The sequence below is a fragment of the Schistocerca piceifrons genome, unplaced genomic scaffold (genome assembly GCF_021461385.2).
Source record: "Schistocerca piceifrons isolate TAMUIC-IGC-003096 unplaced genomic scaffold, iqSchPice1.1 HiC_scaffold_2281, whole genome shotgun sequence".
In the NCBI taxonomy this organism is placed as follows: Eukaryota; Metazoa; Arthropoda; class Insecta; order Orthoptera; family Acrididae; genus Schistocerca; species Schistocerca piceifrons.
The window spans coordinates 50,103-171,998 of NW_025728208.1; the positions used below are offsets into that span (position 1 = coordinate 50,103).

General features: G+C 41.4%; 1 pseudogene; it reads right to left on the reverse strand.

The window, feature by feature from the left end:
* Positions 1-59,922: 59,922 nt before the first annotated feature.
* LOC124742268 lies at positions 59,923-121,450 on the reverse strand (annotated as a pseudogene).
* Positions 121,451-121,896: the final 446 nt, after the last annotated feature.

Here is a 121,896-nt window from a genome sequence, read left to right on the forward strand (position 1 = left end):
CTGGGAGACCAGTATTAGATTACGATGCACCAGTGCAGGTTTACTGTATCCCTTGGACCTTCAAATTGACCATGAAGCACAGAGATTGCATCGGGATTGAATACAAATGGGACAATGCCTACTTAAGAACAAGAAGAATGAATTTTCTAAGAGTTTGAGCTTTGAGCGGCTTCTCGGAGGCCTGTATTACATTGCGATGCACCAGTGCAGGTTTTCTGTATCCCTTGGACGTTCACATTAACCATGAAACACAGAATTTATATCGGGATTGAATACAAAATGCACAATGCCGACATAAGTACAAGAAGAGTGAATCTTCTAAGAGTTTTTGCCTTCAGCGGCTCCTGCGAGACCAGTATTAGGTTCCGATGCACCAGTGCGGGATTGCTGTATCCCTTGGACCTTCACATTGAGCACGCATCACAGAAATTGCATCGGGATTGAATACAAAAGGCACAACTCCGTCTTAAGTACAAGAAAAGAGAATCTTCTAAGAGTTTGTTGATTTGAGCGGCTCCAGGGTGACCAGAATTAGATTCCGATGCACCAGTGCAGGTTTACTGTATCCCTTGGACCTTCACATTGACCATGATACACAGAAATTGCATGCCGATTGAATACTAAAGGCACAATGCCAACTTAAGTACAAGAAGAGTGAATCTTCGAAGGTTTTGTGCTTTGAGCGGCTCCTGGGAGACCAGTTTTAGATTCCGATGCACCAGTTCACGTTTACTGAAACCCTTGGACATTCACATTGACCATGAAACACAAAAATTGCTTTGGGATTGAATACATTAGGGACAATGCTGACATAAGTGCAAGACGTGTGAATTTTCTAAGGGTTTGTGGTTTGAGCGGCTCCTGGCAGACCAGTATTAGATTACGGTGCACCTGTGCAGGTTTACTGTATCGCTTGGACCTTCACATTGACCATGAAACACAGAAATTGCATGGGGATTGAATACTAAAGATACAATGCCAACTTAAGTACAAGAAGAGTGAATCTTCGAAGATTTTGTGCTTTCAGCGGCTCCTGGGAGACCAGTATTAGATTCCGATGCACCAGTTCACGTTTACTGTATCCCTTGGACCTTCTCATTGACCATGAAACAAAAAAGTTGCTTTGGGATTGAATACAAAAGGGACAATGCCGACATAAGTGCAAAAAGAGTGACTTTTCTAAGGGTTTGTGGTTTGAGCGGCTCCTGGCAGACCAGTATTAGATTTCGATGCACCAGTGCAGGTTTACTGTATCCGTTGGACTTTCCCATTGACCATGAAACACAGAAATTGCATCGGGATTGAATACAAAAGGGACAATGCCGACTTAAGTACAAGAAGGGTGAATCTTCCAAGAGTTTGTTGTTTGAGCGGCTCCTGGGAGACCAGTATTAGATTCCGATGCACCAGTGCTGATTAACTGTATCCCTTGGACCTTCACATGACCATGAAACACAGAAATTACATTGGGATTGAATACAAAAGAGACAATGCCGACTTCAGTACAAGAAGAGTGAATCTTCTCAGAGTATGTGCATTGAGCGGCTCCTGGGAGACCAGTATTAGATTCCGATGCACCTGTGCTGGTTTAGTGTATCCCTTGGACCTTCACATGAACCTCCAAACACAGACGTTGCATCCGGCTTGAGTACAAAAGGCACAATGCCGACTTAAGTACAAGAAGAGTGAATTTTCTAAGAGTTTGCCGTTTGAGCGGCTCCTGGGAGACCAGTATTAGATTCCGATGCACCAGTGCAGGTTTACTGTATCCCTTGGACCTTCACATTGACCATGAAGCACAGAGATTGCATCGGGATTGAATACAAATGGGACAATGCCTAATTAAGAACAAGAAGAATGAATTTTCTAAGAGTTTGAGCTTTGAGCGGCTTCTCGGAGGCCTGTATTACATTGCGATGCACCAGTGCAGGTTTTCTGTATCCCTTGGACGTTCACATTGACCATGAAACACAGAATTTATATCGGGATTGAATACAAAATGAACAATGCCGACATAAGTACAAGAAGAGTGAATCTTCTAAGAGTTTTTGCCTTCAGCGGCTCCTGCGAGACCAGTACTAGATTCCGATGCACCAGTGCGGGATTGCTGTATCCCTTGGACCTTCACATTGAGCACGCATCACAGAAATTGCATCGGCATTGAATACAAAAGGCACAACTCCGACTTAAGTACAAGAAAAGTGAATCTTCTAAGTGTTTGTTGATTTGAGCGGCTCCAGGGTGACCAGAATTAGATTCCGATGCACCAGTGCAGGTTTACTGTATCCCTTGGACCTTCACATTGACCATGAAACACAGTAATTGCTTCGGAATCGAATACAAAAGGGACAACGCCGACTTAAGAACAAGAAGAGTGAATCTTGCAAGAGTTCGTGCTTTGAGCGGCTCCTGCGAGACCAGTATTAGATTACGATGCACCAGTGCAGGTTAACTGTATCACTTGGACCTTCACATTGACCATGATACACAGAAATTGCATGGCGATTGAATACTAAAGGCACAATGTTAACTTAAGTACAAGAAGAGTGAATCTTCGAAGGTTTTGTGCTTTGAGCGGCTCCTGGGAGACCAGTTTTAGATTCCGATGCACCAGTTCACGTTTACTGTAACCCTTCGACATTCACATTGACCATGAAACACAAAAATTGCTTTGGGATTGAATACAATAGGGACAATGCTGACATAAGTGCAAGAAGAGTGAATTTTCTAAGAGTTTGTGGTTCGAGCGGCTCCTGGCAGACCAGTATTAGATTTCGATGCAACAGAGCTGGTTTACTGTATCCCTTGGACTTTCACATTGAGTATGAAACACAGAAAGTGCATCGGGATTGAATACAAACGGGACTATGCCGACTTAAGTACAAGAAGAGTGAATAATCTAAGAGTTGGTGGTTTGAGCTGATCCTGGGAGACCAGTATTAGATTCCGATGCACCGGTGCGGGTTCACTGTATCCCTTGGACTTTCACATTGACCCAGAATCACAGAAATTGCATCGCTATTGAATACAAAAGAGACAATGCCGACGTAAGTACAAGAAGAGTGAATTTTCTAAGAATTTGTGGTATGAGCGACTCCTGGGAGAAAAGTGTTAGATTCCGATGCACCAGTGCAAGTTTACTGTATCCCTTCGACCTTCACATTGGCCATGAAACACAGAGATTGCATTGGGATTGAATACAAAAGGGACAATGCCGACTTAAGTACAAGAAGGGTGAATCTTATAAGATTTTGTGTTTTGAGCGGCTCCTGGGCGACCAGTATTAGATTCCGATGCACCAGTGCAGGTTTACTGTATCCCTTGGTCCTTCACATTGACCATGAAACACAGATATTGCACCGGGATTGAATACAAAAGGGAATTTGCCGACTTAAGTACAAGAGGAATGAATCTCTTCAGCGTTTGTGCTTTATGCGGCTCCTGGGATACCAGTTTTAGATTCCGATGCACCAGTGCTGGTTTAGTGTATCCCTTGGACCTTCACATGAACCTCCAAACACAGACGTTGCATCGGGAGGGAGTACAAAAGGCACAATGCCGACTTAAGTACAAGAAGAGTGAATTATCTAAGAGTTTGTCGTTTGAGCGGCTCCTGGGAGACCAGTATTAGATTACGATGCACCAGTTCACGTTTACTGTATCCCTTGGACATTCACATTGACCATGAAACACAAAAATTGCTTTGGGATTTAATACAATAGGGACAATGCTAACATAAGTGCAAGAAGAGTGAATCTTCTAAGAGTTTGTGCTTTGAGCGGCTCCTGGGAGACCAGTATTAGATTCCGATGCACCGGTGCAGGATTGCTGTATCCCTTGGACCTTCACATTGACCGTGAAACGCAGAAATTGCATCGGGATTGAATACAAATGGGACAATGCCTAATTAAGAACAAGAAGAATGAATTTTCTAAGAGTTTGAGCTTTGAGCGGCTTCTCGGAGGCCTGTATTACATTGCGATGCACCAGTGCAGGTTTACTGTATGCCTTGGACTTTCACATTGAGCATGAAACACAGAAAGTGCATCGGGATTGAATACAAAAGGGACTATGCCGACTTAAGTACAAGAAGAGTGAATAATCTAAGAGTTGGTGATTTGAGCTGATCCTGGGAGACCAGTATTAGATTCCGATGCACCGGTGCAGGATTGCTGTATCCCTTGGACCTTCACATTGACCGTGAAACGCAGAAATTGAATCGGGATTGAATATAAATGGGGCAATGCCGACTTAAGTACAAGAAGAGTGAATCTTCTAAGAGTTTGTGCTTTGAGCGGCTCCTGGGAGACCAGTATAGGATTTCGATGCACCAGTGCTGGTTAACGGAATCCCATGGACCTTCACATTGACCAAGAAAAACAGAATATGCATCGGGATTGAATACAAAAGAGACAATGCTACCTTAACTACAAGAAGACTGAATCTTCTAAGAGTTTGTGCTTTGAGCGGCTCCTGGGAGACCAGTATTAGATTCCGATGCACCAGTGCAGGTTTACTGCATCCCTTGGTCCTTCACATTGAGCATGAAACACAGATATTGCATCGGGATTGAATACAATAGGGACAATGCCGACTTAAGTACAAGAAGAGTAAATCTCTTCAGAGTCTGTGATTTGAGCGGCTCCTGGGATACCAGTATTAGATTCTGATGCACCAGTGCAGGTTTACTGTATCTCTTCGACCTTCACATTGACCATGAAACACAGAAATTCCACCGCGATTGAATTCAAAAGGCACAAAGCCGAATTATGTACAAGAAGAGTGAATCTTCTAAGAGTTTTTGCTTTCATCGTCTCCTGGGAGACCAGTATTAGATTCCGATGCACCAGTGCAGGTTTACTGTATCCCTTGCACCTTCACATTGACCATGAAACACAGAAAATGCAACGGGATTAAATACAAATCGGACATTGCCTACTTAAGTACAAGAAGAGTGAATTTTCTCAGAGTATGTGCTTTGAACGGCACCTGGGATACCAGTATTAGATTCCGATGCACCTGTGCATGTTTAGTGTATCCCTTGGACCTTCACATGGACCATCAAACACAGAGATTGCATTGGGATTGACTACAAAAGGCACAATGCCGACTTAAGTACAAGAAGAGTGAATCTTCTAAGAGTTTGTGCTTTGAGCGGCTCTTGGGAGACCAGTATTAGATTCCGCTGCACCAGTGCAGGTTAACTGCATCTCTTTGACCTTCACACTGACCATGAAACGCAGAAATTGCATCGGGATTGATTACAAACGAGACAATGGCGACTTAAGTACAGGAAGACTGAATCTTCTAAGAGTTTGTGCTTTGAGCGGCTACTGGGAGACCAGTGTTAGATTCCAATGCACCAGTGCAAGTTTACTGTATCCCTTGGACCTTCACATTGATCCTGAAACGCAGAAATTGCATCGGGATTGAATATAAATGGGGCAATTCCGACTTAAGTACAAGAAGAATGAATCTTCTAAGAGTTTGTGCTTTGAGCGGCTCCTGGCTGACCAGTATTACATTCCGATGCACCAGTGCAGTTTTACTGTATCCCTTGGACTTTCACATTGACCATGAAACACAGAAATTGCATCGGGATTGAAGACAAAAGGGACAATGCCGACATAACTACAGAAGGGTGAATCTTCTAAGAGTTTGTGCTTTTGAGCGGCTCCTGGGAGACCAGTATTAGATTCCGATGCACCAATGCGGGATTGCTGTATCCCTTGGACCTTCACATTGACCATGAATCAGAGCAATTGCTTCGGAACTGAATACAAAAGGGACAATGCCGACTTAAGAACAAGAAGAGTGAATCTTGCAAGAGTTTGTGTTTTGAGCGGCTCCTGGGAGACCAGTATTACATTACGATGCACCTGTGCAGGTTTACTGTATCGCTTGGACCTTCACATTGACCATGAAACACAGAAATTGCATGGGGATTGAATACTAAAGATACAATGCCAACTTATGTACAAGAAGGGTGAATCTTCGAAGATTTTGTGCTTTCAGCGGCTCCTGGGAGACCAGTATTTGATTCCGATGCACCAGTTCACGCTTGCTGTATCCCTTGGACCTTCTCATTGACCATGAAACACAAAAGTTGCTTTGGGATTGAATACAAAAGGGACAATGCCGACATAAGTGCAAGAAGAGTGACTTTTCTAAGGGTTTGTGGTTTGAGCGGCTCCTGGCAGACCAGTATTAGATTTCGATGCACCAGTGCAGGTTTACTGTATCCCTTGGACCTTCACATTGACCATGAAACAAAAAAATTGCGTCGGGATTGAATACAAAAGGGACTGCCGACTTAAGTACAATAAGAGTTAATCATCTAAGGGTTTGTGCTTTGAGCGGCTCTTGGGAGACCAGTATTACATTCCGATGCACCAGTGCAGGTTTACTGTATCCCTTGGGCATTCACATTGCCCAAGAAACGCAGAAATTGCTTTGGGATTGAATTCAAAATGCACAATGTCGACTTAAGTACAAGAAGTGTGAATCATCTAAGAGTTTGTGCTTTCAGCGGCTCCTGGGATACCAGTATTAGATTCCGATACACCAGTGCAGGTTTACTGTATCCCTTGGACCTTCACATTGACCATGAAACACAGAAATTGCAACAGGATTGAATACAAAAGGGACTGCCGACGTAAGTACAATAAGAGTTAATGATCTAAGAGTTTGTGCTTTGAGAGCCTCTTGGGAGACCAGTATTAGAATCCGATGCACCAGTGAATGTTTACCGTATCCCTTGAACCTTCACATTGCCCATGAAACGCAGAAATTGCATCGGGATTGAATACAAAATGCACAATGCCGACATAAGTACAGGAAGAGTGAATCTTCTAAGAGATTGTGCTTTGTGCGGCTCCTGGGAGACCAGTATTAGATTCCATTGCACCAGTGCAGGTTTAATGTATCCCTTTGACCTCAACATTGACCAAGAAACACAGAAATCGCATCGGGATTGAATATAAAAGGGACAATGGCGACTTAAGTACAAGAAGACTGAATCTTCTAAGAGTTTGTGCTTTGAGCGGCTCTTGGGAGACCAGTATTAGATTCCGATGCACCAGCGCAGGTTTACTGTATCCCTTGGTCCTTCACATTGACCATGAAACACAGATATTGCATCGGGATTGAATACAAAAGGGAATACGCCGACTTAAGTACAAGAAGAATGAATCTCTTCAGAGTTTGTGCTTTATGCAGCTCCTGGGATACCAGTTTTAGATTCCGATGCACCAGTGCTGGTTTACTGTATCCCTTGGAGCTTCACATTGATCATGAAACACAGAAATTGCATCGGTATTGAATACAAAAGGGACTGCCAACTTCAGTACAAGAAGAGTTAATGATCGAAGAGTTTGTGCTTGGAGCAGCTCTTGTGAGACCAGTATTAGATTCCGATGCACCAGTGCAGGTTTACTGTATCCCTTGGACTTTCATATTGACCATGAAACACAGAAATTGCATCGGGATTGAATACAAAAGGGACAATGCCGACTTAAGTACAAGAAGGGTGAATCTTCCAAGAGTTTGTTGTTTGAGCGGCTCCTGGGAGACCAGTATTAGATTCCGATGCACCAGTGCTGATTAACTGTATCCCTTGGACCTTCACATGACCATGAAACACAGAAATTACATCGCGATTGAATACAAATGGGACAATGCCTACTTAAGAACAAGAATAATGAATCTTCTAAGAGTTTGTGCTTTGAGCGGCTTCTCGGAGGCCAGTATTAGATTGCGATGCACCAGTGCAGGTTTTCTGTATCCCTTGGACGTTCACATTGACCATGAAACACAGAATTTATATCGGGACTGATTACAAAACGCACAATGCCGACTTATGTACAAGAAGAGTGAATCTTCTCAGAGTATGTGCATTGAGCGGCTCCTGGGAGACCAGTATTAGATTCCGATGCACCTGTGCTGGTTTAGTGTATCCCTTGGACCTTCACATGAACCTCCAAACACAGACGTTGCATCGGGAGTGAGTACAAAAGGCACAATGCCGACTTAAGTACAAGAAGAGTGAATTTTCTAAAAGTTTGTCGTTTGAGCGGCTCCTGGGAGACCAGTATTAGATTCCGACTCACCAGTGCAGGTTTACTGTATCCCTTGGACCTACACATTGACCATGAAACACAGAGATTGCATCGGGATTGAATACAAATGGGACAATGCCTACTTAAGGACAAGAAGAATGAATCTTCTAAGAGTTTGTGCTTTGAGCGGCTTCTCGGAGGCCAGTATTAGATTGCGATGCACCAGTGCAGGTTTTCTGTATCCCTTGGACGTTCACATTGACCATGAAACATAGAATTTATATCGGGATTGAATACAAAATGCACAATGCCGACTTAAGTACAAGAAGAGTGAATCTTCTAAGAGTTTTTGCCTTCAGCGGCTCCTGCGAGACCAGAATTAGATTCCGATGCACCAGTGCGGGATTGCTGTATCCCTTGGACCTTCACATTGAGCATGCAACACAGAAATTGCATCGGGATTGAATACGAAAGGCACAACTCCGACTTAAGTACAAGAAAAGTGAATCTTCTAAGTGTTTGTGGTTTGAGCGGCTCCAGGGTGACCAGAATTAGATTCCGATGCACCAGTGCAGGTTTACTGTATCCCTTGGACCTTCACATTGACCATGAAACACAGTAATTGTTCGGAATTGAATACAAAAGGGACAACGCCGACTTAAGAACAAGAAGAGTGAATCTTGCAAGAGTCCGTGCTTTGAGCGGCACCTGGGAGACCAGTATTAGATTACGATGCACCAGTGCAGGTGTACTGTATCGCTTGGACCTTCACATTGACCATGAAACACAGAAATTGCATGGCGATTGAATACTAAAGGCACAATGCCAACTTAAGTACAAGAAGAGTGAATCTTCGAAGGTTTTGTGCTTTGAGCGGCTCCTGGGAGACCAGTATTAGTTCCGATGCACCAGTTTACGTTTACTGTATCCCTTGGACATTCACATTGACCATGAAACACAAAAATTGCTTTGGGATTGAATACAATAGGGACAATGCTGACATAAGTGCAAGAAGAGTGAATTTTCTAAGAGTTTGTGGTTCGAGCGGCTCCTGGCAGACCAGTATTAGATTTCGATGCAACAGAGCTGGTTTACTGTATCCCTTGCTCCTTCACATTGAGCATGAAACACAGATAATGCATCGGGATTGAATACCATAGGGACAATGCCGACTTAAGTAAAAGAAGAGTGAATCTCTTCAGAGTCTGTGATTTGAGCAGCTCCTGGGATACCAGTATTAGATTCTGATGCACCAGTGCACGTTTACTGTATCCCTTCGACATTCACATTGACCACCAAACACAGAAATTCCATTGCGATAGAATTCAAAAGGCACAATGCCGTCTTAAGTGCAAGAAGAGTGAATCTTCTAAGAGTTTATGCTTTGAGCGTCTCCTGGGAGACCAGTATTAGATTCCGATGCACCAGTTCACGTTTACTGTATCCCTTGGACCTTCTCATTGACCATGAAACACAAAAGTTGCTTTGGGATTGAATACAAAAGGGACAATGCCGACATAAGTGCAAGAAGAGTGACTTTTCTAAGGGTTTGTGGTTTGAGCGGCTCCTGGCAGACCAGTATTAGATTTCGATGCACCAGTGCAGGTTTACTGTATCCGTTGGACTTTCCCATTGACCATGAAACACAGAGATTGCATCGGGATTGAATACAAATGGGACAATGCCTACTTAAGAACAAGAAGAATGAATTTTCTAAGAGTTTGAGTTTTGAGCGGCTTCTCGGAGGCCTGTATTACATTGCGATGCACCAGTGCAGGTTTTCTGTATCCCTTGGACGTTCACATTGACCATGAAACACAGAATTTATATCGGGATTGAATACAAAATGCACAATGCCGACATAAGTACAAGAAGAGTGAATCTTCTAAGAGTTTTTGCCTTCAGCGGCTCCTGCGAGACCAGTATTATATTCCGATGCACCAGTGCGGGATTGCTGTATCCCTTGGACCTTCACATTGAGCACGCATCACAGAAATTGCATCGGGATTGAATACAAAAGGCACAACTCCGACTTAAGTACAAGAAAAGTGAATCTTCTAAGAGTTTGTTGATTTGAGCGGCTCCAGGGTGACCACAATTAGATTCCGATGCACCAGTGTAGGTTTACTGTATCCCTTGGACCTTCACATTGACCATGAAACACAGTAATTGCTTCAGAATCGAATACAAAAGGGACAACGCCGACTTAAGAACAAGAAGAGTGAATCTTGCAAGAGTTCGTGCTTTGAGCGGCTCCTGCGAGACCAGTATTAGATTACGATGCATCAGTGCAGGTTAACTGTATCACTTGGACTTTCACATTGACCATGATACACAGAAATTGCATGGCGATTGAATACTAAAGGCACAATGCCAACTTAAGTACAGGAAGAGTGAATCTTCGAAGGTTTTGTGCATTGAGCGGCTCCTGCGAGACCAGTTTTCGATTCCGATCCACCAGTTCACGTTTACTGTAACCCTTGGACATTCACATTGACCATGAAACACAAAAATTGCTTTGGGATTGAATACAATAGGGACAATGCTGACATAAGTGCAAGAAGAGTGAATTTTCTAAGAGTTTGTGGTTCGAGCGGCTCCTGGCAGACCAGTATTAGATTTCGATGCACCAGTGCTGGTTTACTGTATCCCTTGGACTTTCACATTGAGCATGAAACAGAGAAAGTGCATCGGGATTGAATACAAAAGGGACTATGCCGACTTAAGCACAAGAAGGGTGAATCTTCTAAGAGTTTGTTGATTTGAGCGGCTCCTGGGAGACCAGTATTAGATTCCGATGCACCAGTGCAGGTTTACTGTATCCTTTGGTCCTTCACATTGACCATGAAACACAGATATTGCACCGGGATTGAATACAAAAGGGAATATGCCGACTTAAGTACAAGAGGAATGAATCTCTTCAGCGTTTGTGCTTTATGCGGCTCCTGGGATACCAGTTTTAGATTCCGATGCACCAGTGCTGGTTTAGTGTATCCCTTGGACCTTCACATGAACCTCCAAACACAGACGTTGCATCGGGAGGGAGTACAAAAGGCACAATGCCGACTTAAGTACAAGAAGAGTGAATTATCTAAGAGTTTGTCGTTTGAGCGGCTCCTGGGAGACCAGTATTAGATTACGATGCACCAGTTCACGTTTACTGTAACCCTTGGACATTCACATTGACCATGAAACACAAAAATTGCTTTGGGATTGAATACAATAGGGACAATGCTGACATAAGTGCAAGAAGAGTGAATAATCTAAGAGTTGGTGGTTTGAGCTGATCCTGGGAGACCAGTATTAGATTCCGATGCACCGGTGCAGGATTGCTGTATCCCTTGGACCTTCACATTGACCGTGAAACGCAGAAATTGAATCGGGATTGAATATAAATGGGGCAATGCCAACTTAAGTACAAGAAGAGTGAATCTTCTAAGAGTTTGTGCTTTGAGCGGCTCCTGGGAGACCAGTATAGGATTTCGATGCACCAGTGCTGGTTAACGGAATCCCATGGACCTTCACATTGACCAAGAAAAACAGAATATGCATCGGGATTGAATACAAAAGAGACAATGCTACCTTAAGTACAAGAAGACTGAATCTTCTAAGAGTTTGTGCTTTGAGCGGCTCCTGGGAGACCAGTATTAGATTCCGATGCACCAGTGCAGGTTTCCTGTATCCCTTGGTCCTTCACATTGAGCATGAAACACAGATATTGAATCGGGATTGAATACAATAGGGACAATGCCGACTTAAGTACAAGAAGAGTGAATCTCTTCAGAGTCTGTGATTTGAGCGGCTCCTGGGATACCAGTATTAGATTCTGATGCACCAGTGCAGGTTTACTGTATCCCTTCGACCTTCACATTGACCATGAAACACAGAAATTCCATCGCGATTGAATTCAAAAGGCACAATGCCGAATTATGTACAAGAAGAGTGAATCTTCTAAGAGTTTTTGCTTTCATCGTCTCCTGGGAGACCAGTATTAGATTCCGATGCACCAGTGCAGGTTTACTGTATCCCTTGCACCTTCACATTGACCATGAAACACAGAAAATGCAACGGGATTAAATACAAATCGGACATTGCCGACTTAAGTACAAGAAGAGTGAATTTTCTCAGAGTATGTGCTTTGAACGGCACCTGGGATACCAGTATTAGATTCCGATGCACCTGTGCATGTTTAGTGTATCCCTTGGACCTTCACATGGACCATCAAACACAGAGATTGCATTGGGATTGACTACAAAAGGCACAATGCCGACTTAAGTACAAGAAGAGTGAATCTTCTAAGAGTTTGTGCTTTGAGCGGCTCTTGGGAGACCCGTATTAGATTCCGCTGCACCAGTGCAGGTTAACTGCATCTCTTTGACCTTCACACTGACCATGAAACGCAGAAATTGCATCGGGATTGATTACAAACGCGACAATGGCGACTTAAGTACAGGAAGACTGAATCTTCTAAGAGTTTGTGCTTTGAGCGGCTACTGGGAGACCAGTGTTAGATTCCAATGCACCAGTGCAAGTTTACTGTATCCCTTGGACCTTCACATTGATCATGAAACACAGAAATTGGATCGGGATTGAATACAAAGTGGACTGCCGATTTAAGTACAAGAAGAGTTAGTCATCGCAGAGTTTGTGCTTGGAGCGGCTCTTGGGAGACCAGTATTAGATTCCGATGCACCAGTGCAGGTTTACTGTATCCCTTGGACCTTCACATTGACCATGAAACAGAGTAATTGCTTCGGAACTGAATACAAAAGGGACAATGCCGACTTAAGAACAAGAAGAGTGAATCTAGCAAGAGTTTGTGCTTTGAGCGGCTCCTGGGAGACCAGTATTAGATTACGATGCACCTGTGCAGGGTTACTGTATCGCTTGGACCTTCACATTGACCATGAAACACAGAAATTGCATGGGGATTGAATACTAAAGATACAATGCAACTTAAGTACAAGAAGGGTGAATCTTCGAAGATTTTGTGCTTTCAGCGGCTCCTGGGAGACCAGTATTTGATTCCGATGCACCAGTTCACGTTTACTGTATCCCTTGGACCTTCTCATTGACCATGAAACACAAAAGTTGCTTTGGGATTGAATACAAAAGGGACAATGCCGACATAAGTGCAAGAAGACTGACTTTTCTAAGGGTTTGTGGTTTGAGCGGCTCCTGGCAGACCAGTATTAGATTTCGATGCATCAGTGCAGGTTTACAGTATCCCTTGGACCTTCACATTGACCATGAAACAGAGTAATTGCTTCGGAACTGAATACAAAAGGGACAATGCCGACTTAAGAACAAGAAGAGTGAATCTAGCAAGAGTTTGTGTTTTGAGCGGCTCCTGGGAGACCAGTATTAGATTACGATGCACCTGTGCAGGTTTACTGTATCCCTTGAACCTTCACATTGCCCATGAAACGCAGAAATTGCATCGGGATTGAAAACAATATGCACAATGCCGACATAAGTACAGGAAGAGTGAATCTTCTAAGAGATTGTGCTTTGTGCGGCTCCTGGGAGACCAGTATTAGATTCCGATGCACCAGCGCAGGTTTACTGTATCCCTTGGTCCTTCACATTGACCATGAAACACAGATATTGCATCGGGATTGAATACAAAAGGGAATACGCCGACTTAAGTACAAGAAGAATGAATCACTTCAGAGTTTGTGCTTTATGCAGCTCCTGGGATACCAGTTTTAGATTCCGATGCACCAGTGCTGGTTTACTGTATCCCTTGGAGCTTCACATTGATCATGAAACACAGAAATTGCATCGGTATTGAATACAAAAGGGACTGCCGACTTCAGTACAAGAAGAGTTAAAGATCGAAGAGTTTGTGCTTGGAGCGGCTCTTGGGAGACCAGTATTAGATTCCGATGCACCAGTGCAGGTTTACTGTATCCATTGGACTTTCACATTGAGCATGAAACAGAGAAAGTGCATCGGGATTGAATAGAAAAGGGACTATGCCGACTTAAGCACAAGAAGGGTGAATCTTCTAAGAGTTTGTTGATTTCAGCGGCTCCTGGGAGACCAGTATTTGATTCCGATGCACCAGTGCAGGTTTACTGTATCCTTTTGTCCTTCACATTGACCATGAAACACAGATATTGCACCGGGATTGAATACAAAAGGGAATATGCCGACTTAAGTACAAGAGGAATGAATCTCTTCAGCGTTTGTGCTTTATGCGGCTCCTGGGATACCAGTTTTAGATTCCGATGCACCAGTGCTGGTTTAGTGTATCCCTTGGACCTTCACATGAACCTCCAAACACAGACGTTGCATCGGGAGGGAGTACAAAAGGCACAATGCCGACTTAAGTACAAGAAGAGTGAATTATCTAAGAGTTTGTCGTTTGAGCGGCTCCTGGGAGACCAGTATTAGATTACGATGCACCAGTTCACGTTTACTGTATCCCTTGGACATTCACATTGACCATGAAACACAAAAATTGCTTTGGGATTTAATACAATAGGGACAATGCTGACATAAGTGCAAGAAGAGTGAATTTTCTAAGAGATTGTGGTTCGAGCGGCTCCTGGCAGACCAGTATTAGATTCCGATGCACCAGTGCAGGTTTACTGTATCCCTTGGACTTTCACATTGAGCATGAAACACAGAAAGTGCATCGGGATTGAAAACAAAAGGGACTATGCCGACTTAAGTACAAGAAGAGTGAATAATCTAAGAGTTGGTGGTTTGAGCTGATCCTGGGAGACCAGTATTAGATTCCGATGCACCGGTGCAGGATTGCTGTATCCCTTGGACCTTCACATTGACCGTGAAACGCAGAAATTGAATCGGGATTGAATATAAATGGGGCAATGCCAACTTAAGTACAAGAAGAGTGAATCTTCTAAGAGTTTGTGCTTTGAGCGGCTCCTGGGAGACCAGTATAGGATTTCGATGCACCAGTGCTGGTTAACGGAATCCCATGGACCTTCACATTGACCAAGAAAAACAGAATATGCATCGGGATTGAATACAAAAGAGACAATGCTACCTTAAGTACAAGAAGACTGAATCTTCTAAGAGTTTGTGCTTTGAGCGGCTCCTGGGAGACCAGTATTAGATTCCGAAGCACCAGTGCAGGTTTCCTGTATCCCTTGGTCCTTCACATTGAGCATGAAACACAGATATTGAATCGGGATTGAATACAATAGGGACAATGCCGACTTAAGTACAAGAAGAGTGAATCTCTTCAGAGTCTGTGATTTGAGCGGCTCCTGGGATACAAGTATTAGATTCTGATGCACCAGTGCAGGTTTACTGTATCCCTTCGACCTTCACATTGACCATGAAACACAGAAATTCCATCGCGATTGAATTCAAAAGGCACAATGCCGAATTATGTACAAGAAGAGTGAATCTTCTAAGAGTTTTTGCTTTCATCGTCTCCTGGGAGACCAGTATTAGATTCCGATGCACCAGTGCAGGTTTACTGTATCCCTTGCACCTTCACATTGACCATGAAACACAGAAAATGCAACGGGATTAAATACAAATCGGACATTGCCGACTTAAGTACAAGAAGAGTGAATTTTCTCAGAGTATGTGCTTTGAACGGCACCTGGGATACCAGTATTAGATTCCGATGCACCTGTGCATGTTTAGTGTATCCCTTGGACCTTCACATGGACCATCAAACACAGAGATTGCATTGGGATTGACTACAAAAGGCACAATGCCGACTTAAGTACAAGAAGAGTGAATCTTCTAAGAGTTTGTGATTTGAGCGGCTCTTGGGAGACCCGTATTAGATTCCGCTGCACCAGTGCAGGTTAACTGCATCTCTTTGACCTTCCACTGACCATGAAACGCAGAAATTGCATCGGGATTGATTACAAACGCGACAATGGCGACTTAAGTACAGGAAGACTGAATCTTCTAAGAGTTTGTGCTTTGAGCGGCTACTGGGAGACCAGTGTTAGATTCCAATGCACCAGTGCAAGTTTACTGTATCCCTTGGACCTTCACATTGATCATGAAACACAGAAATTGGATCGGGATTGAATACAAAATGGACTGCCGATTTAAGTACAAGAAGAGTTAGTCATCGCAGAGTTTGTGCTTGGAGCGGCTCTTGGGAGACCAGTATTAGATTCCGATGCACCAGTGCAGGTTTACTGTATCCCTTGGACCTTCACATTGACCATGAAACAGAGTAATTGCTTCGGAACTGAATACAAAAGGGACAATGCCGACTTAAGAACAAGAAGAGTGAATCTAGCAAGAGTTTGTGCTTTGAGCGGCTCCTGGGAGACCAGTATTAGATTACGATGCACCTGTGCAGGTTTACTGTATCGCTTGGACCTTCACATTGACCATGAAACACAGAAATTGCATGGGGATTGAATACTAAAGATACAATGCAACTTAAGTACAAGAAGGGTGAATCTTCGAAGATTTTGTGCTTTCAGCGGCTCCTGGGAAACCAGTATTTGATTCCGATGCACCAGTTCACGTTTACTGTATCCCTTGGACCTTCTCATTGACCATGAAACACAAAAGTTGCTTTGGGATTGAATACAAAAGGGACAATGCCGACATAAGTGCAAGAAGACTGACTTTTCTAAGGGTTTGTGGTTTGAGGGGCTCCTGGCAGACCAGTATTAGATTTCGATGCATCAGTGCAGGTTTACAGTATCCCTTGGACCTTCACATTGACCATGAAACAGAGTAATTGCTTCAGAACTGAATACAAAAGGGACAATGCCGACTTAAGAACAAGAAGAGTGAATCTAGCAAGAGTTTGTGTTTTGAGCGGCTCCTGGGAGACCAGTATTAGATTACGATGCACCTGTGCAGGTTTACTGTATCCCTTGAACCTTCACATTGCCCATGAAACGCAGAAATTGCATCGGGATTGAAAACAATATGCACAATGCCGACATAAGTACAGGAAGAGTGAATCTTCTAAGAGATTGTGCTTTGTGCGGCTCCTGGGAGACCAGTATTAGATTCCGATGCACCAGCGCAGGTTTACTGTATCCCTTGGTCCTTCACATTGACCATGAAACACAGATATTGCATCGGGATTGAATACAAAAGGGAATACGCCGACTTAAGTACAAGAAGAATGAATCTCTTCAGAGTTTGTGCTTTATGCAGCTCCTGGGATACCAGTTTTAGATTCCGATGCACCAGTGCTGGTTTACTGTATCCCTTGGAGCTTCACATTGATCATGAAACACAGAAATTGCATCGGTATTGAATACAAAAGGGACTGCCGACTTCAGTACAAGAAGAGTTAATGATCGAAGAGGTTGTGCTTGGAGCGGCTCTTGGGAGACCAGTATTAGATTCCGATGCACCAGTGCAGGTTTACTGTATCCCTTGGACTTTCATATTGACCATGAAACACAGAAATTGCACCGGGATTGAATACAAAAGGGACAATGCCAGTTTAAGTACAAGAAGGGTGAATCTTCTAAGAGTTTGTTGTTTGAGCGGCTCCTGCGAGACCAGTATTAGATTCCGATGCACCAGTGCTGATTAACTGTATCCCTTGGACCTTCACATAACCATGAAACACAGAAATTACCTCGGGATTGAATACAAATGGGACAATGCCTACTTAAGAACACGAAGAATGAATCTTCTAAGAGTTTGTGCTTTGAGCGGCTTCTCGGAGGCCAGTATTAGATTGCGATGCACCAGTGCAGGTTTTCTGTATCCCTTGGACGTTCACATTGACCATGAAACACAGAATTTATATCGGGACTGATTACAAAACGCACAATGCCGACTTATGTACAAGAAGAGTGAATCTACACAGAGTATGTGCATTGAGCGGCTCCTGGGAGACCAGTATTAGATTCCGATGCACCTGTGCTGGTTTAGTGTTTCCCTTGGACGTTCACATGAACCTCCAAACACAGACGTTGCATCGGGAGTGAGTACAAAAGGCACAATGCCGACTTAAGTACAAGAAGAGTGAATTTTATAAAAGTTTGTCGTTTGAGCGGCTCCTGGGAGACCAGTATTAGATTACGATGCACCAGTGCAGGTGTACTGTATCGCTTGGACCTTCACATTGACCATGAAACACAGAAATTGCATGGCGATTGAATACTAAAGGCACAATGCCAACTTAAGTACAAGAAGAGTGAATCTGCGAAGGTTTTGTGCTTTGAGCGGCTCCTGGGAGACCAGTATTAGTTCCGATGCACCAGTTTACGTTTACTGTATCCCTTGGACATTCACATTGACCATGATACACAAAAATTGCTTTGCATGTGAATACAATAGGGACAATGCTGACATAAGTGCAAGAAGAGTGAATTTTCTAAGAGTTTGTGGTTCGAGCGGCTCCTGGCAGAACAGTATTAGATTCCGATGCACCAGTGCAGGTTTACTGTATCCCTTGCTCCTTCACATTGAGCATGAAACACAGATAATGCATCGGGATTGAATACCATAGGGACAATGCCAACTTAAGTAAAAGAAGAGTGAATCTCTTCAGAGTCTGTGATTTGAGCAGCTCCTGGGATACCAGTATTAGATTCTGATGCACCAGTGCACGTTTACTGTATCCCTTCGACATTCACATTGACCACGAAACACAGAAATTCCATTGCGATAGAATTCAAAAGGCACAATGCCGCCTTAAGTGCAAGAAGAGTGAATCTTCTAAGAGTTTGTGCTTTGAGCGTCTCCTGGGAGACCAGTATTAGATTCCGATGCACCAGTGCACGTTTACTGTATCCCTTGGACCTTCACATTGCCCATGAAACACAGAAATCGCATCGGGATTGAATACAAATAGAACAATGCCGAATTATGTACAAGAAGAGTGAATCATCTAAGAGTTTGTGCTTTCATCGTCTCCTGGGAGACCAGTATTAGATTCCGATGCACCAGTGCTGGTTTACTCTATCCCTTGCACCTTCACATTGACCATGAAACACAGAAATTGCATCGGGATTGAATACAAATCGGACAATGCCGACTTAAGTACAAGAAGAGCGAATCTTCTCAGAGTATGTGCTTTGAACGGCTCCTGGGATACCAGTAATAGATTCCGATGCACCTGTGCTTGTTTAGTGTATCCCTTGGACCTTCACATGGAATACCAAACACAGAGATTGCATTGGGATTGAATACAAAAGGCACAATGCCGACTTAAGTACAAGAAGAGTGAATCTTCTAAGAGTTTGTACTTTGAGCGGCTCTTGGGAGACCAGTATTAGATTCCGATGCACCAGTGCAGGTTTACTGTATCCCTTGGACCATCACATTGACCATGAAACACAGAAATTTCATCGGGATTGAATACAAAAGGCACAATGCCGACTTAAGTACAAGATGAGTGAATCCTCTAAGAGTTTCTGCTCTGAGCGGCTCCTGGGAGACCAGTATTAGATTCCGTTGCACCAGTGCAGGTTTTGCTGTGTCCCTTGGTCCTTCACATTGACCATGTAACACAGATATTGCATTGGGATTGAATACAAAAGGGAATATGCCGACTTAGGTACAAGACGAATGAATCTCTTCAGAGTTTGTGTTTTAAGCGGCTCCTGGGATACCAGTATTAGATTCCGATGCACCAGTGCAGGTTTACTGTATCCCTTGGACCTTCACATTGACCATGAAACGCAGAAATTGCATCGGGATTGAATATAAATGGGGCAATGCCGACTTAAGTACAAGAAGTGTGAATCTTCTAAGAGTTTGTGCTTTGAGCGGCTCCTGGCAGACCAGTATTAGATTCCGATGCACCAGTGCAGTTTTACTGTATCCCTTGGACTTTCACATTGACCATGCAACACAGAAATTGCATCGGGACTGAATGCGAGAGGCACAACTCCGACTTAAGTACAAGAAAAGTGAATCTTCTAAGAATTTGTGGTTTGAGCGGCTCCAGGGTGACCAGAGTTAGATTCCGATGCACATGTGGAGGTTTAGTGTATCCCTTGGACCTTTACATTGACCATGAAACACAGTAATTGCTTCGGAACTGAATACAAAAGGGACAATGTCGACTTAAGAACAAGAAGAGTGAATCTTGCAAGAGTGTGTGCTTTGAGCGGCTCCTGGGAGACCAGTATTAGATTACGATGCACCAGTGCAGGTTTACTGTATCCCTTGCTCCTTCACATTGAGCATGAAACACAGATAATGCATCGGGATTGAATACAGTAGGGACAATGCCGACTTAAGTAAAAGAAGAGTGAATCTCTTCAGAGTCTGTGATTTGAGCGGCTCCTGGGATACCAGTATTAGATTCTGATGCACCAGTGCAGGTTTAATGTATCCCTTGGACCTTCACATTGACCATGAAACAGAGTAATTGCTTCGGAACTGAATACAAAAGGGACAACGCCGACTTAAGAACAAGAAGAGTGAATCTAGCAAGAGTTTGTGTTTTGAGCGGCTCCTGGGAGACCAGTATTAGATTACGATGCACCTGTGCAGGTTTACTGTATCGCTTGGACCTTCACATTGACCATGAAACACAGAAATTGCATGGGGATTGAATACTAAAGATACAATGCCAACTTAAGTACAAGAAGGGTGAATCTTCGAAGATTTTGTGCTTTCAGCGGCTCCTGGGAGACCAGTATTTGATTCCGATGCACCAGTTCACATTTACTGTATCCCTTGGACCTTCACATTGACCATGAAACACAAAAATTGCTTCGGGATTGAATACAAAAGGGACAATGCCGACATATGTGCAAGATGAGTGAATTTTTTGAGAGTTTGTGGTTTGAGCGGCTCCTGGCAGATCAGTATTAGATTCCGATGCACCAGTGCAGGTTTACTGTATCGCTTGGACCTTCACATTGACCATGAAACACAGAAATTGCATGGGGATTGAATACTAAAGATACAATGCCAACTTAAGTACAAGAAGGGTGAATCTTCGAAGATTTTGTGCTTTCAGCGGCTCCTGGGAGACCAGTATTTGATTCCGATGCACCAGTTCACGTTTACTGTATCCCTTGGACCTTCTCATTGACCATGAAACACAAAAGTTGCTTTGGGATTGAATACAAAAGCGACAATGCCGACATAAGTGCAAGAAGAGTGACTTTTCTAAGGGTTTGTGGTTTGAGCGGCTCCTGGCAGACCAGTATTAGATTTCGATGCATCAGTGCAGGTTTTCTGTATCCCTTGGACCTTCACATTGACCATGAAACAAAAAAATTGCATCGGGATTGAATACAAAAGGGACTGCCGACTTAAGTACAATAAGAGTTAATCATCTAAGGGTTTGTGCTTTGAGCGGCTCTTGGGAGACCAGTATTAGATTCCGATGCACCAGTGCAGGTTTACTGTATCCCTTGGGCATTCACATTGCCCAAGAAACGCAGAAATTGCATCGGGATTGAATTCAAAATGCACAATGTCGACTTAAGTACAAGAAGTGTGAATCTTCTAAGAGTTTGTGCTTTGGGCGGCTCCTGCGAGACCAGTATTAGATTCCGTTTCACCAGTACAGGTTCACTGTATCCCTTGGACCTTCACATTGACCATGAAACACAGAAATTGCATCAGGATTGAATACAAAAGGGACAATGCTGACTTAATTCCAAGAAGAGTGAGTCTCTTCAGAGTTTGTGCTTTCAGCGGCTCCTGGGATACCAGTATTAGATTCCGATGCATTAGTGCAGGTTTACTGTATCCCTTGGACCTTCACATTGACCATGAAACACAGAAATTGCATCAGGATTGAAAACAAAAGGGACTGCCGACGTAAGTACAATAAGACTTAACGATCTAAGAGTTTGTGCTTTGAGAGGCTCTTGGGAGACCAGTATTAGAATGCGATGCACCAGTGAAGGTTTACTGTATCCCTTGAACCTTCACATTGCCCATGAAACGCAGAAATTGCATCGGGATTGAATACAAAATGCACAATGCCGACATAAGTACAGGAAGAGTGAATCTTCTAAGAGATTGTGCTTTGTGCGGCTCCTGGGAGACCAGTATTAGATTCCATTGCACCAGTGCAGGTTTAATGTATCCCTTTGACCTCAACATTGACCAAGAAACACAGAAATCGCATCGGGATTGAATATAAAAGGGACAATGGCGACTTAAGTACAAGAAGACTGAATCTTCTAAGAGTTTGTGCTTTGAGCGGCTCTTGGGAGACCAGTATTAGATTCCGATGCACCAGCGCAGGTTTACTGTATCCCTTGGTCCTTCACATTGACCATGAAACACAGATATTGCATCGGGATTGAATACAAAAGGGAATACGCCGACTTAAGTACAAGAAGAATGAATCTCTTCAGAGTTTGTGCTTTATGCTGCTCCTGGGATACCAGTTTTAGATTCCGATGCACCAGTGCTGGTTTACTGTATCCCTTGGAGCTTCACATTGATCATGAAACACAGAAATTGCATCGGTATTGAATACAAAAGGGACTGCCGACTTCAGTACAAGAAGAGTTAATGATCGAAGAGTTTGTGCTTGGAGCGGCTCTTGGGAGACCAGAATTAGATTCCGATGCACCAGTGCAGGTTTACTGTATCCCTTGGACTTTCATTTTGACCATGAAACACAGAAATTGCACCGGGATTGAATACAAAAGGGACAATGCCGGTTTAAGTACAAGAAGGGTGAATCTTCTAAGAGTTTGTTGTTTGAGCGGCTCCTGGGAGACCAGTATTAGATTCCGATGCACCAGTGCTGATTAACTGTATCCCTTGGACCTTCACATAACCATGAAACACAGAAATTACCTCAGGATTAAATACAAATGGGACAATGCCTACTTAAGAACACGAAGAATGAATCTTCTAAGAGTTTGTGCTTTGAGCGGCTTCTCGGAGGCCAGTATTAGATTGCGATGCACCAGTGCAGGTTTTCTGTATCCCTTGGACGTTCACATTGACCATGAAACACAGAATTTATATCGGGACTGATTACAAAACGCACAATGCCGACTTATGTACAAGAAGAGTGAATCTTCACAGAGTATGTGCATTGAGCGGCTCCTGGGAAACCAGTATTAGATTCCGATGCACCTGTGCTGGTTTAGTGTTTCCCTTGGACGTTCACATGAACCTCCAAACACAGACGTTGCATCGGGAGTGAGTACAAAAGGCACAATGCCGACTTAAGTACAAGAAGAGTGAATTTTATAAAAGTTTTTCGTTTGAGCGGCTCCTGGGAGACCAGTATTAGATTACGATGCACCAGTGCAGGTGTACTGTATCGCTTGGACCTTCACATTGACCATGAAACACAAAAATTGCTTTGCATTTGAGTACAATAGGGACAATGCTGACATAAGTGCAAGAAGAGTGAATTTTCTAAGAGTTTGTGGTTCGAGCGGCTCCTGGCAGAACAGTATTAGATTCCGATGCACCAGTGCAGGTTTACTGTATCCCTTGCTCCTTCACATTGAGCATGAAACACAGATAATGCATCGGGATTGAATACCATAGGGACAATGCCGACTTAAGTAAAAGAAGAGTGAATCTCTTCAGAGTCTGTGATTTGAGCAGCTCCTGGGATACTAGTATTAGATTCTGATGCACCAGTGCACGTTTACTGTATCCCTTCGACATTCACATTGACCACGAAACACAGAAATTCCATTGTGATAGAATTCAAAAGGCACAATGCCGTCTTAAGTGCAAGAAGAGTGAATCTTCTAAGAGTTTGTGCTTTGAGCGTCTCCTGGGAGACCAGTATTAGATTCCGATGCACCAGTGCACGTTTACTGTATCCCTTGGACCTTCACATTGACCATGAAACACAGAAATCGCATCGGGATTGAATACAAATAGAACAATGCCGAATTATGTACAAGAAGAGTGAATCATCTAAGAGTCTGTGCTTTCATCGTCTCCTGGGAGACCAGTATTAGATTCCGATGCACCAGTGCTGGTTTACTCTATCCCTTGCACCTTCACATTGACCATGAAACACAGAAATTGCATCGGGATTGAATACAAATCGGACAATGCCGACTTAAGTTCAAGAAGAGCGAATCTTCTCAGAGTATGTGCTTTGAACGGCTCCTGGGATACCAGTAATAGATTCCGATGCACCTGTGCTTGTTTAGTGTATCCCTTGGACCTTCACATGGAATATCAAACACAGAGATTGCATTGGGATTGAATACAAAAGGCACAATGCCGACTTAAGTACAAGAAGAGTGAATCTTCTAAGAGTTTGTATTTTGAGCGGCTCTTGGGAGACCAGTATTAGATTCCGATGCACCAGTGCAGGTTTACTGTATCCCTTGGACCATCACATTGACCATGAAACACAGAAATTTCATCGGGATTGAATACAAAAGGCACAATGCCGACTTAAGTACATGATGAGTGAATCCTCTAAGAGTTTCTGCTCTGAGCGGCTCCTGGGAGACCAGTATTAGATTCCGTTGCACCAGTGCAGGTTTTGCTGTGTCCCTTGGTCCTTCACATTGACCATGTAACACAGATATTGCATTGGGATTGAATACAAAAGGGAATATGCCGACTTAGGTACAAGACGAATGAATCTCTTCAGAGTTTGTGTTTTAAGCGGCTCCTGGCAGACCAGTATTAGATTCCGATGCACCAGTGCAGTTTTACTGTATCCCTTGGACTTTCACATTGACCATGCAACACAGAAATTGCATCGGGACTGAATACGAAAGGCACAACTCCGATTTAAGTACAAGAAAAGTGAATCTTCTAAGAATTTGTGGTTTGAGCGGCTCCAGGGTGACCAGAGTTAGATTCCGATGCACCAGTGGAGGTTTAGTGTATCCCTTGGACCTTTACATTGACCATGAAACACAGTAATTGCTTCGGAACTGAATACAAAAGGGACAATGTCGACTTAAGAACAAGAAGAGTGATTCTTGCAAGAGTGTGTGCTTTGAGCGGCTCCTGGGAGACCAGTATTGATTTACGATGCACCAGTGCAGGTTTACTGTATGTCTTGCTCCTTCACATTGAGCATGAAACACAGATAAAGCATCGGGATTGAATACAGTAGGGACAATGCCGACTTAAGTAAAAGAAGAGTGAATCTCTTCAGAGTCTGTGATTTGAGCGGCTCCTGGGATACCAGTATTAGATTCTGATGCACCAGTGCACGTTTACTGTATCCCTTCGACCTTCACATTGACCATGAAACACAGAAATTCCATCGCGATTGAATTCAAAAGGCACAATGCCGTCTTAACTGCAAGAAGAGTGAATCTTCTAAGAGTTTGTGCTTTGAGCGTCTCCTGGGAGACCAGTATTAAATTCCGATGCACCAGTGCACGTTTACTGTATCCCTTGGACCTTCACATTGACCATGAAACACAGAAATTGCATCGGGATTGAATACAAATAGAACAATGCCGAATTATGTACAAGAAGAGTGAATCATCTAAGAGTTTGTGCTTTCATCGTCTCCTGGGAGACCAGTATTAGATTCCGATGCACCAGTGCTGGTTTACTGTATCCCTTGCACCTTCACTTTGACCATGAAACACAGAAATTGCGTCGGGATTGAATACAAATCGTACATTGCCGACTTAAGTACAAGAAGAGTGTATCTTCTCAGAGTATGTGCTTTGAACGGCTCCTGGGATACCAGTATTAGATTCCGATGCACCTGTGCTTTTTTAGTGTATCCCTTGGACCATCACATTGACCATGAAACACAGAAATTGCATCGGGATTGAATACAAAAGGCACAATGCCGACTTAAGTACGAGATGAGTGAATCCTCTAAGTGTTTCTGCTCTGAGCGGCTCCTGGGAGACCAGTATTAGATTCCGTTGCACCAGTGCAGGTTAACTGCATCCCTTTGACCTTCACATTGAACAAGAAACGCAGAAATTGCATCGGGATTGATTACAAACGAGACAATGGCGACTTAAGTACAGGAAGACTGAATCTTCTAAGAGTTTGTGCTTTGAGCGGCTACTGGGAGACCAGTATTAGGTTCCGACGCACCAGTGCAGGTTATGCTGTATCCCTTGGTCCTTCACATTGACCATGTAACACAGATATTGCATCGGGATTGAATACAAAAGGGAATATGCCGACTTAAGTACAAGACGAATGAATCTCTTCAGAGTTTGTGTTTTAAGCGGCTCCTGGGATACCAGTATTAGATTCCGATGCACCAGTGCAAGTTTACTGTATCCCTTGGACGTTGACATTGATCATGAAACACAGAAATTGGATCGGGATTGAATACAAAATGGACTGCCGATTTAAGTACAAGAAGAGTTAATCATCGCAGAGTTTGTGCTTGGAGCGGCTCTTGGGAGACCAGTATTAGATTCCGATGCACCAGTGCAGGTTTACTGTATCCCTTGGACCTTCACATTGACCATGAAACGCAGAAATTGCATCGGGATTGAATATAAATGGGGCAATGCCGACTTAAGTACAAGAAGTGTGAATCTTCTAAGAGTTTGTGCCTTCAGCGGCTCCTGCGAGACCAGTATTAGATTCCGATGCACCAGTGCAGTATTGCTGTATCCCTTGGACCTTCACATTGACCATGCAACACAGAAATTGCATCGGGACTGAATACGAAAGGCACAACTCCGACTTAAGTACAAGAAAAGTGAATCTTCTAAGAATTTGTGGTTTGAGTGGCTCCAGGGTGACCAGAGTTAGATTCCAATGCACCAGTGGAGGTTTAGTGTATCCCTTGGACCTTGACATTGACCATGAAACACAGTAAATGCTTCGGAACTGAATACAAAAGGGACAATGTCGACTTAAGAACAAGAAGAGTGAATCTTGCAAGAGTTTGTGCTTTGAGCGGCTCCTGGGAGACCAGTATTAGATTACGATGCACCTGTGCAGGTTTACTGTATCGCTTGGACCTTCACATTGACCATGAAACACAGAAATTGCATGGGGATTGAATACTAAAGATACAATGCCAACTTAAGTACAAGAAGAGTGAATCTTCGAAGATTTAGTGCTTTCAGCGGCTCCTGGGAGACCAGTATTAGATTCCGATGCACCAGTTCACGTTTACTGTATCCATTGGACCTTCTCATTGACCATGAAACACAAAAGTTGCTTTGGGATTGAATACAAAAGGGACAATGCCGACATAAGTGCAAGAAGAGTGACTTTTCTAAGGGTTTGTGGTTTGAGCGGCTCCTGGCAGACCAGTATTAGATTTCGATGCACCAGTGCAGGTTTACTGTATCCCTTGGACCTTCACATTGACCATGAAACAAAGAAATTGCATCGGGAGTGAATACAAAAGGGACTGCCGACTTAAGTACAATAAGAGTTAATCATCTAAGAGTTTGTGTTTTGAGCGGCTCTTGGGCGACCAGTATTACATTCCGATGCACCAGTGCAGGTTTACTGTATCCCTTGGGCATTCACATTGCCCAAGTAACGCAGAAATTGCATCGGGATTAAATTCAAAATGCACAATGCCGACTTAGGTACAAGAAGTGTGAATCTTCTAAGAGTTTGTGCTTTGGGCGGCTCCTGCGAGACCAGTATTAGATTCCGTTTCACCAGTGCAGGTTCACTGTATCCCTTGGACCTTCACATTGACCATGAAACACAGAAATTGCATCGTGATTGAATACAAGTGGGACAATGCCACCTTTAGTACAAGAAGAGTGAATTTTCTAAGAGTTTGTGGTTTGAGCGGCTCCTGGGAGAAAAGTGTTAAATTCCGATGCACCAGTGCAAGTTTACTGTATCTCTTGGCCCTTCACATTGACCATGAAACACAGAAATTGCATCGGGATTGAATACATAGGGCACAATGCCGACTCAAGTACATGAAGAGGGAATCTTCCGAAAGTTTGTGCTTTGAGCGGCTCTTGGGCGACCACTATTAGATTCCAGTGAACCAGTGCAGATTTACTGTATCCATTGGACCTTCACATTGACCATAAAATACAGAAATTGCATCGGGATTGAATACAAAATGCACAATGCCGACTTAAGTACAAGAAGGGTGAGTCTTATAAGATTTTGTGCTTTGAGCGGCTCCTGGGAGCCCAGTATTAGAATCTGATGCACCAGTGCTGGTTAACGGTATCCCTTGAACTTTCACATTGACCATGAAACACAGAATATGCATGGGGATTGAATACAAAAGAGACAATGCCGACTTATGTACAAGAAGGCTGAATCTTCTAAGAGTATGTGCTTTGAGCGGCTCCCGGGAGACCAGTATTAGGATCCGACGCACCAGTGCAGGTTTACTGTACCCCTTCGTCCTTCCCATTGATCATGAAACACAGAAATTGCATCGGGATTGAATACAAAAGGGACAATGCCGACTTAAGTACAAGAAGAGTAAATCTCTTCAGAGTTTGTGCTCTGGGCGGCTCCTGGGATACCAGTATTAGATTCCGATGCACCAGTGCAGGTTTACTGTATCCCTTGGTCCTTCACATTGACCATGAATCACAGATATTGCATCGGGATTGAATACAATAGGGACAATGCCGAATTAAGTACAAGAAGAGTGAATCTCTTCGGAGTTTGTGCTTTGAGTGGCTTCTGGGATACCACTATTAGATTCCGATGCACCAGTGCAGGTTTACTGTATCCCTTGGTCCTTCACATTGAGCATGAATCACTGATATTGCATCGGGATTGAATACAATAGGGACAATGCCAAATTAAGTACAAGAAGAATGAATCTCTTCGGAGTTTGTGCTTTGAGCGGTTTCTGGGATACCAGTATTAGATTCCGATGCACCAGTGCAGGTTTACTGTATCCCTTCGACCTTCACATTGACCATAAACCACAGAAATTCCGTCGCGTTTGAATTCAAAAGGCACAATGCCGTCTTAAGTACAAGAAGAGTGAATCTTCTAAGAGTTTGTCCTTTGAGCGTCTCCTGGGAGACCAGTATTAGATTCCGATGCACCAGTGCACGTTTACTGTATCCCTTGGACCTTCACATTGACCATGAAACACAGAAATTGCATCGGGATTGAATACAAAAGGCACAATGCCGACTTAAGTATAAGATGAGTGAATCCTCTAAGAGCTTCTGCTCTGAGCGGCTCCTGGGAGACCAGTATTAGATTCCGTTGCACCAGTGCAGGTTAACTAATCCCTTTGACCTTCTCATTGACCATGAAACGCAGAAATTGCATCGGGATTGATTACAAAAGGGACAATGCCGACTTAGGTACAAGAAGAGTGAATCTTCAAAACGTTTGTGCTTTGAGCGGCTCTTCGGAGACCAGTATTAGATTCCGATGCACCAGTGCAGGTTTACTGTATCCCTTGGACCATCACATTGACCATGAAACACAGAAATTGCATCGGGATTGAATACAAAAGGCACAATGCCGACTTAAGTATAAGATGAGTGAATCCTCTAAGAGCTTCTGCTCTGAGCGGCTCCTGGGAGAGCAGTATTAGATTCCGTTGCACCAGTGCAGGTTAACTAATCCCTTTGACCTTCTCATTGACCATGAAACGCTGAAATTGCATCGGGATTGATTACAAATGGGACAATGCCGACTTAAGTATAAGAAGAGTGAATTTTCCAAGAGTTTGTGGTTTGAACGGCTCCTGGGAGAAAAGTGTCAGATTCCGGTGCACCTGTGCAAGTTTATTGTATCCCTTGGACATTCCCATTGACCATGAAACACAGAAATTGCATCGGGATTGATTACAAACGAGACAATGGCGACCTAAGTACAGGAAGACTGAATCTTCTAAGAGTTTGTGCTTTGAGCGGCTACTGGGAGACCAGTATTAGGTTCCGACGCACCAGTGCAGGTTTTGCTGCATCCCTTGGTCCTTCACATTGACCATGTAACACAGATATTGCATCGGGATCGAATACAAATGGGAATATGCCGAACTAAGTACAAGAAGAGTGAATCTTCTAAGAGTTGGTGCCTTCAGCGGCTCCTGCGAGACCAGGATTAGATTCCGATGCACCAGTGCAGTATTGCTGTATCCCTTGGACCTTCGCATTGACCATTCAAAACAGAAATTGCATCGGGACTGAATACGAAAGGCACAACTCCGACTTAAGTACAAGTAAAGTGAATCTTCTAAGAGTTTGTCGTTTGAGCGGCTCCAGGGTGACCAGAGTTAGATTTCGATGCACCAGTGGAGGTTTACTGTATCCCTTGGACATTCACATTGACCATGAAACACAGTAATTGCTTCGGAACTGAATACAAAAGGGACAATGCCGACTTAAGGACAAGAAGAGTGAATTTTGCAAGAGTTTCTGCTTTGAACGGCTCCTGGGAGACCAGTATTAGATTACGATGCACCTGTGCAGGTTTACTGTATCGCTTGGACCTTCACATTGACCATGAAACACAGAAATTGCTTGGGGATTGAATACTAAAGATACAATGCCAACTTAAGTACAAGAAGAGTGAATCCTCGAAGATTTTGTGCTTTCAGCGGCTCCTGGGAGACCAGTATTAGATTCCGATGCACCGGTTCACGTTTACTGTATCCCTTGGACCTTCACATTGACCATGAAACTCAAAAGTTGCATTGGGATTGAATACAAAAGGGCCAATGCCGATATAAGTGCATGAAGAGTGAATTTTCTAAGAGTTTGTGGTTTGAGCGGCTCCTGGCAGACCAGTATTAGATTTAGATGCACCAGTGCAGGTTTACTGTATCCCTTGGACCTTCACATTGAATTTGAAACACAGAACTTGCATCGGGATCGAATACAAAATGGTCAATGCCGACTTAAGTAAAAGAGAGGTGAATCTTCTAAGAGTTTGTGCTTTGAGCGGCTCATGGGAGATCAGTATTAGATTCCGATGCACCAGTGCTGATCAACTGTATCCCTTGGACCTTCACATTGACCATGAAACACAGAATATGCGTCAGGATTGAATACAAAAGAGACAATGCCGACTTAAGTACAAGAAGGCTATATCTTCTAAGAGTTTCTGCTTTGAGCGGCGCCTGGGAGACCAGCATTAGATTCCGATGCACAAGTGCAGGTTTATGTATCCCTTGGTCCTTCACATTGACCATCAAACACAGATATTGCATCGGGATTAAATACAATAGGGTCAATGCCGACTTAAGCACAAGAAGAGTGAATCTCTTCAGAGTATGTGCTTTGAGCGGCTCCTGGGATACCAGTATTAGATTCCGATGCACCAGTGCAAGTTTACTGTAGCCCTTCGACCTTCACATTGACCATAAAACACAGAAATTCCATTGCGATTGATTACAAAATGCACAATGCCGTCTTAAGTACCAGAAGAGTGAATCTTCTAAGAGTTTCTGCTTTGAGCGTCTCCTGGGAGAACAGTATTAGATTCCGATGCACCAGTGCACGTTTACCGTATCCCTTGGACCTTCACATTGACCAAGAAACACAGAAATTGCATCGGGATTGAATCCAAATAGAACAATGCCGAATTATGTACAAGAAGAGTGAATCTTCTCAGAGTATGTGCTTTGAACGGCTCCTGGGATACCAGTATTAGATTCCGCTGCACCTGTGCTTGTTTAGTGTAACCCTTGGACCTTCACATGGAATATCAAACACAGAGATCGCATTGGGATTGAATACAAAAGGCACAATGCCGACTTAAGTACAAGAAGAGTGAATCTTCTAAGAGTTTGTGCTTTGGGCGGCTCTTGGGAGTCCAGTATTAGATTCCGATGCACCAGTACAGGTTTACTGTATCCCTTGGACCATCACATTGACCATGAAACACAGAAATTGAATCGGGATTGAACACAAAAGGCACAATGCCGACTTAAGTACAAGATGAGTGAATCCTCTAAGAGTTTCTGCTCTGAGCGGCTCCTGGGAGACCAGTATTAGATTCCGTTGCACCAGTGCAGGTTAACTGCATCCCTTTGACCTTCACATTGACCATGAAACGCAGAAATTGCATCGGGATTGATTACAAACGAGACAATGGCGACTTAAGTACAGGAAGACTGAATCTTCTAAGAGTTTGTGCTTTGAGCGGCTACTGGGAGACCAGTATTAGGTTCCGACGCACTAGTGCACGTTTTGCTGTATCCCTTGGACCTTCACATTGACCATGAAACACAGAAATTGCATCGTGATTGAATACAAGTGGGACAATGCCGCCTTAAGTACAAGAAGAGTGAATTTTCTACGAGTTTGTGGTTTGAGCGGCTCCTGGGGGACCAGTGTTAGATTCAGATGCATCAGTGCAGATTTACTGTATCCCTTGGACTTTCACATTGAATTTGAAACACAGAACTTGCATCGGAATTGAATACAAAATGGACAGTGCCGACTTTAGTACAAGAGGGGTGAATCTTCTAAGAGTTTGTGCCTTGAGCGGCTCATGAGAGACCAGCATTAGATTCCGATGCACCAGTGCTGATTAACTGTATCCCTTGGACCTTCACATTGACCATGAAAAACAGATATAACATCGGGTTTGAATACAAAAGAGACAATGCCAACTTAAGTAAAAGAAGAGTACATCTTCTAAGAGTTTGTGCTTTGAGCGGCTCCTGGGAGACCAGTATTAGATTCCGATGCATCAGTGCAGGTTTACTGTATCCCTTGGTCCTTCACATTGACCAGGAAACACAGATATTGCATAGGGGATTGAATACAATAGGGACAATGCCGACTTAAGTACAAGAAGAGTGAATCTCTTCAGAGTATGTGCTTTGAGCGGCTCCTGGGATTCCAGTATTAGATTACGATGCACCAATGCAAGTTTACGGTATCCCTTCGACTTTCACATTGACCATGAAACACAGAAATTCCATCGCGTTTGAATACAAAAGGCACAATGCCGTCTTAAGTACCAGAAGAGTGAATCTTCTAAGAGTTTCTGCTTTGAGCGTCTCCTGGGAGACCAGTATTAGATTCCGATCCACCAGTTCACGTTTACTGTATCCCTTGGCCCTTCACATTGACCATGAAACACAGAAATTGCATCGGGATTGAATACATAAGGCACAATGCCGACTCAAGTACATGAAGGGGGAATCTTCCGAAAGTTTGTGCCTTGAGCGGCTCTTGGGAGACCACTATAAGATTCCAGTGAACCAGTGCAGATTTACTGTATCCATTGGACCTTCACATTGACCATGAAACACAGAAATTGCATCGGGATTGAATACAAAAGTACACTGCCGACTTAAGTACAAGAAGATTGAATTTTCTAAAAGTTTGTGGTTTGAGCGGCTCCTGGCAGAAAAGTGTTAAATTCCGATGCACCAGTGCAGGTTCACTGTATCCCTTGGCCCTTCACATTGACCATGAAACACAGAAATTGCATCGGGACTGAAAACATAGGGCACAATGCCGACTCAAGTACGTGAAGAGGGAATCTTCCGAAAGTTTGTGCTTTGAGCGGCTCTTGGGAGACCATTATTAGATTCCAGTGAACCAGTGCAGATTTACTGTATCCATTGGACCTTCACATTGACCATGAAATACAGAAATTGCATCGGGATTGAATGCAAAATGCACAATGCCGACTTAAGTACAAGAAGAGTAAATCTCTTCAGAGTTTGTGTTCTGATCAGCTCCTGGGATACCAGTATTAGATTCCGATGCACCAGTCCAGGTTTACTGTATCCCTTGGTCCTTCACATTGACCATGAATCACAGATATTGCATCGGGATTGAATACAATAGGGAAAATGCCGAATTAAGTACAAGAAGAGTGAATCTCTTCGGAGTTTTTGCTTTGAGCGGCTTCTGGGATACCAGTATTAGATTCCGATGCACCAGTGCAGGTTTACTCTATCCCTTGCACCATCCCTTTGACCATGAAGCACAGAAATTGCATCGGGATTGAATACAAATCGGACATTGCCGACTTAAGTACAAGAAGAGTGAACCTTCTAAGAGTTTGTGCTTTGAGCGTCTCCTGGGAGACCAGTATTAGATTCCGATGCACCTGTGCTTGTTTAGTGTATCCCTTGGACCTTCACATGGACCATGAAACACAGAAATTGCATTGGGATTGAATACAAAAGGCACAATGCCGACTTAAGTACAAGAAGAGTGAATCTTCCAAACGTTTGTGCTTTGAGCGGCTCTTCGGAGACCAGTATTAGATTCCGATGCACCAGTGCAGGTTTACTGTATCCCTTGGACCATCGCATTGACCATGAAACACAGAAGTTGCATCGGGATTGAATACAAAAGGCACAATGCCGACTTAAGTGTAAGATGAGTGAATCCTCTAAGAACTTCTGCTCTGAGCGGCTCCTGGGAGAGCAGTATGAGATTCCGTTGCACCAGTGCAGGTTAACTAATCCCTTTGACCTTCGCATTGACCATGAAACGCAGAAATTGCATCGGGATTGATTACAAAAGGGACAATGCCAACTTAAGTATAAGAAGAGTGAATTTTCCAAGAGTTTGTGCTTTGAGCGGCTACTGGGAGACCAATATTAGGTTCCGACGCACAAGTGTAGGTTTTGCTGTATCCCTTGGTCCTTCACATTGACCATGTAACACAGATATTGCATCGGGATTGAATACAAAAGGGAATATGCCGACTTAAGTATAAGAAGAGTGAATCTTCTAAGATTTTGTGCCTTCAGCGGCTCCTGCGAGACCAGTATTAGATTCCGATGCACCAGTGCAGGTTTACTGTAACCTTTGGGCATTCACAGTGCCCAAGAAACGCAGAAATTGCATCGGGGTTGAATTCAAAATGCACAATGCCGACTTAAGTACAAGAAGTGTGAATCTTCTAAGAGTTTGTGCTTTGAGCGGCTCCTGGGAGATTAGTATTAGATTCCGTTTCACCAGTGCAGGTTCACTGTATCCCTTGGACCTTCACATTGACCATGAAACACAGAAATTGCATCGTGATTCAATACAAGTGGGACAATGCCGCCTTAAGTACAAGAAGAGTGAATTTTCTAAGAGTTTGTGGTTTGAGCGGCTCCTGGGAGACCAGTGTTAGATTCCGATGCACCAGTGCAGGTTTACCTTATCCCTTGCACCGTCACATTGAATTTGAAACACAGAACTTGCATCGGGATTGAATACAAAATGGACAATGCCGACTTAAGTAAAAGAGAGGTGAATCTTCTAAGAGTTTGTGCCTTGAGCGGCTCATGGGAGACCAGCATTAGATTCCGATGCACCAGTGCTGATTAACTGTATCCCTTGGACCTTCACATTGACCATGAAACACAGATATTGCATCGGGATTAAATACAATAGGGACAATGCAGACTTAAGTACAAGAAGAGTGAATCTTTTCAGAGTATGTGCTTTGAGCGGCTCCTGGGATACCAGTATTAGATTCCGATGCACCAGTGCAAGTTTACTGTATCCCTTCGACGTTCACATTGACCATGAAACACAGAAATTCCATCGCGATTGATTACAAAATGCACAATGCCGTCTTAAGTACCAGAAGAGTGATTCTTCTAAGAGTTTCTGCTATGAGCGTCTCCTGGGAGACCAGTATTAGATTCCGATGCACCAGTGCACGTTTACTGTATCCCTTGGACCTTCACATTGACCATGAAACACAGAAATTGCATCGGGATTGAATACACATAGAACAATGCCGAATTATGTACAAGAAGAGTGAATCTTCTAAGAGTTTGTGCTTTCATCGTGTCCTGGGAGACCAGTATTAGATTCCGATGCACCAGTGCTGGTTTACTGTATCCCTTGCACCTTCACATTGACCATGAAACACAGAATTTGCATCGGGATTGAATACAAATCGGACATTGCCGACTTAAGTACAAGAAGAGTGAATCTTCTCAGAGTATGTGCTTTGAACGGCTCCTGGGATACCAGTATTAGATTCCGATGCACCTGTGCTTGTTTAGTGTATTCCTTGGACCTTCACATGGAATATTAAACACAGAGATTGCATTGGGATTGAATACAAAAGGCACAATGCCGACTTAAGTACAAGAAGAGTGAATCTTCTAAGAGTTTGTGCTTTGAGCGGCTCTTGGGAGACCAGTATTAGATTCCGATGCACCAGTGCAGGTTTACTGTATCCCTTGGACCATCACATTGACCATGAAACACAGAAATTGCATCGGGATTGAATACAAAAGGCACAATGCCGACTTAAGTACAAGATGAGTGAATGCTCTAAGAGTTTCTCCTCTGAGCGGCTCCTGGGACACCAGTATTAGATTCCGTTGCACCAGTGCAGGTTAACTGCATGCCTTTGACCTTCACATTGACCATGAAACGCAGAAATTGCATCGGGATTGATTACAAACGAGACAATGGCGACTTAAGTACAGGAAGACTGAATCTCCTAAGAGTTTGTGCTTTGAGCGGCTACTGGGAGACCAGTATTAGGTTCCAAAGCACCAGTGCAGGTTTTGCTGTATCCCTTGGTCCTTCACATTGCCCATGTAACACAGATATTGCATCGGGATTGAATACAAAAGGGAATATGCCGACTTAAGTACAAGAAGAATGAATCTCTTCAGAGTTTGTGCTTTAAGCGGCTCCTGGGATACCAGTATTAGATTCCGATGCACCAGTGCAAGTTTACTGTATCCCTTGGACCATCACATTGATCATGAAACACAGAAATTGGGTCGGGATTGAATACAAAAGGGACTGCCGATTTAAGTACAAGAAGAGTTAATCATCGCAGAGTTTCTGCTTGGAGCTGCTCTTGGGAGACCAGTATTAGATTCCGATGCACCAGTGCAGGTTTACTGTATCCCTTGGACCTTCACATTGACCATGAAACGCAGAAATTGCATCGGGATTGAATATAAATGGGGCAATGCCGGCTTAAATATAAGAAGTGTGAATCTTCTAAGAGTTTGTGCTTTGAGCGGCTCCTGGCAGACCAGTATTGGATTCCGATGCACCAGTGCAGTTTTACTGTATCCCCTGGACTTTCACATTGACCATGAAACACAGAAATTGCATCGGGATTGAAGACAAAAGGGACAATGCCGACTTAAGAACAATAAGAGTTAATCATCTAAGAGTTTGTGTTTTGAGCGGCTCTTGGGCGACCAGTATTAGATTCCGATGCACCAGTGCAGGTTTACTGTATCCCTTGGGCATTCACATTGCCCAAGAAACGAAGGAATTGCATCGGGATTGAATATAAATGGGGCAATGCCGACTTAAGTACAAGAAGAGTGAATCTTCTAAGAGTTTGTGCTTTGAGTGGCTCCTGGGAGATCAGTATTACATTCTGTTACACCAGTGCAGGTTTACTGTATCCCTTGGACTTTCACATTGACCATGAAACACAGAAATTGCATCGGGATTGAACACAAAACGGACAATGCCGACTTAAATACAAGATGGGTGAATCTTCTAAGAATTTGTGCTTTGAGCGGCTCCTGGGAGACCAGTATTACATTCCGATGCACGAGTGCTGATTAACTGTATCCCGTAAACCTTCACATGACCATGAAACACAGAAATTACATCGGGATTGAATACAAAAGAGCAAATGCCGACTTAAGTACAAGAAGAGTGAATTTTCTAGGAGTTTGTGCTTCGAGTGGCTCCTGGAAGACCAGTATTAGATTCCGATGCACCAGTGCAGGTTTACTGTATCCCTTGGACTTTCCGATTGACCATGAAACACAGAAATTGCATCGGGATTGAATATAAATGGGGCAATGCCGACTTAAGTACAGGAAGACTGACCCTTCTAAGAGTTTGTGCTTAGAGCGGCTACTGGGAGACCAGTATTAGGTTCCGACGCACCAGTGCAAGTTTACTGTATCCCTTGGTCCTTCACATTGACCATGAAACACAGATATTGCATCGGGATCGAATAGAAAAGGGAATATGAAGACTTAAGTACAAAAGAATGAATCTCCTGAGTTTGTGCTTTAAGCGGCTCCTGGGATACCAGTATTAGATTCCGATGCACCAGTGCAGGTTTACTGTATCCCTTGGACTTTCACATCGATCATGAAACACAGAAATTGCATCGGAATTGAATACAAAATTGACTGCCGGCTTATGTAGAAGAAGAGTTAATCATCGAAGATTTTGTGCTTGGAGCGGCTCTTGGGAAACCAGTATTAGATTCCGATGCACCAGTGCAGGTTTACTGTATCCCTTGGACCTTCCCATTGACCATGAAACGCAGAAATTGCATCGGGATTGAATTTAAATGGGGCAATGCCGACTTAAGTACATGAAGAGTGAATCTTCTAATAGTTTGTGCTTTGAGCGGCTTCTGGCAGACCAGTATTAGATTCCGATGCACGAGTGCTGATTAACTGTATCCCGTGGACCTTTACATGACCATGAAGCACAGAGATTGCTTCGGGATTGAATACAAATGGGACAATGCCGACTTGAGAACAAGAAGACTGAATCTTCTAAGAGTTTGTGCTTAGAGCGGCTTCTCGGAGACCAGTATTAGATTCATGCACCAGTGCAAGTTTACTGTATCCCTTGGACCTTCACATTGACCATGCAACACAGAAATTGCATCGGGATTGAATACGAAAGGCACATCTCCGACTTAAGTGCAAAAAAAGTGAATCTTCTAAGAGTTTGTGGTTTGAGCGGCTCCAGGGTGACCTGAATTAGATGCCGATGCACCAGTGGAGGTTTACTGTATCCCTTGGACCTTCACATTGACCAAGAAACACAGTAATTGCTTCGGAATTGAATACAAAAGGGACAATGCCGACTTAGGGACAAGAAGAGTGTATCTTGCAAGAGTTTGTGCTCTGAGCGACTCCTGGGAGACCAGTATTAGATTACGATGCACCAGTGCAGGTTTACTGTATCGCTTGGACCTTCACATTGACCATGTATCACAGAAATTGCATGGGTATTGAATACTAAAGGCAGAATGCCAACTTAAGTACAAGAAGAGTGAAGGGACAATGCTGACTTAAGAGCAAGAAGAGTGAATCTTGCAAGAGTTTGTGCTTTGAGCGGCTCCTGGGAGACCAGAATTAGATTACGATGCACCAGTGCAGGTGTACTGTATCGCTTGGACCTTCACATTGACCATGAAACACAGAAATTGCATGGGGATTGAATACTAAAGGCACAATGCCAACTACAGTACAAGAAGAGTGAATCTTCGAAGATTTTGTGTTTTGAGCTGCTCCTGGCAGACCAGTATTAGATTCCGAAACACCAGTGCAGGTTTACTGTATCACTTGGACCTTCACATTGTCCATGAAACACAGAAATTGCATCGGGATTGAATACATAAGGCACAATGCCGACTTAAGTATAAGAAGAGTGAATTTTCTAGGAGTTTGTGACTTGAGCGGCTCCTGGGAGACCAGTATTAGATTCCGATGCACCAGTGCAGGTTTACTGTATCCCTTGGACAGTCACATTGACCATGAAACACAGAAATCGCATCGGGAGCGAATACAAAAGGCACAATGCCGACTTAAGTACAAGAAGAGTGAATCTTCTAAGAGTTTGTGATTTGAGCGCCTCCTGGGAGACCAGTATTAGATTCCGATGCACCAGTGCACGTTTTCTGTTTCCCTTGACCCTTCACATTGAATATGAAACACAGAAATTGCATGGGGATTGAATACTAAAGGCACAATGCCAACTACAGTACAAGAAGAGTGAATCTTCGAAGATTTTGTGTTTTGAGCTGCTCCTGGCAGACCAGTATTAGATTCCGAAACACCAGTGCAGGTTTACTGTATCACTTGGACCTTCACATTGTCCATGAAACACAGAAATTGCATAGGGATTGAATACATAACGCACAATGCCGACTTAAGTACAAGATGAGTGATTCTTCCAAGAGTTTGTGGTTTGAGCGATTCCTGGCTGACCTGTATTAGATTCCGATGAACCAGTGCAGGATTACTGTGTACCTTGAACCTTCACATTGACCATGAAACACAGAAATTGCATCGGGATTGAATACAAAACTCCCAATGCAAACTTAACCTCAAGAAGTGTGAATCTTCGGAGAGTTTGTGCTTTGAGCGTCTCCTGCGACACCTGTATTAGAATCCGATGCACCAGTGCACGTTTACTCTATCCCTTTGACCTTCACATTGACCATGAAACACAGATTTTCCGTCGGGATTGAATACAAAAGGCACAATGCCGACTTAAGTACAAGAAGAGTGAATCTTCTAAGAGTTTGTGGTTTGGGCGGCTCATGGGAGACCAGTATTAGATTCCGATGAACCAGTGCAGGTTTGCTGTATCCCTTGGACATTTTCATTGACCATGAAACATAGTAATTACATCGGGATTGAATACAAAATGCACAATGCCAACTTAAGTACAAGAAGAGTGAATTTTCTAAGAGTTTGTGATTTGAGCGGCACCTGGGAGACCAGTATCAGATTCCGATGCACCAGTGCAGGTTTAATGTATCCCTTGGACCTTCACATTGAGCATGAAACACAGATATTACATCGGGATTGAATACAACAGGCAGAATGCCGACTTAAGTACAAGAAAAGTGAATCTTCTAAGAGTTGGTACTTAGAACGGCTCCAGGGAGACCAGTATTAGATTCCGATTCACCAGTGCAAGCTTACTGTATCCCTTGGACCTTCACATTGAGCATGAAACACAGATATTACAACGGGATTGAATACAAAAGGGACAATGCCGACTTAAGTACAAGAAGAGTGAATCTTCTAAGAGTTTGTGCTTCGAGTGGCTACTGGGAGACAAGTATTAGATTGCGATGCACCAGTGCACGTTGACTGTATCATTTGGACCTTCACATTGACTATGAAACACAGAGATTGCATCGGGATTGAATACAACAGCACAATGCCGACTTAAGTACAAGAAGAGTGAATCTTCTAAGAGTTTGTGGTTTAAGCGGCTCCAGGCTGAGCAGTATAAGATTCCGATGCTCCAGTGCAGATTTACTGTATCCCTTGAACCTACACATTGACCATGAAACAGAGAAATTGCATCGCGATTGAATACAAAACTCACAATGCCAACGTAACCTCAAGAAGTGTGAATCTTCGAAAAGTTTGTGCTTTGAGCGTCTTCTGGGAGACCTGTATTAGATTCCGATGCACCGGTGCACGTTTACTGTATCCCTTTGACCTTCACATTGACCATGAAACACAGAAATTGCATCGGATTGAATACAAAAGGGACAATGCCGACTGAAGTACAAGAAGGTGAATTTTCTAAGAATTTGTGGTTTGAGCGGATCCTGAGCGACCAGTATTAGAGTCCGTTGCACCAGTGCACGTTAACTGCATCCCTTTCACCTTCACATTGACCATGAAACGCAGAAATAGCATCGGGATTGAATACAAAAGTGACAATGCCGACTTAAGTATAAGAAGAGTGAATTTTCTAAGAGTTTGTGGTTAGAGCGGCCCCTGGGAGAAAAGTGTCAGATTCCGGTGCACCAGTGCAGGTTTACTGTATCCCTTGGACATTCCCATTGACCATGTAACACAGATATTGCATCGGGATTGAATACAAAAGGGAATATGCCGACTTAAGTACAAGAAGAATGAATCTCTTCAGAGTTTGTGCTTTAAGCGGCTCCTGGGATACCAGTATTAGGTTCCGAAGCACCAGTGTAGGTTTACTGTATCTCTTGGAACTTCACATTGATCATGAAACACAGAAATTGAATCGGGATTGAATACAATAGGCACAATGCCGACGTAAGTACAAGAAGAGTGAATCTCCTAAGAGTTTGTGCTTTGAGCGGCTCCTGGGAGACCAGTATTAGATTCCGATGCACCAGTGCCGGTTTACTGTATCCATTTGACCTTCACATTGACCAAGAAACACAGAAATTGCATGGGGATTAAATACTAAATGCACAATGCCAACTACAGTACAAGAAGAGTGAATCTTCGAAGATTTGTGTTTTGAGCGGCTCCTGGGAGACCAGTATTAGAATTCCGATGCACCAGTTCACATTTACTGTATCCCTTGGACCTTCACATTGACCATGAAACACAAAAATTGCTTCCGGATTGAATACAAAAGGGACAATGCCGACATATGTGCAAGATGAGTGAATTTTTTGAGAGTTTGTGGTTTGAGCGGCTCCTGGCAGATCAGTATTAGATTCCGATGCACCAGTTCAGGTTTACTGTATCCATTTGACCTTCACATTGACATGAAACACAGAAATTGCTTCGGGATTGAATACATAAAGCACAATGCCGACTTAAGTATAAGAAGAGTGAATTTTCTAGGAGTTTGTGGCTTGAGCGGCTCCTAGGAAACCAGTATTAGATTCCGATGCACCAGTTCAGGTTTACTGTATCCCTTGGACATTCACATTGACCATGAAACACAGAAACCGCATCGGGAGTGAATACAAAAGGCACAATGCCGACTTAAGTAAAAGAAGAGTGAATGTTCTAAGAGTTTGTGATTTGAGCGGCTCTTGGAGACCTGTATTAGATTCCGATGAACCAGTGCAGGTTTACTGTATCCCTCGCACCTTCTCATTGACCATGAAACACAGAAATTGCGTCGGGATTGAATACAAAGGGCACAATCCGACTTAAGTACAAGAAGAGTGAATCTTGTAAAAGATTGTGCTTTCAGCGGCTGACTGTAGATCAGTATTAGATTCTGATGCACCTGTGCAGGTTGACTGTATCATTTGGACCTTCACATTGACCATGAAACACAGCAATTGCATCGGGATTGAATACAAAATGACATTGCCGACTTAAGTACAAGAAGAATGAATCCACTAGGACTGTGTTTTCAGCGGCTCCTGGGAGACCCAGTATTAGATTCCGATGCACCAGTGCATGTTTACTGTATCCCTTGGATTTCACATTGACAATGAAACACAAATATCGCATCGGGGTTGAATAGAAAAGGCACAACGTGGACTTAAGTACAAGGAAGAGTGAATCTTCTAAGAGTTTGTGGTTTGAGCGGCTCATAGACGATCAGCATTAGATTCTGATGAACCAGTGCAGGTTTACCGTATCCCTTGGACCTCCTCATATACCATGAAACACAGAAATTGCATCGGGATTGAATACAAAACTCACAATGCCAACTTAACCTCAAGTAGTGTGTATCTTCGGAGATTTTGTGTTTTGAGCGTCTCCTGGGAGACCTGTATTAGATTCCGATGCACCAGTGCACGTTTACTGTATTCCTTTGACCTTCACATTCACCATGAAACACAGACTTTCCGTCGGGATTGAATACAAAAGGCACAATGCCGACATAAGTACAAGAAGAGAGATCTTCTAAGAGTTTTGTGCTTTGAGCGGCTCCTGGGAGGCCAGTATTACATTCGAATGCACCAGTGCAGGTTGACTGTATCATTTGGACCTTCACATTGACCATGAAACACAGAAATTGCAATCGGGATTGTATACAAAATGGACAATGCCAACTTAAGTACAAGAAGAATGAATCTTCTAGGAGTTTGTGCTTTCAGCGGCTCCTGGGAGACCAGTATTAGATTCCGATGCACCAGTGCCGGTTTACTGTATCCATTGGACCTTCACATTGACCAAGAAACACAGAAATTGCATGGGGATTAAATACTAAATGCACAATGCCAACTACACTACAAGAAGAGGGAATCTTCGAAGATTTTGTGTTTTGAGCGGCTCCTGGGAGACCAGTATTAGATTCCGATGCACCAGTTCACATTTACTGTATCCCTTTGACCTTCACATTGACCATGAAACACAGAAATTGCATCGAGATTGAATACAAATGGGACAATGCCGACTTAAGTACAAGAAGGTGAATTTTCTAAGATTTTGTGGTTTGAGCGGCTCCTGAGTGACCAGTATTAGATTCCGTTGCACCAGTGCAGGTTAACTGCATCCCTTTAACCTTCACATTGACCATGAAACGCAGAAATTGCATCGGGATTGAATACAAAAGGGACAATGCCGACTTAACTATAAGAAGAGTGAAATTTCTAAGAGTTTGTGGTTAGAGAGGCTCCTGGGAGAAAAGTGTCAGATTCCGGTGCACCAGTGCAGGTTTACTGTATCACTTGGACTTTCACATTGAGCATGAAACACAGAAAGTGCATCGGGATTGAATACAAAAGGGACTATGCCGACTTAAGTACAAGAAGTGTGAATCCTCTAAGAGTTTGTGCATTGAGCGGCTCCTGGCACACCAGTATTAGATTCCAATGCACCAGTGCAGGTTTACTGTATCCCTTGGACCTGCACATTGACCATGAAACACAGAAACTGCATCACGATTAAATACAAAAGGGACTGTACAAGAAGAGTGAGTCTTCTAACAGTTTGTGCTTTGAGCGGCTCCTGGGAGACCAGTATCAGATTCCGATGCACCAGTGCAGGTTTACTGTATCTGTTGGCCCTTCACATTGCCCATGAAACAAAGAAATTGCATCGGGATCGAATACACAAGGCACAATGCCGACATAAGTACAAGATGAGTGAATCTACTAAGAGTTTCTATTCTGAGCGGCTCCTGGGAGACCAGTATTAGATTCCGATGCACCAGTGCTGATTAACTGTATCCCTTGGACCTTCACAATGACCATGAAACACAGATATTACTTCGGGATTGCATACGAAAGAGACAATGCCAACTTAAGTACAAGAAGAGTAAATCTTCTAAGAGTTTGTGCTTGGGCGGCTCCTGGGAGACCAGTATTAGATTCCGATGCACCAGTGCAGGTTTACTGTCTCCCTTGGTCCTTCACATTGACCATGAAACACTGATATTGCATCGGGATTGAATACAATAGGGACAATGCCGACTTAAGTACAAGAAGAGTGAATCTTCTAAGAGTTTGAGCTTTCAGCGTCACCTGGGAGACCAGTATTAGATTCCGATGCACCAGTGCAGGTTTACTGTATCCCTTGGACCTTCACATTGACCATGAATCACAGAAATTGCATCGGGATTGAACACAATTTGGACAATGCCGACTTAATGACAAGAAGAGTGAATCTTCTAAGAATTTGTGCATTGAGCGGCTCCCGGGATAACGGTATTAAATTCCTAAGCACCATTGCAGTTCGACTGTTTCCCTTAGACCTTCACATTGACCATGAAACACAGAAATTGCATCGGGATTGTATACAAATCGGACATTGCCGACTTAAGTACAAGAAGAGTGAATCTTCTCAGAGTATGTGCTTTGAGCGGCTCCTGGGAGACCAGTATTAGATTCCGATGCACCTGTGCTTGTTTAATGTATCCCTTGGACCTTCACATGGACCATCAAACACAGAGATTGCTTCGAGATTGAATACAAAAGGCACAATGCCGACTTAAACACAAGAAGAGTGAATCTTCTAAGAGTTTGTGCTTTGAGCGGCTCCTGGGAGACCAGTATCAGATTCCGATGCACCAGTGCAGGTTTACTGTATCTGTTGGCCCTTCACATTGCCCATGAAACAAAGAGATTGCATCGGGATCGAATACATAAGGCACAATGCCGACATAAGTACAAGATGAGTGAATCTTCTAAGAGTTTCTACTCTGAGCGGCTCCTGGGAGACCAGTATTAGATTCCGTTGCACCAGTGCAGGTTAACTGCATCCCTTGGGCCTTCACATTGACCATGAAACGCAGAAATTCCATCGGGATTGAATATAAATGGGGCAATGCCGACCTAAGTACAAGAAGAGTGAATCTTCTCAGACTCTGTGCATTGAGCGGCTCCTGCGAGACCAGTATTAGATTCCGATGCACCTGTGCTTGTTTAGTGTATCCCTTGGACTTTCGCATGGACCTCCAAACACAGAAATTGCATCGGGAGTGAGTACAAAAGGCACAATGAAGACTTAAGTACAAGAAGAGTGAATTTTCTATGAGTTTGTCCTTTGAGCGGCTCCTGGGAGACCGGTATTAGATTCAGATGCACCAGTGCAGGCTTAATGTACCCCTTGGACCTTCACGTTGACCATGAGACACAGAAATTGTATCGGAATTGAATACAAAATGCACAATGCTGATTTATGTACAAGAAGAGTGAATCTTCTAAGAGTTTGTGCTTTGAGCGGCTCATGGGAGACCAGTATTCGATTCCGAAGCACCAGTACAGGTTTATTGTGCCGCTTGGACCTTCACATTGACCATGAAACACAGAAATTGCATGGGGATTGAATACTAAAGGCACAATGCCAACTTAAGTACAAGAAGAGTAAATCTTCTAAGAGTTTTTAATTTAAGCGACTCCTGGGAGACCAGTATTAGATTCCGATGCACCAGTGCAGGTTTACTGTATCCCTTGGTCCTTCACATTGCCCATGAAACACAGAAATTGCATCGGGATTGAATACAAATGGGACAATGCCGACTTAATTACAAGAAGAGTGAATCTTCTAAGAATTTGTGCATTGAGCGGCTCCTGGGATACCTGTATTGGATTCCTAAGCACCATTGCAGGTTGACTGTTTCCCTTGGACCTTCACATTGACCATGAAACAAAGAAATTGCAACGGGATTGAATATAAATAGGACATTGCCGACCTAAGTACAAGAAGAGTGAATCTTCTCAGAGTGTGTGCTGTGAACGGCTCCTGGGAGACCAGTATTAGATTCCGATGCACCTGTGCTTCTTTAGTGTATCCCTTGGACCTTCACATGTACCATCAAACACAGAGATTGCATCGGGATTGAATACAAAAGGGACAATGCTGACTTAAGTATAAAAAGAGTGAAGAGTTTGTGGTCTGAGCGGCTCCTGGGAGAAAAATGTTAGATTCCGGTGCACCAGTGGAGGTTTACTGTATCCCTTGGACATTCCCATTGACCATGAAACACAGAAATTGCATCGTGATTGAATACAAAAGAGACAATGGCGACTTAAGTATAGGAAGACTGAATCTTCTAAGAGTTTGTGCTTTGAGCGGCTACTGGGATACCAGTATTAGCTTACGACGCACCAGTGCAGGTTTACTGTATCCCTTGGACCTTCACATTGCCCATGAAACACAGAAATTGCATCGGGATTGAACACAAAATGGACAATGCCGACTTCAATACAAGACGGGTGAATCTTCTAAGAATTTATGCTTTGAGCGGCTCCTGGGAGACCAGTATTAGATTTCGATGCACGAGCGCTGATTAACTGTATCCCGTGGACCTTCACATGACCATGAAACAAAGAAATTGCATCGGGATTGAATACAAAAGAGACAATGCTGACTTAAATACAAGAAGAGTGAATCTTCTAAGAGAATGTGCATTGAGCGGCTCCTGGGAGACCAGTATTAGATTCCGATGCACCTGTGCTGGTTTGGTGTATCCCTTGGACCTGCACATGGACCTCCAAACACAGAAATTGCATCGTGATTGAATACAAAAGAGACAATGGCGACTTAAGTACAGGAAGACTGAATCTTCTAAGAGTTTGTGCTTTGAGTGGCTCCTGGGAGACCAGTAATAGATTCCGATGCACCAGTGCAGGTTTAATGTATCCCTTGGACCTCCACATTGACAATGAAATGCAGAAAGTGCATCGGGATTGAATACAATATGCACAATGCCGACGTAAGTACAAGAAGAGTGAATCTTCTAAGAGTTTGTGACTTCAGTGGCACCTGCGAGACCAGTATTAGATGCCGATGCACCAGTGCAGTATTGCTGTATCCCTTGGACCTTCACATTGACGATGCAACACAGAAATTGCATCGGGATTGAATCCGAAAGGCACAACTCCGACTTAAGTACAAAAAAATTGAATCTTCTAAGAGTTTGTGGTTTGAGCGGCTCCAGGGTGACCAGAATTAGATGCCGATGCACCAGTGGAGGTTTACTGTATCCCTTGGACCTTCACATTGACCATGAAACACAGTAATTGCTTCGGAATTGAATACAAGAGGGACAATGCCGACTTAAGAACAAGAAGAGTGAATCTTGCAAGAGTTTGTGCTCTGAGCGGCTCCTGGGAGACCAGTATTAGATTACGATGCACCAGTGCAGGTTAACTGTATCGCTTGGACCTTCACATTGACCATGAAACACAGAAATTGCATGGGTATTGAATACTAAAGGCAGTATGCCAACTTAAGTACAAGAAGAGTGAATCTTGGAAGATATAGTGCTTTGAGCGGCTCCTGGGAGACCAGTATTAGATTCCGATGCACCTGTTCACGTTTACTGTATCCCTTGGACCTTCACATTGACCAGGAAACACAAAAGTTGCTTAGGGATTGAATACAAACGGGACAATGCCGACATAGGTGCAAGAAGAGTGAATTTTCTAAGAGTTTGTGGTTTGAGCGGCTCCTGGGAGACCAGTATTAGATTCAGAACCACCAGTGCACGTTTACTGTATCCCTTGGATCTTCACATTGACCATGAAGCACAGATATTGCATCGGGATTGAATACAAATGGGACGATGCCGACTTAAGTACAAGAAGAGTGAATCTTCTAACAGATTGTGCTTTGGGCGGCTCCTGGGAGACCAGTATTGGATTCCAATGCACCAGTGCAGGTTTACTGTACACCTTGGATCCTCCCATTGACCATGAAACAAAGAAACCGCATCGGAAGTGAATACAAAAGGGACAATGCCTACATAAGTACAAGAAGAGTGAATCTTCTCAGAGTATGTGCTTTGAGCGGCTCCTGCGAAACCAGTATTAGATTCCGATGCTCCAGTGCAGGTCTAATGTAGCCCTTGGAATTTCACATTGATAATGAAACACAGAAATTGCATCGGGATTGAATACAAAGGGCACAATGGCGTCGTAAGTACAAGAAGAGTGAATCTTCAAAGAGTTTGTGCTTTGAGCGGCTCATAGGAGACCAGTATTAGATTCCCAAGCATCAGTGCAGGTTTACTGTATCCCTTGGAACTTCACATTGATCATGAAACACAGAAAGTACATCGGGATTGAATACAAATAGGACAAAGCCTACTAAAGAACAAGAAGAATGAATCTTATAAGATTTTGTGCTTTGAGCGGCTTCTCGGAGACCAGTATTAGATTGCGATGCACCAGTGCAGGTTTTCTGTATCCCTTGGATGTTCACATTAACCATGAAACACAGAAATTATATCGGGATTGAATACAAATTGCACAATGCCGACTTAAGTACAAGAAGAGTGAAACTTCTAAGAGTTTGTGCCTTCAGCGGCTCCTGCGAGACCAGAATTAAATTCCGATGCACCACTGCAGTATTGCTGTATCCCTTGGACCTTCACATTGACCATGCAACACAGAAATTGCATCGGGATTGAATACGAAATGCACAACTCCGACTTAAAGACAACAACAGTGAATCTTCTAAGAGTTTGTGGTTTGAGCGGCTCCAGGATGACCAGAATTAGATTCCGATGCACCAGTGAAGGTTTACTGTATCCCTTGGACCTTCACATTGAGCATGAAACACAGTAATTTCTTCGGAATTGAATACAAAAGGGACAATGCCGACTTAAGAACAAGAAGAGTGAATCTTGCAAGAGTTTGTGCTTTGAGCATCTCCTGGGAGACCAGTATTAGATTCCGATCCACCAGTGCACGTTTACTGTATCCCTTGGATCTTCACATTGACCATGAAACACAGAAATTGCATCGGGATTGAATACAAATGGGACAATGCCGACTTAAGTACAAGAAGAGTGAATCTTCTCAGAGTATGTGCTTTGAGCGGCTCCTGGGAGACCAGTATTAGATTCCGATGCACCTGTGCTGGTTTAGTGTATCCTTTGGGCCTTCACATGGACCTCCAAACACAGAACTTGCATCGGGATTGAGTACAAAAAGCAAAATACCGACTTAACTACAAGAAGAGTGAATTTTCTAAGAGTTTGTGCTTTGATCGGCTCCTGGGAGACCAGTATAAGATTCCGATGCTCCAGTGCAGGATTAATGTATCCCTTGGAACTTCACATTGATCATGAAACACAGAAATTGAATCGGGTTTGAATACAAAAGGCACAATGCCGACGTAAGTACAAGAAGAGTGAATTTTCTAAGAGCTTGTGGTTTGAGCGGCTCCTGGGAGACCAGTATTACATTCCGATGCACCAGTGCACCATAAATGTATCCCTTTGACCTTCACATTGACCATGAAACACAGAAATTGCATCGGGATTGAATACAAAAGGGACAATGCCGACTTAAGTACAAGAAGAGTGAATTTTCTAAGAGTTTGTGGTTTGAGCGGCTCCTGGGAGACCAGTATTAGATCCCGATGCACCAGTGCAGATTTACTGTATCCCTTGGACCTCCACATTGACCATGAAACACAGAAATTGCATCGGGATTGATTACAATAGTGACAATGCCGACATAAGTACAAGAAGAGTGAATTTTCTAAGAGTTTGTGGTTTGAGCGGCTCCTGGGAGACCAGTATTAGATTCCGATGCACCAGTGCCGGTTTACTGTATCCCCTGGACCTTCACATTGACCATGAAACACAGAAATTGCATCGGGATTGAATACAAAACTCACAATGCCAACTTAACCTCAAGAAGTGTGAACCTTCGGAGAGTTTGTGTTTTGAGCGTCTCCTGGGAGACCTGTACTAGATTCCGATGCACCAGTGCAGGTTTACTGTATTCCTTGGACCTTCACATTGACCATGAAACACAGAAATCGCATTGGGATTGAATACTTATTGCACAATGCTGACTTAAGTACAAGAAGAGTGAATCTTCTAAGGGTTTTGTGGTTTGAGCGGCTCATGGGAGTCCAGTATTAGATTCCGATGCACCAGCGCTGGTTTACTGTGTCCCTTGGACCTTCACATTGACCATGAAGCACAGAATCTGCATCGGAATTGAATAAAAAAAGCCCAATGCCGACCTAAGTACAAGAAAAGTGAATCTTCTAAGAGTTTGTACTTTGTACGGCTCCAGGGAGCCCAGTATTAGATTCCGATTCACCAGTGCAAGTTTACTGTATCCGTTGGACCTTCACATTGAGCATGAAACACAGAAATTGCATGGGGATTGAATACAAAATGGACAATGCCGACTTAAGTACAAGAAGAGTGAATCTTCTAAGAGTTTGTGCTTCGAGCGGCTCCTGGGAGACCAGTATGGGATTCCGATGCACCAGTGCAGGTTTACTGTATCCCATTAGATTGCGATGCACTGTTGCACGTTGACTGTATCATTTGGACCTTCACATTGACAATGAAACACAGAGATTGCATCAGGATTGAATACAAAAGGCACAATGCCGACTTAGGAACAAGAAGAGTGAATCTTCTAAGAGTTTGTGGTTTGAGCGGCTCCTGGGAGTCCAGTATTAGATTCCGATGCACCAATGCAGGTTGACTGTATCATTTGGACCTTCACATTGACCATGAAACACAGAAATTGCATCGGGATTGAATACAAAAGGTACAATGCTGACTTAAGTACTAGAAGAATGATTCTTCTAGGAGTTTGTGCTTTGTGCGGCTCCTTGGAGACCCGTATGGGATTCCGATGCACCAGTGCAGGTTTACTGTATCCCTTGGACATTCATATTGTCCATGAAACACACATATCGCATCGGGATTGAATACAAATTGCACAGTGCCAACTTAAGTACAATAAGAGTGAATTTTCTAAGAGTTTGTGATTTGAGCGGCTCCTGGGAGACCAGTATTAGATTCCGATGCACCAGTGCACGATAAATGTATTACTTTGACCTTCACATTGACCATGAAACACAGAAATTGCATCGGGATTCAATACAAAAGGGACAATGCCCACTTAAGTACAAGTAGAATGAATTTTCTAAGAGTTTGTGATTTGAGCGGCTCCTGGGAGACCAGTATTAGATTCCGATGCACCAGTGCACGATAAATGTATTACTTTGACCTTCACATTGACCATGAAACACAGAAATTGCATCGGGATTCAATACAAAAGGGACAATGCCGACATAAGTGCAAGATGAGTGAATTTTCTGAGAGTTTGTGGTTTGAGCGGCTCCTGGCAGACGAGTATTAGATTCCGATGCACCAGTGCAGGTTTACTGTATCACTTGGACTTTCACATTGAGCATGAAACACAGAAAGTGCATCGGGATTGAATACAAAAGGGACTATGCCGACTTAAGTACAAAAAGTGTGAATCTTTAAAGAGTTGGTGGTTTGAGCTGGTCCTGGGAGACTAGTATTAGATTCCGATGCACCAGTGCAGGTTTATTGTATCCCTGGGACCTTCACATTGACCATGAAACACAGAAATTGCATCGGGATTGAATACATAAGACACAATGCCGACTTAAGTATCAGAAGAGTGAATTTTCTAGCAGTTTGTTGCTTGAGCGGCTCCTGGGAGACCAGTATTAGATTCCGATGCACCAGTGCAGGTTTCCTGTATCACTTGGACTTTCACATTGACCACGAAACACAGAAAGCGCATCGGGAGTGAATCCAAAGGCACAATGCCGACTTAAGTACAAGAAGAGTGGATCTTCAAAGAGCTTGTGGTTTGAGCGGCTCTTGGGAGTCCTGTATTAGATTCCGATGAACCACTGCAGGTTTACTGTATCAATTGGACCTTCTCATTGACCATGAAACACAGAAATTGCATCGGGATTGAATACAAAAAGACATTGCCGACGTAAGTACAAGATGAATGAATCCTCTAGGACATTGTGTTTTCAGCAGCTCCTGGGAGACCAGTATTAGTTTCCGATTCACCAGTGCAAGTTTACTGTATCCCTTGGACCATCAAATTGAGCATGAAACACAGAAATTGCATCGGGTTTGAATACAAAAGGGGCAATGGCGACTTAAGTACAAGCAGAGTGAATCTTCTAAGAGTTTGTGGTTTGAGCGCCTCCCGGGAGACCAGTATTAGATTCCGATGCACCAGTGCACGTTTGCTGTATCCCTTGACCCTTCATATTGACCATGAAACACAGAAATTGCATCGGGATTGAATGCATAAGGCACAATGCCGACTTAAGTACAAGAAGAGTGATTCTTATAAGAGTTTTTGGTTTAGGCGGCTCATGGGAGACCAGTATTAGATTCCGATGAACCAGTGCAGGTTTACTGTATCCCTTGGACATTCGCATTGACCATGAAACATAGAAATTGCATCGGGATTGAATACAAAATGCACAATACCGACTTAAGTACAAGAAGAGTGAATCTTCTAAGAGTTTGCGCTTTGAGCGGCTCCTGGGAGACCAGTATTAGATTGCGATGCACCAGTGCACGTTGACTGTATCATTTGGACCTTCACATTGACTATGAAACACAGAGATTGCTTCGGGACTGAAAACTAAAGCACAATGCCGACTTAAGTACAAGAAGTGTGAATCTTCTAAGAGTTTGTGGTTTGAGCGGCTCCTGGGTGACCTGTATTAGATTCCGATGCACCAGTGCAGGTTTACTGTATCCCTTGAACCTTCACATTGACCATGAAACACAGAAATTGCATCGGGATTGAATTCAAAACTCACAATGCCAACTTAACCTCAAGAAGTGTGAATCTTCGGAGAGTTTGTGTTTTGAGCGGCTCCTGGGAGACCAGTATTAGATTCCGATGCACCAGTGCACCATAAGTGTATCCCTTTGACCTTCGCATTCACCATGAAACACAGAAATTGCATCGGGATTGAATACAAAAGGGACAATGCCGACTTAAGTACAAGAAGATTGAATTTTCTAAGAGTTTGTGGTTTGAGCGGCTCCTGGGAGACCAGTATTAGATTCCGATGCACCAGTGCAGGTTTACTGTATCCCTTGGACCTCCACATTGACCATGAAACACAGAAATTTCATCGGGATTGAATACAAAATTGACAATGCCGACTTAAGTACAAGAAGAGTGAATTTTCTAAGAGTTTGTGGTTTGAGCGGCTCCTGGGAGACCAGTATTAGATTCCGATGCACCAGTGCAGGTTTACTGTATCCCTTGGACCTTCACATTGACCATGAAACACAGAAATTGCATCGGGATTGAATACAAAACTCACAATGCCAACTTAGCCCCAAGAAGTGTGAATCTTCAGAGAGTTTGTGTTTTGAGCGTCTCCTGGGAGACCTGTATTAGATTCCGATGCACCAGTGCAGGTTTACTGTATTCCTTGGACCTTCACATTGACCATGAAACACAGAAATCGCATTGGGATTGAATACTTATTGCACAATGCTGACTTAAGTACAAGAAGAGTGAATCTTCTAAGGGTTTTGTGGTTTGAGCGGCTCTTGGGAGTCCAGTATTAGATTCCGATGCACCAGCGCTGGTCTACTGTATCCCTTGGACCGTCACATTGACCATGAAGCACAGAATCTGCATCGGAATTGAATACAAAAAGCCCAATGCCGAATTAAGTACAAGAAAAGTGAATCTTCTAAGAGTTTGTAATTTGTACGGCTCCAGGGAGACCAGTATTAGATTCCGATTCACCAGTGCAAGTTTACTGTATCCCTTGGACCTTCACATTGAGCATGAAACACAGATATTGCATCGGGATTGGATACAAAATGGACAATGCCGACTTAAGTACAAGAAGAGTGAATCCTCTAAGAGTTTGTGCTTCGAGCGGCTCCTGGGAGACCAGTATTAGATTGCGATGCACTGGTGCACGTTGACTGTATCATTTGGACCTTCACATTGACTATGAAACACAGAGATTGCATCGGGATTGAATACAAAAGGCACAATGCCGACTTAAGGACAAGAAGAGAGAATCTTCTAAGCGTTTGTGGTTTGAGCGGCTCCTGGGAGACCAGTATTAGATTCCGATGCACCAGTGCAGGTTTACTGTATCCCTTGGACCTTCACATTGACCATGAAACACAGAAATTGCATTGGGATTGAATACTTATTGCACAATGCTGACTTAAGTAAAAGAGGAGTGAATCTTCTAAGGGTTCTGTGGTTTGAGCGGCTCATGGGAGACCAGTATTAGATTCCGATGAACCAGTGCAGGTTTACTGTATCCCTTGGACATTCTCATCGACCATGAAACATAGAAATTGCATAGGGATTGAATGCAAAATGCACAATACCGACTTAAGTACAAGAAGATTGAATCTTCTAAGAGTATATGCTTTGAGTGGCTCCTGGGAGACCAGTATTAGATTCCGATGCACCAGGGCAGGTTGACTGTATCATTTGGACCTTGACGTTGACCATGAAACACTGATATTGCATCGGGATTGAATACAAAATGCACAATGCCAACTTAAGTACAAGAAGAGTGAATTTTCTAAGAGTTTGTGGTTTGAGCGGCTCCTGGGATTCCAGTATTAGATTCCGATGCACCAGTGCAGGTTTACTGTATCCCTTGGATCTTCACATTGACCATGAATCACAGAAATTGCATCGGGATTTTGTACAAAATGGACAATGCCGACAAAATTACAAGAAGAGTGAATTTTCTAAGAGTTTGTGGTTTGAGCGGCTCCTGGGGGACCAGTATTAGATTCCAATGCACCAGTGCAAGTTTACTGTATCCCTTGGACCTTCACATTGACCAAGAATCACAGAAATTGCATCGGGATTGTGTACAAAATGGACAATGCCGACTTAAGTACAAGAAGAGTGAATTTTCTAAGAGTTTGTGGTTTGAGCGGCACCTGGGAGACCAGAATTAGATTCCGATGCACCAGTGCAGGTTTACTGTATGCCTTGGACCTTCACATCGACCATGAAACACAGAAATTGCATTGGGATTGAATACATATTGCACAATGCTGACTTAAGTAAAAGAAGAGTGAATCTTCTAAGGGTTCTGTGGTTTGAGCGGCTCATGGGAGACCAGTATTAGATTCCGATGCACCAAAGTTGTTTTGCTGTATTCCTTGGACCTTCACATTGACCATGAAGCACAGAAATTGCTTCGGAATTGAATACATAAGGCACAATGCCGACTTAAGTACAAGAAGAGTGAATCTTCTAAGAGTTTGTGCATTGAGCGGGTCCTGGGAGACCAGTATTAGATTCCAATGCACCAGTGCTGGTTTACTGTATTACTTGGACCTTCACATTGACCATGAAACACAGAAATTGCATCGGGATTCAATACAAATGAGACAATGCCGACTTAAGTACAAGAAGAGTGTATCTTCTAAGAGTTTATGGTTTGCGCTTCTTCTGGCTGACCAGTATTAGTTTCCGATGCACCAGTGCAGGTTGATTGTATCATTTGGACCTTCACATTGACCATGAAACACAGAAATTGCATCGGTATTGAATACAAAAGGTACAATGCTGACTTAAGTACAGGAAGAATGATTCTTCTAGGAGTTTGTGCTTTGAGCGGCTCCTGGGAGACCAGTATGAGATTCCGATGCACCAGTGCAGGTTTACTGTATCCCTTGGACATTCACATTCTCCATGAAACACACATATCGCATCGGGATTGAATACAAAATGCACAATGCCGACGTAAGTACAAGAAGGTGAATTTTCTAAGAGTTTCTGGTTTGAGCGGCTCCTGAGAGACCAGTATTAGATTTCGATGCACCAGTGCAGGTTTACTGTATCCCTTGGACCGTCACATTGACCATGAAACACAGAAATCGCATCGGGATTGCATACAAAAGGCACAATACCGACTTAAGTACAAGAAGAATGAATCTTCTAAGAGTTTATGCTTTCAGCGGCTCCTGGGAGACCAGTATTAGATTCCGATGCACCAGTGCAGGTTGACTGTATCATTTGGACCTTCACATTGACCATGACACACAGATATTGCATCGGGATTGAATACAAAAGGTACAATGCTGACTTAAGTACAAGAAGAATGATTCTTCTAGGAGTTTGTGCTTTGAGCGGCTCCTGGGAGACCAGTATTAGATCCGATGCACCAGTGCAGGTTTACTGTATCCCTTGGACCTTCACATTGACCATGAAACACAGAAATTGCATTGGGATTGAGTACAAAAGGGACAATGCAGACATAAATACAAGAAGATTGAATTTTCTAAGAGTTTGTGGTTTGAGCGGCTCCTGGGAGACCAGTATTAGATTCCGATGCACCAGTGCACGATAGATGTATCCCTTTGACCTTCACATTGACCATGAAACACAGAAATTGCATCGGGATTGTGTACAAAAGGGACAATGCAGACATAAGTACAAGAAGAGTGAATTTTCTAAGAGTTTGTGGTTTGAGCGGCACCTGGGAGACCAGTATTAGATTCCGATGCACCAGTGCAGGTTTACTGTATCCCTTGGACCTTCACATTGACCATGAAACACAGAAATTGCATTGGGATTGAGTACAAAAGGGACAATGCAGACATAAGTACAAGAAGATTGAATTTTCTAAGAGTTTGTGGTTTGAGCGGCTCCTGGGAGACCAGCATTAGATCCGATGCACCAGTGCAGGTTTACTGTATCCCTTGGACCTTCACATTGACCATGAAACACAGAAATTGCATTGGGATTGAGTACAAAAGGGACAATGCAGACATAAGTACAAGAAGATTGAATTTTCTAAGAGTTTGTGGTTTGAGCGGCTCCTGGGAGACCAGTATTAGATTCCGATGCACCAGTGCACGATAGATGTATCCCTTTGACCTTCACATTGACCATGAAACACAGAAATTGCATCGGGATTGTGTACAAAAGGGACAATGCAGACATAAGTACAAGAAGATTGAATTTTCTAAGAGTTTGTGGTTTGAGCGGCTCCTGGGAGACCAGTATTAGATTCCGATGCACCAGTGCACGATAGATGTATCCCTTGGACCTTCACATTGACCATGAAGCACAGAAATTGCATCGGAATTGAATACATAAGGCACAATGCCGACTTAAGTACAAGAAGAGTGAATCTTCTAAGAGTTTGTGCTTTGAGCGGCTCCTGGGAGACCAGTATTAGATTCCAATGCACCAGTGCTGGTTTACTGCATTACTTGGACCTTCACATTGACCATGAAACACAGAAATTGCATCGGGATTGAATACAAATGAGACAATGCCGCCTTAAGTACAAGAAGAGTGAATCTTCTAAGAATTTGTGCTTGCAGCGGCTACTGGGAGACCAGTATTAGATTCCAATGCTCCAGTGCAGGTTTTCTGTATCCCTTGGACCTTCACATTGACCAGGAAACACAGAAATTGCATCGGGATTGAATACATAAGGGACAATGCCGACTTAAGTACAAGAAGAGTGAATCTTCTAAGAGTTTGTGCTTTGAGCGGCTCCTGGGAGCTAACTCGATACAATACACCCAGGAAGTGGAGAGCAACCCGCACTGGACACCTCAAAAGGCAGAACATTGGGAATTATTGTAGATGTAGCTAAATGGAATATCTGAAGGGAAGTAACAAAATAATGTGTTCTAGGATGGGACAAACCTGCCCAAGTCCTCTACAAAGGATACCAAGGGTCTAAATAATGTTTTGATAACATTTTGTATTTAAAAATATTTGTGTGTACAAATTGTTCATGTTGATGTAAATTTGACAATTTAAGATATGGTCATGTTTAGGAACAATGTAAGAAATAGGTGTTATGTAAAAGCCAGTGTGCTTTTGTTTGAAACGAAAATAGCTGTGGGGAGTGCAAAAGGTGCGAAAGGCGAATTGGCACGCTACCTTGAGCAAGTGCGGGAAGTAAGTCACACAGTCTGTAGGCAGCAGTGATTGAGGTAACTCCTTTGTGGAGCAGAAGCTTTGCCTGCAAATTTTCATAAAAATGCCTCGGTTGAAGACTGCAAACAGCTTACAGCATAGCTGCGAGTTGTTGAGCTACTGTATGTAAAACTGAATGAAGCCAAGAAGAGAAATTGAGCCCATACAGCAAGAAACTTGCAGGCCGTAGTGTGGGTAGTGTAGCCGTCATAACTGTTCGCCACACCCAAGCCTACAGCCACCAGATAAGATTTTTTCTATTTTTACCTTTGTACAGCATGAACCATTAATTTAAACTGTGTTTTAATAATCATTCTTGAACTTTATGGAAACTGGCTCACCCTGTCATTTCATCCTAATCATACATCTGTATAGGGTTCCTTCCTGGTGTTTGATTAATCCGAGTGTCCTGTTTTACAGACTTATGAAGTGCCAAGTTAATATAAAGAGGCACCATTTAAATTGCTTTAGTGTAAATAATAAAAATGTTTTCTTAACTATTGCAAAGTGTTATAGTTTGCTAACATAAAATTCAATCAGAGTGAAGCCAAGTTACTAGAACCTGTTAGATGGCTATACAGAATTAATTCAAAGAATAATAGCTTTTGAAAGTAAGTTCCACCAAGAAAGAGGTTTTCTTTAAGTGAAATGTTCAGTTAAAAAGTGTGTGCTTTAGTGTCTAAGTATTTAAATTTCTTGATTATGGAAAGTGCTTTTCTAAAGGTTGTCCCCCCCACCCCGGCTAATTTTTTTTACCTTCCTTGAACTTATCTACTGGGCTTTTTCTTTTTTAAAAACATAATATATAAAGATGTAGCCCAAAATTGTTTAAGTGGGGTAATTTATTTGAAGAGCCAAACTAAACAGTAGCAAGAAAGTAGGCAAAATTCACATTTCTGCTTCTCCAATACTTCGCTATTTCATTGCCAGGATAGGTTGGTGACCATTAAGTACATGTTTTAAACCACTAAATGAACTTGGAAATGAGTTGTCCTAGCTTCAGTATATTATTATTCATACTGTGTTTCTATCTAGCCACTGGGTAAGATCTTAGGAAAAGAAGTGAATAGTCCAATTTACTTATCCATTAGACGCAACACACGGTAAATCCAGTAAGAAGGATAACTCTATTGATTATCTTTTCCTATAAACAGGACTATCCTTCCATAGTGTATTTTATTTGGAAACTAAACTAAATTTTAGTAAGAGGGTTATACGTGGCAACATAGAGACAGGGTTTCTGTTATTTACGTAAAAGCATACTAATATCATAATGTTAGTGTTATAAGGTCCTATTAATGTGTGGTCATGACATTTGTTAAATGTCTCACCACATTCCTATTGAAACTATTTACTCTTGTTGTAAATAACACCTATGACAATTTTATACAAATGTCCACTAAGACTTTGCTCGTCAACTTTCATTTAGGTAACAGCGATCTTTTAGATGTATTTAAATCAGTACTGTTAAGAAATACTGACTAGCTTTATTTTCAAGAATCTCAAGTTTAAGTTATACATACTGTTATCCTCCAATAAGAATCATTGGCCGATTCTTCATCTTTGACAGGTTCATCATGCCTGCAATGCAAAACATTATCTTTTGTATTAACAGATGAAATCCAACTTTTTAAATTTAATAAATGCTTATACAAACATAAAGTTTCTTCAAAAAATGTATTTCTGACAACTTCCTGTCACAGATAATTTTCACTGAATGTTGCAACCCAGTTATATTGCTGATGAGAAGCAAATGTTGATCTTTTCCCTCTCTTCCTTCACCATCTCCTGTTTTGTTCACCTTGACATATTTCTGCCAAAAAGACTACCCCAATGGATCCACTGCTTATATATAACACACAGTAAATTCAGTGCAAATATTTCCTTAACACAGGATGTGCATTGACGAGCTTGAATTAATCAGAAAAATATAAACAGATACTAACCATTCCACAGCTCTTACAAAATACTTGCATTAAGTAATCATCAAAGCTACTTTTTGTACAGCAAGAGGACTAACAGTCAAAATGGTGCTACATGCTACAGGCAGTGCAATACAATTTATTTTACTCATTGCTACAGCAATAAATGTACTTATAAAAATATTCAGACTTAGACTATAATCAAATACAGAGAGAGAAAATATTCTAACTAAAGAGATATAGCAGCCATAGGCAGAAACAAATAAAAAAACTGATACTAATCTTAGCTTTGAGGACCAAAAGTTTATTCATCTGGAAAATGTAAAAAGAGAAATGAGACTGTTCAAGAATTAAGGACAAAAATTCAGGATCTTGAGTCAAGGAAGATGTATGGTTAAATGAATGAAAAAACTAGACTGGACATGATGAAATTCATTTGCGAAATAGCAGCAGATGATGTAATTTTAAATGCTGAGAAATAAGATCTCTTCAAGAGGAGCCACCAAAAGGTCAAATAAGTGAAGAACAAGCTGAAAATACCGGTAAATGGGCTAAAATGGCGGCAAATAGATAAAGGTAACAGAAAGAAAGTGCTGAAGAACAGGCAACCAAACAACAACAACAACAACAATAATAATAACAGCACATTGAACCAATATATAATAGCAGTACCACAACATCTGGAGGAAGATTTTCCACTAACAGAGCAATAAATTCATGAAGCCATCAAATCATTCCAAAACTTCAAAGCAACAAATGAAGACTCTACTGCAGCAAAATTATTGACATAGTCAGAACACACAAATGATCTACAACTGCTGTTTGAGAACATTTGGAAAGCTGAAGAGATTATGGAAAGCATTAATCCACAACTATGAAAAAAAGGGGACACACAAAATGTCAACATTTGCAGAGATGCCTCACTTCTGCCAGTGGTATACAAAATATTATCAAAAATTCTCTGGACAGAGTTGTAGAAACTTTAGACAAATAACTGGGAGAATCTCAAGGAGCTCTAGAAAGGGAAGACCCTGCACAGAACAGATGTTTATTAGAAAATCGATAATTCTCCACATACTGTTAATCACCAAACCTATAATAGTATCACGTATTGGTTTCAAGAAAACATTTGATTTGATAGGCAAAGAAATTATAGGTAAAATCATCAAAGAATTTTGTGTTAAAGCAAACATAATCCTCAAAACACTAGCAAATAGGATGACTGAAGCTAAATTTATGGGAGAAGTATCTCAACCATTTGAAATAAAAACTGGTGTTAGACAAGGGGACAGTTTATCACCTTTACTGTAACACTGCATTCTAGAAAGAATAGAAAATATCTGGAATTTGGAGAAAAAAAAAATCACAAAATTGAACCAATAATTTTAGGACGAAAAACAAATGGAATTAAGGTAAACTGCCTGGCTTCTGCAGATGATTCTGATATACTTTCAAAAAATCTGACAGACAGTTATTGAAAGAAATCTTTTGGAAGAAGTAGCAAAGAGAGCTGGTCCCAAAATTTCAGCCGAAAAACCAACATTGATGACAATTTCAAACAATGCATCAACATTCTTAGAAAAACAAAAATGTAAAATAGCATTAGTAAGTAAATTTAAATATATTGGACAAACTGTACAACAAAATGGACTAGAAGAATTAACAGTAGATGCAAGAGTCAGCAAACTGGAGAGAGCAAATCGTTTGACAAAGGATATTTACAACAAGAAATGTACAACTAAAAAAACAAAACTAAAACACTATCCCACAGTGGTATGACCAGGATGTTTATATGGATGAGGATGCCTAATGATGAACTATAAGCTGGACAGAACAGAGGTTCCTCAAAGGAGCATTATTAGAACATAATGGTTGCAATACAAGCTACAGATGGCTGGAAAATGAGAAGTAATGAGGAGATCTACAAAAATTTTGAGAAAATATCAAAAGTAATGGCTAAAAGAAGATCAATCTTTCTTTAGAGACCTCTACTGAATGAGTAGTTCTGGAAGAAGGAATCAATGATAGCATGGATTACAGAAATAAGAAAGAAACAACATCAAACAATCAGAAATAATAGAAAGAAACCTTTTTACAGATAAAATACTGAATTTAAAAGGATCATCACCTCTCCAAGATCAAAATTAATTTCATCCCTCTCAATAAGTCCGTGAAAACCGGAAATAAAATTCATAAATATGATATTGCGAAGCTCAAAATCAATCAAAACATATTGGAACAATGCCACCAGTAAGTGACAGTTGAATCCCATAAATGGACAGACATTGCCTCCATGATCCAACAAGCAGCTAATACTACAATACTGACAGCTAAAAAGAGGAATCATACATGGTGGAATGAGGTTTGTGGTGAGGTGGTGGCCCAAACAGCAAGTGCATGGAAAAAGTGGAACTCTACCAGGAGACCTGATGATTTTGATGTATTCCATGAAGTTCGAAAATATGCAGCCAGAAATCTACGAAGGGCTAAGCAATTGCAGAGAAACAGCAGTTAGAACAGATCGAACAGCGTTTCCAGATAAACAATGTCAGAGACTTCTATCAGACGTTCAAATCGAATTTGAAAGGATACCAAGCCCCTAGTTTTTGTTTTAGAGACGAAAATGGAAAGCTCAGTGTTGTGTACATAGTTCCGCGTATTCAGCGCGTACACAAATTTCCCACTAGAGTGCGCCCCGCTAAGCACAACAGCGTAGGCGCAGCGCTCGTCCATCTCCGCACTACGAGATGGCGCTGCCATAGAGACGGACCAAATTCTGCTTCCGCCGATCCGCGTATTAATATGTAACGCAGCCAATGAGATTGCTGCAAACATAGAACACTTTCTCCTCGCGCATCACACTCGCGCAGTGATACATGAACGTGCGAGGTATTATAACAAGTGTTAAGACCTTCGATCAGTCAGTCTGCATTTGTCTGCACCAGTCTGTACCAGTCTGCATTAGTCTGTATCAGTCTGCATTAGTCTGTACCAGTCTGTACGAGTTCTACAATTGTCTGTACCAGTCCATAGTCAAGATTCAGTCTGCGCCTAATAAGATTACCATTTTCCTGTACATAGCCATGAAGATAAATGTATAGACACTTTTGTCAAGTATCCGAGATATATGTGAGAATAAGATTAATGTACCAATACCAAAGGAACTTCAGATTGTCAATTGTAAATAGCATCCAGAACCAAGTTAAGTAATTTTTATATTTGTTATTATTTTAATAAATGTATGTGAAAATTAATCAAGTTCTGTTTAAAGTTGGTCACCGTCAATCTGCTACTCTAAGCGTGCAAGTGGCATTTCTATCGTCTGACCTAATGGCAGAAGATAAACACGCCATGATAAGACCACGAGACATATTGCTGACACTCGCTTACTTCGTTAGAGCAACAAGTCAAATAATCTGATGGTGTGTGTACTGAAGGTCTTACAGTACGCACACCACACTCGGCCTGACCAACAAAGAAAACTGCAAGATAATGTCTCGTTACTTTGAAAACCTACTTAATTGTGATGAACCAAAAGAAAGATTCCCTGTATGTGCCCCAATCCACAAACTACCCCTCATCTCCATCTAGTAAAGAGGAGACCAAAGATATCATCAACAACTTTAAGAATAATAAGGCAGCTGGAGAGGATTCAATAGTGGTGGAACTACTGAAGCTGGCAAATAATGAAACTCTAGATATACTAGTCCAACTTTTTGAGGAGATCTGGAGAGCTAGGACGATACCAACTGAATGGCAGTCAGCTTTAATCCATTGTCTACACAAAAAAGGTGATAAATAGAATGTCAATAACTATAGGGGTACCTCATTAGTATCTGTTCCATATAAGATTCTCTCCAAAGTGATACAGAATAGAATAGAAGATCATTGTAACCAACTGACTGGGGACTATCAAGCTGGTTTCCGAAAGGGCGATTCTTGCGCAGAACAGATCTTTAACCTGAAGAACATCATCAGGTACAAAAAAAATTGGAAGAAATAACTATGTGGTCTTGTTTGTTGATTTTCAGAAAGTATATGACTCCATCGACTGACAGGCATTAATGAATATTTTGGAAAAGTTTGAGGTGGATAATACATCAAGAAAGCTGATCAAACAAACTCTTCCTAACACAGTGTCAAAAATTAAATTTATGGGTGAGGTATCTGAACCCTTTACAATCAGAACAGACATAAGACGAGGAGATGGACTATCCCTCTCCTTTTCAATTGTGTCTTGGAAAAGGTCATTCGAGAGTGGAGAAAGTTATTAGCCCAAGAAGAAACAAATGAAGAGTGGTTCAGACTTGGTCCTAAGAACAAAGGGGTGTGCATTGACTGCTTAGATTTTGCGGCTGACCTGGCCATTTTTGCTAACAACATAGAGTCAGCAGTCAACAAGATAAATAGGCTGTCAGAAATTGCTGAAAAAAGTTAGACTCCAGATCTCTATTCAAAAGACAAAATATATGACGAACATCTGTGACGGACCTGAATGGATGATAACCAACCTGGGAAAAAATCGGATGAGTTAAGAATTTCAGGTATCTCGGTGAAGTCATCCACCAGGAGAATGGATTAAAAGAAGAAGCAACTGTCGGGATGAGGAAGTTAGACCAAGCATACCAACTGACAAAGAATACTTATAACAAAAAGTCTATGAGTATATGGGCCAAGTTACAACATTATAATACAGTTGTAAAACCTGAGGGCTAATAAGCATCCAAAACTTTGACCACGAATAGACAAGGTCAAGCTGAGCGGCTGGAAAAGCGTGAGTGTAGGATATTAAGGAAAATCCTAAGGTAATAGATGGGTCGATGGACAATGGCGAATGAGAGCAAATGAGGACTCGTGCAGCAAGACAGAACCTATCACAGCATCCATTACGAAGAAATGATTGTTATTTTATGGTCATCTCATGAAAATGATGGTGATCGACTAACAAAAAGAATACGGAGTTTCATCCTATCTAAGAAAACGAGGCCGAGATGGTTCAAAGAATGTGAAAAAGATCTTAAGCAGATTGGTATCTCAGAGAGAAATTCCTGAAAGGAACAAATTTAGAAGATTGGTGACCAACTACCAAGGTTTTAACATGGCATCAACATCCGAAAGACAGTGAGGACCATTATCTGAAGGGCATAAAAAGGCACTTCTTGGAGGGGCTCAGAAGATACTGGCAGGAAGTCAAAGCTGGAGCAAGAACAAGACCTGGACACTAGAGTGAAGTCGGTTGTTACCATGCAGTCCGTAAAGACTCACCTCGATGAAAAAAATAAATAAATAAAAATAAAAAGCTTTCGCTGCAGAAGAAATAGGGGATTGAGAACAACACGAATAGAATAAAGGGGGAAAAACATGAGGAGGAGATGGACGAGTACTGGAAAAACAGGAGACGACAAGGGAAGAAGAAGAAGTGAAGTTATTACATGACGAGAGATGGTGATTGGATTTGATTTGATTCAGTTTTCGTTACATACACCGAAAAAATGAGATGGTGTGGAACATGTCAGAATGTATAACACAAAACATTTTAATATAATGAATACTACCCTGATCATTTGTCACGAGATTGTCAAAATAGGTGAATACAATACAGTAAACTGGAAAAGCTAATATTTACAGAATTAATACACTGTCAGAATGAAACATTGTTATGCACTATTAATAAATTTATCATACACAAAATACCTAATATTGTCTGTTGCAACCTAGTGCTGTCAAAACTTAAATCTAACATATTTTTACTTAAGCTGGCCTAACAGTCTCTTTTAGGTTAGTCATCTATAGAGTAGAAGGCATTGCCTATCAAAAAGTCATTCAAACTCTATTTAAACTGTGCTTTATCTGAAACCAAGTTTTTAATGGTTGCTGGTAATTTATTGAAAATGTGTGTTCCTGAATATTGGACCCCCTTTTGGACCAACATAAGTGATTTTAGGTCTTTATGTAGATTGTTCTTATTCCTAGTATTGATAATATGTATTGAGCTATTTGTTGGAAATATAGATATATAACTTGCAACAAATTTCATTAAGGAGTAAGTATACTGAGAAGCAATGGTTGGAATTCAAAGTTCCTCGAATAGGTTCTACACGATGTTCTTCAAAGACTGGTCCCAGATACTCCATTGCACCATTCACCGAACCTGATAACCCCGAGCCGTCAGTAACAAAAATTAAGTCTTGCTTAAGAGATTTACAACACTACAAGCACTTGTTACCAAAGTCTCATTTACTTTTAGAGCTATCTGTTCCACTTCCTTTTTGGCCCCACTTCTCTCTGTCTTCACTATATCCCATACAGTTCCTATTTTGTTGCCCGATACAATTATCTTTTTCTCTTAATAAAGCTACTTCGATTTCTGGATTACTTGATTCAACATTTTGCAGTATTCTTTGTAATGCATTACAATGCTAATATCAGAAATGTTCCTAGATAGTAGATACAGTCTCCTTTTTGCCCCACATGATATCTTTATTCCTTGTGTAATCCATGGTTTATCTTTTGACTTCTGTGTGATTTGAGTTACCTTTAGGGGAAAACAATTTTCAAAAGAGGAGGTAACTTTATTAATAAATGCTTTCTATTTTCCATTTGAGTCAGGTAAACATCTCTCCAGTTCATGTCTTTGAGCAATTTCCTGAATTCCTCAATTATCCTCCTGTACTCAGATTTAATATTTTTTTATCCTGACAAGTTTCAACATTTAACACAAGATGCTGCACGTCGTGATCAGATAGTCCATTTACTATTGGTTTTGTGATATGACTTTTTTCCCCTAGATTTGTTCATAAAGATATTATCAATAGCAGTCTCAGAGCATTTACATATCCTAGCTGCAAAGTTCACAATAGGAACTAAATTGAATGATAGTGTTAAAAACACCAGCAACCACTATTTCCTCTTCTTCTTTTTTTTTTTACAGAAGCCATTCCTTTCGCTTTGTGAAATGAAGCACTGCCTAGTTCCAAAACACAGGACTACTATGACAAGGTGAAATGTTCTCAGAGTGCTACATGTATGATAGTAAATGTAATCAGCACTATAGTTGTTTTCTGAGTAGTTATGCTGTGTGTGTTTCACTCAATCAGATGAAATGGAATAAAATCATCAATTTATTTATTTGGGCTCTTTATCACCAAGATACATTCAATGTTGGTTGAGGTTTATCTTTTGAATTCACTCCAGTGTAGATTGTCAAAATTTTATCAGTTGTCAAAGTACTTGTAACACAGTTTCCGAATTTACTGCCATCCAGGAAAGTCTCGCACTCAAATTATTCTCAGCGACTGAGAGCTGGCTGAAACCCAGAGTAGAAAGCTCTGACATATTTAGTGATTAATGGAATATATATCGGAAAGGCAGGTTAGACACTGTAGGAGAGGGAGTGTCCATTGTCTCTATTGAGGTCAAAGCTGATTGTGACAGTGAAGTATAACAAGTCTATGTGAAATCACGTTAATTAATGGATGTTTTAATCAGCCACCCGGTTCTGCTATGACAGTTTTGGAGCCATTCAAAGAAAGTCTACAGACAGTAGCACGTAAATACCTAGATCATGCAATACTAGTTGCAGGTGAATTTAGCCTACTGAGTATAGATGGTAGCCTATGGCTTCATTGCAGGGGGTGCAGTCAATCTTGTGAAGCACTTTTGAATGTGGTTTTCGAAAATTGTCTTGAGCACCTAGTTTGGCACGCCACATGCAATGGAAATATCTTAGACCTTGTAATTACAAACAGGCCAGATATCATCAATGACTTCAGCATAGAGATGGGGATTAATAATCATGATAACATCATAACAACTAAGGTTACAAAAATTAATAAATCAGTCAAGAAGGCTAGGAAAATGTTCATGCCAGAAAGAGCAGATAAGCAGATGTTAGCATCTCACTTAGACAGAACTGACATCACTTATTTCCATTAAGATGGACGTAGAGAGATTATGGTCAAAGTTTAAACAGATCGTGAATTGCACTCTCAACAAGTCTGTACCTAGTAAACGAATTAAGGATACAAAAGAGCCACTGTGGTTTAACAATGAAATTCGGAAAATACTGAGGAAGGAAAAGCTACTGCACTCTTGGTTCAAAAGAGAATGCCAAATGGCAACAAGGAAAGGTTACTACCACTGTCATACCTCAGCAAAAGATCTGGCTGAGAAGCAGGGGAAATTATTGTTCTATGTAAAATCACTAAGTGAGTCAAAGGTTTCCATCAAGTCACTTGACCAGTCTGGTGTGGCAGTAGGAGATAAATGTTTTAAATTTTGCATTTAAGAAATCATTCATGCAAGAGAATCATATAAACATACCGTCATTTGACAATAGCACAAAGACACCTAACAACAATCACCACAAGAGGCCAGCGCTAGCACAAGTTGTTCACATGATATTCGTTGGACTGTTACCTGTAAACACGTACCATGTCAGTGCTCTTGGAAGAGAGCTGTGGCAGTGACACGGCTCTGTTGTTGTTCCTGTGTAGTGATCTGCAAAGATGGGAGGGGGGTCGGGTCGAGATTCAAGCAGTGATTAAGTACTTCATAAAGAAAGGTATGAAAGCGAACGACATTCATGCCGATTTCCAGAATACACCAGGGGACTCTGCTCCTTTGTCTTCAACTGTTGCCAAGTGGATAAATGAATTTAAATTTGGTCAGGAGAGCTTAGATGATGATCATCCATGAATAGGTCAGCCAAGATGTGTCACTACTCTAGAAATCATTGCAAAAGTGCGCATAATGATCAAGGAGGATCACCAATTTAGAGTGCATTAAATTGCTCACGCTTGCCAGATGTAATCTGAAAGGTATTCACAAGATGGGTGCCGCGACTCTTTACGCTGGGTCAAAAACGCATAAGAATGGACGTATCACAACAATGTTTGGCCTGTTTTTGGAGAAACAAACAAGATCTTTTGTGCTGGTTTGTGACCATGAGGAAACTTTGGTTTACTACTATACCCCAGAGACAAAGCAACAATCAAAGCAGTGGAAACATGCTGAATCTCCTCCGCCAAACTCCTTCAGCGGGGAAGGACATGGCGTCAGTGTTCTGGGATGCACCACCAAATTCCTTCAGCGGGGAAGATCATGGCATCAGTGTTCTGGGATGAGAAGGGGATTCTGTTTGTACATTATCTCCCCACTGGGCAAACAATTACTGGAGAGTACTATGCTAACCTTCTGGACAAATTGCAACAAAAGATATGCAAAAAAGGCCAGGTTTAATAAGGAAGAACATCATCTAGCATCAAGCCAATGCACGCTCGCACGCATGTGCCATCACCATGGTAAAATTACACAAACTAAGGTATGAATTGTTGCCACACGTGCCTCTTCCCTAAACTGAAAATTTTTCTTTGTGGATGAAGATTCACTTAAATGAAGAATTGATAGCCTGAGTTGACAACTATTTTGCAGGCCTGGAGGAAAATCATTGTCGAGATGGGATCAAGGTATTGGAACACTGTTGGACCAAGTGAATTAATCTACAAGCAGGGTACATTGAAAAACAACAAAGTTTCAGTGACTAAGTACTTTTTTTCTATTCTGTTTCAATAACTTTTCAAACCACCCTCGTAAGCATCCCTGACACCTGAAATAATTAAAAACAAATAAGTCGCCAGTTGCAGATGGAATCTCAATTTGGTTTTACAAAGAGTGCTATATGGCACTGGACCCTTACTTAGCTTGTATTTATTGTGAATCTCTCACCCAGCAGAAAGACCTAAGCAACTGGGGAAAAAATACAGAGGCGTCTCCTGTATATACGAAGGGCGAAAGAACAGACCTGTGAAATTACAGACCAATACCTGTAACATCAGTTTGCTGCAGAATTCTTGAACATATTCTGGGTTTGAATCTAATCAGTTTCATAGAGACCAATAAGTTTATGTCCACAAATCAGTACAAAGCATCACTCATGGGCAACTCAGCATGCCCTTTTGTCATACGACGTCTGTTCAAAAAATTCCAGAACTTTGTCCACAAAATTTTCTATGCTTCTCTTTTGGTCACATAAAGTGCCGTCTGCGAATTTTCTTCTATCTCATCTACCATTGGAAACTTCATCCTTTTCAACTTTGGAAATAAAAAGAAGTCTGCAGGGGTCATACTATTCTCGCAAGGAACATCTCATTCTCATTCTCATTTGTGAGATCCAAAAAGTTTTTTTGGTCTTGACTCATGAGCCGTGGAATGAACTTGGCGGCAACACAATGCATTCCAAGATGCTGTGTCATTTCATAACATGATCCAATTGAAATGTTACATTCTTCTACAATCTCTCGGACAGTGAATCTTCGACCGGCACACACAATTTCGTTGACGTTCCTGACACAAGCATCATCAGGGGACATCTAAGAGCGTCCTGAACAAGGATCATTTTTGACTTTTGTAAAGCCATTTTTAAAACGTGTGAATAATATGTAACACCGAGTATGGCTTAAGCACTCATCGCTATAGGCTCCCTGCATCATTTGGTGTGTCTCTGTAAAGGTTTTCTTGAGTTTCACGCAAAATTTAATGCAGATGCATTGCTCCTCTAACTTTGCCATCACAAAATTCACAAACCCAGATTCCATATTTCTTGATTTCCGAGAAGCATTTGACATAGTGCCTCACTGCAGACTTATAACAAAGGTACAAGCAAATGGAATAGGTTCCCAGACATGTGAGTGGCTCAAAGACTTCTGAAGTAATAGAACCCACTACATTTTCCCGATGGTGAGTGTCCATCAGTGACTAGGGTATCATTAGGATCGTTCCAGGGATGTGTGATAGGAACGCTATTACTCATATTTTCTATGTGCATAACTGATCTGATGGACAAAGTGGACAGTAATCTGTGGTTGTTTGCTGATGATGTTGTGGTGTATGGAAGGTGTCATCGTTGAGTGATTTAGGAGGATAAAAGATGACTTGGACAAAGTTCCCAGTTGGTGTGATAAATGACAGCTAACCCTAAATGTAGAAAAATATAAGTTACTGCAGATGAGTTGGAAAAACAAATCCATAATGCCAGAATCCAGCATTAGTAGTGTCATGAATGAAGAAGTCACATTGTTTCAATATCTGGACATAACATTGCGATGTGATATGAAATGGAACAAACTTGTGAGGGTCATGGTAGGGAAGGTGAATAATCATCTTTCGTTTGTTGCGTGGATTTTACTACAGTGTGGCTCAGCTGTGATGGACATCACATATAGGATGCTAGTGTGATCTCTTCTTGAGTTCAGTTTGAGTGTCTGGGATCCACAAGGGGTCGAATTAAAGCAGACATTGAGGTAATTCAGAGGCAGGATACTAGATTTGTTAACAGTAGGTTGAAACAACAACATACAAGTATTATGGAGATGTTTCTGGAACTCAAATGGGAATCCCTGGAGGGATTTTGAGGAACACTGTGCTGACTGCAGAACAATTCTGCTTGCACCAACATACATTATGCATAAGGACCACGAAGATAATAGACGACAAATTAGGACTCATAGAGAGGCATATAGACATTCACTTTTTCCTCACTCGATTGGCAGATGGAACGGGAAAGGAACTGACTACAGTCGAATTAAAATTACTTGATAGTTGGCACTTCAAACGCCAATAAGAGTAGTCAGCGTCACACTTGAACTGTCTGCTGTTGCCAAACTCCACCAAAATTGGCCAGTCACTTCCAATTCCTGGTTCAGCATTCTTTCTTGATGTATTTGTATCCCGAATTATGAGCCCGACACTTTTATTATGTATTTCATGACACGCGATAACTACACCAAAAACAACACACATTAACAATGCTAATGAAAGACACACATTTCATTCATAGCACTAACCAAACACTACCGAATAACTCAGCACAAGGTGTAATTCAGTATCATACATATAGTTATCATATTCACAGAGATCATCTTACATTAGATAAGCTTTTCACTACACTGCGTGAAACTGAAATTTTTAAGGTTGCAATTCATAGTTGCAACTGGGTCACTACATTCACATATATAAATACTTCATGCAGTGCTGTGGCATAGCACAATGGTTGGCAGATTAATCTAATGTGTAGCATGTCGTAGGTTTGAACATCAATGCAGCAAAATTTTTATTTCTAAATCTAACCAAAAGAGTGTGATTATTATTTTCATTCAATTAATTGCTTTAAATATATATTTTTTTTATTTTTAATAATTTGCTGCATCATTTTTCATCATTGTTTTGACTGTTCTATTTGGTCTTATTTTTCTTCCTGTCATTATTTCTTCATTTGGAATCTGTCTCAGTCTTCCAAAATCCACGACCAAGTGCCCACACGGACTGTTCGCTGGTTTCTAACATGGCAGCATGTGCAACTAGTGTAAGGATAGTTACAGGTAACAAATGACATGGAGAAATTTCAATTTGCTTTCAGCCCTGAAATTGAGTTTTTGTTGTCTTGAGTTTACCCTTAAGGGTTAGCTTTAATCGCCATGAACAAAGCGATCATGATATTAGTACTGCTGCAGTCTGTTGACCACAATTTTCTCGGCTGGGTTAGGACACAAGTTTACAGTCAGGGATACAAAACGGGTCGTCTTCCCCAGTTCAGTCACTGGTCACTTTAAATCAATAGTCGACAGAGTATCCAACATTTCTGACATACCTTGCACCAGCCACTAGAAAAATTGCTCTGTGTTAAACATTTAACATAATTTGTGAAGTGAGCCGCTTGTTTGTTGTCACCTGTAACCAAACGGTAGCTGGTAGCCAATGTGGCAACATTGTTGCAGCAAGTGATTGATGTCAACTATCAAGTAATTTTATTCAGACTATTGTAGTGAGACAGGGTACCTTCTGCCATGCACCATATGGTGGCTAGTGGAGTATGTATGTAGATGTGGAAGCAGTCTTTCCTTCTCATCCCATCTGGAAAGTCACCCTTGATCTGCAGTTCTGGGTAACTTTCTCAAAATCTACTCTTTTTCCTAGACCTATCCCTCACCCCTCTTCCTTCCACTTCAACCCTTCTGCCTGAAGAATGAGCTACTGGCTCTGAAAGCTTGCTTAATTATAATCTTCTTTTATGTGTGTGTTCTGCCTCCACTTAGCAAGTAGATTGATTATCTATCCAATTCAATTATCATGTAATCAAAAGCTGCATTTAATACACCAAGTCTCTTTTACCAATCATTTTTAATATGTCCTACAGAATGTACTGTCTATCCTGTCCTTTTTTGAGATTACTGTTTTGTTGTACTTATCTACAGGCATCATCTTACTTATTAGGAGTCAGTTCCTTCATGTTGTTGTTGTTGTGGTCTTCAGTCCTGAGACTGGTTTGATACAGCTCTCCATGCTACTCTATCCTGTGCAAGCTTCTTCATCTCCCAGTACCTACTGCAACCTACATCCTTCTGAATCTGCTTAGTGTATTCATCTCTTGGTCTCCCTCCACGATTTGTACCCTCCACGCTGCCCTCCAATGCTAAATTTGTGATCCCTTGATGCCTCAAAACATGTCCTACCAACCGATCTCTTCTTCTAGTCAAGTTGTAGAGCTGCATGTCCTCGGGAAAAATTATAGCTGTAGTTTCCCCTTGCTTTCAGCCGTTCGCAGTACCAGCACAGCAAGGCGTTTTGGTTAATGATACAAGGCCAGATCAGTCAATCATCCAGACTGTTGCCCCTGCAACTACTGAAAAGGCTGCTGCCCCTCTTCAGGAACCACATGTTTGTCTGGCCTCTCAACAGATACCCCTCTGTTGTGGTTGCACCTACAGTACGGCCATCTGTATCGCTGAGGCACGCAAGGTCCATGGTTCATGGGGGGAGTTCCTTCATAGTCAACAGTTAAGGAATGGGTGGCTGAATTCATATGTGGCATATGTCTCTGTAAGATGACTCATGAACAACTTCCTAGAATTACAATCAAATATGAAAATGCTGAGAAAGAACACAGTGTGATATTGCAAGATCAGTAATTAAAAAGATGTGCAAAACAGTTGATGCCGTGGCCGTACCAGAAAGTGAGTGGCATGTCTGTTGAAGCCTGACTACAACCTAATGTGAAAAACAATTTGGGACAATCTGACACACAACTGATTCTATGCACCAATCTGTTCCCGTGGATGAGAGATGACTGAATTGAAACAGCAGTTGCACAAAAATAGCAAAGGTGACTTCATCGGAGAGAAAGAGTGCTCATTGTTTTCTAGGATGCAAAAGGGATTTGTATTTTAGATTAGCTTGCAAGACTGAAACAATACCTCACAAATACTATGCAAGTATTCTGACTCAACTGGATGAAAAAATATGGAGCCAAGACCCAGGGGGAAAAAAAAAGTTTATCGTCAGTGAAATGCATATGGTCACAAAGGCACTTTCACAATAGGAAAACTGGGAGTTTCAAGTGTGAAGTCTTCAAATATCTATTCCATTCTCCAATTTTTTCACATTCTGACTTTAGCTTCTTCTTCTTTTCTTTTTGTATGAATGATTCACTTAAGACTACATGCGTCACACCTCAAAACCGTTTTGTGAGTCAACAACTGGATATGTTTTCACTGCTCTGTCTCTTGTAACTCCGTTGGACATGGAGGTAGCAAATGAGGATGTAGGATATCCATGACATACTGCTGTGCTGTCAGAGTGACCTGAAGTCATATCCGATGCTGCCCCACACGCCCTCTCCCTAGGTCGTTGTCATACTCACTGACAACTGTCATCGTAGGTCTTGCAGAATGTGACTCACTGCTGATCACATGACAGGTGCAGGCGTGAAAGGGTTACAATGTGCTCGGCGTACATTACAGCAATTCTCCCATGAGCTCGTCAGACACAGTCAACCGGAAGCTTGCTGACAAGCACGCCGTCCTTACGTTCCCAAGCAGTCCAACATGGGGCCACTACCACACCTGAATGTCTCACAAATCTGAATATTGCATAATTCAATCAGCCTGGCAAATGGAGACACACAATTAGGCCCCTTCAAATTTTGTTACGTGCTGATAATGCTGACTCACAGAAGTACAGGGCATCTGTGCCCTTCACAGGGATCACTCAACATCTTACACTCTTCACATCTCTTATAGCTCCTACCATTCACGGTAACAATCCGAGACACAAACAAAGTTAATGCAATCTGGTGGCCTTTGTATCCATTTCAGAGAGTTGCGACTCTCATAATTTACCACTGGTATGCACACTCGTGAAACTATGTTGCTTCAGGGACCTTCCCTTTTTTCTCTTCAAGCAGTTTAGTTCTTTGAATCCATTTTTCTTGTAGCTCAGAATAATTATTTTATTGTGTAGCAAACTTACAGACTAGCATTCTGGTCTGAGCTGTCGGAGTTGGCAGTCATGTGTGTGTGAGGTGTGCTTGCTTGTGTGAATGAATGGTGTGTATTTCTATTTCTTTTTCTGATGAAGGTTGTGGCCAAAAGCTTATGTGTAAGTGTCTTAACTGTGCGTGTCTGCATTTTAATGTGCCATCTTTATGGTAATTAGCACTCTATCTTTTCCTACACTGCTGATATTCCAACCTGGAGTTTCCATTGTTTGAACTTACGGTCTACTGTTTTATGTTGCAGTGCACTTCTACAAGTGTAATAATCAAATGTTGCCTTAGGAAAGAGTCACAATAACATCCATGTCTACCGTTTGCTATTTTTTACGAAATAGCATGTCACACTCGAAATTTAACTTAGCCAATGAAATAAGTTTGAAGATTTATTGTGTGTAAAAGACACGAGGGCCCACTGTGTGGGAAATGTGTGAAGTTCTGTGCAGAGACGGAGTTATCCACAGACGCGGTAAGTCTGGGGAGCTATATGGGTGTTAAAACATCGCCACCTGCTGGGATGAGGGGCCACTTACTCTGAGGTGGCGCTGTGCCAGCAACGAGCTCGACCCATTGATTAGCACCACAGATGACAATGAGCAACCAGCTGCTTCTCTGTGCAGAGATATAAAATTTATCGGTTTTGGACGTCGGGTGACAATCTGTCACATGGAGAACAATGTTTACTCTGGCAATTTTAACACTAATCTAGTGTTCTGCAACATATTAATGTGAAATGTTGTCTATGATGTTTAGGAGTGTAAGTTAAACTGATATCTGAGAATTTGTTGTTTTTGTGGCACTATCTGGAAAATGGCCTCTCTTGCAGCTCCAAGCATAAATGTCAAGTGAAGAAGAATAATTAGCACAGCACACTGGAACCGAGTAGGGATCCGGTTTACTGCTCGGCCACTAAATTAGCATATTGTGAGTACACCAGAAGAGACGCTGTACACACTTGCATATACTACATACACAAGTACAAGCATCGATCAAGCTACTGTGAAACTGCACTCTGTGTGACTCATCACTACATCAGAATACTGTAAATGTGGTGATTCCAATTCCTTAAGGTCTCTTCCTGTTTGTTTTCATCAGTTGGATCTTATTTTTCAAGTATGTGGGAATCCAATGAGCTGCCGGTTTGGATACATTCTTTCTGTACGTCCCACAAGTTGGATTCTTTGGAGACACATTGTAACAAGAGTTCTTAGGAATTTGCCTGGAGATTTCACACTGGGTTCTGTGTGATGTATTCCATCTTTTATTCTTGGACCTAAGATTTTTACTACAATTTTACATTCTTCTAATTCAGTTTGCTGTTTTCATGTCTTGTGTTGGACAAAGAGTCTCTCTCATGCATAAAGAAATTCTAATTTGATCACTGTTGTACAATGTTAGATTTTAGAGTTCCAGGAAAAATACTTTTAGTTAACTGAGAGACAGTTTGTATTTTCTGAAGTCTGGATTCTATGGCCTTCTTTTCATTATGATGTTCAGTGGTCTTTTTCACCTAACTATTTAAACTCTTTAACACCGAATTCTATGTCATTGCCTATATAAGTTCACCCAGTGCCATTTTGGTATCATCCAAGAATTTTTTCTCCAGGTGAAATTAGTAGTCCAATTTTCCTAGCATGCTCCCTTAATATTTCAAATTGCTTTAGCACATCAGTGATGTTTTTGTCAATTAGTATTATGTCATCGGTACAGGTTACACAATATAATTCTATCATTAAGTTTACGTTCTAGTCAGTGTAATAGTGCACCTGCTCTTCTCCATTATCTTACAATTTTCTTAGGGGCATAGTTGAATAGCAATGTGATATGCCATCCCATTTTCATATTCTTATGTCTGTCTTAAATTACACTGCTTGAAAAAAAGTGAGACACTCGGAAGGTGGGGAGAAAACAAATTGAAACATAGCGAATTTAGAGCGTATGTGATGTTATTTCAGTGATAACAAAACAGAGTCAAATTTATACAGAACTTATCAGTTTGAGCCCACTTATCAATACAGCAATGCACCCTGTCTCGCCTGGACAGTGCGGGAGGATGTCGTAAAGCTGCTGCATACCCTCCTGAGAAAGGTGATCCACAACTGTTGTAACTGGACATTGCAATCATGGATACAGGCAGTGGGATGGAGTTGACGTCCATGTTGGTCCCATAATGTTCTATCAGGGACAGATATGGGGATTTTGCTGGCCACAGGAGTATATCAACATCACGCAGACAATTTAAAGAGACACATACTACATGTGGACAAGCACTGGCCTGTTGAAAAATAGCACCACAATACTATTACACACTGCTGTACCATCAGAGTTCCCTCGGCCATTACAAGCCGTGACCTGAAGTCATACCCAATGGCTCCCCACACCATGGGACTGCTTTGTGACCCCTCCCCCCCCAAATGTGGAAGAATGGGACCTCTCCCCATCTCCCCGGGTCACTGTCAAACTTCTCCACGATAGTCATTTGGAGCAGTGCAGGACCGGGACTCATTAGTGAACATAATGTGACGCCATTCATTAGCAGTCCGTACTTCTCGATCATGGCACCACTTCACATGCAGTCATTTGCTTGGGTGTTAATGGCAGCCTACGCGCAGGACGGCAATTCCACAGTCTGGCTGCTCCTAGCTGTATGACACAGCTTGTTGCAAGGAGTCTATTACAGTGAACTCCTGTTTATCCGAAATGATTGGGACGGTGGCCGGTTCCGATAACGAAAATTTAAGATAAATCAAAGTGCCCCTGTTTTCACATGTGAACACTCCAAATTGCATCAATATTGCGAAATACAATCGTAAAACGTGCGTAGGGTATGTAAAACGTTACTGATATGGTTGCAAATAACCCTGCACTTTTTTACTGAAAAAATTGTGTTGACATGTTAAAAAGGCACCAAACTATGATTGAAAACTCAAAGTTTTTAAATGCTGTATAACAAAGCTCGTTTATTTTGCATTCTTACAGAAAAAATCTCCCTTATTTGGCAGCAGGAAAAAACAGGAGTTTTAATTTTATTACCTACTCTTTTGAATAAAAAATAAACTACTGAACAAAATTATGAAACAAATCTAGAGATTACTCAAAGGAATGAAAAGTCTGTCTAGAGGAACTTTCAAGAAAATTAAAAAAAAAAAAAACTTTTTAAGTTATGGACATGGACATTAGAGTTTATTTTCTGGTAACAAAGTCACAAATGTCTTTTTTTTTGTTTTTTTGCTTGAGAAACTATTGCTGCAACAATACATCTCCAACGTTGAAATCAAACTATTTCAGGATAAATCGTCTCCTCCTGTTGGCTGATGTACTCCAGGGCAGTTTGGATCACTTCGTAACAGAATATGTGAGGAATATTTTTCTCTGATTCATCATCAGAAACATAGACTTCTGACACTTTATGATCGGTCACAATTTGGACGATTTCATCCTCAGGCACATGAAAAAATGCCATTTTCCATCCACTCTTTAATGTCTTCGAAGTGTGTGTCTTTACAACCAGCTTCTCCAGTAAATTCACCGAAATTATGTCAGCTTGAGTTTCGGTGTTGCCTCCTCCTTCCCACCACTTAGGTTGCCTTACGATCTAAGAGTTTTTTCCAAGACCTAACAAGAGGAAGTGGAGGAATTAGACTTCAAGCTTCAGCAATCAATGAATGACACTTAAAACATCGATTTTTTAAGAGCTTCCACAAAATCATCTGCAGCATCAATCACCTAGCATCTTGCGTCTGTAATGTTTTTCCATCGCCTCAAGAATACCTTGGTCCATCGGTTGACATAGAGATGTGCCATTTTGTGGGAGAAATACAACTTTGATATCCCCATCTTGCAGATCACCTGGGTGATAAGGAGCATTGTCCACAAGAAGTAGCGTTTTCGAGGAAGTCCATTTCCTTCCATGTAATTTACTACAGCTGGAACAAACTCTGCCTGGAACCACTCTCTGAAGATGGCACTGTTCATACATGCCTTAAGACTGATTCGTGTACCTCAGTGGCAAACTGGTTGGTTGGTGTCTAAATGCTCTTGGTGTTTTGGATTTGCCAGTTAAAGACACAGTTTATGATTGCCAGTGGCATTACTGCAAGGGAGGACAGTAAATCTTTCTTTGATTTTTTTGTATCCGGAAGCCATTTCTTCTTCTCTAGAGGCAAGTGTTTTCGTTGGCAGCATTTTGTAATTCAACCTAGTTTCATCACATTTGTAAAGTTGATTGCCAGTATAACCTCCTTTGTCAATGATTGTGTGCAGTTTCTTCTTAAAATCAGCGTAGCAGCTTAATCCCCAGATAATGATTTGGCACTGATGGCAATTTCATGAATGCCATGCCGCTTCTTGAAACGATCCTGCCGGCCATTACTTCCGAGGAATTCTTGCTTCTTTCCTTCAATCAGCTCATCAGCTCATTTTGACAAAGTAGAGGACCTGAAACTGACACACCTTTGGCTCTTATTTATTCGTGCCACAAAAATAATGCCTCTTCTAACTGAGGATGTGCACATTTTCTCATTGTTTTTCAAGATTTCACTGCGTTGCCCAATGCTTGGATGGAACAAAATTTTTCAATTCGTGATCAATTTGTCTTCCGATCAGTAATTGTACTCCTACTCTGCAGCAACTTTTGTGGGTGGCTCACCAGCTTTGATGTACTGACAACAAGTGGAAAGTGTTAGGCGGCGCACTCTAATTGTCAGTTTCGACAGGACTACGTTGCGCTGCATAGAACAATACTGTATGTACTGTACTTACAAGGAGCTCCAATAGATGGCAGTGGCATGAAACCATGCAATACGAATAAGAAACACACTAGAGCTTCAACCAACACACGCACGAATTGACGATACTTGGACTTTTGACACGCACCAGTGCACTGATTAGCACTAGATTGCCAAAAAACACCAGCAAATGCTTGGCTCCAGGTGCATGCAAATTGAAACTTGTCAAGTGTCAATCTAGCTAGCCAAAAGTGTAGCTGCACGAGAGTTTACTGTACTTGTTCTCAGATGGCAGTCACAGACGTGAACAGGTTACAATGTACTCAGTACACTACACAGTGATGCTCCCTTGTAGTGGTCTGATGTAGTCAACTGGAACATTGATTATGAGTATGCCCTTACTTTCCAACATCAGGCCACTATCAGATCCAAATACTCCAAAAGTACAGATGCAAGGTTTAACCAGGCGACCAAATGGACATCCACAATGAGGTTTCTTTCAAACTCTCATCAGATAATGCTGTCTCACACCAATATGCAGCACCTTCATATCCTCCAGAGTGATGATTCAACATCTGACGCTATTCGCATCCCTTATATACCACATGATGCTTGCTAAACAGCAATAAAAACAAAGAACACTAATGAATAATGAAGGAAAAGACAGACTCTTACTTACCATAAAGAAGATACCTTAGGCTGCAGATGGGCAGAATTAAAAGACACTTACATAAAGCTTTCAGCCACAGCCTTCACCAGTAAGTAGTAATCTGTCTTTTCCAACATTGTTGATATTCCTACTGGAGTTTCCATTGTTTCAAGGACACTGATGCTTTTCTGTGAGTGTTTCCTTTATGATGTTTTCTGCATTTTGGCTTTTTTTTTAAAAAAAGAAAAAAAAAGAAAGAAAGAAAGAAAAAAAAAAGATTTGTTGCTGGAAAACTTCTGAGTTACAACAGCCACATATGGTTATCTGGTGGACCTTGCAGAACCAAATTCTAGGGCTGAAATGTATTGTTGACCAATGGGCATTAATCAGACTGAATACTAAATAAAAAATTAAATCCAATTTTACACAAAAACACAGGTTCTATCACTGTTGTTTTTCGTTCTATTTTGCTCTTATGTTTGCTATGACTTGTTAAGCAGAAATTTTCTTTCTATCTATAGAGTTACATTTGCTATAATGTATCTTGCCTGCATGTTGTTTCTTCTTTCTTCTCACTGCTGCCCCAATCATGGCAAGCAAGTCATCCTCACTGCATTTGCTTCGTATTGCATCTCTGAAACAACAGTTAAAACACCCGTTAAACAGTACCAGGCAATTACCACACAGTGAAATGTTGGTACACTAAAAAGGAAGAAAAACTTTGCAGAAATCTTCAACAGTAATCTTGTAGTCTGCAGTAGGCAACAGCAGGATAACAAACCCACTGGACAAGAATGGGAAAGTCATGATAGAAGTTACTTTTATTTTTATAAATAAACAGGTATCTTACACAAATGCTCAAGAGTATACATAGGATCTTGGGCTGAAGAGGTGGAGCAGAAACTGACATTAGTTTTGTTGAAGAGGGAGTAGTGGAACACAGCACAATTTCTTGCAAAATGAAGACAAATTTATTGATAAACTGAAGATGCTTAAACTAGAACTTTCAGATCTTTTAGTTAGCTCAAATGTTATATCATTACTTACAAAAGTGCCCCTGCAGCCCTCATTAGAGATTATTAGCAGCAAGTTTGAGAAAGAAATTGTGGTGCTGTTTAAACATGTGCATACCTCATCCTATTTCTTATGTAACACCAACTACTTTGATCAAGTGGACAGTGTTCCCATGGGAGATCCTCTATTTCCCATAGTAAATATCCAACATTCTTCCTTCTGGCAGAATGCTGAAGAGACATTTGTGGTGTGGCCCACATAATACAGACACTACCTATGTTCCTGCAGCATTTGCACTCGCTCCATCTGAATATTCAGTTCACTGTGTAAGTACAAAAAGATAGCAGCTTACCATCCCTGGATGTCACGGTTAGAAGAAAAGCTGACAGAACACTGGGGCATAGTCTCTACTGCAAACTGATACGTGCAGAGTTACATTTGCGGTCCAAAAGTTGCCGTCACCCTGCACAATGTGGTAGTGTCTTACACTCCCTGGCACATAGAGCACACGTGATCTCAGATACCGACAGTCTGCCTGGTGAACTGTAACACCTAAGAACAGTGTTCCAGCAGAATGTTTATTCTTGTAAACAGATTTGCAATGTGTTCTGAGCAAAGCAAGTTCAGTGTAGGGATGTAAATGAAGATACTTAGACAAGCACTGCAAATGGCTTTCTTGCCATATTTCAGTGGCATGTTTTCAAAAATAGGAAGAATCGCTAAGAGAAACAGAATCAAGTGTGTTTTTCGTCTACCAGCAAAACTAAGGAATTGCTTCGGTTCAGTTAAAGACAATCTTGACCTTAGAAAACACAGATCATATATAAGATCTGATGCCATTATGGCAAATCTTATATAGGGCAGACACCTCACATTGTGCAAGAACACTGTGTTCAACAGCGCTGACAAAAATGCCACCCAGTAAATTAGTGGTAGCAGAGCACTGCCTGAATACAGGGCACCACACGTTTCCCAAGAGGACTGAAATTTTATCCTCAGCATCATCACTCTAGGATTGTGTTTTTAAGAATGAGGCATGTATCCATACGGTGGGCAATCTTACCAACAGGAATATGGAATTTTGACTAAGCACTGCCCAGAATCCAGCACTGACTGCCATGAAATTAAAACAGTAGAAACCAGATCCTCCGATGTATGACCTGATGCAGCACCTTGCAGAGAGTTAATTCAGCTTTTAACCACACGAGTGTCCAGAAGTGCAGTCATTGCCCACAATACATAAGCAGAAGGCTACTATGAATGGCATTTCCATCCAACTGGGAGTGCCTGTCCACACATTCGTACTCCTGCTTCTAGCCTGACAAATTTCAATTCTGCTGTGCGAATATCACCAGTCACATCTTGCAGCAGTGATGACAGGACCCACCACTACCTGAAGATGACGAACAGTTGTGTTGGTGAAATATTGTGAGGCTTGCACAAAGTTATTCAGTGGCAAATCTGAGAAGATTTGTATACATTATTTTTCTGTGATGCAGGTAATGTGCAGCAAAATGTGATAACTTTCTGCATTTACCTTTTTATAAATTTCAAAATACCCCAAAAATTGGTGAGAAACACTGAACATATGACGTAACCAGATGACATACCCCACAGCATGTGCAGCAGTTGGGGCTGAGTGTAAAGGAATGATTGAGCAGTGCAATACTTTCATTTGAGCAAACAGAGCAAATTTCGAAAACATTTTGTAAATATGATCTGTTGTAAATGTAGATGTTACAAAATTATTGTCCCTGCTGTAATCAAGCAAAAGCAGTTCTGATTTTGTGTTTTTTGCTTCTGTCCCTTCTCTTTTTGTTTACAGACATTAGTTAGTAAAGAAACAATAGGTCACTTAATGGCAATGATGCTATTCTGAAGTTTATACTCATCTACTTGTTATGCAATATGGTAGGTTTTCATTGTACTGTACTTTGCAAGAAATCAAGGAAACTGCAAGATCGGTAAATAAAATAATAAACTTCAATATAAATACATAATTGTTTAACACAATGAAAAAATACTGCCTGCCAGATGCAAGACTCAAATCCTGAACACCATCACTAAAGTCGCACACGTGTGTCCGTAGCCACAATGATATGAATACTTGACTTGGGTTGGGATGATCAAGTGTGACAGGCCGAGAGGCTCAACCACTGCAAGCATGGCAAGGTACATCATCTGGTGACATTTGTCATTCGCTTTTGACACATTTCCCAACATTTGTATCGTATCCAACATTTGTGATCCCATGTGTCTTGTATTAAATTACTTGTCTCAGGGTCATATACAGTGCTTTGGAGGTTTTTAAATGATAATACGCATCACCCTGTCTGTGTGTGTGTGTGTGTGTGTGTGTGTGTGTGTGTGTGTGTGTGTGTGTGTGTGTGTGTGTGTGTGTTTATATATATGAAACAAATGCTAACAAAGAGATAGAGGGCCTGGCCAGTACTTACCTCAGCTCAGTACATCCGATAGATACACAAAACAGAACAGAAAATTGACGTATCCTACCTTTCGGAACTTCGTTCCTTCATCAGGGAGGAGAGAGGGGAAAAAAGGGGAAGAAGGGAAAGTGGATTCAGTTATTCACAACCCAGGTTATGAAGCAACAGGGGAAAGGTAAACAGGGAGGGTAGCAAAGATGGAGGCATGGATGTCAGAGGGAAGCCAAAGATATTCTACTGTAATTACTGTGCCAGCTTCAAACCAAGGAGGATGAATACAGAAGTAAAGAGGCACATAGTATAAAGATAAACGCACCTATGTAGGATGAAAAGATGCGTGAATGGCTAAAGAGGAAAGGGAAAGAGGAGAAGACTAAAGAGTAAATGGGAGTGAGGTTGGTTAACATATGTTCAGTCCAGGGGGATGGCGGGATGAAAGGATGTGTTGGAGTGCAAGTTCCCATCTCTGCAGTTCCGAGGTACTGGTGTTGGGTGGAAGAAGCCAAATGGCACATATGGTGTAGCAGGTTCCTAGGTCCCTAGAATTATGCTGGAGGGCATGCTCCGCTACTGGGTATTGGACATCTCCTAGGTGGACAGTTCGTCTGTGCCCATTCACGCGCTCAGCCAGTTTAGTTGTCGTCATACCAAAGTAAAAGGCTGTGCAGTGCAGGCATGTCAGCTGATAAATGACATGTTGTCTCACATGTGGCCCCGCCTTGAGTTGTGTATGTTATACCAGTAGCGGGGCAGGAGTAGTTGGTTGTGGGGGGATGCATGGGGCAGGTTTTGCATCGGGGTCGGTTACAGGGGTAGGAACCGCTGGGTAGAGAAGGTGGTCTGGGAATATTGTAGGGTTTGACAAGGATGTTACGGAGGTTAGGGGGTCGGCAAAAGGCAACTCTGGGTGGTGTGGGGAGAATATTGTCAAGGGATGATCTCACTTCAGGGCTTGACTTGAGAAATTCATATCCGTGGCAGAGTAATTAGTTGACTTATTCGAGGCCAGGATAATATTGGGTGAAAAGGGGGATGCTTCTGTGTGGTCTGGGGGTAGTAACATTATTGTTGTGTGGGGAGGAATGTATTGCTTGGGAGATCTGTTTGTGGACAAGGTCTGCAGGATAGTTGTGGGAGAGGAATGCACTGATATATAATATAATAGAGGGAAACATTCCAAATGGGAAAAATATATCTAAAAACAAAGATGATGTAACTTACCAAACGAAACTGTTGGTATGTTGATAGACACACAAACAAACACACACACAAAATTCAAGCTTTCGCAACCCACAGTTGCTTCATCAGGAAAGAGGGAAGGAGAGGGAAAGACGAAAGGATGTGGGTTTTAAGGGAGAGGGTAAGGAGTCATTCCAACCCTGGGAGTGGAAAGACTTACCTTAGGGGGGAAAAAGGACAGGTATACACTCACGCGCACACACACACACACACACACACACACACACACACACACACACACACATATATATTCATCCGCACATATACAGACACAAGCAGGGTATATGTGCGGATGGATATGTGTGTGTGTGTGTGTGTGTGTGTGTGTGTGTGTGTGTGTGTGTGTGTGTGGCATACTGATCTGAACTATGCAGCCTTCAAATGGAAGTTTTTTGATCACTCCTTATTTTTCACCCTGCCACCTTGGCAATATGTACCGCAAATCATCAGACAGACGACCTTCCTGCATGCTTCGAGCATCCCCTCGTGCTGTTCCGAACCAATGCTAATCTTTGTAACTGTGACGAGCAGTGTGCAGATTGCACCTTTGTATCCCACAAAGAGGTGACAGTTCCCAGTGGCATGAATGGTTACTGTTTATTGACTGTCACTGAGTTGGTGAGTCATTTGGTAAATCAGATCTTCTGAAGGAAGATTTAACAAAAAGAGCACATCCAGGAAAGGATGAAAGCATGTCTAATTAACTGGAACACAAAATTAATAATTAGTGGTGACAAAGATCCTCTGCAATAAAAAATAATGTCCACTTACTTCATGTATTAGTCTTCAAGTGACAGAATATATGTAACTGTGTCCTTATTTACACTGATTAAACAATGTAAATTCCAGGTAGGAATATCAACAGTGCAGGGAAAGATAGATCACTATTTACCGTAAAGAAAACAAAGTTGCACACAGGCACAACACACAAGCAAGCACACTGCGCGCGCACGCACACACGCACGCACACACAGAGAAAAAAAAACTGCCAAGTCCAGCAGCTAGGGGCAAGCTGCTGGAGTTGGCAGTCATATGTGTGTGACATGTGCTTGCCTGTGTGTATGAATGTGTGTGTTTCTCTGTATCTCTTTTGCTGATGAAGGCTGTGGCCGAAAGCTTTGTGTAAGTGCCTTTTTAATTGTGCCTGTCTACAATGTAACATGTCTCCTTTACAGTAAGCAGCAATCTATGTTTTCCTATATTTTTCATTTACACAGATGTAATTAACAAATCAGAGACTATTTATTCCAGAGAAGTGACAGTTTGTTCATGACAGTTCAGCACAAATCTGATTTTTTATATACAGCAAGGCTACCTATAAATTATTCTGTGTGCCAGTGTTCATGCTGACTATAGGGATTCACACTGATCATGTGTAATTTGACATCTGGTCCTGTAAACTTACTTCTGCCCAACGTGAAAAATTCTCCAATCCACGTTTTGTAATTAACCTTAACATATCAAATAATGCACCCTTCAATATAACTGCTTATTGTCCACTTCCCATCACTCTATTCCCAATGTCAACCCAGCTGACCTCTACTTCTAATCCAAAAACCATGGTTGACTCAATGTTTGCTATTGCAAGCTATTGCAACACAAAAGTGCCAGAGGCACCAGTAATGATATATAATTAAAAATACTAGAAAGTAAGGCTCACCGGTTAGTTCATGCTATGACAAACACTACAAGTGTCTAAGACACTGCACTCTCACACAAGTACGAGGTCTGAATACATTCCAGTTACGATACACTAAACTATTTCATTCACGGTGGCAATATACATACTCTCTCCCCAATAAACAGAATAGTTATACCTCAATTGTTCACAAGTGTATATTATGACTCTTGCCACAGCTATGCAGTCAGTATGCCACAGGCGTGCCATAGAAAGGGATCAGGTTCAATTCCTTGTAGAGCCGGGAAATTCTGCTCGGTGGACAGACTGGAATAGGGTACACTCTGCTTGTAGTTCCAGCTGAGGAGCTACTCAAGTGAGAAGTAGTGTCTTCAACTTCTGGAAGTTGATAACAGCCTGGAGAGTTGTATACTGACCCCCTAACTCTCCATAGATATATAGTAGAGGACATCTCTCGAAGAGCATTGCGTGGTCTTCTGGGCCCAATGCAGAGTTCCTTTATCAATGTATATTGTATATCACCACTTGTACACACTCATCAGCACAGTACCATGTTGTCTCTTCACGTGGCAAATTTTTATTCCCTTGTTTCCAGATCAACATTTTTCCTCTTCTCTCTCTCTCTCTCTCTCTCTCTCTCTCTCTCTCTCTCTCTCTCTCTCTCTCTCTTTTTTAACTGTCATTACTTGCACCACACATATTCCACACAGTTTATGCTCACTCCTCACTCCTTCAATGATACTGCCCATCCTTCTCTAGTGTGCGAGTTGTCCCTGCTTTCCTGCGTGTTTGTTGGTTTAAACACCCTTGTTTCAAAAGAGAGTGACAGCTTAGATACAGTCTTGTCAACATTTTGTATTTTTATTTAGCAATTATTGTTTGAGCCTTATAGGCGAATGTCACAAGATATTGTCAACCACTGCATTCACTAGATTGGAATGGGGTTCATGGTAACTTATCAATTCATTTTTTAAGTTGCTGTTATCTTTTTCATCCTATCTTGGACTAGCTTTTCCATACTCCCACTCTATTTTACGTAGTCAAACAGTTATCTGCCCTTGCAAACTTGCTCCTTTACCACCAAGTTAACTAATACTGGGCAGCCTAACAGAAGTTCCAATATCCAGTCTTTCACCACAATTCACCTACACACACTTTTCACTCACTGATTTTCTTTTTTCAATGTCATAAATATTTTGCTTTCACAGACTGCTGTGCTTTGAACATAAAATTGTAGGAACATCTGCCTCACATGTCAGTTTTTTTTTTTTATTTATTAAAGAATATGCTCCTTGCTTATTCCTATCTGCTTCTGATACATTTCCATTCTCACTTTTATTTTGTTTTGATCCATTTCTTTTTTCTTTGATAGACAAGTCAAACAACAATGGCAATATGTTGCAGCCCCCTGTGTTTCACCCTACTTACTACGAACTTACTTTTCTTAGCTTCCAATTTCATTAGTCATTTGGTTTCTAAGATACTTAAATTAATTGTTTGACCCTATATTTTTATATCTTATTTTACCTTCGGTTGATAAAGGATTTCTGTTATGCTCACAAAGAGAGAGCTGATTCTTCCCACCCCCCACCCCCCTTACCATGTCCTGAAACAAACTTATCGCCAAGTAACTTGCAGTTTTTTTCCTATTATTAATCTCTTAGTCTAGTCATCAATTTAAAAGTGTCAGTTGTTGGTCCCATTGTCTAATAATTTGTACATTTATACATATGAAGTTCCAATTTTTATTTGGAACATATAGACTCTGATAATCATGAATCACAGTTCAAATGGCTCTGGGCACTATGGGACTTAACATCTGAGCCAAGGCAGGATTCAAACCTGCGACCGTAGCAGTCGCGCGGTTCTGGACTGAAGCGTCTAGAACCACTCGGCAACGGTGGCTGGTGAATCATAGTTACCATCACATGGACAGAAATACTGTGTTAACTTTATTACAACCAAGGGACATAGCTAAAAATGTCTTTACATAATTTCCAGTCCTGATTACTTTCCTCTAATTTAATCTCACAAATAGGTTAGTGTAACATGATGTTGACAGAGGCAAATTATATATACTCACAAATTATTTAGTTAGAGGTATCTGGTTTGTATGTCTTGGAGGGAGGAGGGTGCAAGCTGAAAACTTCAAGAAAAGATTACTCATTTCATACCTGCTGGATTCAACTGCAGTTTATCTCTTCCATATACCAACCACATACCTAATGTGCATGGCAAACAGTTTGAAAGTATTATTCTATACTCAGCATTTGGAACTATCAGTTCCTTCATGAGAGAGGAAAGAGGGATAAGTTTCTGAAGGTCTGAAAGGTCACTCGGACTCCACGACTAATGTGAGGACAAGAGGAACAAATGTGTCTATAAGAAGTTTTGGAATTTCACCTCCTGAAGGTAAAATACTGATCAGTCTGTCAGTCTTCTAGTAATTTTATGGTTTCCTCACATGAATTTTCACTTGGACACGATTATTCTATGTTTCATCACTCACCTGAGAGATATCTCTGAATTCCCAAAGAGACACACCTTCAAATTGCCATCAGCTGTTATCCGTAAACGGTTGCACGTGCCACAGAAGTGTTCACTCATTGAGGTAATAAATCCCACATGTCCCTTCAAGCCCGGGACATGGGATGCCTGCAAAAAGAAATTGTAAGAAAATAGCTACTGCTGTTGTGAATATACTATAAATGTGTTGCTCACCAAGTGGAGGAAGGAGAAAACGCGCATTAAGGGGAGTTTGAACGCCCTATCCTGACAATGTTAAATTTAGTGACTTAACTTCCCCGTATTTCAGGAACAACTGTAGCCATTGACAAGAAACTTTTACAGCACATTAAACTATATGTTCTGAGTCTTACAATAATTGCATTTCAGCCACTGCTTTTGGAAATACAATTTTTTAATTACACAGTTAAAATTTTGTGTACTTTTTTGTATGTTATTCTAAATAATTTTATTTATACATAACATTATGTTCTTCTTTTAGTTCGGAAGACTCAGGATACATATGTTATTACTCCCTGAAAATTTGAATTCGCTACTCGAAGTAGTTTCTGAGATTTAGGGAAAAATGCAAGAGAAAATGTAAATTTTCAGGAAGAGTTTTTAAAGTTTTAATAGACTGTTACTTAATATATGCTTAACATTTTATTTTTAGTCACTCAGAAGCACCCTGCACCATACTGTATATCATCCTCTTGATCTTTTTTAAGTTTTTTCTTGTTTTCTTCTTTCTGGACTCCGTAGTGGCCAACTGTGCTGCATACTCTGCTTTACCAGTACAAACCTTGTCCATCCATTCAAATTCTCTGATGCAGTTTGCTCCAGAATTAATTCCCATATGTTGTAGCACTTTCACGCTACCAATGCTGCCATCATTAAAAGCAATAACAGCATGACTGACCCCCACTTTAGTGTCTTCATTACAAGAAAAACATTTTTTGGTCTACATCTACATCCATACTCCTCAAGCCACCTGACGGTGTAGGGTACCTTGAGTACCTCTATTGGTTCTCCCTTCTATTCCAGTCTCGTATTGTTTGTGGAAAGAAGGATTGTCGGTATGCCTCTGTGCGGCCTCTAATCTCTCTCATTTTATCCTCATGGTCTCTTCGCGGGATATACATAGGAGGGAGCAATATACTGCTCGACTCCTCGGTGAAGGTATGTTCTCGAAACTTCAGCAAAAGTCCGTACCGAGCTACTGAGCGTCTCTTCTGCAGAGTCTTCCACTGGAGTTTATCTAACATCTCTGTAACGCTTTCGCGATTACTAAATGATCCTATAACGAAGCATGCTGCTCTCTGTTGGATCTTCTCTATGTCTTCTATCAACCCTATCTGGTACGGATCCCACACTGCTGAGCAGTATTCAAACAGTGGGCGAACAAGCGTACTGTAACCTAATTCCTTTGTTTTCGGATTGCATTTCCTTAGGATTCTTCCAACGAATCTCAGTCTGGCACCTGATTTACCGACGATCAACTTTATATGATCATTCCATTTTAAATCACTCCTAATGCATGCTCCCAGATAATTTATGGAATTAACTGCTTCCAATTGCTGACCTGCTATATTGTAGCTAAATGATATGGGATCTTTCTTTCTATGTATTCGCAGCACATTACACTTGTCTACATTGAGATTCAATTGCCATTCCCTGCACCATGCATCAATTCGCTGCAGATCATCCTGCATTTCAGTACAATTTTCCATTGTTGCAACCTCTCGATATACCACAGCATCATCCGCAAAAAGCCTCAGTGAACTTCCGATGTCATTCACAAGGTCATTTACGTACATTGTGAATAGCAACGGTCCTACGACACGCCCCTGCAGCACACCTGAAATCACTCTTACTTCGGAAGACTTCTCTCCATTGAGAATGACATGCTGCGTTCTGTTATCTAGCAACTCTTCAATCCAATCACATAATTGGTCTGATAGTCCATATGCTCTTACTTTGTTCATTAAACGATTGCGGGGAACTGTATCGAACGCCTTGCGGATGTCAAGAAACACAGCATCTATTTGGGAACCCGTGTCTATGGCCCTCTGAGTCTCGTGGACGAATAGCGCGAGCTGGGTTTCACACGATCGTCTTTTTCGAAACCCATGCTGATTCCTACAGAGTAGATTTCTAGTTTACAGAAAAGTCATAATACTCGAACATAATACATGTTCTAAAATTCTACAACTGATCGACGTTAGAGATATAGGTCTATAGTTCTGCACTTCTGTTCGACGTCCCTTCTTGAAAACGGGGATGACCTGTGCCCTTTTCCAATTCTTTGGAACGCTATGCTCTTGTAGAGACCTACAGTACACTGCTGCAAGAAGGGGGACAAGTTCCTTCGCATACTCTGTGTAAAACTGAACTGGTATCCCATCAGGTCCAGTGGCCTTTCCTCTTTTGAGTGATTTTAATTGTTTCTTTATCCCTCTGTCATCTATTTCAATATCTACCATTTTGTCATCTGTGTGACAATCTAGAGAAGGAACTACAGTGCAGTCTTCCTCTGTGAAACAGCTTTGGAAAAAGACATTTAGTATTTCGGCCTTTAGTCCATCATCCTCTGTTTCAGTACCTTTTTGGTCACAGAGTGTCTGGACATTTTGTTTTGATCCACCTACCGCTTTGACATAAGAGCAAAATTTCTTAGGATTTTCTGCCAAGTCAGTACATAGAACTTTACTTTCGAATTCATTTAACGCCTCTCGCATGGCCCTCCTCACATTACATTTCGCTTCGCGTAATTTTTGTTTGTCTGCAAGGTGTTGGCTATGTTTATGTTTGCTGTGAAGTTCCCTTTGCTTCCGCAGCAGTTTTCTAACTCGGTTGTTGTACCACGCTGGCTCTTTTCCATCTCTTACGATCTTGCTTGGCACATACTCATCTAATGCATATTGTACGATGGTTTTGAACTTTGTCCACTGATCCTCAACACTATCTGTACTTAAAACAAAACTTTTGTGTTGAGCCGTCAGGTACTCTGAAATCTGATTTTTGTCACTTTTGCTAACCAGAAAAATCTTCGTACCTTTTTTAATATTTCTATTTACGGCTGAAATCATCGATGCAGTAACCACTTTATGATCGCTGATTCCCTGTTCTGCGTTAACTGTTTCAAATAGTTCAGGTCTGTTTGTCACTAGAAGGTCTAATATGTTATCGCCACGAGTTGGTTCTCTGTTTAACTGCTCAAGGTAGTTTTCAGATAAAGCTCTTAAAAAATTTCACTGGATTCTTTGCCCCTGCCATCCATTATGAAAGTTTGAGTCTCCCAGTCTATATCCAGCAAATTAAAATCTCCACCCAGAACTATAACATGGTGGGCAAATCTACTCGAAATATTTTCCAAATTATCCTTCAGGTGCTCAGCCACAACAGCTGCTGAGCCAGGGGGCCTATAGAGACATCCAATTACCATGTCTGAGCCTGCTTTAACCGTGAACTTCACCCAAATTATTTCACATTTCGGATCTCCGTCAATTTCCTTCGATACTATTGCACTTCTTATCGCTTTAAACATGCCTCCCCCTTCACTGTCCAGCCTGTCTCTGCGGTATACATTCCAATCTGAGTTTAGAATTTATTACTGTTTACATCTGGTTTCAGACAACTTTCTGTCCCTAGTACTATGTGGGCATTGTGACCGTTTATTAATCAGAGCAGTTCTGGGACATTTCTATAGATGCTCCTGCAGTTTACTATTAGCACATTAATATTGTTATTCCCTGTTGCATTTTGTCTATTTCTACCTTGTCGCATCTCAGGAGGTGTCTTGTCGGGCCTAGGGAGGGAATTCTCTAACCTAAAAAACCCACATGTGCACTCCACACATACTCCGCTACCCTTGTAGCCGCTTCCTGCATGTAGTGCACGCGTGACCTATTCAGGGGGACCCTACTTTTCTCCACCCGATAGCGGAGGTCGAGAAATTTGCACCCCAGATCTCCGCAGAATCGTTTGAGCCCCTGGTTTAAGCCTTCCACTCGGCTCCAAACCAGAGGACCACTATCGGTTCTGGGAACGATACGACAAATAGCTAGCTCAGATTCCACCCCGCGAGGCTTTCCGCCTTCACCAACTCCGCTAACTGCCTGTACGAACTGAGGATGACCTCTGAACTCAGACGGCAGGAGTCATTGGTGCCGACATGAGCAACAATTTGCAGTCGGGTGCACCCAGTGCTCTCTATCACTGCCGGCACGGCCTCCTCCACATCTCGGATGAGACCCCCGGCAAGCAGACAGAGTGAACACCGACCTTCTTCCCCGACCTTTCCGCTATTTCCCTAAGGGGCTCCATCACCCGCCTAACGTTGGAGCTCCCAATAACTAATAAACCCCTCCCCCCCATGTGCCTGCTCGGACCTTGCTGAAGGAGTGGCCACATGTCCACTCACAGGCAGAACGGACGGTGCCACACGGCCAGCCTCCACACTGACCCTCCGCCTCGTGCGCCGCGAATGCCACTGAACCCGCCACTCCCCTCGGGAAGAGGGTGGCCCAACCGCGCCCGGTACCCGCAAAGATGTGTCGACAGAAGGGTCAGTGGGTGAAGCATGTAACACCTGGGGTGTACCATGCAACGCACCAGACTCCCCACTGCCGCTACACTCCAAGGCTACAGCCTGAAGACGGCTAATCGCGGCCATCAACACGTTCAGCTGTTCGCGAACAGTGGCCAGCTCCTCCTGTGTCCGTACACAGCAGTCACACATCCTATCCATACTAAGAAATCAATTTACTGTAGAGAGTTAATCAACTTATAACTGGACTGCTAATTCACTAAAGGCGGCTGATAGTTGACTAAACTGTGGTTACTAGACACTTCCTGTAGAAAACAATGAAAATAGCACTACCTGTCTCTGGACTGTATTCAAAACAAACACTAGCACTACTGGCACTATGGCTGACTAAACGGAGTCTCTCTGACTGTATTCAAAACAAACACAAAATCTATGGAACACTATTACTAGCACTCGACAATTAAAGCTTCCTAAAAGCAAAAACACACGGAAGAAGAAGTGACAAGTAAGAAAAATAGAGTTAATACTTAAACTAGCGTAGCTCGCTGCACAGCAGACGTGACGCAGATGGCAGTTACGATGACACTGACACTATAAGATTATTGAACGACTCATTGGGATTTTGAGTCTGACAATGCAGACACTTCTTCAATAATTCAGGATTGCCAGGTCTCTGTAAACAGGTTTTATGATATCCGCAACTGCTGCTGGGATAGAATGTTTATGGCTGTATGACCTGTTTGAGTACTGGGCATTGCGGTAATTGCACCATGAACCAGATCCAGGAGGGCAAAGATGGTGTACTGGTTTATCATCAGCTGACAGTCTCTGGAAGAAGGTAGCCCATACTGCCTGCTTCATTTTCAACAAATCCTCAGTATTATTTCTAATGGCAATCTCATAATACTGTTGTAGTTCATCAATCATTTTGTCTGTCAGCCTGCTTCTTATGGTCTTACCACCTGAAAGTTTCTTGTCTCTCAAACTTTGTTTCAACTTCCTCAATCTGGTACCCATCCTCTTCTGGACATGACCAACACATTCCATTTCTGTGATAAGCTTCTCACCATAAGGCTGAGTGGCTACTACACTGTTATATGCATTTGAGTCTGCCTAACCTAAGAACTTAGTGTAACACACTCACCTTTAGTTTACAGATCGATTATAAATTTCAACAGCTGCACAGGCCTCCGTACGACTAGTTGTCCTTCATAATTTCTGTCACAGATATGCCCTTCTTCATTCCCTGATTTATACTTATAACAATGTTTGGTTAAAATCTGGAAATCTATTAGCTTTCCAGTATCCACACTGGTCACTGTAGCAACAGAATTCTTAGAACTGCAGCTGCGCTTCTACCAAGTGCCCCAAAAGCTACTGAAATGTCAATCATACCATCGTTTATTTCAGCAGCTTCATTTGCAGCACCCTTAATTGACTCACATGCAGCAGATTTCACAGCAGCTCCAATAAATCCTGCATACTTGTCCATTTTACAAAGTGGGCGTGGCATATACATCATGACACACATTGTTTCTGCTGCAGTGTGTCCTTTGCCAATAGCTCTCAATCCATAAAACCACCTAACATTTATTTCAAAATAATTATCTTTACCCTTATCAGAATTCCAAAATGAATGAGTATATTTACAACTGGCAGAATTAATGATAAGTTTCCTGGCTTGTCCATTTGATACCTCAATGTCTTCATGTAAACTAACTGGCCCTCCACATACATACAGCACACACATTCACATAACACCCCTGTTAGGATGTGTAAATGTATCAGAATATAACCTAACCTACCGTTTACGTGAGTTTTGTTTTGAGATAACTGTGTTATCACTATGTTTCATTTTAATCTTCGAAGCACTAATGGGTGTTTCGCTAGATACTCATGAGTTTGCCAGTATTTCATTGTCTGTAACTTCACACACCACATGCTGAACACAATGTTTCTCTTTATTCAAAACTTTATTACCATGAAACCCACATTTCTTAAAAACACTTCATTTTGGAGTCATACTTTCTGAGAGATTTACCAGTCTATTCGTCACTTTTCCTCGGAAAAACGTTAGCACTTCGATATACAAAGCATGTTTATACTATGAAAAGATACGATACTATTTTTGACAGTGCTACCAATACAAACACATAATTTAACCTTCATAACACAGCAATCCACAGCTTTCTACAGGGTGGTCCATTGATAGTGACCGGGCCAAACATCTCACGAAATAAGCATCAAATGAAAAAACTACAAAGAACGAAATTCGTCTAGCTTGAAGGGAGAAACCAGATGGCGCTATGGTTGGCCTGCTAGATGGCACTGCCATAGGTCAAACTCATATCAACTGCATTTTTTAAAAATAGGAACCCCCATTTTTTTATTACATATTCATGTAGTACGTAAAGAAATATGAATGTTTTAGCTGGACAACTTTTTTCGCTTTGTGATAGATGGGGCTGTAATAGTCAAAAATGGTTCAAATGGCTCTGAGCACTATGGGACTTAACTTCTGAGGTCATCAGTCCCCTAGAACTTAGAACTACTTAAACCTAACTAACCTAAGGACATCACACACATCCATGCCCGAGGCAGGATTCGAACCTGCGACCGTAGCGGTCGCGCGTTTCCAGACTGTAGCGCCTAGCACCGCTCGGCCACTCCGGCCAGCTGCTGTAATAGTCACAAACATGTAAGTATGTGGTATCACATACCATTCCGCCAGTGCGGACGGTATTTGCTTCATGATACATTACCCGTGTTAAAATGGACCGTTTACCAATTGCGGAAAAGGTCGATATCGTGTTGATGTATGGCTATTGTGATAAAAATGCGCAAGGGGCGTGTGCTATGTATGCTGCTCGGTATCCTGGACGACATCATCGATGTGTCCAGACCATTCGCCCGATAGTTACATTATTTATGGAAACAGGAAGTGTCCAGCCACATGTGAAACACCAACCACGACCTGCAACAAATGATGATGCCCTAGTAGGTGTTTTAGCTGCTGGGGCAGCTAATCCACACATCAGTAGCAAACAAATTGCGCGAGAATTGGGAATCTCAAAAACGTTGGTGTTGAGAATGCTACATCAACATCGATTGCACCCGTACCATATTTCTATGCACTAGGAATTGCATGGCGATGACTTTGAACGTCATGTACAGTTCTGCCACAGGGCACAAGAGAAATTACGGGACGATGAAAGATTTTTTGCATGCGTTCTATTTAGCGATGAAGCATCATTCACCAACAGCAGTAACCTAAACCGCCATAATATGCACTATTGGCCAACGAAAAATCTACGATGGCAGCGACAAGTGGAACAGCAGCGAGCTTGGCAGGTTAATGTATGGTGTGGCATTAAGGGAGGAAGGATAATTGGCCCCCATTTTATCGATGGCAATCTAAATGGTGCAATGTATGCTGATTTCCTGCGTAATGTTCTACCAATGTTACTACAAGATGTTTCACTGCATGACAGAATAGCGATGTACTTCCAACATGATGGATGTCCGGCACATAGTTTGCGTGCGGTTGAAGCATTATTGAATAGCATATTTCATGACAGGTGGATTGGTCATCAAAGCACCATACCATGGCTCGCACATTCACCGGATCTGACGTCCCCGGATTTCTTTCTGTGGGGAAAGTTGAAGGATATTTGCTATCGTGATCCACCGACAATGCCTGACAACATGCGTCAGTGCATTGTCAATGCATGTGCGAACATTACGGAAGGCGAACTACTCACTGTTGAGAGGAATGTCATTACACGTATTGCCAAAGGCATTGAGGTTGACAGACATCATTTTGAGCATTTATTGCATTAATGTGGTATTTACAGGTAATCACGCCGTAACAGCATGCGTTCTTAGAAATGATAAGTTCACAAAGGTACATGTATCACATTGGAACAACCGAAATAAAATGTTCAAATGTACCTACATTCTGTATTTTAATTTAAAAAACCTACCTGTTACCAACTGTTCGCCTAAAGTTATGAGACATATGTTTGTGACTATTACAGTGCCATCCATCACAAAGCGAAGAAAGTGGTCCAACTAAAACATTCATATTTCTTTACGTATTATACGAATATGTAATAAAAAATGGGGTTCCTACTTAAAAAAACACAGTTGATATCAGTTTGATCTATGGCAGCGCCTTATAGCAGGCCAACCATTGCGCCAGCTGGTTTCCCCTTTCGAGCTAGACAAATTTCGTTCTTTGTAGTTTTTTCGTTTGACACTTATTTCGTGAGATATTTGGCCCGGTCACGATCAATGGACTACGCTGTATATAAAAAATTACCGATTTTATTAGGTCTTGAAGTAATGCATGTAAAAATTTTAACATTTTCAACTGGTGTAGATAATATTTTAGAAAATAAAATAAAATACTTCCCACGCAAGTTTATAAGTAATATACATATCATTTTATTTGGAAAATTGCAAATTTTATAATCAGATAAAAACCCGAAAAAAAGAACAAGAATGTTTTCCGCTTCTAACTCCCCTTAAAGTTACGGAAATGTGCAAGCTTTCAGAGCCAGTGGCTTCTTCTTCTGGCAGAAACAATGAAGGGGAAGGAAAAGGGAAGAAAGAAAAGGATTGTCAAGGTTTAGGAAATGGGGAGAGTTGCAGAAAAGCTGCAGAGAAACCCAGGCCAGGACAGACTTACTGAATGGGATGAGAAATATGTAACTAAACCAGTCCATCTCTCATACCACCAGCAGATGTGAAGTATTCTTGTGATTGGTAGTAAGTCATAAACATTAAATTATTTTCAATGTACGTTCATATGTAATACTGCACGTACCTTTGAGGTATCATTGGGCCCATTGGGAAGAGGATCAAAATCAGGCCACTGCTTTCTAATTATTTGGAGCATTTCACTAAATGAGACCATCTTCCCATCATTCCATTTGTTGCCGCTGAAAGGCATGTACTCGATAAATCTTACATCAACATTTTACTCTTTTGTTAACTCCACAAAACTGCACACTTCATCTTCATTAAAATCTCGCATTACAACACAATTTATCTGTGGAAGAAAGACACCATTAAAAACTTGGTATCAGATAAAGCTTGGTTTAAACAGAGTTTGAAAGACTTTTCGATAGGCAACTCATCCTACTCTATAGATGAATATCTTAACAGTGGCTGTTAGGCGAGCTTAAATAAGAATGTCTGTTAGATTTCAGTTCTGAGAGCACTTTGTCATAACAGTCAAGATTATGTACTTTTTGTTTGATAAATTTATTAATAGTGCATAACAATGTTTCAGTCTGACAGCGTATCAATTCTGAAAATATTAGCTGTTCCAGTTTGTATTGTATTCACCTAGTTTGACAATCTCCTGACAAATGATGAGGGTATTCAAATGTTTTATATTTTTTGTGTTATACTTTCTGGCATGTTACTCACCCATGAGAATCATCTCATGTTTTGGGTCTTGGAACAAAAGCTGAATCTAATCTAATCTAACCTACAAAATAATGGTTCTACAAGTCTGTAGTTATATTTGTATACCTCACTGATTCTGTTAAATTAATCTTTTTCTCTCTTTTTAGAGAATGTGGGAATTTATCTTAGCATGCCAAGCTGTTAACCTTCTTAACAATTTACGAAAATTAAACTACATACATCTCCAATCTTTTTCCCCACTCCAACGCACACATCTTTTGCTGAAGGTATTATTTTAACTATTACATTAAATTATGAAGCTTTCTTGAAACTGTGCTGCCATTTGTGAAACAAAGTTAAAAGTGTTCTCAAGATAAAAGGTCTTCATAAAAGGAGCATTTAGTATCTGTGCAGGTGGTAACACTGACAGCCTTCATATAAACAAGCCCAAATGATAGAACATCCTTATTTACGCATACACGCAATGGCAGAAAAAAGGAAAAGAGCACACCTTTCATTCAAGCATTGAATATATAAACTGATGAGACAAAACACTATGACCTCCTGTTTGATAATGTGTTTGTCCACTGTTGCAACACAATACAGCAGTGATTTTGTGTGGGACAAGTTCAACAAATTTCAAGTATGTTCCCAGCATTATGTGAGGTATGTTCCCAGCATTATGCAGCACCGCATGTCTAAGCACAGGTCACGTAATTCCCATAAATTGGAGATCAGTGGTTTCTGGGTGCAGAACTGGTATCTGATAGCATCGCAGATGTATTCCATCAGATTCAGAAGGGGTGAATTTGATTCTGGCCTCTTGACACTGAAAGTCATATTGTTGAAACATGTCACCTTCATTAGGGACAGGGTGCGGACAGTGCACAATAATGTTCACACAGAACAAAGCTGTTATGGAGCCTTCAGTTACTACCACAGGACCCACAGAAGACCAGGTGAATGTCCTCCATAGCATAATATTGCTCCCACTGGCCTACGTCTGTAGCAAAGTGCACCTTTCAAGCACCAATTCACTCTGTTGACAGTGTATGTGCACAAAACCGTCAAGCAGGTGTAATGCGAAACACGAATGATTCAACCAGATGACACATTTCTATTGATTCACTGCCCAATCTCAATGCTCCTGAGCCACAGAAATTGTAATTCAACAGTGTTGTCAACATGGGAACATACAGGGGTTGTCTACAGCAGAGCCCTATGTTTAACAGTGTGCAATGAATGGTGTGCTCTGAAATACTCGTGCTTGCACCAACACTGTGTCATCAGACCTGCCACAGAAATTAGCTTCCTCAGCTGAATGTCATCTTTTTCAAAGGAACCATCCCAGCATTTGTCTTAAATCATTTAGGGAAATCGAGGAAAAGCCAAATTTTGGTGGCCCGATGGGACTCGGGTCCGTTGTCCTCTCGAAGGCAAGTCCACTGTCTGACCACTGTGGTGGCATGACCTAGTCTTAATTAAGCCAGAAAATCCTGGGAAATGCTGACATACTTATTGATTTAAGATATAACAATTTAAAACAATCCTTTCATGAATTTCACTACAATTTTCTGCTCTTTTGAAAAAAAATTCTTTTGACTGTTTTGATGTTGTTTAATATGTTTAAATAATGATGGCAGTCTCTATAAAAGGGCAGTTTGACTTTTAAGTTTAGTTATACTGTTTTGAACTACATCCTTCATCTATTTGTCCACCCAGAAGTGCTATAGGATATAACTTGAAGACTATGGTGAGGTGGTGGGGGACAGTCATGTGTTGAGAAGGAGGTGCTGCCAGAAATGAAGCGTGACACTGCATACAGGGAGAATAAAAATACTCTATTCCATATTCATTTACAATCTAATTCTGGCCCCCATATGGTTTTACTTTTCTCCAATAAGAAAAAAAGAAATTGTCAGTAACTGTCTTTATAAGGTCTTAAAAGGAAACAAACAATAGAAAATCTAGGCTGGAATAATGACCATATTATAAAAAAGATACATTGCTATTTACTGTATACAGGAGATGTTAGGTGACAGACAAGCACAACAAAAAGACTACTAAACACGTAAGCTTTCGATCAGAAAGTCTTCTTCCAAAGTGGACAAAACACACACACACACACACACACACACACACACACACACACACACACACACACACACACGACCGTTGTTTCTCCCATGATGCGCAGTTGCTCCCAGTCTGGTCCTAGCAGCCAGAGACAGTGGTCATGTATGTGTGATCTGCATTTGCGTGTGTGTGTGTGTGTGTGTGTGTGTGTGTGTGTGTGGGAAAGGGGGGGGGGGGGGTTTGCACCAAAAACTTACGTGTTTAATAGGTGGTTTTTTTTTTTTTTTTTTTGCCCCCCACCCCCCTGCCTGCAACACAACATCTACACTATACAGTGAGTGCCAATCCATCCTTTTCATAATACTGTCATTACCACCTTGCCAAGAGGCATATTGTGGAGTAATCCAAAGGGCTCTACTAATTTGTACAAGAGGAAGGAGAGCACAATCTCAATGTAAGTTTTTAGAAAACTGGTACGTGCATTACTTCTGCAAACCTGTCAGAAAGGACACGGTATGCACTTCATTCAGCAAGATGAGTAATAAACAATATTAGCAATACTGCATCAAACTTGTTCACTTTCATCTTTGGATTAAACATTCGATTTCAGAGAGTACAGAATTTGGCAGAATCAAATTTTGGGGATATGTGGAACTGGGACAATGGCATATTTTTTACCCATTCAACAAACTAAGCACTGCTGATTGCTACTTTTATTGTGTCTGCTGCTGCAATGCATATATGAAACTGTAAGTGCAGCATCTATGATGGAATAAAATGTTATACAAATGAAACAAGCAGGCACAGTGAAATAGAGTAGTATGGCTCATCATTTCGGTCTCACAGATTAGCAGGTGTTGACTTGAAAGATAATACTTAAGAAGTTGAATCCAAAGGAGAGGATGTACCGTATTTACTCAAATCTAAGCTGCTCTTTTTTTCCGGTTTTTGTAACCCAAAAAACTGCCCCCGGCTTAGAATCGAGTGCAAAAGCAAGTGGAAGTTCTGAAAAATGTCGGTAGGTGCTGCCACAACAAACTTCTGCTGTCGAATATATGTAGCGCTACAGCCGTGTACCGCAAGTCTCTAGAGGAACGGAGGGTTCCAAATGATTGGAAAAGAGCACAGATAGTCCCAGTCTTCAAGAAGGGTCGTCGAGCAGATGCGCAAAACTATAGACCTATATCTCTTACGTCGATCTCTTGTAGAATTTTAGAACATGTTTTTTGCTCACGTATCATGTCATTTCTGGAAACCCAGAATCTACTATGTAGGAATCAACATGGATTCCGGAAACAGCGATCGTGTGAGACCCAACTCGCCTTATTTGTTCATGAGACCCAGAAAATATTAGATACAGGCTCCCAGGTAGATGCTATTTTTCTTGACTTCCGGAAGGCGTTCGATACAGTTCAGCACTGTCGCCTGATACGCAAAATAAGAGCCTACGGAATATCAGACCAGCTGTGTGGCTGGATTGAAGAGTTTTTAGCAAACAGAACACAGCATGTTGTTATCAATGGAGAAACATCTACAGACGTTAAAGTAACCTCTGGCGTGCCACAGGGGAGTGTTATGGGACCATTGCTTTTCACAATATATATAAATGACTTAGTAGATAGTGTCGGAAGTTCCATGCGGCTTTTCGCGGATGATGCTGTAGTATACAGAGAAGTTGCAGCATTAGAAAATTGTAGCGAAATGCAGGAAGATCTGCAGCGGATAGGCACTTGGTGCAGGGAGTGGCAACTGACCCTTAACATAGACAAATGTAATGTATTGCGAATACATAGAAAGAAGGATCCTTTATTGTATGATTATATGATAGCGGAACAAACACTGGTAGCAATTACTTCTGTAAAATATCTGGGAGTATGCGTGCGGAACGATTTGAAGTGGAATGATCATATAAAATTAATTGTTGGTAAGGCGGGTACCAGATTGAGATTCATTGGGAGAGTGCTTAGAAAATGTAGTCCATCAACAAAGGAGGTGGCTTACAAAACACTCGTTCGACCTATACTAGAGTATTGCTCATCAGTGTGGGATCCGTACCAGATCGGTCTGACGGAGGAGATAGAGAAGATCCAAAGAAGAGCGGCGCGTTTCGTCACAGGGTTATTTGGTAACCGTGATAGCGTTACAGAGATGTTTAATAAACTCAAGTGGCAGACTCTGCAAGAGAGGCGCTCTGCATCGCGGTGTAGCTTGCTCGCCAGGTTTCGAGAGGGTGCGTTTCTGGATGAGGTATCGAATATATTGCTTCCCCCTACTTATACCTCCCGAGGAGATCACGAATGTAAAATTAGAGAGATTAGAGCGTGCACGGAGGCTTTCAGACAGTCGTTCTTCCCGCGAACCATACGCGACTGGAACAGGAAAGGGAGGTAATGACAGTGGCACGTAAAGTGCCCTCCGCCACACACCGTTGGGTGGCTTGCGGAGTATCAATGTAGATGTAGATGTAGATGTACACAGGCATGCTTCGTAGGCACAAAGATAAATACTGGCGCCAAAACCTCTGCGTCAGTAAATAAATTAAAAAAAAAGGTGGAAGACAATTTTCATACATTATCCAACGAAGTAAATACAAATTCCGTATTGTTCATCTTCGAATGTAGCAGAACTTCAATGTATTACGAAAATCCGACTGGCAAGACTGTTTGGGATGTTTGTCAATATGGCCAACTCTGCGTTCTGAATTTTTTCCTACCTGTGAGAAGAGATGGTTGCTAATAGGAACCTGATGAAATGTGAATCACATGCAGTATTCTCTTCATCATAAGAGTAATACGAATATAAACATTTTGCCACGTATTCTTTCGTGTTTGCTGCTATCTTATTTAAATCCTGTCTGCCTAATAAACTATGAAACTAGAGTGAGACAACAGCAAACGCGGAAGAATATACATATCGTGTCATGTTTATATTGGTATTATTCTTATGCCTAATAGTGATACAGTCATAAATGAAGCACGGCAACTGACTAGATTTTTAAATCTAAGATGACTCTAATTTCTGTGCAGAATTTGATGTACTAAAGAAGCGGCCGCAAAGATTTTCAAATGGAGAAAAATTTTCGCCTAACTCTCGTTCAGAACATGTTCTATCATACACAGTCTACTATTTGGTTCTTGTTGATCATTATCAAAGAAAGCAGCAGAGTAAGTAACAAGAAATAGTAGTCTCTTGCCATTGTTCTGCTAATGAGATGATTTCTCTCTCTTTTTTTTTTTTTTTTTTTTTTTAATTGTAAGCGGCGGTAGCATGCACAAAACCAAGCCATGCCGTGAGCGACGACAGGCCGCAAACACGCACTATCAGAATGCGACTAACAATGCATGACACAGTACAGTAATGCATTTTCAGCTTAGAGTGACATAAACGCCTATAACAAGGAAAACGGCACTTATCAGATCAAAGCAAAATAAGCAATCGATTCAAACCAGACGAAGCACGTGAAAAAGGAAGGGTACCAGTATAAATACGGAGGAGCGCCTGACGCATAGCAGAGGCTACCTGGTAAAGCTTAACTGCTAAGCTTACGACTCGAACCAAACTACTGTAGCTGTATCGTCAATCATTCGACCTAAGTTGTGTCTCATATTACAATGGACCGACTTTGTTTCGATTTGGAGGTGCGGCCTAAAACTTTTCTCTCCCCTTGAACTTCGAGTCTCAAATTTCAGGTGCAGCTTAGATTTAGGATTTTTTTTTTTTTTTCCTTCCTTTATTTCGAGTCTCATTTTTCAGGTTTGAGTGCGGCTTAGATTTGAGTAAATACAGTAGGTGGTATTTCAACTAATTCTAACTATGAAATAAAACAAAGTACAGCAGGGAGCTCTGACGAATCAAACAGCAGTGATGAAGATTCTGATGAATAGGAAAGTATGAGTTAAGAAATAAGATGCTACTGAGATCGTAAATTTTTGTTGTGTTGATGAATCTCTTAACAAACGTATTCAAAAATGCACTGAAACATTGGCACATGTAGTGTTGGGAGGTGATAAACTGTCATTACTGTTAGAGGAGCTCCGTATTTCTTGCTGTTCTACTCCTACATGACACTGTATCTGAAGGTATAGAATGAATCTTCACTGGCTAGAGAAATGGGTAACACAATTTTACAAGTCTCTGCTGCCATGTAACCTCTTCAGGGAAATCATGACTGTACTAAGATTCAGTTTGTGGTTGACAAGGTCAGAGTCATTAAGAAATGCAAGGCAGCTACCATGTCAGTCCTAGAAGAGAGAGACGTAGCAAACTGTCAAAGCATGTTCATTCCCGGTCCATATGTTTGTGGTGATGTACTAACCAAGTAATACTGAAGTGTGATCCAAGTCACACAAATATGGCTTTAATAATAACCTCCGAACAATATGCCTCTAAGGACTCAACAAGACACAGAACACTGATGTGCACATTACAAACTAGAATCACACAGAGAGTCAGTCAGCACTGTTCCATGCTTATATATGTGCGCGTTGCCAGCAGATGGCACGGCAGGGACCACACTGCACGCTTGGCTCCCAGAGACGGCCTCCAGCAGCCAGCCTGCAATGATCAGTCGGTGACCAATTTAAAGACGCATGTATGGCAACACCACTCTCGGTGCACTCACACTGACACGTACTAGTAGCACGATACAGCAGTGATTAGTAGTAGTACCCCTCCTGTCTTACGGGCCTTTTATCTGGCTCTACAATTTACTTTCCTGGACCCACACAAATGCCTGATCCTCCTAATTCAATTTGCTCTGCAGACTATTTAAAATTCATAACGAAAAAGGAGCCACAATTGCACTTTGTGTGCCAGTTACTTTCCAATACATTGGCACCAGCTGATCTTATTTAAGAACACTCAACTTTCGTAGCCATACTTACAGCACATCCTTTGCTTCCTGGCCTAAATCCAAGTTAACTCTCAGCCCCCCTCCCCCCCCTCCCCCCCTCCCCACACACACACGCCCCTCCCCCCCTCTCCCCCCCCTCCGAATCAGCTAGTTGTGTGCTGTTATCTCACGTCACACCCTAGTCTATGAGTGCCCAGCTGTCTGTCGCCTGACTCCTCTACCTGCACCCCTAGCTAGCCCACAGATGGCTCCCCACTCTCCCACGAGCCACTAAATGCTTCCCTCCAAACCCCTCCCATCTCTCTCCATCCCTCACATTGCCTCAACCCACCCCATCCTACCCCACTCTAAAGCCCCACCTCGCTCCAGAACACTCACCATGGGCCAGTAAAGAGCTGGCAGTTGAGCGACCACAACATAAGGAGACATGCGCATGTGAGTGTGTGTGTGTGTGTGTGTGTGTGTGTATGTGTGTGCGCGCGCATGTTTTCCCTACAGCTAGAAAAAGAAAGTGCATTCTGGAAGCTCGCCAAGCACCGTACCTTTTAGTTTGGAAAGTAGAAGATGAGGTACTGGTGGAAGTAAAGCTGTGAGGACGGGTCGTGAGTCGTGCATGGATAGCTCAGATGGTAGAGCACTTGCCCACGAAAGGCAAAGGTCCCAAGTTTGACTCTTGGTCCGGCACACAGTTTTAATCTGCCACGAAGTTTCATATCAGTGCACACTCCACGGCACAGTGAAAATCTCATTCTACATACCTTTTGTTCATGTGCCTATCGATGAGACAGTGCTTCTGCCTTTTGGTGAGCCATCTCCTTTATTCCTAAATAATTCGTAATTTTCAACAGAAACTTTCCGTACGTTATTATTGCATCCTACATTACAATATGCAATTTCCACAATATGTGGTCATCTGTGAATATAATGGGGGTAACAACTGTAGGAGACCAAAAACTGACTTCAGTAGGCAAGTTCAAGTTATTGTATGCTGCAGTAGTTATGCAGAGGTGAAGAGGGTCACACAGGATAGGCTAGCATGGGAAACTCCATGAAACCAATCTTCAGATGGAAGATCACAACAATAAAAACATTTGATTCAGCATACACCAGACTCCAAACAGCGTACACAACCTGTATGCTCAGAAACACAGAAAATCATATTGGTTACATCAGCAGGAAACTTCAGCCCATAATTGTTATGGAACACTGCGGTGATTTTGTTCATTAATAAAACCCAAAACTGGGGAGTAATAAGAGAGTATTGTTGTAACATCTTATCAACCTGGTTATCTAAATACATATTAAGAAGACTGGTAAAGTGTTATTTTAAAGCGCCACGAAAGTATTTGAGCAATGTATAAATTTAGAGAATCAGTGCATAATATTGAAAGCCTATCTACATTATCTATATCTGCATGACTAGTCGGTAATTCACAATTAAATGCTGGCAGAGGGTTCAGAGAACCACCCTCAACCTATTTATCTACCATTACACTCCCCTACAGCATTTGAGGAAAAACAAACACTTCAATATTTCCGTACAAGCTCTGATTTCTCTTATTTTATTACAATGATCATTTCTCCCTATGTAAGAGGGCTCTAACAAAATATTTTCACATTCGGAGGAGAATGTTGATGATTGAAATTTTAAGAACCTGCTCCAGCAAAATGCTTTTGCTTTAATGACTGCCACCCCCATTCACATGCGATATCTGTGGCATGCACTTTCCTGTTTCCCAATAATACAAAATGAGTTGCCCTTCTTTGAACTTTTAAATGATGTCCTCTGTCAGTCCTACCTGGTAAGGATCCCACACCATGCAGAATACTCCAAAAGAGGACAAACAAGTATAGTTGTAGATAGTCTCTTTAGTAATCCTAATCTTCTAAATGTTTTACTATTAAATCACAGTCTTTTGTTTGCTTTCCCACCGCATTATCTATGTGAGCATTCCAATTTAACTTATTTGTAAATGTAATTCCTAACTATTCAGTAGACTTCACAGCCTTTAGATCTGCGTGAATTATCATGTAACCAAAATTTAGTAGATGCCTTTTACTACTCATGCGGATGACATAACAATTTTTATTATTTAAGGTCAGTTACCACTTTTTGCATCATATGGATAGGTAGCCTAAATCATTTTGCAGTTCATTTTGATCATCTGATCACTTTACAAGACAGTAAATGATTTGCAAGACTGTAAATGATAGTATCATCTAAGAGGACTGCTCCGATTCTCTCTTAAATTCTTAATGTAGATCGGCAACAGCAGGTGGTCTATAACACTTCCTTGAGGAATGTCAGATATCACTTCTGTTTTACTTGACGATTTTCCATCAATTACTATGAACTGTGACCTTTCTGACAGGAAACCACACATCCAGTTGCACAACTGAGACAATACAACATATGATTAGAAAATGCTTGTGAGGAACTGTTTCAAAAAGTCTTCTGGAAATCTGCAAATATGGAATCAATTTGAGATCCCCAGTCGACAGCACTTATTACTTTGTGTGACTAAAGAGCTAGCTGTGTTTTAAAAGGTCGATATTTCTGAATCTATCTTGGCTATTTATCAATGAATCATTATCTTTGAGATAATTCATAATATTCAAACACAATATATGTTCCAAAATCCTAATGCAAATCAACATTAGTGATATGAGTCTGTTATTTAGTAGATTACTCCTCTTTTCTTTCTTGAGCATTGGTGTGACCTGAGCAACTTTTCAGTCTCTAGGTATGGATCTTTATCAAATGAGCGGCTATATATGATTTCTAATGGAGCTATTGTATCAGCATTCTCTGAAAGAAACATAACTGCTTTATTACACTGAGGAGAGCTACTACTAAGTTACTCACAGTTGCAGTTGCTCTTGATTTGAATACTGCAATATTTACTTTGTTGTCTTTGGTGAAGAAATTTCAGAAATCCGTGTTTAGTAACCCTGCTTTAGTAGCACTGTCATCAGTAACATTACCACAGCTATTGCGCAGTGAAGGTATTGGTTGTGTCTTGCCATTGGTGTACTACACATGCAACCAGAACCTCTTTGGATTTTCTTCCAGATTTCAAAACGAAGTTTCACTATGGGAACTATTAAACACATCTTGCACTGAAACCCACCCTAAGTTTCGAGCTTCAGTAAAACATCGCTAATCTTGGAGATTTTGCATTCTTTTAAATTTTGACATGCTTTTTTTCATTGCTTCTGCAGCTGAGTTTTGACATATTTTGTGCACCACCCTTTTAATTTATTTGGTATCCTTTCAATTTATTTGGTATATATCTCATAATTGATGTCGATACTATTTCTCTGAATTTAAACCATGTCTGGTCTACACTTACATAGTCAGACTTGAAGGAGTAGAGACTTAGTAGAGACCGTCTCCTTGGAAGGCATCAAGTTAATTTTTATCTGCTTTCTCATTAAATGCCCTATTGTGTAGGGCTGAAAATTAATAGAGATAAGGCAAACAGAATGTGCGAAGTAAGTGGAAATTACTCGTCTCTTCCCCGATTACAGTGCAATAGAAGATACTACAAGATGTTGACAGATTTCCATATCTCGGTAGCTTTATATGTAATAATGAGGTCACAGATGCAGAAATCACCAGCAGAACTGGAAAATCAGTCCATATGGCAATTAGGTCTGTAATATGTCAACAAAGCTTTGACTGTACTCCTTTATCGTTTATATGTGTGAGACTTGGAAAACGTCAGTAAAATCAGCACACAGTCTCCATATTTTTCACCAACAATGCTATAGACGAATTCTGAAGATGTTAACCCAACCAAGTTACAAACGATGAAGTGTTGAGAATACGACGTCTAGACAGCCTGCACAAAATTATTGTTGAAAGAAGACTGAAGATTGCAGGTTTTGTTCTATGCATGTAAGGTGGAAGAATCCCAAAATCAACACTGTTGTGGAAATCAATGGACAGATACAGATGTACAGGAAGACCTTTTAACACTTGGAACTTTTGCAATGAATCTTCAATGCATGGACACAAACTTGGAGGAAGGTGAGAACGTGGCAGCTGATTGAGTGAACTATTGGAAACCAGTTCCTTGTATGGTACACAGCAAATCTGAGTAAGTTAGTAAGTAAGTAAGTAAAGTAAGTACAACTGGGGATTTTGCAAAACTGTTGGATGATCGATATTATTGTCTATATTTGACACTGTTGGACTTCTACCTTTTCCTTGATGTGTATTCTTCAAATTGTGAGTTTTATGAGAAAGCTGATAGGTACTTACCAATCAACCTTCCCTCACACGAACTGACATTGTCTCTTTGTAAATTCTACTGTGCTAACAATTATCTACTGAGAATCCTCGACTAGGTCTCCGCAGCTCAAATGAGCCAGTTTCTTTTAAATTTCTGTCTTTGGCTATAATTGTCTTCCAAGTATGGTGACACAACATCCTGTCATGAAACTTTTGCACATAACAAACAATTAACATTTGTGTTTTAGTGTTCTAAGCTGTGAGGTCATCAGCGGACAAATAATTTAGTACCTATTCCTGGACAGCCGGAGTGGCCGTGCGGTTCTAGGCGCTACAGTCTGGAACCGAATGACCGCTACGTTCGCAGGTTCGAATCCTGCCTCAGGCATGGATGTGTGTGATGTCCTTAGGTTAGTTAGGTTTAATTAGTTCTAAGTTCTAGGGGACTGATGACCTCAGAAGTTAAGTCGCATAGTGCTCAGAGCCATTTGAACCTATTCCTGATGTGCTGTTGTTTGGAACAACAACTGACATGATCCAAAATATTACTTTCTTTTATTATAGCTTCACTTTTATTTTGTCTAATGATTACTAATTTCAGTATCAAATTCCATCATCAAGCCACTATATGATCAGAAAGCATAGTGTATCTTTAAAATATTGTTTAATAAACAGATTACCATTATATCATCATTCCTTAAAATAATGTCCAAAGTGGAAGGACAGATGATTAATTTTGAGTATATACAAAAGTCAGAGTACTGAACCGGATATGAAAGAAGGAAAACCAGAAGGGCAGTGAGAGACGGGTGCCTTCTATCACCTTACTTCCTTAATATGTTCATCAAGGAAGTAATAACAACAACAAAGAAAAGATGACAAGAATCAAAAGGTAATTTCTGGAACACTCCAAGGAAATGCGATAGGACCATTACATTTACAATGTATATAAATGATCCAGTAGAAAGTGTCAGAGGTTCCTTAATATTGTTCACAGGTACTACACTTGTCCATCAGAAAGTAGCAACAACAGAAGACAGTATCAATTTGCACAATGACCTGCAGAGGATTGGTGAATGATGCAGGCTCTGGCAGTTGACCCTGCACATAAATAAATGTAACATATCACACACACACACACACACACACACACAGGAAAAGAAATCCAATACTGCCAATACTGTACAACTACACTATTAATGACAAATTGCTGGAAACAGAATCTACCATAAAATATCTAGAAGTAACTATCCAGAGCAAACTTAAAGTGGAACGACCACATAAAACAGCAATAGAAAAGCAGATGCCAGACTAAGATTCACAGGAAGAATCTTAAGTGAATGTAAATTACCTCTGTGTCCTTACCCAGTAGGACTGACAGAAGAGAGAAAGAAGATCCAATGAAGTGCGGAGTGTTTTGTCACAGGATCATTTAGTCGCTGTGACATCATTACAGATATGCTCAGCAACTCCAGTGGTAGATGCTATAAGAGAGCAGTTGTGCATCACGGAAAGATTTACTACCCAAATTTCGAGAGAGTAGTTTCCGAGAAGAGTCTGACAACATAATACTTTCTCTCATATACAATTCACGAAATGATCACGAGAAGAAAATTTGAGAAGTTCGAGATAATACAGAAGCGTACTGACAGTCACTCTTCCCAAGCACTGTTCACAAGTGGAACAAGGCAGAGGGGATCAGTTGGTGGCATGAGACGTACCCCCTGCCACACACAGTTAAGTGGTTTTTGGAGCATGATGTCGATATGGAAACTTAATTGCATGCATATACACTGCAGATTGACGACATCGCAATAGTAAATCAGAGTAGGAACTAAATAAAATGTTTCAGGCCTTAAATCAAGAAGTGGTAAAACTAAAGCTAAAAATGAATACAAAGAAGACAAAAGTTATGGCTACAGACAAGAAAGGAGGTGGAGGTAGGACTGACACAAGAACAGGCAATGAGCAACTCAAGAAAGGAACTGAAATTCACTATCTCAGTAGCATTTTGCAAGAAAACAATCAATATTTCAAGGCATTCAAGAAAAGAAAAGCACAGGTGAAGAGTTCCTTCCAAAATAAGAAGAAGCTGCAACTGAATAAACATATCAGCTTCCACATTAAGAAAATATTTGTAAAGACCTTTGTGTGGAGTGTTCTGACACACAGATGCAAAATCTGTACATTAGAAAAGCCAAAGGAAGCTCACCTCAAACCTGCTGAAATGTGGTTCTGGAGGAGAAGTACAAGAACTAGCTGCATTGACAGAAAAATTAAAGGAAATAGGAGAGAAGAAAGAACCACTGAAAGTTATGCGCCAGGGCAAAGCAAAATACACTGGACACTTAACTGGAGACGATAATCTTTTAAAACACATTTCTGAAGGCAAGATCGTAGGTAAGAAAACAAGGGGATGACTGAGAACATCCTACTTAAACAATATGATCAATGAATGGGATTTTCTTCACACATGGAGATGAAGACAACTGCTGAAGAGAGGAAGCTGTGGCTGCAGAGACAAGGTTTAACCTTTTGGAAGAGTAAGGACAAACTAATACAAAATATGAGTCTGCATGGTAGCTACATATGGAATAAATGACAACTTCTTGTGTGCAGTCATCAAGTCACTTACCCCAGTAGGTGTCTTATCTACTAAAAGTAAAGGTAACTGTTGTGCTTTCAATAGATGTGAACTGCACCCTGAAAATGGTATGTCTAGTTTGCAGTTGTACAGAAGCTTTTTATTTTGCAAAATGGTTCAAATGGCTCTAAGCAGTATGGGACTTAACGTCTGAGGTCATCAGTCCCCCAGACTTAGAACTACTTAAACTTAACTAACCTAAGGACATCCCCGCCTAAGGCAGGATTCGAACCCGCGACCGTAGCAGCAGCACGGTTCCGGACTGAAGTGCCTAGAACCGCTTGGCCACAGTGGTCAGCTTTTATTCTGCAAAGAAAATTTTGATAATAAGATGAACTGATGCTGGTACTTGCTACTGAAACCAGTAGTACTTAGACACAACAAAAGTGTGACTACAGAATTAAGAATAATTTTTCCAAACAATCGAGTATTTTTTTCAAAACAACACCACAATAGAGGAAACTTATTTTAAACTAAAGACACAAAAGAAAAAAAGAGAAACTGTAAAGATCTTGAGTCTCATAAGACTCTCTTGGGAGGAAAATATAAGATATTTAATTGGTAAACTTGCAAGGCATACTTTTTTATGTTGTATAAACTATGAAACTGTTAGCATCGTCAGCTAAAATTTACTTCTTCTGTCTTAATATACCTTCCTTCACTTACAGCTGCAGTGTGGAGACAGGGGTGAGGGTGGGAGCGGGGATGGGGGCGAGGGTGAGGGCGTACTGCTTTAAAATGGTGATTCTTGTACTGATATTTTTAACAACAGATTTATATCGTTTGCTTATGAAAGTCTGCATGCGATGACAGCTGCACTAGTAATACCTTCACAGGGTCGTATTCAAGTTGCAAGGCTAGATCTATGCCAGCCATGACACGCTCCCAGCCTTTCCTCATCGTGATCTGGTTGTAGCATTGGGACTGCAGGGTGTCTAAGCTGATGTTCAGACCATCAAGCCCTGCCCTCTGCAAGGCAACCAGCTGTCTTGTCAACATGAGGCCATCAGTTGTCATTAAGACACTTTCGAGATCTTTTATTTTCTTCAAGGCACCTGTGAAACAGCAAATTATTCTAAAGAAACTGAAACAAATAATTTGTAACATTGCTGCTGCATATAAAACAAAACTCCAGTTGATAAATTGAAAATACAAATTCCTTAAAAGTTAACTGTACATTTGCCCTAATACAAAGAGATAAGAAGGGTTAATAAACTGAATTGAAGAATGCAAGTTAAGATAGCAATGAAAAAATAATTAGAGGCATGAGATCACCTACTGCAACAGGGAAATGGGAATCAATATGAACCATTACCCAGCTACTGTCAACTGATTCCATGTCTCCATGCACACTGTATAAACCACTGTGGGTTCTACGACAAAGTAAATTGTTGTACCACACATTATGGTTTTTCCCCATTCAATGCTCATGTGGATTGTGGGAAGAATGATTCTTTAAATGGTTCTGTGCATCCTGTAATTAATCTTGCCTTCATGGTCCCTATAGGAGTGATACATATGCGGTTATTGTATAATCCCTAAATACCTCACTTAATACAGGTTCCTGAAATTTCATAAGTTGGGTTTTGTCATATATTTGGCGTCTATCTTCACTTGTCTGGCATTTCCAATTTTTAGTAGCTTCTTGATGCTCTCCCATGCATCAAATAAATCTATGATCAATCATGCTACACTATTTTGTATACATTCAATGTCTGCCATTAGCCTTATTTGTTATGGGTCATACTTAAGCAATATTCTAGAATGGGCCACACAAGTATTTTGTAAGCAATGTCCTCTATAGACTGATTACATTTTCCAGTATCTTACCAATGAATTGAAGTCTGCATTCTGCTTTGCCTACAAGTGAGTCTATGTCACCATTTCATTTCATCCAGATATTTGTATGAGTTGACCAATTAAAACTGTGATTATTTGATAATGTAGTCATACAATACTGTCTTTTATTTGTTTTGTGATGTGCTCCAATTTACATTTCTGAAAACTTAAACTCAGTTGCCTATCTTTGGACCAATTTGAAATGTTATGATCTGACTCAAATTTGTGCAGATTTTTTCCAGGCAATAATTCATTATAGACAACTCTATCATCCAGGAAAAGTATGAGGCTCCTTATAATATCGTCTTCCAGAACATTAAGGTACAACATTAATGCAATGGTATAAATTACTATAACTGTATAAATAAGTTTATAAGTGTGTAAAATACATTGAACTATTTGTTACAACAAAACATTGTACTGGTATACTCAGCAAGATGTTAAATCAGCAGATAGCTACATTTTATGTTCAACATTTTGTGTACAGCATATATGTTGGAAAGGATTTATACCCAAATTGAATAAATCTGAAGAAATGGTAGGGTGTCTCTGGAAAAAAAATCCATAAAAACTCATACAGTCCAATTTGCTATTATGTCACTGTTACTGAAATATAATACAAAGTAACTAAATTCGATGAACATTCTCAGAGTGCAATATGCCTCAGAGTGAATGCACAGTAATGTCAACATTATTTTTCAAGGCTATGTTTGTGAAAATGGATGAAAGCAAATCACACATTTTGTTCTCAATCTGCGGAAGCATTATGCACTGTGAAACACTGTACTGCTGTTCTACATAAAAGCTGTCTCATTGCCAACATCTTTCCCCTGCTGGCTGTTCTACACTTCTCATCACTGATTCAACATGTTGTAAGATATTTTATGCTGTATGACACCACAGTCCAATCTGGTTAGGATAGCATAAAAATAATATATGAACTTCAGTATTGAAACTGGAACAGCAGAACAGCTCTCATCACACTGGATATCAAATCGAGGTTGGATTACAGCCATGGGTACATCATTTCATGCTACTCAACTGTATGTCATATGTCAGAGTTCATCAACTGTAGTGGCTGGCGACTGGTGGCTGGCGACTGGTGGCATAGCCATCTCTTGGCATCCAGTGAACAGACGTTCTACACAGGTGACAGATTTGAAGAAAATGCTGGATACGGCAACAGTGGAACACTCTCTGTATCGAGGTAGCTCAGTACAGCTCAGGTGATGTGTAGTCTTGCATTATCTTGTTAAAACATAACATCACGGAGCCCTTGAGAATAGGGCACAGCGATAGGCCTTAACAAAACACAAATGCAATGGCTGCTGTCCAAATTACTGGCTATGTGAACCAGAGGTTGTGACATGTATCCAGTTGCACCCCATACCATCACATCACATGCTGGACCCGCATGTGAATGACAGGTACAATCTGGCCAGGTCTGTTGGCATCAGAGCCTCCACACACAAGTACATCAATTGTGACGATGTTGCAGAACCGAGACTCATCTGATATGATGACACAGTGCCATTCCTGTGTCTGGCATTGTTGTCAGTTGCACCGCTGTCAGTTCACCTCTCTCTAGAGCTGCATTAAGGGCTTGACAGTCTGTGCTGCTCCAGATGCCATCACATTGTCTGTGTGGATACTTGTCTCACTGTATACAAGCCCACTTCCTGACTAAATGTACACAACTTCACTGCAGGATCACGTACGCATGAGTGAACACTTGTCTGCCCTCTCAGGTGCTAGTTTGGTGGCACTACTGAGGCCCTGCAAGGCATTTAGCATGGCCGTCCTGAACCTACCAATTCTATGTTCGCACAAAATGAGATTCTGAGCAATGCAAGCAGCAATATAGTGAAACAATAAACCAGAGCCTCAGCAGACCATGAGCCTGCCACTGCCAAATCTGGAATGCTGATAAACATTTCTCCTTCTTCCATTATGCTTAACACGGACTTCGTGTAAAGAACCAACACTGAAATAGAATTTCTGAATGAGAAACCTGCTCCATAAGCTTTTTCTTGCATACAGAATATGCATGGGAGTGCTGAAAAGTAATGCCTCTGAATTTTTTATACTGTTCTCAATATCGGTCGAGGTATGACACGTCACGCATATTACTTGGTCAACTTTCCCACTTCACTGACTCGTGGCACACCCCCCTCCCGCAAACAGATGGAGTCGCAATAGGCAGCCCATTCTAACCAGAGATTGTGAATATGTTTACGGTGCACTTCGAGGAAGAGGCGCTGATGTCATCCAAATGGAAATCCATCTTCTTCTTCTTCTTCTTCTGTTATGTGGATAACACACTTGTCACCTGGCCTCATGGAAGAGACAAACTTCTTGACTTCTTTGTACATCTGAACTCCACACGCCACAAAATCAAATTCACTATGGAGACCAAAGAAGAAGGAAGACTACCACTCCTGGACATCATAATCAAGAGAATAACGGACAGCACCCTGTGCCACAGCGTGTATCTGACTCTATAAAACACATAAACTCAGTTCTCCCTATGGCACTGTGAATAATTTCAATAACAAAAAGTGAGATGAATGTTGCAGCGTACATTTAATTTCGACTTTGGCTTTGCATTCAAGATCAGTCTTACCTGAGAGTGCAACATTACATCTTTGGTTAATTTAATTATATGTTCATTAGATTTTGGTTATAAGGCATGTTTTGCTGCCTAATGCTTCATCTCCAAATGCTGGAAACAATCCATGGAGGAAGAGGAGTATGTAAGACATTGGTGGACCAGGTTGGAAGAATCTGTGAATTTCAATACTCTGTAGAAGAGCTCAATCATTTGAAAATAACTTTCAGACCTTGTGGCTATTCTAACAGATATACATAGGGCACTACATTCTAAAATATTTGCATCTTTCACTGAAAAAGAAGCAACTAGAGGAAAAGTTCTCTTGCCATTTGTAAAAACAGTCGCAGATCGCGACCTCCGAGTGCTATGAAGAGAAGATATTGACGCAGTGCTTAAACCAAACTGAAGACCACAACAGCAGCCATACTCAAGCAAATTGTTATGCAGTAGTTTCAGTGAATTTGACAATGATGTGGCTGCTTTCATGGTGGCCCAGTCATATTGTGGGGTAGGGAATGTCAGTGACAGGGCTGGAATTGTAGGCGACAGATGGATTTTTGGCAAAGCCTTGTATCAATACCTCCTTAATTATTGAGTTGAAAAACTGTAGAAAACATTCATACAGTAAAATCACACAAAAAAATTTCCTATTTCTGCAGGTATTGTGCCTTCTGTTTCTTTTTCATTACAAAAACATATTGATTCAAGTTTATAAAGTCACAACTATGTCACTGTGATTTGTGTAACACACATTCTGGAACATGTTCCAGGAATGTCATGAAACAGAGAGCTTTAAATACTTACTCTAGCTCATCTTTCAAGACTTGCATGCCAACAAAAACACCATCTATCCAATCTGTTTTTATTTCACTTTCATGTAAAGATTTCTCCACAAAGGATATCATCTGCCATGATTTCTCCACAAAGGATATCATCTGCCATGTAGGCAGTGCAAGAGGAATTCCACACTCACATTTGGGTAATCAAGTGGATTCTGTGTCTTGTCAGAACCAAGCACAACCAACCCAATTTCATCTTTACCACTGGTAAATATCTGGAAACATATTAAATGGTAAAAATAAGTTTTGTTTATAACAAGTTGTATACCAATAAAAACATCACACACAGATACTCTTTATAAAATTATTTAATTGGATAGATAAAAAATCTACTCACCAAGCAGTGGCAGAACACACACATAAAAGACTGTTGTGATAGGCAAGCGTTTGGAGCCAGTGACTCCTTCTTCAGGCTGAAGGGTTGCAGGGGAAGCAAGAAGGGTGAAGGAAAAGGACTGGAGAGGTCTAAGAAAAGGGGTAGATTTTGGGAAAGTTACCCAGAACCGTGGGTCATGGGTGACTTACCGTACAGGATGATAAGGAAAGACTAATTGTTGGGGACTGCATTGGGCAAGATTCAGAAACCTGTGAGCTTAAAGGTGGAAGACAGGGTAATATGCAAGACAGATATTACTACTAAAACTGTACATGAGTTAATAAGAGTGAGAAGCTAAGTGTATTGTATGCAACAGCTGTGGGAGGGGGCAGTGAAAATAGACGGGAAAGACAATGAAAGATGTATAAAGCTAAAACGAAGTGAAGCAAAGAGTAATTACAGTGAAGAAATGCTGAGACAGGAGAAATTAACGTAAATTAAGGCGAGGTGGGTGGTGAGAACCAAGGACACGTTGTAGTGCTAGTTCCCACCTGCGGAGTTCTGAGAAACTGGTGTCTGGCGGAAGAATCCAGGTGGCATGTGTGGTGAAACAAGTGCCGAGGTCATGTATGCCATGTTGTAGAGCAAATAACAGAAAAGAAGACAAAAAAGCTCTACAAACTCTTTATCAAATCTCAGTCAAAACGGGACTACAAATCTCACATGAAAAAAACTTGTACATTGACACAATGTAAAGAGACAGACACCCACTGGTAACAAAGTATGGAAAGATATCACATGAAGGAAGTTTCCAGTGCCTGGAAGAGATTACACAGAAAATGGGACTGAACTCAACATCCAATGAAAAAAGAATCACAAAACTACATAAGGTATTCAGACTTATATCGAACAATTATAACAAAAGAAGTTTTTCCATCAATGCCAAATTAAGACACTGTAGTACAGTAGTTACCACAGGCCTTGTACACCTCAGAACAACAGCAATGAAGGGAAGAACAAAAATCAAAGAGATGGAAAAACAGAAGGAAAGATCTACAGGCCAGTTCAGAGAGAGGGGATCTGGATAAACATATTGACAAAAGAACTGTACAAATACAAACAGAGGATTAAAAACAACACCAGGTAAAGTAGGACAAGGTTCTAGAGACACATACAAATTATGCACAAAAACAGACTTACCAAGAATATTTTTTATATCGTTATGACTAATAAAGGGAAAACCAACTGGGTATAGGAAACCATGGAGGACCTCAAGAAACTAAACATCTCCACAGAAGACATCACAGACAGGAAAAAATACAGAGTAAAAAACTGGAAAACAGAAATTTCAGCAGATATTGAAAGAGAAGAAAATGGAGAAGAACGGTACAGAAGAGAGGAAGAAGAATCACAATGAATATATGAGAAGTTTTTGAAAGACAAACGAAAGAGACAGAAAAAAAGCCTTCAAAATTGATGGTGCTTTACTGCTCTCCTTAAGGGGGTATTAACTAACAATAATTCAATATAATAATAATAATAATAACAATAACAATAACAATAACAATAATGACACTGTCTCTGTCTCAAGAAACTGATCTTCGAAGATCAGCTGAAGTTATCTCCCATGTCTTACTCTGCCTCTGTCCATGTGAATAACAGTAAAATTTAGGCTTATTTGGGAAAACAGCATCAAAGAAATTGTTTATTACAAATGGAACAACAGTATTATAGATTGCACATGACAAAGATTTATTGTCACAAATTGATGTTATCACCACTCTTGATAAATCCTGTTAATATAGTACAATAAAAAATACTAACACCCGATAAATCTCTGTACACACGCCACATTACCACAAGTGAAAACTACATGGAGTGGAAACAGAGGGAGATACTACAACGCAAAATTGTTTCCATCTTATGACCTTTTTGTTGTTGCTGTGGTAGTCTGAAGATTGGTTTGCTGCAGCTCTCAATACTAATCTATCCTGTGCAAGCCTCATCACCTCCACCTCCACATATCTATTACAACACCCACCCATTTAAACCTGCTAGTTGTCGTGAAGTCTTGATCTATTTCTACAGTTTTTATACCCCTTCCCTTCCAACACACACATACACACACACACACACACACACACTAGCCACCAAGGAAGAGCCTACAGCTTTGATTCAAACCCCCCCCCACCCCAGTCATACCCTCATACCTCCCTAACTATGCTTTGTTCAATACTCCATCTTCCACAATCGCAACAAATTCCTCCATCCTCCATGAGATGTATACATCTTAAACACCAATCCTGTAAAACTGTTGTCAACCTTTCTGCCACAACTCTTAGCCCAGCAGAAGTCTTGGTACTTTCTAAAGGCCTCACCTTTAGCCCAAAACCTAAATTCAAGTGTGCTGGACTTGTAAAGGACCTTCTTTCCTTACCTAATCTCTGCAGTGGAAATTTCTTCAATGTGCATTAGGGAGGTATGAGGGTATGACTGGAAAGGGGGGGGGGTGTTGAATCAAAGCTGTAGGCTCTTCCTTGGTGGCTAATGTGTGTGTGTTGGAAGGGAAGGGGTATAAAAACTGTAGAAATAGATCAAGACTATGCTCCAGACTGAACGCTGAAAGGCATAATCAGTCTTAAATGATGATGATG